Consider the following 144,179-nt stretch of genomic DNA (forward strand, 5'->3'; position numbering starts at 1 on the left):
ATTTAGTACAGGACTGTATTTCACAGAAACATCACTGCTTTCATTTATATTCAAAGCAATGGGTGTTGATATTTTAGTTAATGTTACCCTTCATTAGTTTTTCATTACCTATCTTTTCCATGTAGGGTCACAGTGATAGTTAAGGCTTGTTTCATAATGTCTCAAGCTGTACACCTTTGACACAAAAACACAGTTTTAAGCACATGGGAATATTCTCATTTCCAGAGAGAATAATGCTTGTTCACAATTTAAAAAAAAATTAGTCTTCACGGTAGCATTGTCAGATTTATCAAATAAAAATACAAGATACCTAATTCAATTTGAGTCTCACATAAACAACAAATATTGCATGGGACATACTTAAACTAAAAAATTACCTATTGTTTATCTGGCATTCAAATTTAATTGGGTATCTTATCTGGCAACCCTGGCCGGTTATTTATTTTTCTACTCTTTATAGAGACATTGGTTGAAATACACTCAGATGGTCTTCTAGGAAGTAGTGATGTCTTCGTTACTTTCTTGTTGGCTATTTTAAAATGTCAGCTGTTTTAAAATCAAAGTGGGAAAAGAGGTGAAAAAAACACATAAAATAAATGAAACATCAGTTCTCAAGATACTGGAAATGAGGCAATGAAGAATTTCATTATGTCAAACAATTAAAAGGCAAATATTGCCTAAGCATTTACTGTATAGAAGGCATTGTATTATGACATGCCACAATCGTGAGAGAAGGAAAAATAAGAAAAGGACAAGCTCTCGGCCCTTCGAGAATTTATAATTTGATAAGGAAGATAATATGGATACACATAAAAAGATGACAAACAGCATAAAGCAGTAGATGGTAAGTGCCAAAGGAGTAATATAGACAAGAGGAGTCGGGACATCAGTTCCATCTGTGTCTTTGGCTTCAAAGGGCGAGAGGAAGAGAAAGGGAAAGTTTCACTAAGTGCTTTATACTCACTGTCCTGTTTAAGCCTCCCACTATGGTCTGAATGTTTGTGTCCCCGCCAAATTCACATGCTGGAACCATAATGCCCATGTCACGGTGTTAAAAGATGAGGCTGTTCCACTCTGGAAAACAGTATGAAGGTTCTTCAAAAAGTTGAAAATAGAGCTACCATACGATCCAGCAATTGCACTACTGGGTATTTACCCCAAAGATACAAATGTAGGGATCCGAAGGGGTACGTGCACCCCAATGTTTATAGCAGCAATGTCCACAATAGTCAAACTGTGGAAAGAGCCAAGATGTCCATTGACAGATGAATGGATAAAGAAGATGTGGTATATATATACAATGGAATATTATGCAGCCATCAAAAAGAATAAAATCTTGCCATTTGCAACGACGTGGATGGAACTGGAGGGTATTATGCTGAGCGAAATAAGTCAATCAGAGAAAGACATGTATCATATGACCTCACTGATATGAGGAATTCTTAATCTCAGGAAACAAACTGAGGGTTGCTGGAGTGGTGGGGGGTGGGAGGGATGGGGTGGCTGGGTGACAGACATTGGGGAGGGTATGTGCTATGGTGAGTGCTGTGAAGTGTGCAAGACTGTTGAATCACAGATCTGTACCTCTGAAACAAATAATACATTATATGTTAAAAAAAAAGAAGAAGAAGAAGATAGCAGGAGGGGAAGAATGAAAAGGGAGAAATCGGAGGGGGAGATGAACCATGAGAGACTATGGACTCTGAAAAACAAACTGAGGGTTCTAGAGGGGAGGGGGGTGGGAGGATTGGTTAGCCTGGTGATGGGTATTAAAGAGGGCACGTTCTGCATGGAGCACTGGGTGTTATACGCAAACAATGAATCATGGAACACTACATCAAAAACTAATGATGTAATGTATGGTGATTAACATAACATAATAAAAAAATAGAGAAAAAAAAAAGATGAGGCTGTTGGGAGGTGATTAAGTCATGAAGGCAAAGTCCTCATGGATGGGTTAGTGCTCTTATAAAAATGATCGCTGGCCCCTTCCATCATGTGAAGAACCAGTGAGAAGGTGCCGACTATGGACCAGGAAGAGTGTCCTCACCAAAATGTGACCAGGCCAGGACCTTGATCTTGGACTTCCCAGACTCCAGATCTGTGAGCCATAACTTTCTCTTGTTTGTAAGTCACCCAGTCTGTGGTATTTTGTTATAGCAGCCCAAATGGGTTAAGACACCTCCCACCACTTTATGGCATAGATATTATTATCATCACCAGTTCCCAGCTGAAAAAGTGAGACTGAAGGGGTCTACATATGCTTATGGTTACACAGCTAGTAAGCAGTATATCCGCTTCCATCTCAGGTGCTCTTGACCCTTTTAACTACCAGTACCACCTCTGAGAAGATGAGAGAGAAGCCTGGGACCTCTGCTGTTATATGGAACCCCTAGAGGTTGGAGTGGGATAGCAAGAATAAAAGAACTGTTTTAGATAACAAGTGCTTCATGCATTGCCCCAGACAGTGTGGATGCAAATACTCATTCAATCACATTGGATTACAGTGAGACTAATGAAAGTGTGAAATAGCAGAAACACAGTGAAATCAAAACAAACTGAAATGAGTTGGTGGCTATTTGCATGCAGAGAATGAGAGAGCAAGAGAGAAAAGGAAGAATCAAAGATAACTGAAACCCAAGATTTCACTAACAAACAAACCAAAATCAGTTAAACTAATAAATGAATTCAGCAAAGTTGCAGGATATAAAATTATCACACAAAAATCAGTTGTGTTTCTCTACAGTAACAATGAACAACTTGAAGAGGAAATTTCGAAAACAATTTCTTTTCTTTAAGATTTTATTTATTTATCTGAGAGAGAGAGAGTGAGAGAGAGAAAGAGAGAGAGAGAGAGATCACGAGCGGGGGGGGGGGGGAAGGGCAGGAGGAGAAGCGGACTCCCCGCTGAGCAGGGAGCCCAAAGCAGGACTAGATCCCAGAACCCTGGGATCATGACCTGAGCTGAAGGCAGATGTTTAACCGACTGAGCCACCCAGGCGCTCCGAAAACAATTTCATTTTCAATAGCATCAAAAAATAAAATATTTAGGAATAAGTTTAACTAAGCAGGCGAAAGATTTGTTCATTGAAACTACAAAACATTGCTAAAAGAAATTAAATAAGACATTAATAAATGGAAAGACATCCTGGCTTCATGAATCAGAAAACTTAATATTGTGAAGATGTCAATACTACCCAGGTGGTCTACAGATTCAATGCAATCCCTATCAACATACCAAGGTTTTGTATTTTTTTTGTTTTTTTTTTTATTTATTTGAAAAAAATTTTTTAAAAAATCCATCCTAAAATTAATATGGAATCTCAAGGGACTCCAAATACACAAAACAGTCCTAAAAAAGAACAAAGCTGGAGGTCTCATACTTCTTGATTTCAAAACTTACTACAAATCTACAGCAGTTAAAACAATGTGGTAGTGGCATAAAGACAAATATACAGGTCAACAGAATGGAATAGAGAGCCCAGAAATGCACTTTCACAAATATAGTCAAATAATTTTTGACTAGAGTGGGAAAAACCATTTAATGGAGAATGAACCGTCTTTTCAAAAAATAGTGCTGTGAAAACTGAATGTCCACAGGCAAAAGAATGACGTTGGACCCTTACCTTACATCATATATGACAATAATTCAAAATGGATTAAAGATCTAAAGACCTGAAACCATAAAACTCCTAGAAGAAAATATAGGGAGAAATCTTTTTGACATTGAATTTGGCAATGATTTATTGGATCTGATACCAAAAGTACAGACAAAGAAGGAAAAGTTAGATAAACTGGACTTCACCAAAATTTCAAAAACTTTTGTGCACCAAAGGATGCTATCAACAGAGTGAAAAGGCAACCCATATATTGGGAGAAAATATTGGCAAATTATATATCTGATAAGGGATTAATATCCAGAATATATAAAGGACTCCAATAGCTCAACACCACCACCAACAACAAAACAACTTCCCCCAAATCAGCAAAATATTTGAATGGAGGTTTCTTTTTTTTTTTTTAAAGATTTAATTTATTTATTTGACAGAGAGAGACACAGCGAGAGAGGGAACACAAGCCGGGGGAGTGGGAGAGGGAGAAGCAGGCTTCCCACTGAGCAGGGAGCCTGATGTGGGACTCGATCCCAGGACCCTGGGATCATGACCTGAGCCGAAGGCAGTCGCTCAGCCACCCAGGCACCCTGGACATTTCTCCAAAGAAAATATACACATACAAATGGCTAGAAAGCATATGAAAAGATGTTCAACATCACTAATAATTAAGGAAATCAAAAGGACAATGAGAACTCATTCATGACCCACTGGGATGGCTATTATCAAAGAAAACAAAACAGAAAATAACGTGTTTGTGAGGATGTGAAGGCACTGGAACCCTTGTGCATTGTTGGTGGGACTGTAAAATGGTGCAGCTGCTGTGGAAACCAGCATCATGCTTCTTCAAAAAATTGAAGATAGAATTACCATATGATCCAGCAATTCCACTGCTGGGTATATACCCAACCATAAGAACTGAAAGCAGGGATTCAAACAGATATTTGTGCACCAATGTTCATTGAAACATTGTTCACACAATCACCAAAAGGTGGAAAAAACCCAAATGGTTATGGACAGATGAGTGGATAAACAAAATGTGCTATATACATACAGTGGAATATTATTCAGCCTTTAAAAGGAACAAAATTCTGATACATACCACAATATGGATAAATATGGATAAACTTTATCCATTGGATTATATGGATCATGCCTATCTATTATGAAGACATTCTGCTAAGTGAAAAAGTCAGTCACAAAAGTACCAATAATATATGATTCTACTTAAATGAAGGACCTAGAATAGGCAAATTCATAGGCATAGAAAGTAGCACAGTAGTTGCCAAAGGCTGGGGAGACAGGGACATGGTGAGTTATTGATTCATGGATATAGTTGGGGAAGATAAAAAAGTTCTGGAGATAGGTGGTGGTAATGGCAATGTAAATGTACTTAATGTCACTGTACTTAATGTACTTAATGTCACTGAATAGTGCTTTTAAAAATGGTAAATTTCATGTTATGTATTTTTTACCACAATAAAAAAGTTTTAAGAAGATAATCTATACAACGAAAAAACTGGTCACAAATAAATTACAGCATGCAGTAACCTCTCTGTCGAATGTCCACTGATTGCTCAGCATGTCCTATGTGGCATATGTGACTTTTAATTGTCTAATATACCAACCAACTGAGGGCATGAGTATAGAAATGTGTATCATATGTTAGTAAAATTTAATTTCTTCCTTATTTTTTAAAGAAAAAAATAATGAAAATAGAGGCTCCACCATTGTCTTCATAGACTATGCCTTTTTAATGGGACTGCTTGTTTAAAGGAAGGGAAGGATCATATGGTAGATAAACTCAAAATGGATGAAAGACCTAAATGTGAGACAGGAATCCACCAAAATCCTAGAGGAGAGCACAGGCAGCAACATCTTCGACCTCAGCTACAGCAACTTCTTCCCAGACACATCTCCAAAGGCAAGGGAAACAAGCGCAAAAATGAACTATTGGGACTTCATCAAGATAAAAGCTTTTGCACAGCAAAGGAAACAGTAGACAACCCCAAAAGGCAACCGACAGAATGGGAGAAGATACTTTCAAATGTCTTATCAGATAAAGGGCTGGTATCCAAAGTCTATAAAGAACTTATCAGGGGCGCCTGGGTGGCTCAGTTGTTAAGTGTCTGCCTTTGGCTCGGGTCATGATCCCAGGGTTCTGGGATCGAGCCCCACATTGGGCTCCCTGCTCCACGGGAAGCCTGCTTCTCCCTCTCCCACTCCCCCTGCTTGTGTTCCCTCTCTTGCTGTCTCTCTCTCTGTCAAATAAATAAATAAAATCTTAAAAAACAAAACAAAACAAAACAAAAGAAATGGGCAGAAGACTTGAACAGACATTTCTCCAAAGAAGACATACAAATGGCTAACAGACACATGAAAACATGCTCAACATCACTTGGCATCAAGGAAATATAAATCAAAACCACAAGGAAATACCACCTCACACTGGTCAGAATGGCTAAAATTAACAAGTCAGGAAACAACAAATGTGGGTGAGGATGCAGAGAAAGGGGAACCCTCTTACACTATTGGTGGGAATGCAAGCTGGTACAGCCACTCTGGAAAACAGTATGGAGGTTCCTCAAGAAGTTAAAAATAGAGATACCCTATGCCCCAGCAATTGGCCTACTAGGTATTTACCCAAAGGATACAGATGTTGTGATTTGAAGGGGCACCTGCACCCCAATGTTTATAGCAGCAATGTCCACAATAGCCAAACTATGGAAAGAGCCAAGATGTCCATCGACAGATGAATGGATAAAGAAGATGTGCTATATATACATATATACAGTGGAATATACATATACACTACACACACATATATACAATGGAATATTACTCAGCCATCAAAAAGGATGCAATCTTATGATTTACAATGACGTGGATGGAACTAGAGGGTATTATGCTAAGCGAAATAAGTCAATCAGAGAAAGATGATTACCATATGGTTTCACTTATATGTGAAATTTAAGAAACAAAACAGAGGATCATAGGGAAAGGGAGGGAAAAATAAAATAAGACAAAATCACAGGGGGAGACAAACGATAAGAGATTCCTAACTGTATTAAACAAACTGAGGGTTGCTGGAGGGGAGGTGGGGGGGATGGGGTAACTGGGTGATGGGCATTAAGGAGGGCACGTGAGGTAATGAACCCTGGGTGTTATATGCAATGGATGAATAAGTGAACTCTACATCTGAAACTAAGATACACTATGTGTTAACTAATCGAATTTAAGTAATAAGTTAAAAAAAGAAAGAAAAATAAATAAATAATGCAACTGTCAAAAAAAAAAATAAGGGAAGGAAAGAGAAGCTAAGAAAAACTGAGAAGCTACAGCGAGTGAAGTATGAGGGAACCTAAAAGGGTATGAGCCCAGGAAGCCAAGGAAAGAAGGAAAGCAGGAGTGGTTGGCTGTGTCCAACGCTGGGCAAGCCAGTAAGAAAAGAGCAGAGACTCGGTCCCACAGCTGGTAACATGAAGGTCTTCAGAGACCTTGACAAGAGCAGTCTTGATGGACTGTTGTGGATGGAAACTGGATGGAGTGAGTTGAAGAGAGATTATGAAATGAAGAAGTGGAAACTAATTATAATCACTGCTTTCAAAATGTTTTGCTTTGGAGAAGAGTAATGAGAGGGGAATTTGAAAGGTATTACGGGATCAAATGAGATGTTTTGTTTTTGTTTCTTTCATGGGACAGATTACAGCCTGTTTGGACGCTGGCAGGAAAAGTCTTGAAGAGTTTGGGGAACTGTAGGAGCATAGTCCCTGAGAACAAGAAAGGGGATGGATCCAGAGCCCATGTGGAGGAGTTGGCCAGGGAGAGTGGTGGGGTGAGGTGTGTGCAGGTAAGGTAACGTTGGTAAAGGAAGGATGAGAAGCTCTAGTCTGAGGAAGTAAGGTGAGGGGTGATGCAGTGTGCACAGAGAATTTGATGGGAAAGAAGGTATACAATAGCCATTTTGGAGTTGAGAAAGGAAATACGCCGGTAATGTAAAACAGGACTCTGGGCAGTACTGAGTACCCTTTTAAGACTTACGGTCATAGATTTACTGTTCAGTAAATCTGAGACTGTTCAGTAGCGCAGTGCATTCTTCTCTCGCACCACTCACCTGCTCAGGAACAGACCCCGAGCAGACCGGGGCTCTGCCTGAGCACAACAAAGGGAGAGGGAGGATGAAGTTAATGTGCTTTGCAAGGTGTGTGTTGGTGACCGGTAGTGAGAGAATGTTAGGCTTCAGACCAGGTTTGGTCAATGCTGATGACAAGGTCATCATCGTGATAGTGGGTGTCTGAAATGGGCTGAGGAAATGACCATTGGAGATGAGAAGCAAGGAATGAGAGGTCAAGGTACAAATACAGGCATACCTCATTTTATTGCACATCATCACTTTACAGTGCTTTGCAGAAATTGCATTTTTTTTTCCAAATTGAAGGTTTGTGGCAACTTTGCATCAAGCAAGTCTATTGGCACCATTTTTCCAACAGCATTTGCTCACTTCTTGTCTCTATGGCACATTTGGATAATTCTCACACGATTTCCAACTTTTTCATTATTCTTATATCTGTTATGGTGATCTCTGATCATTAATTACAACTTGCTGAAAGCTAGTATTTTTTAAAAATAAATTACTTTTAAATTAAGGTATGAACATTTTTTTTCAGACATAAAGCTATTGCACACTTAATAGACTACAGTATAGTGTATACATTAACTTTTATATGCTCTGGGAAACCAACAAATTCACTGGACTCACTTTACAGCCATATTCGCTTTATTGTGGTGGTCTGGGTATGCCTACATATGGCAATAAGGGTGTGTGACTTCTGCACAGAGTTTAGGAAACTCTAATCTCATTCTCTTCAGTCCCACCTTGGTCAGGAAGTGTGATTTTCCCCTTTGTGTCTCTATTTCCACACAAGATGACCTGGTGTGCCCCACCTTCGGATCAAGGGCACAATTCAACCCTGGGAACAGCAGGATGTCCCCAGTGGGTGGGAGCTTCCTTCCCACTTGAGGATAGCTCAGGAGTCCTGTCCACTCCACTTCCTGGTTCTCTCAACTAAGGGTCTTTCTTGCCCTTCCTGTTTCAAGAACTCTGCTCTCTTCAGGCTTCCCTCTTCTTGTGAGCCAGCCCTTTACCTGTTCTTTCTTTTTATTGGAGCCCCAACTTATTCAGCAAGCCCATGTCTGTATCCTTCTGTCCAATATTGCAGCTGAGCTTCTCCAAGTCTTTGTCTCTTCTTCACCATGTGCCAGGGGGAAAAAAAAAACAGCCTTCAGTTTTCTAGAGAGGGTACAAGACAGGAGAAATTCACAGAAGGCACATGGGAAATTAGAGATACACCCTGTCCCAGACTGATTATCCACGAGACTGTTGAAGTCATCAAAAAAATGAAGACAGGAGTAGAGGTGGAAGAGAAGACAGTGAGCCAGGTGTTAAAGTCATCAGGGACTGAAGTGGGATGATCAGAACAGCAAGATGTCAGCTTCAGAGACCCTGGGATAGCAGGTGGAAAGTTCGATAAGAACTTTGAAAGAGGGTGGGAGAGAGAAGGCCTGGAAATGGCGTTTGGGGAGCACGAAGGACTCTCTCCTCCTTCAGGTCCCAGGTACATGAGGCTTGAGGGAAAACCAGTCTCCACTCTAGTGGTGAAATGCTGTCCTCAGGGAGCAAGAGAGCTTTCCATTCTAGATGAAAGGTCTGTAAGGGTCAACATTCTATGTCTGTCATGTTCATCTTCACATCTCCAACACCTTGCACAGTGCAATGAGTATACAGTGTGTTGAATATGTGTTGAATAAATGGAAGGGCAGTTAACTGAATCTGATGTTTATAATTAAATCATGTGCCACCACCCTACCCTCTTCTGAGATACGTGGCAGTCTCCAGCTTCCTGCTCGGGGATATGCGACTGGCATGGAAAGCAAAGGATCCTCAGGGCATCTTGTGTTCCTGGCACCTAACAGAGCACTGAGAACAGTCCTTGATTGTGCCCTCTGCTTACCTCACCACTGGCAGCTACAGGAGAAGAGACTCACCCAAGTGTTCCCTGCCCTTCTGACCTATTTGGCTTTCCAATGTTAGAGTTTTGGGGAATCTTAGGGGTCATCAAATAATAAACCTTTATTCCCCCATTTAGTTTAAAACCAATGAGGAATAGATGCTCAAATCAGACTGAAATATAAACATCAGCTTTATTCTTAGTAAGTTTAAAGATTATAATCTCAGCTATGGCCATTATCAGGATACCTTAAGAGGTCCCCATCTCCACCAGATTATGCCAGCTCTAGGAAGTTTGGGGAAAGGAGAGCAGGGAGCAAGTCTCCCAATATCAGGCTGCATCCAAAAAGGGAGCCCAGAAAAAGCTGGACTACACATACTCTGTCTCTTTAAATATAAATTGATCCTCAGTTTGGGGGCTAAGTGAATGAGGAGACAGAAAAAACCTGAAAACTTCTTCCTATCTTTTTCTTTCCTGCTGAGTGGACATTTTCTCCCTTCTTGAAAATATGAAGAGGAGGATAGAAAGGCACCCCCGAACACACCCCAGCTTTTTATTCTCCTAATAGACTTGAGTATATGGTCAACCAGGGATGTGCTAGTCCCATGAAATAGCCGCCCCTTCCTCTCCCCCAATGCCAACTACTATTTCTTCATATATTTTCCTGAGAAGTTGAACATTTAAATTTTGTCCCCTAAAAGCTCTAAAATGGTCAGAACAGTAATTTTATTTAATTAATTGTGCTTCTACTAATTGAGCTATCTTCCCACCCCTTTCTGTCTTCCCAAACTCTTCCACCATGACCTCTGGACCTCATGGTATATCACCAGCAAACTCTCTTATATTCCCAACATCTGGCTGGTCAAAATGTGATTCGTGGCACATTCTAAAACCAAAATATAACTAGCAGTGAAATTTCTGGGTTATTTAATAATTCTATGTTTAAGTTTTTGAAGAACTGCCAAACTGTTTTCCAAAGTGGTTTATATCACTTTACCTTCCCACCAGCAACATATGAGAGTTCCAGTTTCTCTGTACCCTCATCAACACTTATTATTTTCTGTTCTTTAAATTATAGCTATCCTAGGGATGCCTGGGTGGGTCAGTTGGTTAAGCGTCTGCCCTTGGCTCAGGTCATGATCCCAGGGTCCTGGGATAGAGCCCCACAACAGGCTCCCTGCTCAGCGGGGAGCCTGCTTCTCCCTCTCCCTCTGCTGCTCCCCCTGCTTGTGCTCTCTCTCTCTGTCAAATAAATAAATAAATAAATAAGTAAATCTTAAAAAAATAAATTATAGGTATCCTAGTGAGTTTAAAGTGATACCTCTTTGTGGTTCTCATTGCACTTCCCCAGTGATTAATGATGTTGAGCACCTTTTCATGTGCTTATTGGCTATTTGCATATCTTTGAAGAAATGTCTATTCAAATCCTTTGCCCATGTGTAATAGAGTTAATAATTGTCATTTAGTTATTGAGTTGTAAAAGTTCTTTAATAATTCGAGATCCTTTATGTAAGTTCCCTTATCTGATATATGATTTACAAATATTTTCTTCATTCTGTGGATTGTGTTTTCACTTTCTTGAGGATGCCCTTTGAACCACTTAAATTTTTAGTTATGATGAAGTACAATTTAGCTATTTTTTTTCTTTTGTTGCTGTGCTTCCAGTGTCATATTTGAGAAACCATTGCCTACATTTCTATACACCAATAACATAGCAGCAGAAAAAGAAATCAAGGAATCGATCCCATTTGGAATTGCACCAAAACCAATAAGATACTTAGGAATAAATCTAACTAAAAAAGTAAAAGATCTGTACTCTGAAAACTATAGAACATTTATGAAAGAAGTTGAAGAGGACACAAAGAAATAGAAAAGCATTCCATGCTCATGGATTGAAAGAACAAACATTATTAAAATGTCTTTACTACCCAAAGCAATCTACACATTTAATGCAATCCCTATCAAAATACCACCAGCATTTTTTGCAGAGCTAGAACAAACAATCCTACAATTTGTAGGGAACCCCAAGAGACCCTGAATAGCCAAAGCAGTTCTGGAAAAGAAAAACAAAACTGGAGGCATCACAATTCTGCATTTCAAGCTATATTACAAAGCTGTAGTGATCAAGACAGTATGGTACTGGCACAAAAACAGACACCTAGATTAATGGAACAGAATAGAGAATGCAGAAATGGACCCACAACGATATGGTCAACTAATCTTCAACAAAGCAGGAAAAAATATCCAATGGAAAAAAGACAATCTCTTCAACAAATGGTGTTGGGAAAATTGGACAGCCACATGCAGAAGAATTAAACTGGACCACTTTCTTACACCATACACAAAAATAAACTCAAAATGGATGAAAGACCTAAATGTGAGACAGGAAACCATCAAAATCCTAGAGGAGAACATAGGCAGAAACCTCTTTGATCTTGGCTGCAGCAACTTCTTACTAGACACATCACTAGAGGCAAGGGAAACAAAAAGCAAAAATGAACTATTGGGACTTCATCAAAATAAAAAGCTTCTGCATAGTGAAGGAAACAATCAACAAAACTAAAAGGCAGACTATAGAATTGGAGAAAATATTTGCAAATGACATATCTGATAAAGAGATGGTATCCAAAATCTATAAAGAACTTATCAAATTCAACACCAAAAACCCAAATAATCCAGTTAAGAAATGGGCAGAAGACATGGACAGACATTTTTCGAAAGAAGACATCCAGATGGCTAACACACACATGAAAAGATGCTCAACACCACTCACCATCAGGGAAATACAAATCAAAACCACAATGAGATACCACCTTACACCTGTCAGAATGGCTAAAATTAACAACAAACAACACAAGAAGCAACAGATGTTGGTGAGGCTGCGGAGAAAGAGGAACCCCCTTGCACTGTTGGTCGGAATGCAAACTGGTGCAGCCACTCTGGACAACAGTTTGGAGGTTCCTCAAAAAGTTACAAATAGAACTACCCTATGATCCCCAATTGCATGACTAAGTATTTACCCAAAGGATTCAAAAATACAAATTTGAAGGGGTATATGCACCCCCATGTTTATAACAGCATTATCTACAATAGGCAAACTATGGAGACAGCCCAAATGTCCATCGACTGAGGAATGGATAGAGAAGATGTGGTGTGTGTTTTCAAGTCTATCCTGGAGCTGGAGAGAGAAGGAGGGGAACAGGGTAAGTTAAAATGAAACAAAACTCACTATCTTTATGATGATTCAATGTTCTTTTTGAATAACACTCCTCAAATTGTTGCAAGCCTTTGGTTAATTTCCAGGGTTCTGGAAAGGTTTATTTTGACCATTTTTGCTAGTATTTTTGTTGCTTTTATGGAGGAGTGAATTTTCAGAGGACCTTCCTCTGCCATTCCTGAAGGGCTTTCTGGTTCCTAATATTATTTTATTTTATTTATTTTGAGATAAATGTATATTCATATATAGTTGTAGGGAATAATAAAAAAGATACCAATACATTCCACCCAGTTTCTCCCAATGGTAGCATCTTGCATAACCAGAGTACAGTATCTTATCCAGGAAGTTCATACTGCTGTAATCTACTGATCTTACTCAGATTTTAACATTTACATGTACTCATTTGTGTTCGTGTATGTGTGTGTGTGTGTATTTAGTTCTGTGCAACTTTATCACATATGTAGATCTTTGTGACCACCACCATAGGTATGATATCTAGCAGTTCTACACCAGTATCCCTCACGCTATCACTTTATCCACAGTCACATCAACCCCCTGCCTCCACAACCACCACTCCTAACACTTGGCAACTACTAATCTATTCTTCATGCCTATGATTTTGTCATTTCAAAAGTGTCATAGAGTATGTCCCACAATGAAATATTATTCAGTAATAAAAAGAAGTAAAGTATTGACACATGCCACAACAATGGATGAAACTTACAAACATGCTAAATGAAAGAAGCCAACCACAAAGGACCACATTCTGGATGATTGCATTTATATGAAGTGTCCAAAGTAGACAAATCTAGAGACAGAAAGTGAATTAGTGCTTGACGAGGGCTGGGTGGGATGGCACGGCTGGAGGGAGAGTCGCTGGTGATGGCTAAAAGGCGCAGGGTTTCTTTTTTGGGATAATGAAAATGTTCTCAGAGTGAATGTGGTGATGGTTGTTCAACTCTGTGAATATATTGGAAACCACTGAATTGTACACTTTTAATGAGTGAATATGTGAATTATATATCAATAAAGCTGTGAAAAAAGAGAATGCTATGGGGGCTCAGTTGGTTAAGTGTCTGCCTTCTGCTCAGGCCCTGATCCTGGGGTTCTGGGACTGAGCCCTGTGTTGGGCTCCCTGCTCAGAGGGGAATCTCTTCTCCCTCTGCCCCATCCCCCGCTCATGCTGTCTCTCTCTCAAATAAATAAATAAAATCTTTTAAAAAAAGGAGAATGCTATGTAAATGGAATCATACAATATGCAACCCCCACCCCACCCCCCGATGACTGGTTCTATTGTTATACAAAAGTTTGGTCCCAAGGAAAATATGTGACCAGAAGTAGTAGATATACAGAATATCTACAGTATGGAAAAGTTTCTATATAAGATACAATAGTTGGACATGACAAGAGGCAATTGGGCATAATAAAAAAGGAGAGAATTAGTCCTTGCTCTTTGAGGAGTCTGGGTAGCATTACCATTCACATACAAATGTAATTTAGGTGGCTCTCTTTTCCAGTCTACTCCAAGGATGGAATTTCTCAACTCTTTCTGAGCCAAAAATGGGATGGATAAAAACAAGGTGTTTCAGCTCAATTCAGATAAGATAGATTTTTATTGGAAAAGAAATCCAGCAGCAATGATAGCGATATGCAAACACACTGAGCTTCACAATATCAGTTGCTTCTAGATTCCCAGATAAAAACTATGGCCAAGAGAGCCTCTCTGTACTTGGCACAAAGATTGAACATTCTCCTTTCATTGTAGCTCTTATCTTATTTTCCATATTCTTATTTCCATCCACACTAGATCATTACAAAGCTTTCTACTGGGCAAACCATGTTTGTAGACCTTATATAATTCTTCTCTGATTGAAATAAAATGACTTGTTCATTTATGAAATGCTGTCCCTTGATCAATGTTATGATTTTTCACCATTGGCATTCAGTAGAAGTAAACTTGATTTGGTCTATATATCACTGTATGATACAGTTTCAAAGCTAGAAATTTGGGAACTAAAATTTTAAAAAAGAACTCCCAAAAGCAAATCCTTTAATAACTTCAAAGTAATAAGAACTCTCAATTTCCTGAAATACACAGCTTATTTGAGTGTATTTAATCCCTATTTGAGAAAGAGAGTTAGAGAAGGAGTAAGGAAGGGAGAGAGGGAGAGGGGGAGAGGGAGGGGCTGGGAAGGAAGAAGTGAGAGAGAGAGATAGGGAGGGAGAGAGAGATTGAGCTGTCAAAGGTTATTGTTATTCTTCTGACTCTGGGTTCTCTTCCATTGTGTATCACACTTTCACTGTAGAACAAAACAACATGAGTAATTAATCTTTAACTGGCTGAACAAACTCTCTTCCACAGAGCCGTAACTTCTCTGACATTAGAGAAATTAACTACAAATAGACATGTTTCACAAGTGCAGCATTTCATAAATGTTAGAATAGAGTTCATTCTCTAAACCTGGGGTTGGCAAACTTCTTCTGCAAAGGACCAGACTCCAAATATGTTTGGCTTTGTGGGCCAAATGGTCTCTGTTGCAACTAGTCAACTCTGCCGCTGTAGCATGAAAATAGCCATAGGCACTATGTAATGGAACAAGTGTTACTGTTCCAAAGAAACTTTATAGACACTGAAACTTGAATTCCATATAATTTTCAACTGTCAAGAAATATTTTTCTATTGATTGTTTTTTCAAAAAAATTTCTTAGCTTATAAGCTGTAAAAAACAGATGAAGGGCCAGATTTGGCCCGTGGGGCTTAGTTTGCCAGTCATAGTCTAAAGGGATAGAAGAGTAGAAACATCAAGTCTCCCAGGCAGAGATGTGTTTGAGTATTGGATTTGCCATTCGCTAGTTGTGTGACCTTGGACAAGTTATCTGACATGCGTAAAACCATGTCCTCATCTGTAAAATGAGTATGGTAATAGCTATTCCATAGAATTGTGAAAATTAAATGAAGTACCATATGCATGTTTAGCATATGCAAGGTCACAGTGAATGTAGTTACTACTATGATGAAAAGTCTTTAGGAGTGCCACAAAGCAATTATTTTCCCCAAACCTCTGTCCCACACTGGAATTTATAGCAGGATTTTATTTTATTTTATTTTATTTAAGATTTTATTTATTTGACAGAGAGAGACACAGCGAGAGAGGGAACACAAGCAGGGGGAGTGGGAGAGGGAGAAGCAGGCCTCCTGCAGAGCAGGGAGCCCAATGCATGGCTCGATCCCAGGACCCTGGGGTCATGACCTGAGCCAAAGGCAGACACTTAACGACTGAGCCACCCAGACGCCCTATAGCAGGATTTTATTAAGACAGGGCATATCAGGGCCAATCTTAAGAGTCATCCCAGAGTCCTTATTCTCTCACCTTTCCCATTCAATTCATCAGCAAATCACATCTGCTTCACACTAAAAATTTATCTAGAATTTGACCACTTCTCTTCTCTACAGCTAGCACCCTGATCCATGCCACCATCAACTTTCACCTGATCTTTCTGCTCTGATACTTGCCCCCAAGGCGGCATTTTCCACAGAAGTGCCTTTAAAATATATCCCCCAATCACTTCATTCCTCTGCTCAAATGTCTCTGATCATTCACTCCTAGGAAAATCCTAGGTCCTTACTAAATAAGCCTTCAGATCTCCTTCACCCCTTGCTTCCTCAGCCCCAACCATAATGACCTCACTATTCTTCAAACATGTCAATCTTGCTCCTGCTTCCCACTTAATATTTGTTGGTATTTCTTTCTGGAATGTTCCTTCTCCAGATAACCAAGTGTTTCCAATTTTACTACTTCTTTCAGGTCTGTGCTCAAATATAACTTTGTTAGAAAAGCATTCTGTTACTCCTTAACTCTGTTTTCCTACTTGGTGATTGCACTACCACCTCCTGCAATATTTCATGTTTATTTGTAGATTGAATGCCTTCCCCGCTGGAATGTAAACTTATGAAAGCAGACTTTGTGTGTCTTGTTCACAATTGTATCCTCAGTGTGCAGAACATTGCCTGGCACAGAATAGTTTCAAATTTGTTGAGTGAATAAATAAATGAACTTTTGCTACTCTAAAAGATTTTGAAAAATGAGAGCTTTTGAGTATTTTTCTGATATTGATTAGAATATATGTCTGAAACTGATGGCTACTGGAGCGGAGATGGGTGGAGGTATGGGTTAAATAGGTGATGGGTATTAAGGAGGGCACTTGTGATGAGTCCTGGGTGTTGTATTAAGTGATGAATCGACAAATTCTACACCTGAAACTAATATTAACTGTATTATTTAACATATATCACATGACTATACCCAAGAGCAGGAAGGGGTAGAATATGTAGTCTTTATTCTGGGTGGCCATTTCCCCAACTAAAAAACAGCATTATATTTCTACAAGGGAAGGAGGGCAAATAAATATTGGGGGGAAATTAGTCTTTGTCACAGTTCTCTATATTTTTCTTCCCCTCATTCCAAAAAATGTAGCCAAGTTGAGGAGGCTCTCCCTACAGCCCCACTTCTTGGCCCAAGTGTTGGAGAGCCAGTCGATATTCTTTTGCTAGAGTAAGATTCTAGGACATTGCCTTTTAGTTCAACTGAATTTATCAATTGAATTGTAACCATTTCTCTCAGATCCACTTTCTAAGAATATGAAAGCATTTTCTGAATCTTTGAAAATATCCATCCTGGTTTCCACAACATGGTATCTGATATCCACTGAAACAGCCATTCAGGACCAGCTTAATGGGTTTATGACCTGTGTAGTCATGCAGAGCCCTACACTAGGCCTAGGCTAATGCTCTGTCATCTCCATCTTGAAATTTTTCATATTATCTTAGAATTTTTTCTTTTGTAAGTGAAGTTCAAAGGGACAATGCAGCGGGTGCCTGAGCAGAGGTAGATATACATGTAACATGCATGCAATTCCTTGCTGCCCTGTCTATATATAGCATTGTAATGCCCATGAGCACAGAATTTCAGGGGACATGTAGTGGAGAGGAGTTCAGTGAGACACAAAGCAAGTACAAGGTAAGTGTCTTTTTTTTTTTTTTTAAGATTTTATTTATTTATTTATTTGACAGAGAAAGAGAGAGAGGAGAGAGAGAGAATATGAGTGGTGGGGAGGGGCGGAGGGAGAGAGAGAGAGAGAAGCAGACTCCCCCTGAGCAGGAAGCCCAACTCGGGGCTCAGATAATGACCTAAGCCAAAGGCAGACACTAAACCAACTGAGCCACCCACGTGTCAACAAGTTAAGGGTCTTGACAGAGTGACAGGTTGCAACCCATAGGTCCTTTTCCTTTCAGGCCTTCCTTCCTCATTAGTAAGCTAAAAGTAGAGAGTGTTGATAGAATATGCATGTGTATCAAGAAGTGAAATAAAAACAGTTGAGTTGATTTTGTACAGTTTCTACCTTTCTGGTAAGAACGAAATATGTAGGCATGAGCAAACTTACAAAATACAAATTGTATAAGTTCAGTAATTCCTCACACCAATTAAGTACTCTCATATTTGCATTTAAAACTAGCTATGCACACTATAAAGATGAATAGTAAAATTCATGCTAATAATTATATATTTTAATTTTTCTCTACATAAAAGACATGTTAAATAGCAAATAAAAAGCACAATGACACATCAAGAGAAAGACCACAGAAGACCAGAAGAAACGAAGTAGAAAATAACACAACCCTGTCCCATAAACAAAGGGCATTTCACAGCCATGGTGTTACTCTTCCTTAAGCCTCTCTTCTTTTTATGATCATTTTATCCCCCATCTGAAATGCCTGTGTGTCTTGAAGTTCTAGTGCCTGGAATTGAGGGCTGCTCTAGATTGTTCTGGCCATTCCCAAGCTCTCTATTGTATCCAAATCCAGTAGTGCATTACCTTCCCTCACTTTTTGTTTCACCAAGAGTTTAATTGTTCATCTAGTAGATGCAACATTTGTCCCATTTCCTTGCTTACTTTTCTATATGATGATTATAATGGAAATACTTGAAAATATCAGACCTCTCTACAGGACATTCCATTTCCAAGTCTGGACTATGAGCCTAATCATCCAGGGAAGGAAAAGCAGACAGGTACCAAGCAGAGAGGCCATTGTCCAGCTTCATGTCCCAGGGGTGACTCCTTTTTTTGAAGAGAGAGAGATGGAGAGAGTGTGCACGCGCGTGAGAGAGAGAAATGCAAGTGAGTGTGAGGCAATGCCAGACTTTTTCAGAGAGAAAAGAACTTTAAAAATTAATTTTATTATTTGTGAATATATAATAAGACCAATTATTACAAATTACCTGGGCAAGAAAGTCTTACTCTCATAGAAAATAAGGAAGGAAAGCCTGCCTTTCCTGGCTATGGTAGCTTAAGAGAAGGAAGGTTGCAGAGGCACGTCAAACATTCTAGGACATTTATCTCATGGTTTTCTAGAAAAGCATCCTAATTGGAGATAGGGAGACTCCACACTCTTTCTCTACCCCCATCCTTTGCCTTTCTTTCTCAGTGTGGACTCAAGAAAGTGATAAATTTCCTCAGCAGGGTTTAGCCCAAGTTCATTTCTCTTAAACCCTGGAAAAGCTCAGCAGTCCCTGAAAGTCTCATACCTTTGTCCGAGATTCTGCATGGATGATGGTCCCAGGACTTGTAGCTACATGTATCAGAGCTTTGCTTCTCTTCTGGTGTGTTAGTGGGTGGGAAGTAATGTAACCCTTATATTAAATATTCAGGAGTAATGTAACCCATATACTAGTCAGGAGATACACTATAAGACTAACAGATTAGTAAGAGGGCCATGTATGTTTGGAAATTGTTTTTATTTTTTTGTTTTTTTTAAAGATTTTATTTATTTATTTGAGAGAGAGAGAATGAGAGACAGAGAGCATGAGAGGGAGGAGGGTCGGAGGGAGGAGCAGACCCCCTGCTGTACGAGGGGCTCGATCCCCAGGACTCCAGGATCATGACCTGAGTTGAAGGCAGTTGCTTAACCAACTGAGCCACCCAGGCCCCCTGGAAATTGTTTTTAATAGATAATTGGCATGTTAAACAATTATGTTGCTCACTGTAAGACTGTTTCCATTCAAACAAATGAGGATTTTATTCTGTTTTCATTTTTTTTTCTTCTAGATGATTTTGAAAGGTACTCTGCCCTGAATTGGTTGTTGCTATTCAGAAGACATTAGTTTGCAATACACATATAAAATATAAGTTTAAGAAAGTCTGAATATATTCTGATTTAAGCATGTAGTGAATGCTGAGGTGGGTGACTCAGGCAACTCTCACCCCCCACCCCCCAGCACCCAGCTAAACCCTTTCTGGGAATTGCCCTCAGCCAAAAAGAGCCACTCTACCTTCCTTCCTGGAATAGCTCACAGGAGAGAACTGGAAATGTGGGGCCATCCTGACCAACACCCTTGCCTCAAGGTAGAACTACACTTAACGGGGCTTTCTCAGCTCAGAGCTCCCTATAGGACTGCACCACATTTCAGCTTCTCCCTCTACTCAATCCTATTTCTTCCACTTTCCCTACAGGTGTTGAGCCCCCGTGGCACTCATCAGCAAATTACCACACATGTGTTTCTGCCAGAGTTCTTTCCCAGGGAAACTGACCTCAGTCAGCTTTTGAAGACCCAGATTTGAAGAACAGTCCTATTAATATTTTAGTATGTTTTTTATGTCACTCAGAGGACTATTTTATTTACCTGATCTCAGGAAGAGATAATTTTTGGTTGATCTTTCTGTTTGTTTCACATAACAATAGAAGAGTATTTTTGGAAAATGTGAAAATAAATAAAACTTAGAACTCATAGTTTTAAAATTTGTTGCTAGTGTAATCTTATATTTAGAAAATAAAAGATGTTATGTATGTACTATTTCTGTCTTTCATTAACTTTTAAAAACAAAGCAATAAACATTAAAATAATGATTTGTGAAGAAAAGAGACAGAACTAAAAATAAAGTAAAAGAATTGGTAGCAGTTATCTGAACTTTACCACTGTTCAGGTTCAATTATGGAAAATACTTTATATATAATAATATATATTATATAAATATTATTTTCTAAGATTCTAAGATTCTACCATGCTTTACAATTTAACCACAAATTGGGAAAGTAACTAATGAAATACTGAAATATTGAGTATTTAAGGTCCTCTCTCTTTATACAAATATATTTAATTTCACAACTATATCATAAGGTAAGCATTATTGTCTCAATATTATAAGCAAGAACACTAAGTTTCAGAAAAATTAAGTAGTTCTTCTAGATCACTGGAACAGTAAGTGGTGGAGTCCGAATTTAATTCAGATCTGCCTCATTTTAGGATTCTTGTCATGACCTAACTCCACAGTATGTTTCTAAACAAAAGAATAGCTGGACTGGACCACAGAGTCTGGTTCTAAATTAACAGTGGGAAAGAATTACGATTTTTCCTAGCTCAAAGCAGCTTTTATTTAGGTTTGGCCTAAAAACAAACGAAGTATAGAAGATATTCTTGAGATAAGCATTCCAATGGGTGGAATCAAGCTAATAGGCATATCCAACATCTCCCAAATTTCCTTGTGTCCCTTTGTTTTGGTTTTGTCTGGGAGTTGTTGTTTAATGGGTACAAAGTTTCAGTTATTCTAGATTAATAAGTCCTAAAGATCCACTTTACAGTATAGTGCCTATAATTAACAATATATGCCTTTCTTAATTCACTTTGTCAAGAAGGATAGAAGAATATATATATCTTCAAAGACTATCTTTTTTATTTTTATTCCTCAAAAGGAATTAAGAGGGGCTTGTGGTAAATAAAAGAACAAAAATGATTATTTGTATCTAAACACTTTTTTCCTAGTTATAAAGGTAACATATGTTATATAGAAAGTTAGGAAAATACTGAGGAACATAAAAAGGCAATAAAGATTGCTCAGATTCTAATCACCAAAAGACAATTCTTTTAATGATTTAGTGAATTTCTTTCTTCCTACTTTCCAGTTAGAGTAGGTAATACAGTCATATAATTCAAAAGTCAAAAGAAAGAAGAGTATTCCCCAGTCACCTAGACATGGAGTTCTCCCACCTAGCAGCAACCAATATACATTTCTTATGTATCTTTCCAAATCTTCACAACTAATTTGAGCACATAAAAAACAAATACATGTACTTCCCCTCCCTTTTTTTTTTCAGAAACAATAGCATACTATTTGTACTATTATGCAACTTGGCTTTTTCACTTGACAATAGCTCTTGGAGATCTTTCATATCACTTCACAAAATTTTCTCATTTTCTTTTTTACTGCTGCTTCTCCAATTGTATGGACAGACCATAATTTATCTGAGACATTTCCTTGTCATGAATATTTATATTTTTTCAAGTCTTTTGCAATTACAGAAGCAAAATATCCTATTTCTATGCCATTTTATACCTGTGTGAGCATATATTTTGGATAATTCCTATTGTAAAATTATTAGGTAAAAAAATTTTTTTGATATTGACAAAATGACCTCCAGAAAAGGTTCTAAAACTCTTTTTTTTTTGACCCATATTTTCTTTAAAGTGCATAATAGTAAATTTTCTGTGTCAACTTGATAGGATCAGGGGTGTCCAGATACCTGATTATTATTTCTGAGTGTGTCTGTGAAGGTGTCTGCGGATGTGTGTATGAAGAGCATTTGAATTGCACTGAATAGCATATGAATTGGTGGACTCAGGAAAGAATATTGCCCCCCCTCACCCCCAATGTGTGTATCAACTACTCCACTAAGGGCCTGGACAGAACAAAAATGTGGAGGAAGGAAGAAATTGCCTCTTTTTTCCCTGCCTCATTGCTTCATTTGGGACATCTCTTTTCATCTTTTTTTGCTCTCCCACTGGGATTTGTATCACTGGCTCTCCTAGTTCTCAGGCTGTCAGACCTGGATTGAATTAAACTACTAGCTTTCCTGGGTCTCCAGTTTACAGATGGCATATCTTGGGACTTCACAACCTCCAGAATTGTGTAAGCCAATTCATCATAGTAAGTTTCCTTTTATATCCTATTGGTTCTGTTTCTCTGGAGAACCTTGACTTATAAAGAATTTATTAAAATAAATATACTATATATATTGTGCATACACACACACACACACACAACTTTACTTCCAGAGAAAAATGGCAGGATCACAGAATTTCTCTCCCATTAAAATCTTAATAAATCAATAAGACACAGAAACAGCACACTCACACACAGTCATCAAACTAGAGAGGAGCAACATTTTTCTTTATGTTCTTTGGAAAGCATTATTCAGAGACAGAAGTTTGCAGAAATCCTTAAGAGATCTTCATCTGCTTTCTCAGAAGTAGTGTTTGTCATTTCTCCATTCACCCACTCAACAAAGACATATTGAGTGCCTGCTATGTGCTAGAATACCAGACTTGTGATAGATTTTGCAGATGCGAGAGTGAGAGACAAGAAAAAAAGCAAGGGGAAGATGTTGAGACAAAATTCTAATCTGTGACTAACACATCTACTTTGGAACCGAGTAGAACTGATGGTGATGGGGAGTGTGAGGAGGCAGCCCAAAGAGAAAGACATAGAAAGCTGCTCTAGAGTGGAAGTCCTGCTCCTCACAACAGGTAAGCCGTGACTCAGTGAAAGCCAGACACAGTGCCAAACACGTTGGCTTATTTTTCTCTTGTTGGGAAGAAGGTAGAAGAGAAATTCGGGTCTAGTAAGGGAAAACTATCTCTAAATAAAAGAAGTCTTGACAAATGGAATAAAAAAAAGAAAATAAATTTAAAACTTCTGGAGACAGGGGCGCCTGGGTGGCTCAGTCGATTAAGTGTCTGCATATGCTCAGGTCATGATCCCGGTGTCCTGGGAGTGAGCCCAGCATCAGAGTCCCTGCTCAGCTGGGAGCCTGCTCCTTCTCCCTCTGCCTCTCACCCCGCTCGTGCTCTCTCTCTATCTCTCTGTCTCTCTCAAATAAATAAATAAAATCTTAAAAAAAAACAACAACAAACCTCTAGAGACATAGATGGTACATGGAAAGTCCCATGTGAAACCATTCTCTGCTCTACAGTGTCTTAGCCTGAAGAAATCTTACATTTTGCACTTTACCTTTTGGTTAAGAGAAAAGCTTGGGATGTGGCTGGTGGATAAAGAGTGGACAGCACAATACTCCTTCAGGGCTAATAGTTTCTGACAGTATCAAAAGCATCAAAAAACCTGAATTAGAGGTATAATCAGGAAATAGAGGCTTGCCCCTCCCCCCAGAGCCCCTGCTCTAAATACGAGAACAGAGAGAAGTACACATGATCAGGAAGAATGAACTCTGGTGCAGTTCTTTAAACACAACCATAGATGTGAATGCAAAGACAAAAGTCTACCAAATTTACCAATTGTTACTGTGCCCAGATCTGGGAACTTCCAGTTGAGGCAACAGAAAGGCAGAATACAGAATACAAAAATGTTGAAGCCAAGGCATTAGGCTGGTTAATATATATAAGACAAGATGATCGATTTCTTTGTTAAACAAGAAATCTAGTAGAGTCATGGGTATTTATTCATTTTATTCTATAGACAAGAGAAGGGAAAAAATGCCAGTAATCTACTGACTTGCTAGAACAATCTCACAAGTATTCATACTGTATAGGAAAATAGAAACGTCAAACATGACATTAAGAGAACATCAGATTATTATTGAGAAGATAACTCATGAGAATTACAGGGTACTGTGGAGATTAAGAATACAGCAATGACTTCCGGAATCTTTATTCGCATTATTCTTCCAAGGATAAATTTATAATAATAAAGAACAGAACAAGTTAGTATAGTTATAAATATTCACACAAGTCTCAATACCACATGAGATCACATTCTTTGAACATGTTTTATGACACAAGGATGGTCATTCTTCTGTAGCTGCAGGGGAGAGATCACCTCTCCTTCAACTGTCCCTTGGGCTCCTTTTGCTAATTATGAAGACGACATTTTTTAAGAGCCAGCTCTGGAATTTTATTTGTTACTTAAAGCAAAACCAGGCCTGTGGAGCTCAATTTTACTTGAGGAAACAGAGAAAAAGATGAACATGATATCATTAAATAACAGTGGAATAAGCTGAAGCTTATTATAATGAGAAGATGCAACTGGGCCTTGATAATGAGAAAGAATTAAGGAGAATCACCTCACTGTAAGTGGAAAACTAGAAGGCCCAAATAAATAGCCAAATTATTTCTAGACTAAGTAGCCTTTAAGACAAATTGTGTGATTCAACCTCAACTCTATGGTCAACTAATCTTCGACAAAGCTGGAAAGACTATCCAATGGAAAAAAGACAGTCTCTTCAACAAATGGTGTTGGGAAAATTGGACAGCCACATGCAGAAGAATGAAACTGGACCATTTCCTTACACCACACACAAAAATAGACTCAAAATGGTTGAAAGACCTAAATGTGAGACAGGAGTCCATCAACATCCTAAAGGAGAACACAGGCAGCAACCTCTTCGACCTCAGCTGCAGCAACTTCTTCCTAGAAACATCGCCAAAGGCAAGGGAAGCAAGGGCAAAAATGAATTATTGGGACCTTATCAATATAAAAAGCTTTTGCACAGCAAAAGAAACAGTCAACAAAACCAAAAGACAACCGACAGAATGGGAGAAGATATTTGCAAATGACATATCAGATAAAGGGCTGGTATCCAAAATCTATAAAGAACTTCTTAAACTCAACACCCAAAGAACAAATGATCTAATCAAGAAATGGGCAGAAGACATGAACAGACATTTTTCCAAAGAAGACATCCAAATGGCCAACAGACACATGAAAAAGTGCTCAACATTGGTCAGCATCAGGGAAATCCAAAACAAAACCTCAATGAGATATCACCTCACACCAGTCAGAATGGCTAAAATTAACAAGTCAGGAAACAACAGATGTTGGTGGGGATGCAGAGAAAGGGGAACCCTCATATGCTGTTGGTGGGAATGCAAGCTGGTGTAGCCACTCTGGAAAACAGTATGGAGGTTCTTCAAAAAGTTGAAAATAGAGCTACCATACGATCCAGCAATTGCACTACTGGGTATTTACCCCAAAGATACAAATGTAGTGATCCGAAGGGATACGTGCACCCCGATGTTTATAGCAGCAATGTCCACAATAGCCAAACTGTGGAAAGAGCCAAGATGTCCATTGACAGATGAATGGATAAAGGAGAGGTGGTATATATATACAATGGAATATTATGCAGTCATCAAAAGGAATGAAATCTTGCCATTTGCAATGATGTGGATAGAACTGGAGAGTGTTATGCTGAGTGAAATAAGTCACTCAGAGAAAGACATGTATCATATGACCTCACTGATATGAGGAATTCTTAATCTCAGGAAACAAACTGAGGGTTGGTGGAGTGGTGGGGAGTGGGAGAGATGGGGTGGCTGGGTAATAGACATTGGGGAGGGTATGTGCTATGGTGAGTACTGTGAATTGTGCAAGACTGTTGAATCACAGATCTGTACCTCTGAAACAAATAATACATTATATGTTAAAAAAAAAAAAAGAAGATAGCAGGAGGGGAAGAATGAAGGGGGGAAATCGGAGGGGGAGATGAACCATGAGAGACGATGGACTCTGAAAAACAAACTGAGGGTTCTAGAGGGGAAGGGGGTGAGGGGATGGGTTAGCCTAGTGATGGGTATTAAGGAGGGCACATTCTGCATGGAGCACTGGGTGTTATACGCAAACAATGAATCATGGAACACTACATCAAAAACTAATGATGTAATGTATGGTGATTAACATAACATAATAAAAAAAAAGACAAATTGTGTGATTCAGGATAAACAGGATAATTTATTATTATGAAAGGTTCATTTTGACTTAAAAATTTCAACTTACAATGAGGAATTCTTAATCTCAGGAAACAAACTTAGAGTTGCTGGAGTGGTGGGGGGTGGGAGGGATGGGGCGGCTGGGTGATAGATATTGGGAAGGGTATGTGCTATGGTGAGCACTGTGAATTGTGCAAGACTGTTGAATCACAGATCTGTACCTCTGAAACAAATAATACATTATATGTTAAAAAAAAAAAAGAAGAAGAAGAAGATAGTAGGAGGGGAAGAATGAAGGGGGGGAAATCGGAGGGGGAGATGAACCATGAGAGACGATGGACTCTGAAAAACAAACTGAGGGTTCTAGAGGGGAGGAGGGTGGGAGGATGGGTTAGCCTGGTGATGGGTATTAAAGAGGGCACGTTCTGCATGGAGCACTGGGTGTTATATGCAAATAATGAATCATGGAACACTACATCAAAAACTAATGATGTAATGTATGGTGATTAACATAACATAATAAAAAAAAAGCAATGGAAAAAAAATTTCAACTTATAAACTGATAGAACTATTAAGAGAAACAGACAAATCCACACTTTACTGTGGTATTTTAATATAACCACTCAGTAATTGATAGAGAAAAACAATTCTTAAAAATATACATGATTTAAACATCATGATTAATGTTTTTGACCTAATAAACCCATATTGAGTACTGTATATAATAAGCACATTCAAAACATTTATAAGAATTGACTAAATAATTTTAAAGCAATCCTAAACAAATGTCATAAGATTGAAATAATAAGTATATTTTTCCTAACATAATATAATGAGTTAGAAACAAACCACAATTCAAGAAAATCTTCATATGCTTGGAAATTAAATAGATATCCAAGTAACTCATGGATCAAAGAAGATATAGTTGAATTAAAAAAATAGTTCATGGGTGCTTGGGTGGCTCAGTCGGTTAGGCATCCAACTCTTGATTTTGGCTCAGGTCATGATCTCAGGGTCATGTGATTGAGCCCATATCAGGCTCTATGCTCAGCGTGGAGTCTGCTTGAGATTATTTCTCTTCTTCTGCCTCTGCTCCTCCCTCTGCTCACACAAACACTCTCTTTCTCTCTCAAAATAAATAAAAATAAAAAATCTGTAAAAAAATAGTTTGAACTGAGCAATAATTAAAATAGTACATATAAAAACTTACAAGATTCAGCAGAGGAATACTTAAAGGAAAATTATGGTGTAAGATATTCATATTAGAAAAAGTCTAAAAATTAATAAACTAAGATATAATTTAAGAAATTAAAAAAAGAACAAAATAAACCCAAAGAAAGTAGAAGAAAGGAAATGTTAAAAATAAGAAGAGGTCAATTAAATAGAAAACCAACAGAATCAATAAAACCAAAGACTGATTTTTCAAAAAACCTAATAAATTAACATCTGATGAGATCAATACAAAAAGGAGAGTGACAGCACAAATAACCAATATCAGAAAAAAAGGCCATTAACATAAAAGCTAGAAATACTAAATACAGAATAAAAAGTCATTATGAACAATTTTATGCCATTGAATTTGAAAATGTAGATTAAAGGAACAAATTTTATCAAAGTGCAATTTACACAAACTGTCTCAAGAAGAAATAGAAAAACTGAATTGTGCTAAAACCTAAATGATCTTTCAGTGAAGTTGAAGAAATTGAATCAAGGAAAATTTGGGGCCCTAGATGGCTTCACATTAAATTGCCACGGTGAAGGAATAAATAATTCTGAACTATTCTGATATTATAGACAAACTCTTTCAGAGAACAGAAAAAGAGAGAACACTACTTATCTCACTTCATGAGGCTGGCATAAACTTGACAACAAGAAAGAAAAATTATAGTCCAATTTCACTTGCGAACATAGAACAAAAATTGTAGCAAAAGTATTGGCAAATTAATCCAGCAACCTCCAAGATGGTCCCCAATGATCCCCACCTCTGGGTAGTTCACTCCCAACATTGGATTAAGGTTGGTGTATGTGACCAATAGAATACAGCAGACATGATCACTTCTGAGATGTGGTTATCAAAGATGCAGAGTCTCTGCCATAAAGAACAGTACAACAAACAGCTATACTAAGATACAGCATAGAAACAAAAGTTTGAAAAACATCTGGAGTATACAGGAAGGAGATCTCTTTACTAATCTCAGAGCATGTGCTGGAGGGGCAGGATCTTTGGGACACTTCTCAAAGAACAAAAGAGCTGGTGGGTGCCATTTCCCTCCCCCTACCCCCAGCCTAGATACATGGACACCTGTGGGAACCATACTGTGCACACTCCACCTAGCTTGCTAACCGCATGCCCTGCCCCTGCATGCTTCTGCTGATTTGCCTCCTCCAATCTACTTGGCCTTGGCAGTAGTTCCCCCCCTTACCCCCTGGAAGCTGTGACTGCACCTCCCCACCTCCAGTGGCCTGTGTGGTCCTTCCTGGCACAGCATGCCATACCCCCAAATTCTCCTGTGGACCTGCCCCCTCAATTATGCCCTTGGCCAGAGCCCATCCAAAGTGGTCCCATAAGCCTGGCAGTATGCAAGCAAACTCCTGCCTGGGAACAAAAGGAAGATAACCACACACACCAGTCTGACTGTGGCCCCCACAGCGGGATGGAAACAGACATCATTTCTGACTGCAGGGCCCACCCACCAATAAAATCTTCTCAGGGATAACAAAGGGAAAGCACCCTGCAGTTTGAAGCTACTGCATCTCTGGCAAATGCCTTGTCTGACTCAACTTAAGTCCAAGTCAGCCCCCCAGACTGGCCCACTAACAACATAGGGACCCAATCTTGCTCACAACAAGCAAAGAGAACCATTGCAGACAACTGGACTGAAGGCAAATGCAGCTCAGCCACAACAGTAGGGCATATGCGACACACATAGGAGATACCCCTGAAGTGCCATGTTCTGGTGAACAGGGGACATTGCACTGCAGGGCACTACAGGACCTTTTCTTCATAAGGCCACTACTTTCAAGAGCAGGAGATTGGCTGACTTTCCTAACACCTAAAAACAGACACACAGAGTTAGACAAAATGAGGAGACAGCGGAATATGTCCCAAATGAAAGAAGAGGACAAAGTCACAGCAAGAGAGGTAAACAAAACAGAGATAAGTAATATACCTGATAGAGAATTTAAAGTAATGGTCATAAAGATATTCACTGGATTTGAGAAAAGTGTGGAGGACTTCAGTGAGACCCTCAACAAAGAGATAGAAAATATAAAAAAAAGAACCAATCAGAGATGAAGAACTCAACTGAAATTAAAAATACACTAGATGAAGGGGTGCCTGGGTGGCTCAGTTGGTTGGGGGTCTAACTCCTGATTTCAGCTCAGGTCATGCATGATCTCATGGTCATGGGATTGAGCCCTGTGTCATCGGGCTTCCCACTCAGTGGGAGTTTGCTTGAGATTCTCTCTCTCTTCTGCCTCTACCCATCCCCCCACTCATGCTCACACACACTCTCTCTCTTTCTAAAATAAATTAATAAATCTTAAAAAAAATACACTAGATAGAATAAATAGTAGACTAGAGGAAACAGAAGAACAGATCAGTGACCCCGAGGACAGAGGAGTGGAAAATAATCAAGGTGAATAGGAGAGAGAAAAAAAGATAATAATAAATGAAAACAGCCTAAGGGAACTTAGTGACACCATCAAGTAAAATAACATTCACATTACAGGGATTTGAAGAGAAGAGAGAGAAAAGGGGGCAGAAATTTATTTGAAGAAATAATAGCTGAAAACTTCCCAAATCTGGAGAAGGAAACAGAAATCCAGATGAAGGGGGCACAGAGAGCCCTCCAACAAAATTAACCCAAGGAGGTCCACACCAGGACACATAGTGACTAAAGTGGCAAAAAGTAGTGCTAAAAAGAAAAAATTTAAAAGCAGCAAGAGAAAAGAAAACAGCTACATACAAGGAAAACCCTATAAGGCTATAAGCTGAGTTTTCAGCAGAAACTTTAGAGGCCAAGGGCACCTGGGTGGCTCAGTCAGTTAAACATCTGCCTTTGGCCCAGGTCATGATCTCAGGGTCCTGGGATCAAGCCCTGAGTCAGGATCCCTGCTCAGCAGGGAGTCTGCTTCTCCCTCTGCCCCACCCCCTGCTCGTGCAAATTCTCTCTCTCCCTCAAATAAATAAAATCTTGGAAAAAAAAGAAACTTCAGAGGCCAGAAGGGAGTGGCATGATATATTCAAAGTGCTGAAAGAAAACAACTTGCAGCCAAGAATACTCTATTCAGCAAGGCTATCATTCAGAATACAAGGAGAGATAAAGAGTTTCCCAGACAAACAAAAATTAAAGGAGTTCATCACCACTAAACCAGTCTTTTTTTTTTTTTTTTTTAAGATTTTATTTATTTGACAGAGAGACACAGCAAGAGAGGGAACACAAGCAGGGGGAGTGGGAGAGGGAGAAGCAGGCCTCCCGCTGAGCAGGGAGCCCGATGCGGGGCTCGATCCCAGGACTCTGGGATCATGACCTGAGCCGAAGGCAGACGCTTAACAACTGAGCCACCCAGGCGCCCCACCACTAAACCAGTCTTACAAGAAATGTTAAAGGGGAGTCTTTGAGTGGAAAGACCATAAGTAAGAGTAAGAGAAGTAGGAAACACAAAAGCAGTAAAATTAAGTATATGTATAGAAATCAGTCAAGGAATTCACAGAATAAAAGGATGTAAAGTATCACACCATATACCTAAAACATAGTGGCGGGGGGGAGGAGTAAAGAATGGGTTCAAACTTAAGTGACCATGAACTTAATATAGACTGCTATATGCATAAGATGTTATATATAAACCTAATAGTAACCACAAATCAAAAATTGGTTAAGAGATATGCAAAAATTAAAGAGAAAAGAATCCAAGTATATCACTAAAGAAAGTTAGCAAGCTATGAGAGAAGAGAACAAGGGAATAAAGAGACAGAAGAATTACAAAACCCCCCATAAAACAATTAACAAAATGGCAATAAATATATACCTATCAATAATTACTCTGAATGTAAATGGACTAAATGCTCCAAACAAAAGACATAGGGTGATGGGATGGATGAAAAAGCAAGACCCATCTACATGCTGCCCATAAGACACTCATTTCTGACCTAAAAACACATGTAGATTGAAAGTAGGGGATAGAAAAGCATTTGTCAAGCAAATGGAAGTGAAAAGAAAGCCAGGGTAGCAATGCATATATTGGACAAAATGGACTTTAAAAACAAAGACAATAAAAAGGGACAAAGGAGGACACTATATAATCATAAAGGGAACAATCCAACAAGAAGATAGGACAATTGTAAATATTTGTTCACCCAACATGGGAACACCCAAATACATAAAGCAGCTAGTAAAAAATGTAAAGGGAGCAATCGGTAGTAATACAATAATAGTAGGGGATTTTAACAGCCCACTTAACATCAATGGATAGATCATCCAAACAGAAAATAAAAAAGAAGACAGTAGTTTGGAATAACACACTGGGCCAGATGGACTTAATAGATATATTCAGAACATTCCATCCTAAAACAGCAGAAGACACATTCTTTTCAAGTGCACAAGGAACATTCCCCAGAATATATCACATATTAGGCCACAAAATAAGTCCCAACAAGTAAAAAAGATTGAAGTCATATCATACATCTTTTTTGACCATAATACTATGAAACTAGAAATTGACCACAAGAAAAAGTCTGGAAAGAACACAATACATGGAGGTTAAATAACATGCTACTAAACAATGAAAAGTCAACCAAGAAATCAAAGAGGAAATCAGAAAAATACATGGAGACAAATGAAAGTGAAAACACAATGGCCCCAAATCTTTGGGATGCAGCAAAAGCTGTTCTAAGGGGAAAGTTTATAGCAATATAAACCTACCTCAAGAAGCAAGAAAAATCTCAAATAAACCACCTAAACTTACATCTAAAAGAATTAGAAAAAGAAGAACAAAGTCCCAAACTAGTAGAAAGAAGGAAACAATAAAGATTAGAGCAGAAATAAATGATATAGAAACTTAAAAAAAAAAATCAATGAAAGATCAAAAAAAGATCAATGAAACCAGGAGCTGGTTCTTTGAAAAGATCAACCAAATTGTTAAAACTTTAGCCAGACTCATAAAAAGAGAGTGAGAGAGAGGACTCAAATGAACAAAATCAGTAATGAAAGATGAGAAATAACCAACACCAGAGAAATACAATGGATTGTAAGAGAATATAATGAAAAATTATATGCCAACAACAATGCGGGGCTTGATCCCAGGACCCTGGGATCATGACCTGGGCTGAAGGCAGATGCTTAACTGACTGAGCCACCCAGGCACTCCTAGATCAAATAATCTTAAAATTATATGGAAACACAAAAGATCCTGAATAGCCAAAGCAATCTTGAAAAAAGAAGAATAAAACTGGAGATATTATAATCCCAGATATCAAAATATACTACAAAATATACTATAGTAATCAAAACACTATGATAGTGGCACAAAAATAGACACATAGATCAATGGAACAGAATAGAGTCCAGAAATAAACCCACAATTATATGGTCAATTAATCTTCAACAAGGGAGGCAAGAATGTCAGTCTTGCCTGGGAAAAAGATAGTCTCTTCCACAAATGGTGCTGGAAAAACTGGACAGTTACATGTAAAAGAATGGACTACTTTCTTACACCATACACAAAAATAAACTCAAATGGATTAAAGACCTAAATGTGAAACCTGAAACCATTAAAATCCTGGAAGAGAGCATAGGCAGTAATTTCTCTGACATGAGCTGTAGCAACATTTTTCTAGATATGTCTCCTGAGGCAAGGGAAATAAAAGGAAAAATAAACTATTGGGATTATATCAAAATAAAAAGCTTCTGCACAGGAAGGAAGCAATTGACAAAACTAAAAGACAACCTACTGAATGGGAGAAGATACCTGCAAATGACATATCCAATAAAGGGTTAATATCCAAAATCTATAAAGAACTGATATAACTCAACACCAAAAAAACCCCCCAAATAATTCAATTAAAAAGTGGGCAGAAGACATGAACAGACATTTTTTCCAAAGAAGACATACAGATGGCCAACAGACACATGAAAAGATGCTTACCATCACTCATCATTAGGAAAATTCAAATCAAAACCACAATGAGATATTACCTCATACCTGTCAGAATGGCTAAAATAAAAAAAAACACAAGAAACAATAAGTGTTAGCAAGGATGTGGAGAAAAAGGCACCTTTGTACACTGTTGGTGGGAATGCAAACTGGTGCAGCTGCTGTGGAAAACAGTATAAAGATTCCTCAAAAAGTTAAAAATAGAATTATCATATGATCCAGTAATCCTACTACTGGGTATTTACCCAAAGAATACAAAAACACTAATTCAAAAAGATATATGCACCCCTACGTTTATTGTGGCATTATTTACAACAGCCAAATTACGGAAGCAGCCCAAGCCTCCTTCGATAGGTGGATGGATAAAGAAGATGGGTGTAGATATATACAATGGGATTATTACTAAGTCACAAACAAGAATGAAATCTTGCCATTTGCAACAACATGGATGGATCTAGAGGGTTTAATAGTAAGTGAAATAACTCAGTGAGAGAAAGACAAATACCACATGATTTCACTCATATGTGGAATTTAAGAACAAAACAAACAAATAAAAAAAGAGGCAAACCAAAAAAACAGACTCCTAACTATAAAGAACAATCAGATGGTCACCAGAGTGGAGATGGGTGGGGGAATGGGTGAAATAGGTGAAGCCGATTAAAGAGCACACTTATGATGAGCACTGAGTAATGTACAGAGTTGTTGAACCACTATATCGTGCACTTGAAATAAATATAACACTCTATGTTAACTACCCTGGATTTTTTTTTAAAAAGTGTAAAAAAATTAAAACTTCTATATAGCAAACAGTTCCATGTTTTAAAAAAGAGTGAAAAAACAAGCCACAGAAATATTCCAAACTCAATGTCAGCATCTGCTTCTTGAGAGCCCAACCTGTGACATACTACTTATTATATTTCAAAGTAAACAAAACAATATACGATATTATCTGTAGTAAATATTTATAGAATAAAATTCAGAATGGTAGTGGTGTGGGTGGTAGAAATAGACTTCAGAAGAAGTAGTCTTTGAACTTCAAAATTATCTGTAATACTTTATTTCTTAAGCCAGTGGTGGGTGGGCTTCAGTATATATATATTATATGGTGGTACTTACTATACTTACCATTTTTTGTACCCATGGTGTTTAAAAAATAAATAAAAGATTATGAAAAATTAAACTCTCAGATTTATGATCTCTTAGAAATCAAAGAAAAATGAAAGTCATCATTTTGTATTTTAACACACAAGTATTAGATTTATAAATAAAACATCAATATCTGTAAGTTGAATTTGCAGGCTTGAATAAACTGAATATGAATTAAATCACAGTAATTATGAATATGTCATTCTGGCCCGCAGCCTCTTTTACACATTAAAAACTCACTGAAAAGGATTTCTCCTATTTACAAATGAAATATACCTCTATTTTCTCTAAAGCATGAGACCCACCAGTCCACTTATTGCAAAGCCATTAAGATGAGCTGAGTTAATTAATTTCCCAAACTGAAAGATTCATATTTTATATATTAAGCAAGCTTTTAAAGTTAGACTTACATATACACTTTATCACTCCACAAATATTAAATGCATTTTTATGCCATGAACTATTTTCAGATGATATGGATAAGCCATGAACAAGAAACACAAAGTGCTCTTAAATCATTAGCATGATTTGTTTTTAAAGTATCTTCTTACATTACCAAAGTATCTAACTGCTAATGTCTGACTCAGGTAAAATATTTCTATTTAAGTAGTCAAGCTATTACAAATTAAATAGTACACTGGGGGTCGGCGGGGGAATTCCCTCAAAGACTGCACAGAAAATTAAGGAGTTAATTCTGTTTCTGTTCAATGTGGTAATGGAATTTTTTCTTCCAGACTATGTGCACATGTCTATTTCACATAAAGCACCAGATTATAAATTTGGAATCAAAGGTTTCTGACCATAAAAGTTAACTACCCAAATCTTTAAACACATTTAAACCTGCACGAGGTCCAGGCAAGGAAAAATTCACAAACAGCAATATTTATTGAAGTAGTAACATAAATTATGAGCAACCACCTAGACACCTTAAAATAGAGCACAGTACTCCTAGTTTTCTGAAATTGTTGCTGTTCTTCTTACTATACTTACCACCAGTAACACTTTCCATTTTAAGGTTTTTGTAGTATTTTCTTTATTTTTTTAAAAGATTTTATTTATTTATTTGACAGAGAGGGACACAGCGAGAGAGGGAACACAAGCAGGGGGAGTGGGAGAGGGAGAAGCAGGCTTCCCGCGGAGCAGGGAGCCCGATGCGGGGCTCGATCACAGGACGCTGGGACCATGGCCTGAGCCAAAGGCAGACACTTAACTGAGCCACCCAGCGCCCCTGTAGTATTTTCTTTATTTTTTATTTTTTATTTTTTTTAAAGATTTTATTTATTTGACAGAGAGAGAGACACAGCGAGAGAGGGAACACAAGCAGGGGGAGTGGGAGAGGGAGAAGCAGGCTTCCCGCTGAGCAGGGAGTCCGATGCGGGGCTTGATCCCAGGACCCTGGGATCATGACCTGAGCTGAAGGCAGACGCTTAACGGCTGAGCCACCCAGGCGCCCCAGTATTTTCTTTATTTTTAAAAAAGCTGGAGAACTCAGTCAAAGCCAAAATTGAAAATCACTTTAATTTTTCAAAAGCATGAGTGAATAAATTTTTTAACTTTGGAAGGTAGAAAGGATGTCATAGGAATTTGAGGTTGACATGCATATTTTGGTTACTTAATATTGATGAATGGCATGAAAAACTAAACATTTTAGTAAAACAACCCTTTGAGTAATTTAGTATCTCCTAATAAACAATAAAAACCTAAACTGAATTTTGTTATTTTTTCTTTTAATTGTTAAAATAGACTCATGGAATAATAATTTTGCATCTACACATTTCAATCCATATGCTAAATGTACTTATGTTTATTTTTTGGCTATTTTCATAGTTATTCATACAACGTACACTTATTGGGTGCCAATTATGTCCCGGGTACTTTTCTAGGCCCTGAAGTGAACAAATACAGACATGATTCCTGTCTTCATTTCACTTCTAGTCAAGTAGGGGAGAGAGACATTAATCAAATGATCACCAAGCCAATAAAGTAGTAGGACCATCACAAGAGCTAAGAAAGATAGTTACATAGTGCTAGTCATAGTCCGTAGACAGGTGTTTGAGCTGGTCAGGGAAGGATCAGGGCAGGCCTCTTAGAGGAAGTCGCCCTTGAGCTGAGACCTGAAAGGCACTTGGAGTTAATCAGGTAAAGAGGGGAGGGGAGAGGACAGAGGGTCCTAAATGCATGTGTAGAGTTCTACGGCTGGAGCTCCGTATGAGGTTCCCAAAGACACAGGATCAGCAGTAGCCTGTGCCAGATGAGACCCAGGAGGTAGGTAAGGACCAGATCATACGGGCCTTGCCGGCCATATGAAGAGTTGGTCTTCCTCCTCACACGTGTGCATCTGCGAACACTCCTTCTGTCTGCAATGTGGAGAACAGATGAGAGATGGAGCAGAGTGAAGAGAGCAGGAGACCAATTAGGAGCTAATGCCGACAGTATGAGTGAGGGATGGCAATGGGGGTGGTGTTGGTGGTGGAAATAAATACTTCGGAGGTGGAGTTGGCAGGACTTTGTGATGATGAGAAAATGATAAGAAATCTGAAATGGATTTGTCGTCAGGAGTGCTAATAATGAAATATAATTAACTATACAATTAGAGCCAACAATGAAATCATATTAAGTCTAATTAGTACACATAAATCTTAGGGTTAAAAGGCTAAATACTATCCGAGATGGCATTATTTCTGTAAAAATGACTTTGGCCACATAGTATCATTTGAGTTGGAAAGCTTCTTTTATTAAAGAAAATTTATCTTTACCACATTGACAAGCTTGTGTCCCTCTTCTCTAAATTTTCCATGTAAAACTAAAATCAGGCATGCCTGGGTGGTTCAGTCGGCTAAGCATCTGACTCTTGGTTTTTGGCTCAGGGTGTGATCTCAGGGTTGTGGGATCGAGCCCTGCATTGGGCTGTGTGCTCAGCTCCGAGTCTGCTTAGGACTCTCTCTCCCTCTCCCTCCCACTCCTCCCCACCTCTCTCTCAAATAAATAAATAAATAAATAAATAAAATCTTTAAGGCTAAAATCTGTATCATTACATTTGTTTTTTTGTCAGTGATAGATTTTGAAAACATCAGGAACTTTGGGATTATATTTTTACTATTTGGGTTTGTGTGAAATTCCCCCATTTTAAACATAAACTCCTGATTTTATAAACTACTATAATTGAAATGTCACTAAATTAAACACAAATCCCATCAAACAAAGGCAAATGTATTCAATTGTCCTTATTCACCAATATACACAAAACTATAGAAACTTTACAACTGGACTTGTCTTTTAAACCCAGAAATTTTTCAATGCATTTGCAATAGCTCCTGTGTCATTCAGGACTATAAGCTTTAACATAATGTAATCTATTCTTCCTTTCCTGTTTGGGACTGAGTCAACTTGAATGCAAATGACTTGTATACTAGGGAGAGCAAGCAAATGTAATGTGAAAGCCAGCAACAGCAAGGCCAGGGCTTACCAGATTCCAGTCTCCATTAATTGTCATTAAGACCGTGTGCCAGGTAGGCTTTTCTTCTCCCATCAACCCCCTTTTTACTCCCCATCTTCCATCGTGGGAGGGGTCTTTAAAGTGGAGAAAAGAGGGGCGCCTGGGTGGCTCAGTCGTTAAGCATCTGCCTTCGGCTCAGGTCATGATCCCTGGGTCCTGGGACCAAGTCCCACATCGGGCTCCCTGCTCAGCAGGAATCTGCTTCTCCTTCTCCCTCTGCTGCTCCCCCTGCTCGTGCTCTCTCTCTCTGAAATAAAATAAATAAAATCTTTAAAAAAAAAAGCTTTTTTTTTTTTTTTTTTAAAAAAGAAGCAGAATGTAACAGCCCTCTGCATTGACATTATAAAGGTGATCAGTATCAACCAGGAAAGAGAAAAGAGTTGGTCTGGTGGATGTTTTCCCTTCTCGGAGGGGCCTACAATCCTCTTCCAAAGCACAGATGCTGCCCTGTCAGCCTTACTGAGGAGAACACCAAAGGGATCAATTGACTGGGATTGGGATAGGGTGAGAGCCTGGACAGAGAGAACAGACAGAAGGAACAGATTACCCAACGTTTCCCTGATGACCTTTCAGTGTGTGTGTTTATGTATTTGTATTGGATTACATAATAAGACTTTTTTCTTTCCCATAAGGTATAGTATCTTCATACCCTTCCAGATGTTATAGGCTTAAGCAATGGTTTACACCTACTATTAACGCTGTAAATTACCTTGACTTTTTCCAAAACCCTAGATTTAGAATCTGACACTCCATTTTATAGTACCTAGGCTGATCTTTCTATCTTGATATCTTGTTTTATAATGCCTTGTATTATTATTATCTTTACTTCCAGAGTCACCCTAAAGATTCAGTACCCTAGAAAAAGTACAACACATGGTTTATTCTTTAATCAAACATGATGTTTGTTCTGTTCTACACTTAGTAACTCAAAACTTAGCATCCTAGGTAGTTCCTGGTATAAAAATATGAAATAATACCAATCACTGGATGAAAGCAAGCTATAGAAGTGAACTAGACAGACCATGAAACTCTAGGGAACTGACACGTACAGACTCCTTGGGACAAAGCAACCCTAACTGCTGCTGATGCATAGGCTGTCAAGCTTCATGTCATTTGATCCTGTTGCCTCGGCCACAATTGATTAGACCCTGGAAATCCACATACACCAGCCAAGAAAGGCCTTTCATACTGGATTGAGACTAATCAGCTCAGCCAGTTTCTCTCTCACTGGGAACTTGTGCTCTAGATGCCCAGAGAGTTAAAGTAGATAGGAAACAGCAGAGAGAAGCTGTGTCATGAGTATGGTGGGGCCACCAAAGTAGGGGGCATTTGAAGCCCCCAGACTGGATCCCAGTCTTGAGAGCTATCAAACACCAGGAGTTATCCCTAGGATAGCAGGGTCCTTCATGTCTTCCCCCCAGCTTTATAGAGATAGAACACTGTGTAAGTTTAAGGTGTACAACATAATGATTTCATATGTATGTATATGGCAAAATGATTACCATAATCAGGTTAGTTAGCACATCCTTCACCTCTCATAATTACCATTTTTTATTGTTGTTGTTATGGTGAGAACATTTAAGATCCACTCTCTTAGCAACTTTGAAGTATACAATACAGTTTTGTTAACTACAGTCACCATGTTATATATTAGATCCACAGAACTGTTCCTCATCACTGGAAGTTTGTACTCTTGGACCAACATCTTCCCATTTATCCTAAACCCACAGCCCCTGGGGCAACCATCCTACTCTCCATTTCTATGACTTCAGCGTTTTTAGATTCCATACATGAGATCATACAGTATTTGTGTTTCTCTGTCTGTTTTATTTCACTTAGCATAATGCCCTCAAGGTTCATCTATGTTTTCATAAATGGCAGGATTTTCCTTCCCTTCTCATGGGTGAATAATATTCGTGTGTGTGTGTGTGTGTGTGTTTGTATCTCACACATTTTCTTTACCCATTCATCCACTGATGAACTGATATAGTGATTTCATTTCTTTTGGATAAATATCCAGAAGTGGGACTGCTGGATCATATGGTTGTTATATTTTAATTTTTTGAGGTACCTCCATACTGTTATTCATAGTGGCTATAACACTTTACATTCCCACCAGCCAGTGCACAAGCGTCCCCTTTCTCATTGGAGAACTGGTCATGAAGAGTTCAAACTATAGTACAAAGCTATAGTAATCAAAACAGTATGGTACTGGCATTAAAAAACAGGCATATGGACCAATGGATTAGAATTGAGAGCCTAGAAATAAACCCATGCATATAAAGTCTACCCAGAAACAGCATCAGATTCCACAGGTTCAAGACTTAGTCCCACAAAACTGCTCCCCACTTCAAATGCCAATCACAAGTCCAGGTTGTCAGGTGTGCTTCTGACCTACTGGCTACACATCAGAAGTTCCCATGACCCCCTCCTTGGGTTCAATCAATTTCCTATAGTGGCTCACAGAACTCAGGAAATCAGTTCACTCATCTGACTATCAGTTTATTATTTAAAGGATATAATCAATAGCCAGATGAAGAGGTACATAGGGTAAGGCCCCAAACAAAGGAGCTTCTCTGTCCCTATGGAGTTTGGGGGCTGGCATGATGACATGAGTCAGTGCTCTGGTTTACTAACTTAGAAGCTCTCAAACCCCCTCCTTTTGGGTTTTTATGGAGGCTTCATTACTTAGGCATGATTGATTAAATCACTGACCACTGGTGATTGATTCAACCTCTAGTTCTTCTCCCCTCCCGGGAAATCAGGGGGTGGGACTGAAAATTCCAACCTTCTATTCATGGTTGGTTCCCCTGGCAACCAGCCCTCGTCTATAGGTGCTTTCCAAAAGTCACCTCATTCACATAAACTCAAGTGGGGTTGAAAGAGGTTTGCTATGAATAGTAAGACACATTTATTGCTCTTTCACTTAGGAAATTCTACAGGTTTTCAGAACTTTGTGCCAGAAATGGGATGGAGACCAAATCACAATATCACAAGAACCTATACAAGATGAATTTTTACCATTGTTTTCTGGAAGCAGTTATTTTAAAGACTGGGAACAAATCTCATTTGTAAAAGCTAATTTGTAAAATAAGCTTTTTGCTTTTAATTTTAAAAATTAAAATTTAGCACTCATTTAGGTTTTTCAGAAATATAATAATATCTCAAAATAAATCACAGTGTTAAGCAAAGCATACAATTCTAAAGTATTATAAACCTCATTGTGAAAGTGATAAAATTGTGTAACATGTTACTTTAATAGCAAAGCATGTGAAATTTATGCAGAGAGCCCATACAAAATAGTTATAGTAACATAGTAAATGATATAATTAAATCACATATCCATGTCATGTCCACAGATATTTATTTTGTTATCTGGAAATATGTTCTCTTAAAAAATATTTGATCTTAAAAACTATTAACTCATGCACATTAACCCCTTTCTGATCACGGCTGATTATAATGTTTGTGCCTAGAGGGTTTCACTATTACATCCTGTAAGAAACTATCTGATTGGGATACCTGGGTGGCTCAGTTGGTTAAGTGTCTGCCTTCAGCTCAGGTCATGATCCCAAGCTCCTGGGATCTAGTCCCACATCGGACTCCTTGCTCAGCGGGGAGCCTGCTTCTCCCTCTGCCTGCCACTCCCCCTGTTTGTGCTCACGTGATCTCTCTGACAAATAAATAAATAAAATCTTAAAAAAAAGAAAGAAAGAAACCATCAGATTGTAACATCGAGAACTGAAGTTATTCTTCTACTCATACCTCTGTTCAGAGGACTCAAGAATGGGAGTCCTTTGAAAGCGGGGACTCTGCCTCATTCATCTGTCCCCAGCATTTAGGTTATCAGTAATAGATGCATATTTGGGAGCTCACAGGGGAAATGGCAGGGGCCAAAGCAAGGAGAGGATTGGCAGGTATGGTTAGGATATAATTCTGCAGGCAAATCATGGGAAAAAATGTTGCAAAGCTTAGTGTATGAAATATTAAAATACCAGGGTTTTTTGTTTTGTTTTGTTTTTGTTTTAAGCAGGCTCCACTTCCAGCATGGAGCCCAACATGGGGTTTGAACTCATGACCCTGAGCTCAAGACCCGAGCTGAAATCAAGAGTCGGCTGCTTAACTGACTGAGCCACCCAGGCACCCCAAAAATATGAGTTATTTTTTAAAGTGAGTCATAGATAACAATTGAAATTAATGAGCCATTGTTGATCACAGAACAGTATATCTTGAGGGTGGTACTCAGTATTTTTAAATGACTCGAATGACAGAATATTAGATAAAACAAAATAATCTGAATGGCCCCTTGGAATCGTGCCAGAAGGTCAACTTAGGTGGTCTGTGAGTACCTGCTTTTGGGTATGAGATGTGGGGTTTCTTTTTTTTTTTTAATTTAATTTAATTTTATTATGTTATGTTAGTCACCATACAATACATCATTAGTTTTTGATGTACTGATCCATGATTCATTGTTTTCGTATAACACCCAGTGCTCCATGCAGTACATGCCCTCTTTAATACCCATCACCAGGCTAACCCATCTCTCCACCCCCCTTCCCTCTAAAACCCTCAGTTTGTTTCTCGGAGTCCATAGTTTCTTCATGGTTCATCTCCCTCTCTGATTTCCCCCCCTTCATTTTTCCCTTCCTTCTCCTAAGTCCTCCATGCTATTCCTTATGTTCCACAAATAAGTGAAACCATATGATAATTGACTTTCTCTGCTTGACTTATTTCACTTAGCATAGTCTCCTCCAGTCCCATCCATGTTGATGTAAAAGTTGGGTATTCATCCTCTCTGATGGCTGAGTAATATTCCATTGTATATATGGACCACATCTTCTTTATCCATTCATCTGTTGAAGGGCATCTAGGCTCTTTCCACAGTTTGGCTATTGTGGACATTGCTGCTATGAACATTGGGGTGCATATGGCCCTTCTTCTCACTACATCTGTGTCTTTGGGGTAAATACCCTGTAGTGCAATTGTTGGGTCATAGGGTAGCTCTATTTTTAATTTTTTGAGGCACCTCCACACTGTTTTCCAAAGTGGCTATACCAACTTGCATTCCCACCAACACTGTAAGAGGGTTCCCCTTTCTCCACAACCTCTCCAACATTTGTTGTTTCTTGCCTTGTCAATTTTTGCCATTCTAACTGGTGTAAGGTGGTATCTCAATGTAGTTTTGATTTGAATTTCCCTGATGGCTAATGATGATGAATATTTCTTCATGTGTCTGTTAGCCATTTTATGTCTTCTTTTGAGAAGTGTCTGTTTATGTCTTCTGCCCATTTTTTGACTTGATTATTTGTTTTTTGGGTGTTGAGTTTGAGACGTTCTTTATAGATCCTAGAAATCTGTGCTTTGTCTGTGGTGTCATTTGCAAATATCTTCTCCCATTCTGTGGGTTGCCTCTTTGTTTTGTTGACTGTTTCCTTTGCTGTGCAGAAGCTTTTTATCTTGATGAAGTCCCAAAAGTTCATTTTTGCTTTTGCTTCACTAGCCTTTGGAGATGTATCTTGAAAGAAGTTGCTGTGGTCGATGTCGAAGAGGTGACTGCCTATGTTCTTCTCTAGGATTTTGATGGATTCCTGTCTCACATTGAGGTCTTTCATCCATTTTGAGTTTATCTTTGTGTATGGTGTTAGAGAATGGTCGAGTTTCATTCTTCTGTATATAGCTGTCCAATTTTCCTAGCACCATTTATTGAAGAAACTTTTTTCCATTGCATATTTTTTTCTGCTTTATCAAAGATTATTTCTCCATAGAGTTGAGGGTCCATATCTGGGCTCTCTATTCTGTCCCATTGGTCTATATGTCTGTTTTTGGGTCAGTACCATGCTGTCTTGGTGATCACTGCTTTGTAATATAGCTTGAAATCAGGCAACATGATGCCCCCAGGTTTGTTTTTCTTTTTTAAAATTTCCTTGGCGATTCAGGGTCTTTTCTGACCTAGTGGGATTTATCCCTGGTATGCAAGGGTGGTTCAACATTCACAAATCAATCAATGTGATAGAACACATTAATAAGAGGAGAGAGAAGAACCATATGGTCCACTCAATTGATGCAAAAAAAGCATTTGACAAAATACAGCATCCTTTCCCGATTAAAACTCTTCAGAGTATAGAGATAGAGGGAACATTCTTCAAGTTCAAAAAATCCATCTATGAAAAACCCACAGCAAATATCATCCTCAATGGGGAAAAGATGAGAGCCTTTCCCTTAAGATCAGGAACACGTCAAAGATGCCCACTCTCACCACTATTGTTCAACATAGTACTAGAAGTCCTGGCAACAGCAATCACACAACAAAAAGAAATAAAAGGTATTCAAATTGGCAAAGACGAAGTCAAACTCTCTCTCTTCGCAGATGACATGATACCTTATGTGGAAAATCCAAAAGACTCCACCCCCAAATTACTAGAACTCATACAGCAATTCAGTAATGTGGCAGGATACAAAATCAATGCACAGAAATCAGTTGCTTTCTTATACACTAACAACGCAACTGTAGAAAGAGAAATTAGAGAAACAACTCCATTTACAATAGCACCAAAAACCATAAGAGGCCTCAGAATAAACCTAACCAAAGAGGTAAAGGATCTATACTCTAGGAACTACAGAATACTCATGAAAGAAATTGAAGAAGACACAAAAAGATGGAAAAACATTCCATGCTCATGGATCAGAAGAATAAACATTGTTAAAATATCTATGCTACCCAAAGCAATCTATACCTTCAACGCCATCCTGATCAAAATTCCAATGACATTTTTCAAAGTGCTGGAACAATCCTAAAATTTGTATGGAATCAGAGATGTGGGGTTTCTTAAGCATACAATTTAATAGATATGAATGAAGAAACCAAAGTACTGCAAAGTCAGAAGATAATTCTCTGAGCATAGTTCAGCCTTCTTAGTACACTGCTGGGTGGAAGAACAGGACCAGGGCTCCACCTCTGTTGTTTGTGTTTCTAATGGATGCAATCCATTATTGTTCTCCTCTACGAAGCTTCTCTTGACCTGTCTGCCTTTTAGCTTTCTCCTTGGTGCCCCCATTACCCCTTATAGAATTCTATCATCATACCTGCAATTCTTTTTTCCAAGTGAAAATAGAATATCAATATCTTCTTGTATTTTACAAAGTCCTCATTTTAAATATGCACACAATCCACAAATAGCATTAAGAAGAAATCACAAATCCCCTGACATCCCACTGGTAGTCATTATTAACTAGACCTCTCTCCCACAACAGACAGGAGGTTTTTGAAAGCAGTGACCATTTGTCCTTAAATCTGTATCCAAGGTGCTTCTAACATTATAGTTGCCCAATTAGTGTTTAGTGATGGAACGAATGAGTGAATGATCAACTTTGCTAAACTCCGGATATGCAGAGAATAATTAGATCCATTGATTGCCCTCGAGGAACTTGTAGTCAGTGGGAGAAAAAACAATGAAATAAGTAAAATTCTGGGAAATAGGACCAGAGTGCTATGGGGTCAGCTCAGACATAGTGATCATTTCTGCCTGGCAGGGCAAAACAGACAGGACATTGAAGCTGGTTCTCTATGATGAATTGTGTTTTGCCAAATTAAAAACAAAGAAAATATCTGAGATGATGTTTAAGAGTGGATATGAAAAAAGACACAGAACTGTTATGAGCACAGCATGCTCCAGTCTGGTGTGGAGAGAATGTAGGGCTCCAGGGAAGGGGAATTGAACGGTAAGGCAATTAGCATTTGTGAAACACTTACGTGCCTGGTCCTAGGTACTTTGTTTCATTAACTCTCCTGCAAGAATGCTGTGAGGTAGCAACGCAGTACTTGGAAGACAGTTACCAGGTATGGATGAGGAGGTGCTAGAGGGGGTAAGCCCATTTTGCAAAGGGCCTCGAAGGTTATTCAGTCAGGGTTAAATAAGATTTTATGTGGAGAAATGATATAATCAGTATCATTTTTTAGTTTATAACCACTTTAACAAGACATACTGTTTTTTCATCACCATTAGTGATCAAGTTCACAATTCCCCTCCCACAAATTGAGTCCCCAGTATCTCATATCTAGAAGCAGAGCTTAATGTTATTTCATTTATTATTTTTTTACAGATCAGAGATATCTTTGACAACACTGTGCCTATTTGCCTGGGTTCCAGACCTGTTTATAGGACACCCGATAAATACTTATTTTAACATTTCACTTTTTAAGCATCTTCTCACTTTTAGGCTCTTCTTTTATGAACTCCCCTCATTTTATCTGGGACCTGTTACTTGTGTTTCAAATTGAACGAGTCCAAATGCTATTTCTTTTCGATTATATTCATTCATCATCACAGGAATCTTACTCAAAGCCTTCATATTCCATAATTCTCTTTACAGTGCAGCTTTGATTCTACTTTTCTGTTGTTCTTTTGTCTCTGCATCCAAACACCACCCTGTGTCATCTATTACAGAGATTATTACGACTTATCATCATCGGCGTATTTAATTCTAACTGCATCTGTGAACTCATGGACCGTTATCCTTCATAATAAGAAATTTCTCTGCCTTACTGTTTGCTTTGCTTTCTTTCTTTTCTATGTTGTTGCTTCAAGCTGAAGATCTGCTTATCTTTACAAGGCATCTGTCTTTATTGCTCATGTCTTCTATTTACTTACTGACTTATTATCTAACTCTCAGGAACAAACTGATTCTAATGGACTCACGCTGCTCTTCTCTTCCTTGTAGGTGGCCACTAAGAGGATGTGAGATCAAATTTTTTCATGCAATTATCAAATGAATAAAGGATATAAAACATCTGGACTTTGGTGTAAGCATTTGGTAGCATACGCATTAGAGAAATGGAAATGAATTCCTTTAGTTATTGATACCATGAAATGGATCTCAGATAGGACTGTAAACAACGGAGAGCTTAAAATCAAGCAGCATGTGGTTGAATGATTGTGGTTTAGATTAGCAGACCTGGTAGAGTTTAAGGTCAAACCCAGCTTTGTTTAACATGTCCGTAAATAATCTAGAAGACTTCGATTTTAAAAACCCTTTAATTAGGTGTTTAGGTGAATTCAAGCTGGGAGGTGTTACACATGATATAAGAAAAAGAACTAGAAGAGATAGAATGATAAATGCTCCTTCCCCCATTCATCAGGAAAAGAATAAAATGAGAGCTTAGTGTGAGAACAGTTTGAAGTTATTAAAAGGAAAAAAACCACACATAAAGAAGAACAATGTTGCATGAGGCCACAGAGAGCAATCGGTAACACGGCATAGAAGTAACAATGGTCATTATTACACAGACGTCTCTTTAAAATAACTGATTTCTATCAAGGGTACATATAATTTGCTGACCTGATGATACAGAATCATGCATTTTTATATTTAATTTTATATTTATATATATTTATTTTATATATATTTATTTATTTTATTTTAAAAATGCATTCCGTATTTAATTTTTTGATCATTTTATTTTAAAAATTAACATACAGAAAAATTGATTTTGAGGGGAGTGAACAGTGTGGTGTGGGTTTTAACACACGTATAGATTCATGTAACCACCACCACACTCAGGGGACGGAAGAGCTCCATCGTCCCTGAATACTTCCTTTTGCAACTCTCTTCCCACCCCAAACTTCCAGCAACTACTTAATGTCTCTGTTACTATACTTTTGCACCTTTTTGAAGGTGTCATATAAATGGAATTATATATAACTTTATTGTTGTTCTTTGAGGCAGATATTTTTTATTGTGGTCAAAAACACATCACATAAAATTTACCATCTTAACCATTTTAAAGTGTAGACTAAGTAGTATTAATTATGGCCACATTGTTGCAAAATGTATCTCTAGAACTTTTTCATCTTGCAAAACTGGAACTCTATACCCACTGAACAATTCTCCTTTTCCCCCTCCCCAAAGGCCCTGGAAATTATCATTCTACTTTCTAAGAGTTTAACTATTTTAGATTCCTGATATAAGTGGCATCATGTAGTATTTGTCCTTCTGTGACTGGCTCATTTCACTTACTGTAATGTCCTCAAAGTTCATCCATGTTGTAGCATTTGACAGGATTTCCTTCCTTTTTTAAGGCTGAATAATAAATATTCCATTGTATGTCTATACTACATTTTCTTTATCTATCTGTTGATAGATTGCTTCCACTTCTTGGCTGTTGTGAATAATGTTGTAATGAACATGGGCGTGCAAATATTTCTTAAAGATCCTGTTTCAATTCTTTTGTGTATATATCCAGAAGTGAGATTGCTATATTATATGGTAATTCTATTTTTAACTTTTTTGATAAACCTCTATACTGTTTTCCATAATGGCTGCACCACTTTATATCCTCATGAACAGTGCACAAGAGTTCCAATTTCTCCTCATTCTCACCAACAATTGCTATTTGCTGTTTTGGTTTTTTTATATAACGGTCACCCTAATGAGCATAATGTGATCTCTCATTGTAGTTTTAATATACATTTCCCTAATATTAGTAATGTTGAACATCTTTTCATATGCTTTTAGTCATTTGTATATCTTCTTTGAGAAATGTCTATTCAAGACCACTGTCCATTTTTAAATTAGGTTATTTGATCTTTTGTTGTTCAGTTGTAAGAGTTGTTTATATACTCTGGATATTAACCCTTTATCAGAAATACAGTTTGCAAACATTTTCTCCCATTCCATAAGTTGTCTTTTCATGCTGCTGATTGTTTCCTTTGCCGTGCACAAGTTTTTAGCTTTGAGGTTTTTTTTTTTTTTTCTTTTGTTCCCATGTATGCTTTTGGTGTCATAACCAAGAAATCATTGCCAAATCCAATGTTATAAACTTTCCCCCTATATTTTCTCCTAGCAGTTTTAGGGTTTCAGGTCTTACATCTAGGTCTTTAATCCATTTTGAATTAATTTTGTATATGGTGTAAGGTAAGGATCCAACTTTTTTTTTTTTTTTTTTTTGCATGTAGCTATCCAGTTTTCCCAACACCATTTGTTGAAAAGACTGTCCTTTTCCTATTGTATAGCTTGGCACCTTTGTATATGGTCAACAGTGTTGTTCAAGTCCTCTGTTTCCTTACCGATCTTCTGTCCGGTGACTTATCCCTAACTGAAAGTAGGTATTGAGATTTCCTACTATTATTGTTTTCACCCTTCAATTCTGTAAATGTTTGTTTCATATATTTGGCTACTCTGCTGTTAACTGCCTAAATATTTATAGTTGTTATATCTCCCTGGTGAATTGAGCCTTTAACATGTTGTTCGAATATATACTATATAATGTCCTTTTTTGTTTCTTGTGACAATTTTTGACTTGAGGTCTATTATGTCTGATATAAGTCAGATATGGCAACCTCTTCTACCTTTTGGTTACAATTTGCATAGAATATCTTTTTCCATCCTTTGACTTTCAGCCTGTATCTGTCCTCATATCTAAAGTGTCTCTTGTAGGGGTCCTGGGTGGCTCAGTTGGTTAAGCATCTGCCTTCGGCTCAGGTCATGATCCCAGGGTCCTGGGATCAAACCCCACATTGGGCTCCTTGCTCAGCAGGGAGTCTGCTTCTCCCTCTGCCCCTCACCCTGCTCATGCTCTCTTTCTCACTCTCTCTCTCAAATAAATAAACAAAATCTTTTAAAAAAATAAAGTGTCTCTTCGAACCATGAGAGACGATGGACTCTGAAAAACAAACTGAGGGTTCTAGAGGGGAGGGGGGTGGGAGGATGGGTTAGCTTGTTGATGGGTATTAAAGAGGGCACATTCTGCATGGAGCACTGGGTGTTATGCACAAACAATGAATCATGGAACACTACATCTATAACTAATGATGTAATGTATGGTGATTAACATAACAATAAAAAATTTAAAAAAAATAAAGTGTCTCTTGTAGACAGCATGTAATTGGATTTTATTTTTTTATACACTCAGCTACTCTATGTCTTTTGATTGGGGAGTTTACTCCATTTACATTTAGAGTAATTATTGGTAAAGAAGCATTTAATATTACCATTTTGTTTATTGTTTTTTAAATGCCTTGCAGTTATTTTTCCCCTGTTTTCCTCTCTTGCTGCCTTCCTTTGTGTTTTGTTAATTTGTTCCTTTTTGGTGACATGTTTTGATTCTTTTCTTATTTTATGTTGTGCATCTTCTTTAGGTATCTTCTTTGTGGTTACCATGAGATTACACAGAATATCTTATAACAAGCTATTTCAAATTGATAACAGCTTAACTTCAATCACATATAAAAACTATTCCTTTATATCCATCCCTGCCACTCTCTGTTATTGATGTCACAAATAACATCTTTTTATATTTGTGTCCATTAACAAGTTTTTAGTTATAGTTATTTTTATGCTTTCCTCTTCTAAATTCTATACCTAACTTGAAAATGATTTACACACCATCATAACAGTAATATAGGATTCCGTATTTGTCTATATATTTACCATTACCAGAGAGTTTATATTTTCATATGCTTTCATGTTGCTGTCTAGCATCCTTTAGTTTCAGCTTGAAAAAGTCCCTTTAGCAATTCTTGTAAGGCAGGTCTAGTGGTGATGAACTCCCTCAGCTATTTTTTTTTTAAGATTGATTGATTGATTGATTTTGGAGTGGGAAGGCAGAGGCAGAAGGAGAGGGGAAGCAGACTCCCGCTCAATCCCATAATCCTGAGATCATGACCTTGAGCTTAAACCAAGAGTCAGACACCCAGCCGACTGAGCAACCCAGGCGCCCCAGCTATTGTTTCTTTTAAAAAGACTTTTTTTTAGAGCAGTTTAAGGTTAACAACAAAGCTGAGAGGATGATACAGAGATTTCCCACATAGCCACTTCCACACCCTACATGCATAGCCTCCCCCATTATCAGCATCACTCACTAGAATGGTGTATTTGTTACCAAGAATGAACCTATATCAACACATCATAATCATGCAAAGTATATAGTTTACCTTAGGGTTCACGCTTGGTGCTGTACGTTATATGGGTTTGGACAAATGTATAATGACATATATTCATAATTAAAATATCATACAGAGTATTTTCACTGCCCTAAAAAATCTCTGTGCTCTATTCATCCTCCCACTCCAGCAACCACTGATATTTTCATTGTCTTTATAGTTTTGCTTTTTCCAGAATATCATATGGTTGAAATCATACAATATGTGCCAGATGGGCTTCTTTCACTTAATAATATGCATTTAAGAGTTTTCCATGTCTTTTCATGGCCCAATAGCTCATTTGTTTTTAGCACTATATACTATTTCATTTACTGAGTATACTAGAGTCTATTTATTCATTCACCTACTGAAGGACATTTTGGTTGCTTCCAAGTTATAGCAAGTATAAATAAAGCTATTATAAACATCTATGTGCAGGGATTTTTGTGGGCATGTTTGTGACCTCTTTGGTACATCCTAAGGATCATATGGTAAGACTATGTTTAGTTTTGTAAGAAACTGCCAAACTCCCTTCCAAAGTAGCTATACCATTTTGTATTCCCACCAGCAATGCATGAGATTTCTTGTGGCTCCACATTCCTTGACAGCATTTGGTGTCGTCAATGTTCTGGATTTGGGTCATTCTAATAAGTATGTAGTGTTATCTCGTTGTTTAAATTTGCAGTTCCCAGGCCTCCTGGGCAGCTCAGTCAGTTAAACGTCCTGTTCGACTCTTGATTTTGGCTCAGGTCATGATCTCAGGGTTGTGAGATTGAGCCCCAGGGTGGCTCTGTGCTGGACATGGAACCTGCTCAGATTCTCTCTCCCTCTCCCCCAATACCCCACTTTCCCACAGAGTGCTGCACACTCTCTCAAAAAAAAATTAAATTTCCCTGATGACATAGGATGTGGAGAATCTTTCATACACTTATTTGCCACCTGCATATCTTCTTTGGTGAGGTGTCTATTTAGGTCTTTGGCCCATTTTTAAATTGGGTTGTATGTTTTCTTAATGTTAAGAGTTCTTTGGGCGCCTGGGTGGCTCAGTCCCTAAGTGTCTGGCTTTGGCTCAGGTCATGATCCCAGCGTCCTGGGATCAAGGCCCACATTGGGCTCCCTGCTCAGCGGGAAGCTTGCTTTTCCCTCTCCCACTCCCCCTGCTTGTGTTCCTTCTCTTGCTGTGTCTCTCTCTCTGACAAATAAATAAATTAAAAAAAAAATTTTTTTTTAAAAGAGTTCTTTGTATGCTTTATCAGATAGTATTGTTTGCAAATATCTTCTCTCGGTCTGTGGCTTACCTTCTCGTTCTCCTGACATTGTCTTTTGCCGAACAAAACTTTTTTATTTTAATGAAGTACAGCTTATCAATTATTTCTTATATGTAAATGCCTTTGGTGTATCTAAAAAGGGATCATCATACCCAAGGTCATCTAGGTTTTCTCTCTATGTTATTTTCTAGAAGTTGTACACTTTTGCATTTTAAATTTAGGTTTAGGAGCCATTTTGAGTTAATTTTCTGTGAAAAGTGTAGGTTCTGTGTCTAGATTCATATTTTTTGCATACGGATGTCCAGTTGTTCCAGCCTCATTTTTTGAAGGAACTATCTTTGCTCCATTGAATTGCCTTGTTCCTTTACCAAACATCACTTGACTATATTTATGTGAGTTTACTTCTGAGCTCTATTTTCTGTTCCATTGATCTATTTGTCTATGCTTTCACCCAACACCACACTATCTATACCACTGTATCTTTATAGTAGGTCTTGAAGTCAAATGTCAGTCCTCCAACTTTTTCTCCTTCAATATGGTGTTGGCTATTCTGGGTCCTTTGCCTCTCCATATGTACTTAAAAATTTGTTTATTGATATCTATAAAATAACTTGCTGGGATTTTAATTGCATTGAATCTATAGGTCAAGTTGGGAAACACTCACACCTTGATAGTATGTGTCTTCCTATCCATCAACATGGAATATCTCTCCATTTATTTAGTTCTTCTTTGATTTGAGCCATCAGAGTTTTAGAGTTTTCCTCATATAGATCTTGTGTATGTTTTATTAAATTTATATCTAAGTATTTCATTAATTTTGGAAGCTAATATAAATTGTGTGGTTTTTTTAGTTTAAGTTTTAGTTAGTTAACATACAGTGCAATATTGATTTCTGGAGTAGAATTCAGTGATTCATCACTTACATACAACACCCAGTGCTCATCACAACACGTGCCCTCTTTAATACACATCCCCCATCTAGCCCATCCCCCACCACCTCCCTCTATCACCCCTCAGTTTGTTCCCTATCATTAGGAGTCTCTTATGGTTTGTTTCCCTCTCCTTTTTTTCTTTTCCTCCTTCCCATATGCTCATCTGTTTTCTTTCTTAAATTCCACATTTGAATGAGATAAAATGGTATTTGTCTTTCTCTGACTGATTTATTTTACTTAACATAATAGCCTTTAGTTCCAACCACATTATTGGAAATGGCAAGATTTCATTTTTTGGATGGCTGAGTAATATTCCGTTGTGTATATATACCACATCTTCTTTATCCATTCCTCAGTCAATGGACATTTGGGCTCTCTCCACAGTTTGGCTATTGTTGCTAATGCTGCTATAAATGTACACCTGAAAATCAGTGTTTTGTATCCTTTGGGGAATTTCTGGATCATAGGGTAGTTCTATTTTTAACTTTTTCAGGAACCTCCATACTGTTCTCCAGAGTGACTGCACCAGTTTGCATTCCCCACAACAGTGTAAGAGGGTTCCCCTTTCTCCACATCCTCGCCAACACTTGTTGTTTCTTGTGTTGTTAATTTTAGCCTTTCTGACAGGTGTGAGGTGATATCTCATTCTGGTTTCGATTTGTATTTCCCTGATGATGAGTGATGTTGAGCATCTTTTTATTTGTCTGTAAGTGATCTGAATGTCTTTTTTGGAGAAATGTCTATTCATGTCTTCTGCCCATTTCTTAACTGCATTATTTGTTTTTTGGGTGTTGAGTTTGATAAATTCTTTATAGATTTTGGATACTAACCCTTTATCAGATATGTCATTTGCAAGTATCTTCTCCCATTCCATAGGTTGCCTTTTAGTTTTGTTCATTGTTTCCTTTGCTGTGCAGAAGCTTTTTATTTTGATGAAATCCCAATAGTTCATTTTTGCTTTTCTTTCCCTTGCTTCTGGTGGCATATCTAGTAAGAAGTTGCTGCAGCCGAAGTCAAAGAGGTTTCTACCTGTGTTCTCCTCTGGAATTTTGATGGTTTCCTGTCTCACATTTAGGTCTTTCATCCATTTTGAATCTATTTTTGTGTACGGTATAAGAAAGTGGTCCAACCAATTTCATTCTTCTGCATGTTGCTGTCCAGTTTTCACAACACCATTTGTTGAATGTAAATTGTGTTTTTAATTTCTAATTCCACGTGTTCCTTGTTATATATATATATATAAAAGCAACTGACTTTTTTGTATACTAACCTTGTATCCTGCAACCTTGCTGTAATTGCTTATTAGTTCCAGGAGGTTTTTGGTTGATTTTTTTGGATTTTCTACGTAGACAAGCATGTCATCTGAAAACAGTTTTATGTCTTCTTTTCCAATCTGTATACCTTTTATTTCCTTTTCTTGTCTTATTTGATCAGTAAGGACTTCTAGTATGATGAAAAGCAGTGGTAAGAAGGGACATCCTTACCCTGTTCCTCATCTTAGCTGGAAAGCTTCAAGTCTCTCACCATTACGTATGATGTTAACTGTAGGTTTCTTGTAGATATACTTTATCAAGATGAGGAAGTTCCCCTTTATTCCTAGTTTACCAAAAGCTTTTGTCATGGATGGGTGTTGCACATTAATTTTTTTAAAGTTAAAATTTTTTAGATTGAAGTTATTTTTGCATATTAATATAAATAGCATTCATATGCAAAAAAAATCTGTAGCCTACGCTATCACTGAAATCTAAGACCTGACTGGTAAGAATGAGGCAGCTATGGTCAGTTCTCCTTATAAGAATGCAGTCTTTCTTTTAGTTGCTCATTTCCTCACAGTCCCAATTCTATATTGTGAAAAGTCACAGGATGCTGAGATTTTTATCAAGAAACCTAGAATTTACCTCTAACTCTGGCTACTCCTTAAACTCATCTCCAGTCAAATAATATAACTTGAAGTGGAACCAAGGAAGGAATCTTGCTCCTTTTATTCATTAGGCTTGTAGCTCAGAGTCCTAACCAGACTTTGAAATACTAGAAACATTCCAGGCAAATATTCTAGGGTGTAGACAGTTTCAACACTGTTTGTTGAAAAGACTAGCCTTTTCCCCATAAAATCACCTTTGTACCTTTGTCAAAAATCAATTGAGTGTATTTATGTGGGTATATTTCTGCTCTATTCTGTTCCATTGACCTATGTGTTCTAGTGTGATTCTTTTTTTTTTTTAATTTTTTTTTTTAAAGATTTTTTATTTATTCATTTGAGACAGAGAGATACAGAGAGAGAGAGAGCATGAGCAGGGGGAGAGGCAGAGGGAGAGGGAGAAGCAGACTCCCCGCTGAGCAGGGAGCCCGATGTGGGGCTCGATCCCAGGACCCTGGGATCATGACCCGAGCCGAAGGCAGACGCTTAACCATCTGAGCCACCCAGGCGCCCCTCTAGTGTGATTCTTATGACTGTATTCTTTTTTCCAAAACCATTTCAGCTATTCTAGTTTCTTTGCCTTTCCATATAAATTTTAGAATCAGTTTATGTATATCTACAAAACATTTTGTTAGGCTCTGGTTGGAATGGTGTTAAATAGAATTGACATCATTACTATATGGAGTCTTCCAATCCATTAATACAGTATATCTCTCCATTTATTTGTATCATCTTTGATTTCTTTGTTGTTTTGTAGTTTTCAGCATGCAGATTCTGTACATGTTTTGTTAGATTTATGCCTAAGTAATTTTTTTGAGCTCTTGTAAATGGCCTATTTTTTAAAATGTTCAAATTCCAATTATTCATTGTTAATATGAAAACACATGATTGATTTTTATCTTTTGACCTTGTGTATCCTGCAACTTTGTTAAACTCACTTATAAGTTCTAGGAGGGTTTTTTTGTAAATAAATTTGGATTTTCTACTTAAACAATCATGTCATCTGTGAACAGGGACACCTGTTCTGCACCAATATCCACTCTAGGTTTCAGGCTGCCTTAAGTCTAGGCCAACAGACCCTGCAGGGAGAAAAATGGTAAACCCACTGACAATTCAGTGTTATTTTAAATTCAGGTCTTCTTCTCTAATTTACCTGCTACTATTTACTTTTCAGAGTGCCCAAATAGCAGCTCCACGCATTCTTTCCAGGTTTCATAGCTGCATTCAGTGAAAGACAGGGTGGAGTATGCTTACTACATCTTTTCTGAAGCCAGAAGCCTTATAATTTATATTCACCATTATAAATTATAGTCTTTATTAGAAAAATTTCAAATTAAAGTGCTATTATTGCTACCCTTAAGATAATTTTCATGTCTTGCTTTTCTCTTCCTTCCTGACCTACTTAACATTATCTACCTAAATCACCAACCCAAATATGTATGGCAAAGGAGGAAAACACCTAGAATCAAAGAGTGAAGGGGAAAGTTAAGGGCACCCAGAGTCTTTAAAAGGCTGGTAAAAGCAGGCAATGTAAATTGTGAAGCATATTTTTAGTTAGAACACTCAAAGGTTTAAAAATTCTATTTTCATAGGAATGAGATTCTCATTAGAGGCTCAAAAAAAAAAAAAAAAAGAGGCTAAATAACCACCTGGTATAGATGATTGCAGGGAATGGAAGCCCTTAAATAGGAGGTTGTATTAGTTAAACTTTCAGGTCTCTCCTAGACTTTTCTAGGACAGAAACTGCATTAATGATTTTTTAAAAGTCATAGATGAGAGTAAACAATCATATTCACCTATCAACAGAAATTTCTTAATTAGCCAGTATTTATCTAGCAATTGGTTGGGTGTTGGTCCTACACAAGTGAATATACATTCCATTCTTCAAGGAATTATGAAAGGAGAGAGACAAATAAATAAGCAATTATGAGTCCATCTGTCAAGTACTGTAGCAAGGGTAGGTACAAGATGTTAGAGAGTCTATCAGAGGGCTTCTACACTTAGGAAGCAGGGAAATTTTCATAGAATGGGAACTTCTAAACAGAAGGTCCAATGGGAACCAACCAAGCAGAAGGAAGGAGGTCAGAGGGGCTGTTCTAGGAAGTAAGAACAACCTGTGCAAAGTCCTTGAGGCAGGAGAGTGTGGTGCACTCTTGGAACCACAAGCACTATAGGCATGTCAAGTAGTACCATCCTTTTCCAGTAGGCTGGAAGCCACCATTTCATTTTTACCAGTTGTTTGGATGTACATTTGCATATTTGAGAACAATGGCAGATTGCTAAAACATGTGCACAGTAGTCTTAAACCTTATACATTTTAATTTTTCTTTTGACCTTTTCTTGTCATATCTACACACAACCTATGACTAAGTTTTTACAAATATCAACTGTAGAGTCTTCTGATTAGGAAGTTTGATTCACTCATATTTATTGTGATTTTTAATTTCATTTTATCTTATTTCATGCTTACTATTTATCATAGTTTATTTAAATTTCTTTTTTTCCTCACTTTACTCTTACTGAAACTAATTATGCTCCTTTTAATTTTTTTAACCTTCCTGAGAATTTAGAATACCTATATTTTTGTGCTTATGTTAGGTTTTTTTTACTATTTTTTTCTTAGAGGCTTACCTACAAAGTTTTATCTCACTATTTTTAATGGTCATATTTGAAGCATTATTTCTTTATAAGTACGACAAAATCAAATACTTATTCCTTCCTCTAACTAGAAGCCATTTTTTCCCATTTGCTTTCTGCACTGAGATAAGACTTTAGAACATTTTAATTTCCCCAGACTCTATCTCTGGCCTGATCACCCTCATCCAACACTCTCCACCAAACAAATGAACGAGTAAAATGCCACCTTGGTTTTGCTAAGATAATTCATAACATTGGTTTCAGGTCTTTATCAAGTTGGTTGGTAAGCAACCTCTTCACTTAAACATTCATTCAACAATATTTATTGAATATTGGTTGGTAAGCAACCTCTTCACTTAAACATTCATTCAACAATATTTATTGAGCACCCACTATATGTCAGACACTGTTTTAGGCTCTACAGATACAGCCATGTATATGTATTGTATAGCCACATACAAGGACAGTGAGAGAGTTAGATAAAAAAACAAGTAACTAAAATGTGAAGAAAAACAGGCTCATAGGAAGCCTACATGATAAGAAGTGACAGGGTGAGTGGATGGGTGTGTATAGGGCAAGTTAGCTCTGAGAAGATCTCCTTGTAAAGGTTCATGTTTGGGCAGAGACCAGAATTAAAAGACGCCATAAAGAGACCTGTGGGTGGAGCACTCCTGGCAGAAGGAACTGCATAGTCAAATGGTTCGAGATTGGTCTTGGAAGTGGTTTTCAAAGGGTTTAGGGGCTCAGGTAAGGAGTTAGGACTTTTATTCCAAATGTAATAGGAACTCATTTGGAGTTTATTTTTTAAGTTTTATTGAGGAAAATTTCAAAAAGACACAAAAGTAGAGAGGATAGTGTAAAGAACCTTCATATATCCAACAACCAGCTTTAATAATTATCCCCACACATGGCCAATATTGTTTTATTCATACCTGCAATTACACCCCTCTGAGATACTTTGAAATGAAATCAAGATATCATTTCATTCTTAAGTATTTCAGTATGCATTCTTAAAAGGTAAGGATTCTTTTTACTATCACACTTCAAAATTAATAACATTTCCTTAATATAAACAAATATCCAGTCAGTATCCAGGATTCCCAATTGTCTCATAGTTATTTTTTAGTGTTAGTTCAAATCAGAATGCCCCGAAGGTTCATATATCACAATAGCTTGATAGGTCTTTTCAGTCCCTGTAATGTTTACACATCCCTCTTTTTTTTCTCCTTGCAATCTATTTACTGAAGAAACTGGGTTGCTTGGCCTATAGTACTTCCTGTAGTATAGATTTTGCTGATTGCTTCCTCAGTAGTGGTGTTTAACATGCTCCTCCTCATTCCTCAGCATTCCTATAAATCGGCAGTTATAGATAGAGGCTTCACATTTAGGTTTGATTTTTTTTTCTGATAAGAATATTCCATCAGGAGATACATGTCTGGTCTTCTGTCTTGTGATGTTATCAGCCATCGCTTAAGTGCTTAACCAACTGAGCCACTCAGGCGCCCTATATGTATATTTTTATTTTTTGTTTCCTTTCATTGTATTGTATGTTATTTTATATATATATATTTTCCATTGTCGTTGTTGTTATTGTTTTTTCTCTTTCTTTCTTCCTTTCTTTTCTGGACAAAATGATGAGGTGGAGAAATTCACACCAAAAGAAAGAACAGGAGGTAGTACTCACTGCCAGGGATTTAATCAACACAGATATAAGTAAGATGTCTGAACTAGAATTTAAAACAATGATTATAAAGATACTAGCTTGGCTTGGAAAAAGCATAGAAGACACTAGAGAATTGCTTACTGTAGAAATAAAAGAACTAAAATCTAGCCAGGCTGAAATTAAAAATGCTATTATCGAGATGCAGTCCCAAGTGGAGGCTATAAAAATGAGAATGAATGAAACAGAAGAGTGAATCAGTGATATATAAGATAAAATGATGGAAAATAAGGACGCTGAAAAGAAGAAAGAGAACTATTAGATGATGAAGGGAGACTTAGATAACTCAGCAATTCCATAAAGTGAAATAATATCCGTATAATAGGGGTCTCAGAAGATGAGAAGCAGGAGAAAGGGGAAAAAGGTTTATTTGAACAAATTATAGCTGAGAACTTCTCTAATCTGGGGAAGGAAACAGGCATTTAAGTTCAGGAGGCACAGAGAACTCCCTTCAAAATCAATACAAATAGGTCAACACCTTTACAACATATAACAGTGAAGCTTGCAAATTTCAAAGATAAAGAGAAAATCCTGAAAGCAGCTTGGGACAAGAGTTCCTTAACCTACAAGGGTAGACATATAAGGCTGGCAGCAGACCTATCTACAGAGACCTGGCAGGCCCGAAAGGACTGGCATGATATATTCAACATGCTAAATGGGAAAAATATGCAGCCAAGAATACTTTATCCAGCTAGGCTGTCATTCAGAATAGAAGGAGAGATAAAGAATTTCCAGGACAAACAAAAACTAAAGGAATTTGTGAACATTAAGCGAGCCCTGCAAGAAATATTAAGGGGGATCCTTTGAGCAGAGAGAGCCCAAAGGTTACAAAGACCAGAAAGTAACAGAAACAATCTACAGGAACAGTGACTTAATAGGTAATACAATGGCTCTAAATTCATATCTTTTAATAATTACTCTGAATGTAAATGGGCTAAATGCTCTAATCATAAGACACAGGGTATCAGAATGGATAAAAAAACAAGACTCATTGATATGTTGCTTACCAGAGACTCATTTTACACCCAACGACACCTCCAGATTAAAAGTGAGGATGTGGAGAACTATTTATCATGCTAATGGACATCAAAAGAAAGCTGGAGCAGCCATCAGACTACTAGATTATATCAGACAAACTAGATTTTAAACCAAAGACTGTAATAGGAGATGAAGAAGGACGCTATGTCATAATAAGAGGGTTTATTCAACAAGAAGATCTAACAATTGTAAATATTTATTTACTAACTTGGGAGCACCCAAATATATGAACCAATTAATAACAAAATTAAAGAAACTCATTGATAATAATGTAATAATAGGAGGGGACTTTAACACCCCACTGACAGTAATGGACAGATCATCTAAGCAGATCAATAAGGAAGAAGGGCTTTGAATGACACACTGGACCAGATGGATATATATTTGGAGCATTTCATCCTAAAGCAAAATACACATTCTTCTTGAGTACACATGGAACATTCTCCAGAACAGATCACATAATGGGTCACAAATCAGGTCTCAACTGGTACAAAAAGACTGAGATCATACCATGCATATTTTCAGACCACGGTGTCTTAAAACTTGAAGTCAACCACAAGAAAAAGTTTGGAAGGACCACAAATACGTGGAGGTTAAAGAGCATCCTACTGAAGAATGAATGGGTCAACCAGGAAATTAAAAGAAGGATTTTAAAAATACATGGAAGTAAATAAAAATGAAAATATGAACCTTTGGGACGCAGCAAAAGAAGTCCTAAGAGGGAAGTATATAGCAAAACAGGCCTTCCTCAAGAAATAAGAAATGTCTCAAATACACGACCTAACTTTACACCTAAAGGAGCTGGAAAAAGAACAACAAATAAAGCCTAAATCCAGCAGAATAAGAGAAATAATAAAGATTAGAGCAGAAATCAATGAAATAGAAATTTAAAAAAAAAACATAAAACAGATCAATGAAACTAGTTGTTTCTTTGACAGAATAAGATTGATAAATCCCTAGCCAGACTTATCAAAAATGAAAAGATAGGACCCAAATAAATAAAATCATGAATGAAAGAGGAGAGATCACAAGCAACACTGGAGAAATATAAACAATTATAAGAGAACATTATGAGAGATTGTATGCCAGCAAATTAGGCAATCTGGGATTCTGGGATAAATTCCTAGAAACATATAAAGTACCAAAACTGAAACAGAAAGAAATAGAAAACCTGAGCAGACCACAAGCAGCAAAGAATTGAAGCAGTAATAAAAAGTCTCCCAAAACACAAGAGTCCAGGGCCGGATGGCTTCCCAGTGGAATTCTACCAAACATTTAAAGAAGAATTAATACCTATTGTTCTGAAACTGTTACAAAAAATTGAAATGGAAGGAAAACTTCCAAACTCATTCTATGAGGACAGCATTACCTTGATCCCAAAACCAGACAAAGACCCCACCAAAAAGAATTACAGACCAATATCCCTGGTGAACATGGATACAAATACTCTCACCAAGATACTAGCTAATAGGATCCAACAGTACATTAAAAGGATTATTCACCATGATCAAGTGGGATTAATTCCTGGGCTGTAGGGGTGGTTCAGCATCTGCAAATCAATCAATGTGATACACCACATTAATAAAAGAAAGGACAAGAACCATATGATCCTCTCAATAGATGCAGAAAAAACATTTGACAAAATACAGCATCCTTTCTTGATAAAAATTCTCTGCCCTATGGGGATAGAGGAACATACCTCAATATCATAAAAGCCATATATGAAAGATCCACAGCAAATATCATCCCCAACAGGGAAAAACTGAGGGCTTTTTCCCTAAAGTCAGGAACACAACAGGGATGTCCACTCTCACCACTGTTGTTCAATATAGTACTGGAAGTCCTATTCTCAGCAATCAGATAACAAAAAGAAATAAAAGACATCCAAATCAGCAAAGAAGTCAAACTTTCCTTCTTTGCAGATGACATGGTACTCTATGTAGAAAAGACAAAAGAGGGGCGCCTGGGTGGCTCAGTCGGTTAAGCACCTGTGCTCGGCTCAGGTCATGATCCCGGGATCCTGGGATCGAGCCCTGCATTGCGCTCCCTGCTCAGCAAGGAGGCTGCTTCTCCCTCTCCCTCTGTCTGCTGCTCCCCCTGCTTGTGCGTGCTCTCTCTGTCAAATAAATAAATAAAATCTTAAAAAAAAAAAACCCAAAAGACTCTACAAAAAATTGCTAGAACTGATACAGGAATTCGGCAAAGTTGCAGGATATAAAATCAGTGCACAGAAGTCAGTTGCATTTCTATACACTGACAATGAAGCAGAAGAAAGAGCAATCAAGGAATCGATCCCATTTACAATCGCACCAAAAACCAAAAGATACCTAGGAATAAACCTAACCAAAGAGGTAAAGGATTTGTACTCTGAAAACTATAGAACATGTGAGGAAGACACAAAGAAATGGAAAAATATTCCATGGTTATGGATTGGAAGAACAAATATTGTTAAAATGTCTATGCCACCCAAAGCAATCTACACATTCAAAGCAATCCCTATCAAAATGCATCAGCAGTTTTCATAGAGCTGGGACAAATAATCCTAAAATTTGTATGGAACCAAAAAAGACCCTGAATAGCCAAAGCAAAGTTGAAAAAAAAAAATCAAAGCTGGACGCATCACAATTCCGGACTTCAAGCTCTATTACAAAGCTGTATTCGTCAAGACAGTATGGTACTGGCACAAAAACAGACACACAGATCAATGGAACAGAATAGAGAACCCAAAAATGGACCCTCAACTCTATGGTCAACTAATCTTCAACAAAGCTGGAAAGACTATCCAATGAAAAAAAAGACAGTCTCTTCAACAAATGGTGTTGAAAAAACTGGACAGCCACATGCAGAAGAATGAAACTGGACCATTTCCTTACACCACACACAAAAATAGACTCAAAATGGATGAAAGACCTAAATGTGAGACAGGAGTCCATCAAAATCTGAGGAGAGCACAGGCAGCAACATCTTTGACCTTGGCTGCAGCAACTTCTTTCTAGACACATCGCCAAAGGCAAGGGAAACAAAAGCAAAAATGAACTATTGGGACTTCATCAAGATAAAAAGCTTTTGCACAGCAAAGGAAATAGTCAACAAAACTAAAAGGCAACCTACGGAATGGAAGAAGATATTTGCAAATGACTTATCAGATAAGGGGCTGGTATCCAAAATCTATAAAGAACTTATCAACCTCAACACCCAAAAAACAAAAAAATCCAGTCAAGAAATGGGCAGAAGACATAAACAGACATTTTTCCAAAGAAGACATACAAATGACTAACAGACACATGAAAACATGCTCAACATCACTCAGCATCAGGGAAATACAAATCAAAACCACAATGAGATACCACCTCACACTAGTCAGAATGGCTAAAATTAACAAGTCAGGAAACCACAGAACTACCCTATGATCTAGCAATTGCAGGACTAGGTATTTATGCAAAGGCTACAAACATAGTGATTCGAAAGGATATATGCACCCTGATGTTTATAGCAGCAATGTCCACAATAGCCAAAATATGGAAAGAGCCCAGATGTCCATTGACAGACGAATGAATAAAGAAGATGTGGCAAATATACATATAATGGAATATTACTCAGCCATCAAAAAGAATGAAATCTTGCCATTTGCAATGACATCGATGGAACTAGAGGTTATTATGCTAAGTGAAATAAGTCAGTCAGAGAAAGACAAATACCATATGATTTCACTCACGTGGAATTTAAAAAGCAAAACAGATGAACATAGGGGAAGGGAAGGAAAAATAAAATAAGATGAAAACAGGGAGGGAGGCAAACCATAAGAGACTCTTAATTAACTCTAGGAAACAAACTGAGGGTGCTGGAAGGGAGGTGGGTGGGGGATGGGGTAATTGGGTGATGGGCATTAAGGAGGGCACTTGAAGTGATAAGCAATGGGTGTTATATGCGAATCACTGACTTCTACCCCTGAAACTAATAATACAGTATATGCTACCTAAATTGAATTTAAATAAAAAATTTTTAAAAAGCAGTCAAGTTCACTTCTTTATTTTGCTTTTTGTTTTGGGGGATTGCTTGTTTTAATTTTTGTTTTAAAGTTATATATTCACATATTTACCAAGTTCAAACTACAGAACAATGTAGATCCACAGATATATTCACCACCCTCCTCCCTTTCTTCTCATAGATAATTTTAAAATTTGATTTTGCTTCCACTTGAGGTAAGTGCTGGTGAGGATGTGGAGAAATTGGAACTGTCATACATGGCTGGTGAGAATGTAAATAGTACAGCTGCTGTGGAAAACAGTCTGATGGTTCCTTAAAAAAAATTAAACACAAAATTACCATTTAATCTGGTAATTTCATTCCCAGGTATGTACCCAAAACGAAAAGCAAGTACTCAAAGAGATATTTGTGCACCAATGTTCACAGCAGAATTATTCACAATAGTCAAAGTTGGACACAAGACAAGTGTCCATCAACATGTAAATGGATACACAAAATATGGTATGTATGCATAATGAAATATCACACAGCCACAAGAAAGAATAAAAGTCTGATACAGACCACAACATGGATGAGCCTTGAAAACACTATACTAAGTAAAATAAGCCAGACACAGGAGAGATAGTATATGATTCTACTTATATGAAATATCTAAAACAGGCAAATATACAGAGATAAAAAGTAGACTAAGGATTATCAGCAGCTGTGGGGAGGGGAGAATGAGGAGTTACTGCTTGATGGGTATAGAGTTTCTTTTTGGAGTCATGGAAAAGTTTCAGAAATAGATAGTGGTGATGATTTCATGACATTGTGAATATTATTAATGTCATGGGTTGTACAGTAAAAATGGTTAAAATGGGAAAAAATTGGTATTTAAAAAAACTATCCTCCCAGTTTTACATAAATAGTAGCATATTCTCCACACTTTCTCCATCTTGCTTTTTTTTATTCCATCTTGCTTTTTTTCACTGAACAGTCATCTATAGTAGTATATAGAGAGATTTCTCATTTCTTTTATAGCTGCAGAGTACTCTCATATAAATACATCATAGTTTATTCAAGTCTTCTAAAGATGGAAAATTGGGTTGTTCATTGGAGACTTTAAAGTAAAAAAGTGATATAATCTGATTTACATTACAAATAGATCACTCTGGGGGCCCTGGTTGGCTCAGTTGTTAAGCGTCTGCCTTCGGCTCAAATAGTGATCCCAGGGTCCTGGGATCGAGCCCCACATCGGGCTCCCTGCTCCGCAGGAAGCCTGCTTCTCCCTCTCCCACTCCCCCCTGCTTGTGTTCCCTCTCTTGCTGTGTCTCTTGTCAAATAAATAAATAAAATCTTAAAAAAAAATAGATCACTCTGGCTGATATGTGGAAAATGTTTTATTGGGGGGAGTCGGGTAAGAGTGGAAGCAGAGATAAGGCCTTTATAAACATCCTGAAAAGATGATGGTTATTTGAATGAAGGTGGTAGTGTTGGACATAGAGAAAATCCGTGAATTCTGGATGTGATTGTGGTAGAGACTACAGAATGTTTTGATGGGCTGGATGTGGGAAGTAAGGGATAAAGAAAAGCAAAGGTGAATCCTAATTTGGGGGCTTCATAAGTTAGGTAGATGGTGGTGCTATGGATGGAGAAGACTAGGGTAGGGGTTAGTTGTTTTGTTTGCATATTTTTTGTTTGCTTTTGGTCTTTTGTGAGGAGAGAAATCAGGAGTTCTTCTTGGGATATCCAGGTAGAGTATCAAGTAAGGCATTTGGAATATGAATCTGGAGTTCAGTGGAGATGTTAGGTGTTAAACATTTTGGACGTTATTGACATATAGGTGGCTTTTAAAGCCATGGGGTTGGAAGAGCTTACATAGGAAGTAAATGTAGCTGGTACCAGGAAAGAGGTCAGTATGCTAGCTCTGGTCCATGCTAACAAAGGAGGATGAGCAAGCGCAGAAACCTGAGGATCAGCCCCTGAGGTGGGAAGGGAGGAACCTGAAAAGTATGGTGTCATTAAATCCAAAAGAAGAAGGTTTTTTATGAATGAGGGAGCTGTCCATGTCCATAGCCATGTTCAATGCTACAAATAGATGAAGTAAGATGGCTAAAGGAAGTAACCATTGGCTTAGGCAATAAAGAGGCTATTGGTGATTTTCACAAGACATTTAAGCAGAGGGATGAGAGAATGGGAGGTGAGGAGTAGGAGACAGGCAGGTCAAAGAAGGGTTTTAGATGGGAGGTTCGCTGGCATGTTTGTAATGCTTTCCTTGTGAAGAAGGATGACAGAAAAAGGAGAGGGCTAGTTGGGGTAGAAACATCTGTAAGGTGCACAATCACTTAATAGTTACACTACAGTAATTAGGCACATTATCATCAGCTATCTAGATTTAACTAGCAGTATCACAAGACTCCAAGGCCCCTTCTACTCCTTGTACTTTTTATTTCCTCCTATCTGGAGATATTCTTTGATTCAATTTGTTTGCAGTTCTTCCTTAGGTAGTTTCCTCAGAAAGAGAACATAGTTGTATATTTTCCTGAGCTCTTTGTGGGTTGAAAATGCTTCTTCTTTTGCCATCACTTGGCTGTGTCGTGGATTCTTGGATCACCTCCTGTCCTCTAAATGTGGTTTTTCTATTTTCTAACTTCCAATGTTGAAGATGAGAAGATTCACACTGATACTTGTTTGTTTCTCTTTCCCTTAGACAGTAACCAGTTCTCTTTGAATGAAAGCTTGCAAGACTTCTTCCTTGAGATATAGGAATTTCACCATGATATGGGTAACTTTTCTCATTATTTTGGTCTTTAACTTGATGATCTTGACCAAACCAAAGACCCAAGTCCTTCCTCATTCTTTTCCTTATGGGACTTCTAAAATTTGTCATTTTTTTTTTCTTTGTGGCTCATGAATTTGCTCTCGGTGGTGGAATGTTCTCATTTAAGTCTACTTAAACTCTGATGGAGGGTTTAGCAGTGACCATTTTGTTTTCAATTCGTTGAATTTTTAAATTTTAAGTACACAATTGAGTTCTGCCTGTTCAGAAAACATCTATTGTGCTTTAATTACATGTCCTTCAACAACCCCTACATTATAATTAAAGTCACTTAAGTCTGCCTTCTTAGGCACTAACCGCTTTGATTATTTGGTAGCATGCCTCCTTTAAGTTATAGTATCTTCCTAAATGGTTGATGGTCTTTTTGGCTGGTTCATATCTTTAGATATGAAATCCCTCAGTAGGTGGAGCACTGTGTTTTACTGGCCAATGTTAGAAGAGAGGTGTCTGCTCAAGACAACTGGTGCCCCTCACCTCAGGTGCGATGGGATCTATTGTCTCTACTCCTGGCCCACCCTAGAAACAAGGCTTTTTCACAGCTTTTTAAGTCCTAACTTAAGATACAGTGATGTACTAAGCTTGTAATTTCTGCCCCGGAACTCAAGGCCTCAGCTGTATTTGGGTGCTCCTCCTGGCTTCAACAATAGTGGACAGTTGTTTGGGTGGCTTTGGAACCAAAAGGGAACAGAGTCAGGAATTTGAGTTCAAAATCCCCTTTAATTTGATTTGATTTGATTTTTAAGTCTGTAACTCTTCGACCATTGCCCCCAAAGTGCAAGAACAAAATTTTGGCATTTAATATACATACTGTGCTGTAATATAAGGTTATATGATGTATGATTATTGGTATAGCTGTTAAGTATACATAATTAATTGAGGTGGATGATTAGTTGGAGTCATAATGAGAGTTTTGAAATAAATTGAATCCTAACTACTTTTTTTTTGTTTGTTTCAAGTGCCATGAAATATCACATGTATTTTAAATGTCCCATTAGGGATTAAGGAGTATGATTATAATTCAGGCTAGAGTTTGCAGTCTAAAGTTACCACATGAGAGAACCTGTGTGCTAGTTTCTGAAGAATTTTTACTTAAATTTAGCGAGCACCATCAATAAGCTAAGATGGAGGGTGGAAATTTAACAGATCAGATGGTTAGAGTCCGATAGACATTTAGGCACACTGGAAAAGTGCAGAGATGCTGAGTTACTCATCCTGAACTCTGCTAATTAAAAAAGTTTTAAATTTTTTTTTTTAATTTTTTTTTTTTTTTAAGATTTTATTTATTTGCGAGAGAGAGAATGAGAGACAGAGAGCATGAGAGGGAGGAGGGTCAGAGGGAGAAGCAGACTCCCTGCTGAGCAGGGAGCCCGACGTGGGACTCGATCCCGGGACTCCAGGATCATGACCTGAGCCGAAGGCAGTCGCTTAACCAACTGAGCCACCCAGGCGCCCTAAAAAAGTTTTAATCACCATGGTTCAATTAATGTCTCTAAAGAAATTATAAGTTAACAAAATGTTTGTCAGGCCAAACTGATCCAGGCTTGCCTTGGTGTGATGCAAACGCTGGCCGGGGCCCAAGGACGCTTCGTGCTCTCATGCTGAAATACGAGCTGGGCTCTGCGAAGACCAGAGAAGCCTAAACAAACATCTGGGCCCTTCTAACTGCTTACTATTTTCAGTTTTTATAACAGTCTTCTCTGGATTTCTATATAAAAACAAAATACACTGCACGCTTTTCCTTAGCAGAGGCAAAAAAATCTTGAAATTGCAGCGCCAATTTGGTTTCAATCAGTACTGACGCTTCTCTCTTTTTAACAGATTATCTTTTGCCTCTGCAGTTTTTCCATTTTCATGATCTCTCCTCTCTTTTTGTTTTATTATTTTTTTTTCTTTCTGCACTTTGATGGCTCATCAAATTACTACGAGGTATTTGATTAGGAGCAATTAATGACAAATCTATGAATAGGAAAATCCATCCCTCACAATAGCAGTTGGTGTGCTTGGATCACCAACAATTTAAGATACTGAACAGATTCCACATCTAGAACTAGAGCCTGGCCCTCTATCATTGTCAGCCTGCGGCCTGCGGATGTGCTTAGTTTGGCCAACTCGGTGTTCTTTTAAAAAACAGAATATGAATGGGGGTGCTGGTCTGGCTCAGTTGGCATAGCCTGTGAGTCTTGATTTCGGGGTCATAAGTTCAAGGCCCATGTTGGGCGTAGAGCTTACTTTAAAAAAAACAAAAAATAAATAAAAGAGGTAAGTAAATAAATAAATAAATAAAAACCCCTGACTGTGAATGACTTTAAATGAAATGCACTTTTTCCAGCTGACCGCAGGCCAGCAGCCTTAAACTTCCTCTCGCTTTTACCCTACTTGAATGGCCTGTGAGTCACCTAAGTTTGTACCTGGTGAGAATTTTCGTGGAGAAAGCCCCCAAAGCCTTATTTCTCAAATGTTCTTCAAGGTGTTCTGAGGTGGGCCCCAGGGCTGTGCCTGTTTAAGGAGCATTTCAGGGGGTTCTACCAAGGGGATCCTGGGCCCCGCTGAAGAAACATTACCTGAAAGATTTTCCAAATAGTCTTTGTGTGTGTGACAAAAAAAAAAATCAAGTCAAATCAAAGGATTTTCTGCACTCAGATACTATTATAGAAAATTGACAGAGTGGATAAATGAGAATGATGTATCTCATTAATTCATGGGTTCTCCTTTTGCTAAATTATGCTGAAGTTTCTATGAAGGAAAATAAAAAGTGAATAATTAAAAATGCAATTTTGTATGGAAAGCAGCAATTATACATATGTATGCATAGGCAGCAGTGGTAATGCTACCAAATTTCAAAACAATTTTCTTTCCTAGCTCTCCCAAAGATGACATAATATATTTTTAGTTTAATTTTCCAAAAATTCATTTAACAGAAAAAAATTCTACTCATGGAGATGGTTTTTTAAAAAAAGCAAAATTCTTTCAACTTTGTAATAAAGGTTTCTGAATAGTTAAATTGTTACCCTTAATCCAATTACCCTAAATAAAATTATTGATTTGTTAGGTACTAATGAGGTGAACTAAATTACCATTAAATCTAAACTAGGCAATGTCCTTGCACTATTAAAACACACAGTTTACTACTACCATTCTTCTGAAAATTCTGGACGATTTTCTTTAAAATTGGTCTAGACTTTTTTCTTTTAAACTTAGCAAGGTAGGCAATCCCCTTCTTTTTTAAGAAAATTTTTTCCTCTGATTTTTAAAAGTTGTGTATAAAGTCATACAAAATAGAAAAGTAGAAAATGCAAAACATTATCCATAACTTCACCCGCTTAGAGAGAACGTTTAATAAAGTATAACATAATATGAAAGGTGATAAAATTATAATATAAATACAACATAATGTAAAATATTTATAAAATAAAAAAGGCCATTTTAAAAAATTAAAGAAATATTTGTGTACCACAAAAAGCCACAGTTAAACAAAATGCAAATTTCACAGTACTGCATAATAAAGAGTACAATTCTTCTTTCTCAATTCAATCCTGATAGTTGGCTCTTTTTCTTCTTTTTTTTGAAAAAGTTTTTCCAGTAATTAACATACCTTTAAATAATATGTTTAGTACTTTAATTCTTTTTTTTCTTTCAATTTAGGTATAACTTGTATTCAGTAAGTTAACATAGTTAACGTACAGTGCAATATTGGTTTCTGGAGTAGAATTCAGTGATTCATCACTTACATACAACACCCAGTGCTCATCCTTAATGTGCCCTCCTTAATGCCCATCACCCATCTAGCCCATCCCCCACCAACCTCCCTCCATCACCCCTCAGTTTGTTCTCTATAGTTCGGAGTCTCTTATGGTTTGTTTCCCTCTCTCCTTTTTTTTCTTTTCCCCCTTTCCCACATGTTCATCTGTTTTCTTTCTTAAATTCCACATATGAGTGAGATCATATGGTATTTGTCTTTCTCCGATTGACTTATTTCACTTAGCATAATACACTCTAGCTCCATCCACATTGTTGGAAATGGCAAGATTTCATTTTTTTGATGGCTGAGTAATATTCCATTGTATATATATATACCACATCTCCTTTATCCATTCTTCAGTTGATGGACATTTGGGCTCTCTCCATAGTTTGCCTATTGTTGATTATACTGCTATAAATGTCGGGGTGCATGTACCCCTTTGAATCAGTATTTTTGTATCCTTTGGGTAAATACCTAGTAGTGCAATTGCTGGATCATAGGGTAGTTCTATTTTTAACTTTTTGAGGAACCTCCAAACTATTATCCAGAGTGGTAGCATCAGTTTACATTCCCACCAACAGTGCAAGAGGGTTCCCTTTTCTCCACATCCTTGCTAACAGCTGTTATTTCTTGTGTTGTTAATTTTAGCCATTCTGACAGGTGTGAGGTGATATCTCATTGTTCTACCAAATTTTTAAAGAAAAACTAATACCTATTCTTGAATTTTTCTGAAAAATAGAAGAGAAAAAAAACTTCCAAATTCATTCTATGATGCCAGTATTATCCCGGTACCAAAATAAGATAAAGATAGTACAAAAAAAGAAAACTACAGGCCAATATCTCTGACAAACATAGGTGCGAAACTCAACAAAATACTAGCAAACTGAATTCAAGAACACATTAAAAAAATCATTCATCATGATCAAGCAGGATTTATTCCAGGGATGCAAGGGTGGTTCAATTTTCATAAATCAATCAACATGATGCATCACATTAACAGGACAAAGGATAAAAACCATGTGATCATCTCAACAGATGTAGAAAAGCCTTGATAAAATACATCAATCCATGACAAAAAATCTCAACAAAGTGGGTTTAGAGAGAACATACCTCAACTTAATAAAGGCCATATGTGAAAACCCACAGCTAATATCATATTTAATGGTGAAAGACTGAGAGCTTTTCATTTAAGATCAGGGACAAGACATGGATATCCACTCTCACTACTTTTATTCAACATAGTACTGGAAGTCCTAGATGCAGCAATCAGACAAGAAAAAGAAATAAAAGGATCCAAATTGATAAGTAAGAAGTAAAACTGTCACTACTTGCAGATGACATGATACCATACATAGAAAACTGTAAAGACTCCACCAAAAAACTATTAGAACTGATAAATGAATTCAGTAAAAGTTGTAGGATACAAAATTAATATACAGAAGTCTGTTACATTTCTATACATGAATAACAAAGTAGCAGAGAGAGAAATTTACAATTTCCCAATTTATAGTTGCAGCAAAAAAATGACACACTAGGAATAAACTTAATCAAGGAGGTGAAAGACCTGTACTCTGAAAACTATAAAACATTGGTGAAAGATATTGAAGGTGACACAAACAAATGGAAAGATATCCCATGCTCATGGATTGGAAGAATTCAAATAATTAAAGTCCATATTACCCAAAGCAATCTACAAATTCAATGCAATCCCTATCAAAATACCAACAACATTCTTCACAGAACTAAACAAATAATAATAAATTTGAATGGAACCACAAAAGACCCCAAATAGTTAAAACAATCTTGACAAAGAAGAACAAAACTGGAGGTAACCCAATTCCAGATTACAAAATACACTACAAAGTTGTAGTAATCAAAACAATATGGTACTGGCACAAAAACAGACACATATGTCAATGTAGCAGAATAGAGAGCCCTGAAATAAACCCATGCTTAGATTGTCAATTAATCTATGACAAAGGAAGCAAGAATATATAATGGGAAAAAGACAGAGTCTCTTCAACAAGTGGTGTTGGGAAAACTGGACAGCTACACGAAAAAAATGAAACTGGGCCACTTTCTTATACTGTTCACAAAAATAAACTCAAAATAGATTAATGACCTAAATGTGAGACCTAAAATCATAAAATTCCTAGAAGAAAACATGGGCAGTGGGGCGCCTGGGTGGCTCAGCTGTTAAGTGTCTGCTTTCAGCTCAGGTCATGATCTCAGGGTCCTGGGATTGAGCCCCACATCAGGCTCCCTGCTCAGTGGGAAGCCTGCTTCTTCCTCTCACACTCCCCCTGCTTGTGTTTCCTCTCTCGCTGTCTCTCTCTCTCTCTGTCAAATAAATAAATAAAACCTTAAAAAAAAAAAAGAAAACATGGGCAATAATCTCTTTGACATTGGCTGTAGTAACATTTTTCTAGATATATTTCTTCAGGCAAGAGAAACAAAAGCAAAAATAAAAACAAACAAACAAAAAAAGCAAAAATTGGGCTACACCAAAGGAAAATTTGGCACAGCAAAAGAAACCATCAACAAAATGAAATGGCAACATACTGAATGGGAGACGATATTTGTAAATGATATGCCCAATTAGGGGTTAATATCCAAAATATATAAAGAACTTACACAAGTCAACATCAAAAGAACAAACGATCCAATTAAAAAATGGGCAGAGGACCTAAATAGACATTTTTCCAAAGAAGACATACAAATAGCCAACAGACATGTGAAAAGGTGCCCAACATCACTAATTATCAGGGCAACAGAAATCAAAACCACAATGAGGTATCACCTTATACCTGTCAGTTGGCTAAAATAAAAAAGACAAGAATAACAAGTGTTGGTGAGGATGTGGAGAAAAGGAACCCTTGTGCACTGTTGGTGGGAATGCAAATTGGTACAGCCCACTGTGGGAAACAGTATGGAGGTTTCTCAAAAAATTAAAAATAGAATTACCATACAATCCAGGAATCCCACTTCTGGGTATTTACCCAAAGAATATAAAAACACTAATTCAAAGTGATATATGTACCCTTATATTTATTGCAGCATTATTTACAGTAGTCAAGATACAGAAGCAACCCAAGGGTTGCCCCCCCACACACACACTGGAATATTATTCAGCCATAAAAAAGAATGAAATCTTGCCATTTGTAACAACATTGATGGACCTGGAGGATATAATGGTAAGTGAAATAAGTCAGTCAGAGAAAGACAAATACCATATGATTTCACTCAGACATGGAATCTAAAAAACAAAACAAGTAAACCAAAAAACAGACTCTTAAATACAGAGAACAAACTGGTGGTTGTCAGAGAAAGTTGGGTGGGGAGGATGGGTGATTAGACAAAGAGGATTAAGAAGTACAAACTTCCAGTCATAAAATAAATAAGTCACAGAGATAAAAAGTACAGCACACAGGACATAGTCAATGACATTGTGATAATGTTGTATGGGACAGATGGTGACTACACTTGTTGTGGTGAGCATTGAGTATGTATAGAATTATTGAATCACTATGCTATACACCTGAAACTAACATAATATTGTATGGTAACTATACTTGAATAAAAAAAATTTTCTAAAAGCCTCATGTCAAGAACTGAAGGGTCTGGAATTTACTCTACTTGAAGGTAACAAAGTTAGCTTGCCACCATTGCTTGCAATCTGACACAAGATGCCTGGGTCATGATGAAAGACTTTTTCACTCATGACAAAAGCAGTATCTAGAGTATCAACATGTTTGTATCAGTACAAGCCCCAGTTTGCAGATGGGCCTAGATGAACATCTGCACACACAGTGGGTCATGTTACAGGAGAGAAACACTGAGCTTGGGGAACTTTCTGCTTTATAGCAACCAGTAAGCAAGTCTTCTTATCCCAAAGCAGACATGATCTTATTCCTCAAGGTTTCTTACTGCAAATACAACGGTCAGGGCTTTGCATTCTTGGCACACCCAGCAAGATGTGTAGGAAGAGGAGAGCCCTATGGAAGAGCATTTCCCAACACTATCCACCCCTGACTTTTACATCATCTTGGCTTCTGGCCTGACCAGGGCCCCATGGACATGGGCAGGTTGTGTTCACTGGCAGGCTTTACTCTGGGTTTGTATGGGCACCAAGAAGGAGGCAAGCTACCCTCTCTCAACCCCAGATGCCAAATTAGGATTGCTAGTAATTGGTCAAAAGAGGACTTGAGTTGGATGTCTTTCTAGGGCAAAGCTGCTTTGCCCTTTTGTCCCTTCTATTATCCCTTGTGAGAGTCTGGAATTATTTCCCCATTCTAGGAGCCCCAACAGGCTAATAACTGTCTTTAGAGGGCAGTTCTAGGACCTCTGTCCTGACAAACCAGGATGCTCTGGAAAGAGGGGAGAGCAGGGCAAGGGAAGTGCCCTGCTCAGTCTCAGTATTCTGAATAGCTCATCGGTTAATTTATGGGTTAGTGGCCAGCTCTCTCCCACGGTTCATTTGTTGGGGAGTCATGAGCTGGAGTTGTCTTGGGAAGGGTTGGTTTGGGCTAATGTTTTACTCTGCTCTATTTTCTTCAAGCTTCCTATCCTGCTGCTTCCTCATTCAGGATTTCCTCAAACTTCCTGTTCTTGTTTTCTTGGTTATGTTTTCATTTCTTAAAAAAAATAAATTATTCCTGCTATTTCAGTGGGAACTTGGGAGACAGGAGAAGTAAACAGGAAGACTCATTTCTTTGTCTTGAACTGGAAGCCTATAATTTTTCAAGGACTCAGCATCATAGAAAGAGCATGAGATCCCTTTTACCTCCCCATCCTTTTTTTCCCCTTCACTTTCCCTCTCTCCCCCTCTGTACTTCCATACACTCAGCCCACAGGCTAACTTCAGGACAACAAAAGCTATTAAAATAAAAATAAAATAGAACAACGATTTTTATGATATATGTTATCTCTTTCACTGATTCAAAAAACATTTGCTAAGTGTCTCCTCAGGGTTTGGCATTAATGTAGGCACTAGGAATACAAAAGAACTGTAGTCCCTGACTTCCTAGGGGTCTAAAGACCAGTAAGAGAAAAGAAGGCAAACAAAGAATAGCCAATCGGGTAAGTGTAAAATTCACATTATGTACTCTCTGCAAGGGGAGACCTGGAGTCTGGAGAGCAACTCTGACCAAGGATGATGACTGGGAAGAGAATTTGCCAAGGGTGGAGGGTGGGGTGGAGGGAAGGCTTCCCCATGGAGATCATGTACCAGCTCAGTCTCAAAAACTCAACAGAATTGTCCCAGACAGACAAAGGGAAGATACTTTAATATGGCATAACCCATAAAGCATATAGCATATTGGGGGAAATATAGCATATTTTGAGCATATAGAGTTCAAATGTTTAAGGGGAAACCTCAGAACAGGAAATTTTGAAGGTCCTTGTGAGTCACACGGAAGAGTTAGAATGTGGTCAGTGTTTCCCAAAGTGTGGCACAAAATTATTTTAGCTCACACATGTGCTTTTTAAGAAATAGTTTTGAGTTAATTATATATGTTAGAAACATAAACCAACATATTAAATCCATGATTTTACACTTAGGGTAAGCCTAGCAGGTAATGCTGTTGGGATTCATCTCAGGCAAGCCAATGTATACATAAGTGCTCAGATATACTCATAAATGTTCCAAGCCTTCAGTGACCACCAAACTTAGAGAAAATAGACACCACTAGTGTTAAGGAGCTTAATATAAGAAAGGAGAAATAAAAGTAACAACAACAAAAAAAGTAAAAGTAGTAATCTCTCTACTCCTAAATTCATTTTCCCATTTACTATGTATTTGTTGGGATTTGATGGATTTGGGGCTGATCAAGGAAAAAGATGACCATAAGAAGCAGTAGCACACAACTAGCTTTATTGGGTAGTGCTTAGGGTTCCATGTGGGTAAGTCCTTCACCGAAGAAATCTGTCCAGAGGCTCTACTGTGGGGGGCCACCACCCAGAAGGGGAGGAGGGCAGAGGGACTTCTAGGGGAGAGGGAGGCCAGTGTCTAGATGATGTCACTCAGCAGCATGGCAGGGAGTCTGGGTCAGAGAGCTTGAAAGGCCAGCCATAACAGCTTGGAGGCTTATAGCCATGAGGCTCTACCTAACCAATGACAGCAGATGGGGGGTGAGGTTTTATGGAGTACGCAAAGCAGATGGGACCTAAATGGCTTAAAATCTGATTATTTAGGCTAATTTTTAAGTAATTAGATGTGTAAAAATTTGAATTTGGCACTGGTGGGCTTTTGAGCTAACAAGTCTCAGCCTTGAGTGAAGAAATAAACAATGGAGTCAAGACTCAGAGGCCATCTTTGGCTCATGTATACAACAGTGTTTGTTCCATGGAGCTCCTGAATCCTGTAGTTTGGGAACATGATTTATAGCAACGTATTTAAGTGAGTGAAATCACATTACAACAAAACAGGGCTCCCCTTGGAAGCTGTATTTATTTTCATTTAGTATAATTCAAAATAGACCCGAACAATTTAATTTTATTTAATTTCAAAGCAATTTGCACTTAGTTTAAACTATGGAGCCCATGTGGCAGTAAGGGTATAGATTGGAGTCAGAAAGCCCTGAATGCAATGTCTAGCTTTACCACCCAGTAACTTCTATCTGCTTCAGTGTTCCTGTATGTGAAATGAGGATCCTGGCCTCTACGTCATGATAAGCTTCGGATTAAATGAGGTAATGCAGGGAGAACAGTCTGGTAGACTCTTCTGACCTCGATGTCAACTGAGAGGACTAGACAGAGGACATCAGAGTCTCAATGTGAGTGGGAGGCAAGACACCCCCAACCCCGCCAAGGGCAGAATTTACAGTGGGGACACAGGAGTTAGTCGTCAATGACTAAACTCCCTCACCTGCTTAGAGGACACAGGCTACAGTGTGGAAGAGTTTTGTGGGGAGATTGTTGAAGAATTTATTTGGAGAGGGGGGGTATACAGCTTGGAGTTCCCACACCATCTCTCTGCATGGAGGGGCAAAGGTGTTACTTTCCAGTGTTAGGTTGAGGGGGCCAGGTTTCGGAGGAATGACGCAGAGCGCACCGAGCTGTCGCCTGCATTTCTGAGACAAAGGCAATTGGATCACACCTTTGCTTAAAGTGGACTGAGGTCTCTCTCAGCTGTGGAGCCCAGAAAGAGAGAGGCTGACTGGCCTGTCACTTTGATGGCAGAGCTAGGACAGGGCTGTTGGGTTTGGACCTGCCTCCACTCCTAGAGGTTGTTGGGGCCAGGCATGCTATAGGATCCCTGGTGGACCAGATGGTGGGGTGCTATAGGAGAGAGCTGAGTCCTAGACAACAGGGCTTCCAGAAAAGTGAAGAGACACCAGGTGAGGACGTTAGAGCTGTCCCAAGGGACAGTACAGAAAGTACTATTTAAATCTGTGCTGCCCAGTATGGTAGCCACATTTCTGGCTATTGAGCATTTCAGATGTGGCTAGTCTGAATTGAGATGGAAGTGTAAACTACATGCTGAACTTCAAAGACCTGGAAGAAAAGAATGTAAAACCGTTTCATTAATAATTATATATTGATTATATGTTGAAATTGTAATATATTAGATATATTTCACCTTTTAAAATGGGGCTCTAAAAAATTTAAAATTACACATGTGACTCACATTATATTTCCATGGGACTGTGCCTGTTTAGTCCTTACTGAGTGTTTTCCTCTTAGTTATAAAATGACTCTGAGATTTTCAAACAAGTCTCATCACAAGCTCATGTCTCCCTCAAAATATGGCATTTGTCAGCAAGACAAATTCTCTCTGCAGCACAATAAATGTGGGCTCATCAGATGACCAACAGAAAGAAAACTGCTATCACAAGCTCCAGGAACACCTGTGTTTTCTCCAAATATCTGCCACAAAATGCTACCAAGACAAAACTACTGCACAAGGCAGGATAACGTGAAACGAAAGTAGCAGGTACTAACTTGTAGATGAGAAACCAAATGAGCCTTTGATTAATATATTTTAGCAAGCTTTCAAATACTTGTGCTTGTTCGAATATCTGATTTTAAAAGTTTACAAAAAGCCAATATTCCCCTATGGCTAGCAAACACTTTTATTCATCCCATATATGAAGGCTTTGAAGTTCACTGCTGACTGGGGTATTCTATAATGAAGGCAAGTCTTTGTCTTTGTGGTTCCTTCCCATTGAATGTCCAAGTGTGTTGGTCACAAGGGAGGCTGCCCAGAACGTGTCCATCTCAGGATGGAACATGGATGAAAATCTCTGTCACTGTGCAGTTTATGGAAACCCCACCAAACAAGATGCCACAGGTGACTTCAGAGTAGCCTTGCTTCAGAGTGATGTTAATGTCTCAGAAAGTGGTAAGGATTCTGGTCCTGGCAAGGGGTAGCAGCCTGACACAGGACAACTGTGGTGGGCAAGTCCCTGTCCAGAGCTCTCCTGCGGGTGGGGAAGGCTTTTTCAGCTTGTATTTATTGGACTTCTCCTTCTGCCCAATCTCTTTTGTTTCCTTCCCCTCCACAGATGTTAACCCCTAATAAATATCTTGCATGCCCAATTCAGGCTCAGTGTCTGCTCCTGGAATACCCAATTTCTGACATCCCCATGCAACCTGAGATAGGGTCTTACCTCATACCCATTCCCATATCCCATTAACCTCCAGAACTGGTCTTAGGGGCGGAAAGGGCATAGCAGACTGGGGTGCCATGCTTGTAAGTGCCTCAGCTCCTCTCCCAACTCCCCGCAGTACATGTACAAGGAGTAGGATGAGGTATCTGTTGAGCTGGTGGCATGTCCCTGTGTGTGGGACATGCCCAATCTGGAAGCACTTCTTGGTACACTCTGTGATGCTGGCCATGCTATTTTTCTTGCTCTACAGTTGGGACAAATGCCTGCTTCAAGTGTTCAAAATGGAGCTTTCATGATGTCAGCATTTTCTTCCCTGGCCCCTGGTCCCCTACCATGACAGGTCTCTGTGTGTCCCCAAGGGAGCAGCCAAGCCCTCAGGGGAAGTCTCCAAGCTCCATTTCCAACCCCTCTTTCCCTGCCCAACCCCTGCCAGCATCCTTGAAGATGGAGGACCTGCATATCTCCCAATGGCCAGCTTACCAGAAGAGAACACAGACCCCCCAGCACTGTGTTTGCTCTGGGTTGCCCCCTCCTTCTTCCCCTGTTCCCCTATGTGGCTTGGACTTCAACATGTTCTCTGAAGCTCTCTCAAGACAGCAATGCCTAATGAATGCATTTGACTGAAAGCCAAGGAAATGTTTAAAGTTCTGTCTTATGATACAGCTTTGAGAGTGGTGGCAAGAGAACATCCAGACCCTGGAAAATAACCTTGCCCACTACTCTTTCCACTCTTGTCAGGGGGTGGGGGGGTCCTCTGATTAACAGTTGCCTATTCATGAGAACACTGACAACCATAAATATTAACACAGAACTTGGCCACAAAAGAATTGGAGAAATGGCAATATTTCCTGTCCAACCAGGTCGTATGCCCATGGACATTTATTTCCTTATCGGGAAAGTGAGGGGACTCACCTTTCTTGCAAAAAGGGAGATACACTCAATTATACCCTGAGGCCTGGGAAGGGGGAAGAACAAGGCAGAGGGCAGGAGCTACAGCTAGAACCTACTAAGTAGAGGTTTGCAAGGTCTGGGATCCCTTCTTGTCCCGGAAAGATGGGCTGGAGATTGAGAACACAGGCTGCTGGTAAGAGCCTCGCTGCGCGTGAAATGCAAACATCTTCATTGTTTTTCCACGCTGGCTAATTAAGATAATTCTGTTTGAAGTTACAGCTCCTGGCTCAATTCTAAGAGGCCCGCTCTTATTTCTTGAATCTGTGCCCACACTTTGTAGGTTTTCTGCATGACTTGCCTGGCTGGGTGACTCTGGACAATGTTTCCAGGAGCTGTCAGGCGTGTGCAGGAGTGAAAGAGGCAACTGTTTGAAGTTACTGTGTACGTGCAGAAATTTCACAACATGGCAGCATCTCATAGATCATAGATGATATGATTTTTCCAAAGACCCTAAATTTAAAGCTTACTCTGGAAAGCTTGGGAGCTGTTTGGACGTGGTTTAGGTGTCACATATGAGGCGAGCTGAGGGTTGATGAGATCATGACTTCTCTGGTTTGCAATGATTTTTTTTTTTTTTTTAAGTAGGCTCCATGCCCAGCATGGAGCCCAATACAGGGCTTGAACCCACGACCCTGAGATCAAGACCTGAACTGAGACCAAGAGTCAGACACCCAACCAACCGAGCCACCCAGGCACTCCTGGTTTGCACTGATTTTAAGGGTGGGTTTTGGAATTAAATCAGCACGGTTGGTCAGGCCACAGCCCTGCTCAAAGCCAAACACTGCATAGGCAATAGGAAGAGGAGCAGTTACAGTGGAAGGGGATGACTGTTACCTCTTGCCCCCAAAGTTCTTCCAGACCAAGATGATCTCTTGTGCTTAGGGTGCAAAATTTAGGGTTTTCAACCAATACCAATGAGCATCTGAGCAGAGGCAAAATGCTTCCCAAGCTGGGGCAGCCACTATGGAAAATAGTATGGAGGTTCCTCAAAAAATTAAAAATAGAACTATCATATGATCCAGCAGTCCCACTTCTGGGTATATATCCAAAGGAGATGAAATCACTATCTCAAAGAAATATCTGCATTCCCATGTTTATTGCAGCATTATTCACAATAGTCAAGATACAGAAACAACCTCAGTGTCTGGTTAACAGATGAATAAACGTTTTATATACAAACACACAATGGAATATTATCCATTATCCAGCTATGAGAAAGAAAAAAAATCTTGTCATTTGTGACAACATGGATGGACCTTGAGAGCGTTATGCTAAGAGAAATAAGTCAAATAAAGACAAATACTGCATGGTATCACTTATATGTGGAATCTAAAGAAAAAGCCAAATTCATAGAAACAGAAAGTAGAAAAGCAGTTGCCAGGGCCTGGGGGTGGAGGAAATAGGGAGAGGTTAAAAGTATACAAACTTTCAAAACTTTTCTTGCCCTTTATCTAGGTGGTCTCTAAATAACCCATGGCTATCCTTCCAGGGACTCCCTGCACCCAGGTTCCTCATCTGTAACAGCCACAGTAATAATACTGACCTCCCAGGGGGGCTGCTGTGAGGAACGATGAGATGACACATGAAGACTATTTAGAATTGCATCAGGCGCAGTTGGCTATTTATAGCACTAATCATCATTGTTCAGTTATCTGGTATTTGCAAATGACACTGGTCACCAAGTGACAGCTATCTAAAACTGGCCCAAAGCTTCATTATCAATATGTGAGAGGTATATGTTAACCAGTCATGCCTTGGTTCTCTAGTTCTTTTTTTTTTTTTAAGATTTTATTTATTTATTTGACAGAGAAAGACACAGCAAGAGAGGGAACGCAAGCAGGGGGAGTGGGAGAGGGAGAAGCTGGTTTCCCGCTGAGCAGGGAGCCCGATGCGGGGCTCAATCCCAGGACCCTGGGATCATGACCTGAGCCGAAGGCAGATGCTAATGACTAAGCCACCCAGGCACCCCGGTTCTCTAGTTCTAACCCTTTGTTACCAGACAACCAGAAAACCACAGACTTGGACAAGTCTTGACTGTCTATATTTAATTATTTCTATTCCAACTTATTCTACCAAGGATTTGAAACCACATATGTATAATGAAATATAAGTTCTAAAAATTCATATTCAGACATTCTAGCTATGGACTAAATAAGTCACAGGGATGGAAGGTACAGCATAGGGAACATAGTCAGTGGTAGTGTAATAGCGTTGTATGGTGACAGATGGTGGCTACACTTGTGAACACAGACATATAGACTTGTCGGATCACTATGTTGTACACCTGAAACTAATGTAACATTGTTGTCAGCTATTCTTCAATTAAAAAAAATTGTTTTAGGGGCGCCTGGGTGGCTCAGTTGGTTAAGTGACTGCCTTCGGCTCAGGTCATGATCCCGGAGTCCCAGGATCGAGTCCCACATCGGGCTCCCTGCTCGGCGGGGAGTTTGCTTCTCCCTCTGACCCTCCCCCCTCTCATGCTCTCGCTCTCTCTCTCTCTCATTCTCTCTCTCTCAAATAAATAAAATCCTTATAAAAAACAGATTTAAAAAATTGTTTTGAAGAGTCAATCGTTTTGAATATTCTTGAACAATTCCCCACCTACACTTCTAATCCATCTTGAATGGTCTTCAAATGAGTATTTGGGAAACAACACAAAACAAAACACATTATATCCAGGGAAAATATAGATGGGGAGATAAATTATATATATATACATATTTTAATGTTTATATAACAATATGTAATTATATATTTTGTATCTTTTATATATAATATATAACTTAAATTATATAATTTACTTAAATTAAAAATAAAATTGAGTGTTAAAATAATAGTACACAGATATGATGGACATAAAAATAAGGGTGGGATGCAAATTTGCTTCTAAATTTCCTGATAACCAAAGAAAAAGGAAATATCATTGGCTATATATCTATATTGTCCAAAAGAAGAAAGTACACCATTTCCTCAGGAATACAAACAAACAAACAAGTACATAAAAAGATTTTCCTGACACTTGGGTATTAAAAAAAATGATCTGCCTGGTTTTTCATATGTGAACACTGGGACTTGCTGTGGGCTACAACAGCTAATGTCCTCATCATATCTGGACAATGAATGTATTCACTGACTCAATATGAGTGTATTATAATGTCCTTCACTACATTCCAAGTGAATAAAGCCAAACATGGTGAAGGCAACTGTGGAAGCTCAAGACAAGGTGTTCCAATTTGAGACCTCTCTTTTTGATCTGGCTTTATCTAGGAGAAAACATAGACCATGAAGAGCAAGAGGAGATCTTCAGGTCCTTTAAACTCTCTTCCATTTTATATAGTTCCTCTCAACTGTTTTGGCAAAAACAAAAACAAAACCCCCCAAACCTCAAAACAAGCAAGCAAACAAAAAAAAAACCCCAGAAGATAGCAGCAGACAGTTTCAGATTATACTTTTTGGAAAGGGGCCAGACTGGATTACAGTTTAATATTTTGGATTGCCCTTTTCTGGGCTTTGGTATTAGATAATACATGATAATTTTGCTGCATCTTTTAATGACTGCTTTTAAAGACATTCATAGTTTTTGATGTCCTTTTATTAGATTTACTTGATCCATTTTTTTAGGACTTCGCAAGGAAGAAGTCGATAAACTGGGATGCTTTCAGTCATTAGATAGCCAGAGTTTGATGCCAGAAACCCAGAGGTAAATTTTAAATTTAATATCAGTAGCTCTCCTTCACCTGGGTTTTCTAGAATAACTATCTTTCTCTCACCTTACTTTGATCTTATCCTGTTACCATGGTTAGAACGGTTCTATACTATTTATGTCATTTATTATAAACCACCTCAGAATGTTTTTTGAAAGAAGATGAGGCACAAGTTTAAAATCAAGTGCACAACAGCATTTTATGATGCAAAGGGGGAGCATTTAAAATGTATTCACTAAATGTATCAATCAATATTGTTTTTGTCTGAGTAACAGGATCTGACACCACTGTGGCTTACAGCCTTTACTATACACATTAAGAAGTCTAGAGAAATGCAGTCCAGGGCTGATATGGATGCTTAATGATATAACCAAGGACTCAGGGTCTTTCCATCCTTCGGCTCCACCATCCATTACATGTGGCTTTCATCCTCAGGGTCCAAGGCAGCTGCTGCACCTGTCACCCTCCACATATCAGGTATGCACACCAGACAGGAAGAAGAGGGAAAGGACAAAAGGACAAAAGTAACATGCCTGCTGAGTCTGTTCCTTTGTAAAGCTTTCTCAGAAGCTCCACCACCACCACGACCGGCAGCACCACCTCTCCTTATATGTCACTAACCTAAAACAGAGTCACATCACCATCCCCAGCTGCAAACAGCTCCAGGAAGGTGAATATTTTAGCTGGGAACATTGCTCCTTAAGCAAACTCACAGTTCTATTAGTAACAAAGAAGGGAAGAGTGGATATAAGGTAGGCATTTAAAAGTGTAAGCCACAACAAATGTTTGTAATATAACATTAACAGAAAAAAAAAAAAAACAGAAAACAAATCATCTCTTGTGTAGCACCTCAGCTTTATAAACCAATAGACACAACATGAGAAAAATTACCAAAATGTTAAGGGTAACTGTCGATGGGTGGGAGAATTATCAATGATATTTATTCTCTCATAGGTAGTTTTCTGTATTTTCTTTGTTTTATTAAATTGTTTGCCAGTTTATAATGAGAAGAATAAATTAGTATTTACAAAATAAAATGTATTTTATGTTTATGTTTTTCTTATTGCTAGACTTCTCTGATTAGTCATTCACCAGCATCATCCTGAACATTACATAAGAATATCAGGAATCGGGGTGCTGGGTGGCTCAGTCGGTTAAGTGGCAACTCTTGGTTTCGACTCAGGTCATGATCTCAGGGTGGTGAGATTGAGCCCCACATCCGGCTCCGCAATCAGCGGGGTGTCTGATTGAAATTCTCTCCCTCTACCCCTGCCCCTGCTTGTTTGCTCTCTCTCTCTCTCTCTCTCTCTAAAATAAATAAATAAATCTTAAAAAAAAGAATATCATGAGCCATTTTTTATGGACACCAATAGGTTACATAGTCTTTCTCATCTAGTTAAAAAAAAAATATGGACCCCCCCCAACTTTACAAGCTTAAATATGGTGGATTATAGATTAAATTATATGACACAAGCAGAAAATTGGCAGGATGGCAGGGTTTGGCTCAGCTGAAAGAACACTCAACCAGCAGGCAGAGATAAAATTCCATTGGTGCACTGCAGGATCCGTGCTATCTTGGGTAATATAATTAACTTCTTTGAGACCCGAAGACCTCATCTATAAAATGAGGGCTTGAACTATGTGACCTCTAATAGTCCTTTTTGACCTTGGCATTCTGCTTCGTTTAGCTACATGTCAACATCTCTCAGAGCTCGTTTTTATGGCCTTCTGAAGCATTTGTCTTGGTTGTTTACCCTCACACTGAAACTGCCATCTCATGAGTGACGCTCCCCTTGCCTGTTTCTCCTTCTACTTTTTTTGAATATTTCTCTCTTCTTTTGTGATTTAGTTTCCTCCTTCAGACCTGGAAATGTGAATAATGCTCAAGAATCAGCCGTGTTCTGATCAGGCTCTTTTTTGTGGCCCCCTTAGCAGTTTCATCTGCTTTGATAACTGTTGTATGGATGAGTCCCAAATCTATGCCCTTGGCTCCGACATCTCTAGGCTTCAGACTCACATTTCCACCTGCTTGAGATCCATATGTCATTCAGATAAATGTCACCGGCAATTCAACCTGTTTAAAACCAAGCTCATCCTTTCCCTAGTCAACATGGTTTCCTGCCCCTTGACTTTTTGTTATTTCTCTGATTGGCACCACTCTTTTCTTAGTTTTTTAGGCCTGAAACCTTAAAGGATGTCTTTGATTCCCTCCTTCAGCTTACCTCTCATATAAAATCATGGAGAAATCTTTTTGGTTCCAGTTCAAGATGGCAATGTAAGATCCTGAAATCGCCTCCTTCTATGGACACACCAAATCTACAGCTACGTATGGAATTATCTCCTCAAAAAAACCCTTAAAACCTAGCTGAGGGAATACTATACATCAGGCAAATTAGAAAAAAACCCACATAGAAATAGGTAGGAGAGGCTGAGATACAATCTTGCCATAAACCCCACCCCTGGCATGGCAACCCACAATCAGGAAAGAACTCAAAACCCAGGGCTTCTCCCTGAGGAGTAAAGAGTTTGAACCCCACATCAAGAACCCCAACTTTTAAGACCTGCACCTGAGAGATGAGCCCCTAAACTATCTAGCTCTGAAAAACAATGGGGCTCATGCCCACAAAACCCTTAAGGCTATAATGAACTGAGAAACAGCTCTTAAAAGGCTTGTGTACTCAGACTCACCTACCCCAAGGACCAGCAGAGAGGCAGCCAATTGAGAGGTACCAGGCTTTACGTGAAAGAGGCTTATTTGTTTATCCTAAAGCATTGGCCTGAGGGGCAGGGATCTACATTAACATACATCTGGGGCCTGCTGGGGTACTCTTGGGGGATGGAGGCTGGCATGCACCGTCTTTGCATTCTCTTTCTGCCTCGCTCCAGCCTGCTGGTGCCGTATTTGTGCTCTCCCTCTGCCTCAGTTCAGCTCACAGGTGTCTTCTGGAAAGAAACTTGTATCCTCCTCTGGTGCCATGATTTTTTTTGTGTGGCTACTCCCAGGAGATGCCTCTAGATCACCCAGCTCTGATGGCCAGTGGGGCCAACATCTGTGGGTCCCAAAGAAGTGTAACCAATGGAGAAAGAGTTCTAAATGGCTATCACCCCCAGGGCACAGAAAGAGGCAAGGGTCTGGGGAGCCCAGGATTTCTGTGAAAGATGCTTATTAACTTATCCTCATAGCTGTGGCCTGAGGAGCAGGCTTCTAATTAAACACACATTTAAGGGCTGACTGTAACCCTTTCCAGAGACCTCAGAGGGGAGGTGATATCTTCCTGCTCCCCCTCTGCCGTGCTCCAGAGCACCAGTATCTCCTGGAGGGGAGCTTCCATATATGTCTAGTGCTCTAGTTTTTGCAGCTGCTGCCCAGGGGCTGCCCCTTGATAACCTGGCTCTGGTGACCAGGAGGACTTGTGTTCCTAGGTCTCACAGGATTATAACAATCAGATAGAGAGTCACAGATAGCTGACTAAAACACACCCCCAGTCTTTCTGTGAAAGGGGCCTATTTGCTTATCCTGGAGATTTGGCCTAAGGGGCAGACTTCTAATTTGGCACACATCTAGAGGCCTAAAGAGGTTCACTCTGGGGATGGAAGCTGCTGAATTCCACCTTTGTGCTCTCCCTCTGTTTCACTCCAGGTCACCAGTATTGCCCAGAAAGGAGCTTGTACACTCATCTGGCACCCCAATTTTTGTGATTACTTCCCTGGGGACACCGCTAGATCACCTGACTCTGGTGGCCAGCAGGACTTATGCTTGAGGTCCCACAGTAATATACATATTTGCATACTTTAAAAGCTACTGCCTGAGGGTCTGGCTTATAATAAGCTTGAATGTAGGTGTTGACTGAAATCATCCCCTTTATGACACTGACAGGTCTTGGCACACCCTCAACTACTTGCTGGAAGCCACTAAAAATAAAATTGGCTGTTTGGATGCTCACAAAGTTTTAAGACACAACCAAGAACTAGGACAGGGTTGAATGATTAGGTTCATCTCTGATATGAGGCTACTCTTTCAAGACTGGGAGAGGTGGCTATTTTACCTATTGCATAGAAACCAACACATAGAGTTTGAAGAGACAATGGAATATGTTCCAAATGAAATAACAAGATAAAACTTCAGAAAAAGTCCTTAGTGAAATAAAGATAATTTACCTCATAAAGAGTTCAAAATAATGGTCATAAAAATGCTCACCAAAATCAGAAGAGTGGATGAAGTGAGAATTTCAACAAAGGGATAGAAAATATAAATACCAAATAGAAATGACAGAGCTGAAGAATATAATAACTGCCCCAAAAAATATACTAGAGGGGTTCAGTATCAGACTAGAGGACACAGAAGAAAGGAACAGATAACTCAAAGACAGGGCAGTGGAACTCACCCAACTAGAGCAGCAAAAAGAAAAAAGAATGAAAAAAAGTAACTAGCTTAAGGAACTTATGGGACACCAAGCAGACCAACATTTGCATCACAGTGTTCCTGGGGGGGGGGGGGGCGGGGTGTGCAAAAAGTTAATTTGAAGAAATAATGGCTGAAAACTTCCTTAAGTTGGGAAAGGAAATAGATATCCAGATCCAAGAAGCCAGAGAGTACAAATAAGATGAACCCAAAGAGACCCACACCAAGACACATTATAATTAAAGTGTTAAAATTTAAAGACAAGGAGAGAATCTTAAAAGCAGAAAAAGTAAAAGAGTGTACTAGAGAACCCCCATAAGATTATCAGTGGATATTTCAGCAGAAACTTTGCAGGCCAGAAGAGACTGGCACAATATATTCAAAGTAGTGAAACAAAAAACAGCCTCCAACTAAGAATACTCTACCTGGCAAAGTTGTCTTTCATAACTGAAGAACAGATAAAGAGTTTTCCAGACAAGTAAAAGCTAATAGAGTTCATCACCACTAGACTGGCCTTACAACAAATATTAAAGGGATTTCTTTAAGCTGAAAAGGAAGGGCACTAATTAGTAACAGAAAAACATATGAAAATACAAACCTCACTGGTAAAGGTAAATAGATAGTAAAAATCAGAATAATCTAATGTTGTAAAGGTGGTGGATTAATCATTTATAAAGGTTGTATGAAGGCTAAAAGACAAAAGTAGTAAAAATACCCATAATCCTGATAATTCAAGAGATACACAAGATTTAAAAATGTAAAATGTAACATCAAAAACATAAAACATGGGGGGAACAGTAATGTACAGTTTTAGATTGTGTTCAAACTTAAGTTGTTAGCCACTTAAAATAGACAATTATAAGTTGTTATATGTAAGCCTCGTGGTAACCACAAAGCAACAAGTAGATAGACAAAAGATAAAGGAATATAGACATACCTCTAAAGAAAGTCATCAAACCACAAAGGAAGAGACAAGGAAAAGAACAGAGAGGAACTACAAAACAACCAGAAAACAATTTAACAAAATGGCAATAAGTACATACCTATCAATAATTACTTTAAATGTAAATGAACTAAATTCTCTAATCAAAAGATGTAGAGTGGTTGAATGAATAAAAAAAACAAGACCCATTATATGCTGCCTACAAGAGACTCACTTCAAATGTAAGGACACACATGGAAAGAAAGTGAAGGGATGGGAAAAAATATTCCATGCAAATGGAAACCTAAAGAAAGCTGGGGTGTCTATACTTACATCACACAGAAATAATTTTTTAAAACAAAGACTGTAATAGTCTTTGTTGGATGTGGATGAACTGAGGGGCATTACATAATAATAAAAGGGTCAATCCAACAAGAAGGTCTAACATTTGTAAATATTTATGCACCCAACCTAGGAGCAGCTAATTATATAGAGCAAATGTTAACACACCAAAAGGGAGAAATAGACAGCTATACAATAGTAGTAGGGGACTTTAAGGCAAAGTACACCTCACTTACATCAATGCATGGGGCATTCAGACAGAAAATTAATAAAGAAACCTCAACCTTAAATGACGTGTTGGACAGGATGAACTTAACAGATATATACAAAAGATTCCATTCAAAAGCAACAAAATGCACATTCTTCTCAAGTGCACATGGGATATTCTACAGGACACATCATATGTTAGGCCACAACACAAGTCTAAATAAATTTAAGAAGATTGAAATCATATCAGGCATCTTTTCTGACCCTGGTATGAAACTAGAAGTGAAGAAAACTGGAAAATTCACAAATATGTGGCAATTAAACAATGCGCTACTATACAACAAATGGGTCAAAAAGAAATCAAAATAGAAATAAAAAAATACCTTGAGACACAGGAAAATGAAAATACAACATGCCACAAATTTGGAGATGCAGCAAAAGCAATTCTAAGAGGGAAAGTTCACAGTGATAAATCAAGAAACAAGAAAAATCTCAAACAACCTAACTTTTTACACCTCAAGGAACTAGAAAAAGAACAAATAAAGCCCAAAGTTAGTAGAAGGAAAAAAATAGCAAAGATCCGAATAGAAATATGAAATAGAGACTAAAGACAATAGAAAAGATCAATAATCTAAGAGCTGATTCCTTGTTATTTTTTTTTAATAAAATAGCCTTTGTTAGAGCAGTTTTAGATTCACAGTAACACTGAACTGAAAGCACAGAGAGTTCTGATATAACCCCTGCCCCCCCCATACTCAGCATCCCCCACTATCAACATCCCCTACCAAAGTGGCACATTTGTTACAGTCATGAACCGTCATGGACACATCATTATCACCCAAAGTCCATAATTTATATTATGGTTCAATCTTGGTGTTAACAGTACATTCTATGGGTTTTGACAGTGAATAATTACATGTGTCCACTGTTTGAGGATCATACAGAGTAATTTCACTGCTCTAAAAATCCTTCATCCCTCCTTTTCCCCAGTCTGGCAACCACTGATATTTTTACTGTCTCCATGGTTTTGACTTTTTTAGAATGTCATATAGTTGGAATCATACCATATGTAGCCTTTTCAGATTGGCTTCTTCTACTTAGTAACATGCCTAAGAGCTGGTTCTTTGAAAAGATAAACAAAATTGATGAACTTTTAGCTAGACTCACCAAGAAAAAAAGAGAAGAGTCAAATAAATAAAATCAGAAAAAAAAGAGGAGACATTACAACTTATACCACAGAAACACAAAAGGATCATAAGAGACTACTATGAATAATTTAGGCTAACAAATTGGACAACCTAGTAGAAATGGAGAAACTCCTAGAAACATACAACTGACCAAGACTAAATCATGAAGAAATAGAAAATCTGAACAGACCAATTACTACCAAGGGGATTGAATCAATAATCAACAACCTCCCAACAAACAAAAGTCCAGGACCAGACAGCCTCACTGGGAATTCTAACATTCAAAGAAGCATTAACACCAATTCTTTTCAAACTCTTCCAAAAAACAGAAGAGGAGGGAACACCCCCAAACTCATTTTGTGAGGCCAGCATTACCCTCATATCAAAACCAGAGAAGGACACCACAAGAAAAGAAAATTATAGACCAATACCTTTGATGAACATAGATGCAAAAATCCTCAAAAAAATTAACAAACAGAATTCAACAATACATTAAAAGTATCATACACCATGATCAAGTGGGATTTATTCCAGGAAAGCAAAGATGGTTCAACATTTGCAAATCAATCAATATGATACACCATAGTAACAAAATGATTGATAAAAAAATCATACAATTGTCTTAATAGATGCAGAAACAGTGCTTGACAAAATTCGCCCTGCATTTATGATAAAACTCTCAACAAAGTGGGTATAGAGGGAACATACCTCCACATAATAAAAGCCATACATGGCAAACCCACAGCTAAAATCATACTCAATAGTAAAAAGTTGAAAGCTTTTCCTTTAAGATCAGGAACAAGACAAGAATGCCCACTCTTGCCACTTGTATTCAACAGAGTATCGGAAGTCCTAACCAGAGCAATTAGGCAACATAAAGAAATAAAAGTCATCCAAATTTGTAAGTGAGAAGTAAAACTATTACTATTTGCAGATGACATATTATACATAGAAAACCCTAAAGACTCCACGAAAAAAACCATTAAAAGCTAATAAACAAATTCAGTTTGAAAATCTGTTGCATTTCTATATATTAATCTATATAATAATAGGAAAGAGAAATTAAGAAAACAATTCCATTTGCAATCGCATCAAAAAGAAAAAAATGCCTAAGAATACATCTAACCAAGGAGGGGAAGGACCTGCACACTGAAAACTGTATGACATTAATGAAAGAAATCAAAGACACAAGTCAATAGAAAGATAGTTCATGTTCATGGATTGGAAGAATTAATATCATTAAAATGTCCATACTACCCAAAGCAATCTATAGATTCAATGCAATCCCTATCAAAATTCCAATGGCCTTTTTCACAGAACTAGAACAAACAGTCCTAAAATTTGTATGAAACTGCAAGACCCCAAATGGCCAAAGTAATCTTGAGAAAAAAAGAACAAAATTGGAGAACATCATGTTCTCTGAATTCAAATTCTGTTACAAAGCTATAGTAATCAAAACAGTATGGTATTGCCATAAAATCAGACATATAAATCAATGGAACAGAACAGAGAACCCAGAAACAAACCCATACATACAGGGTCAATTAATTTACAACAAAGGAGCCAAGATTATACAATGGGAAAAAGACAGTCTCTTTAATAACTAGTGTTGGGAAAACTGGACAGCCATGTGAAAAAGGTTGAAACTGAATCACTATCAAATCACCATACACAAAAATTAACTCAAAATGGATTAAAGGCTTGGACATAAGACCTGAAACCATTAAACTCATAGAAGAAAAATAGGTGGTAAGCTTCTAGACATTGCTCTTGGTGATAATTTTTTGGACCTGGTACAAAAACAAAGGCAACTAAAGCAAAAATAAAGAAATGGAAGCACATCATACTAAAAAGCTTCTGCACAGCAAAGGAAACCATCAATAAAATAAAAAGAAAACTTGCTGAATGAAAGAAAATATTTGCAAATCATATATCTGATAAGGGGTCAATATCCAAAATATATAAGGAACTCATTCAACTCCATACCAAAAAAAATCTGATCAAAAAATAGGCAGAGATTCTGAATAGACATTTTTCCAAAGATTTACAGATGGCCAACAGACACATGAAAAGACACTTAGCATCACTCATCATCAGAAAAATGCAAATCAAAACCACAATAAGATATCCTTTGCACTTGTTAGAATAGCTATTATCCAAAAGAAATGAAATAACAAGTGTTGGTGAGGATGAGGAGAAAAGGGAACCCTTGTGCACTGTTGGGGGGAATGTAAATTGGTGCAGCCACTATAGAAAACAGCATGAAGTTTCCTCAAAAAATTGAAAATAGAACTACCTTATGATCCAGCAATTCCTCTTCTAAGAATTTAGACAAGGAAAATGGAAACACCAACTCAAAAAGATATCTGTACCCCCATATTCATTGCAGCACTATTTATAATAGCTAAAATATGGAAACAACCTAACTTTCCAGCAACAGATGAATGGATAAAGAAAATGTCTCACACACACACACACACACACACACACACACACACACACACACACACACACACTGGAATATTACTCAGCCATAAATAAGAATGAAATCTTGCCATTTGCAACAACATGGATGGGCCTCACGGGCATTATGCTAAGTGAAATAAGTCAAAGAAAGACAAATATTATCTCACTTATATGTGGAATAAAAATAGAAACAACAGAAAACCAAGCTCAAAGATAGAACAAATTGGTGGTTGCCAGAGGTGGGAGCAAAGGGAGGGCCAAATGGGTAAAGATACAAATTTCCAGTTATAAAATAAAGAAGTTAAGCCATAGGGGTGTAAAGTACAGCATGGTAACTATGGTTAATAATACTGTATTGCAATTTGAAAATTGCTAAGAGCATAGATCTTAAAAGTTCTCATCACCGGAAAAAAATATTTTGTAACTATGTATGATGATGAATGTTTACAACACTTACTGTCATGATCATTTGCCATATATACAAATATCAAATCATTATGTTGTACATCTGAAAATAATATAACATTATATGCCAATTATACCTCAATAAAAAAGTCATATAGTCAAATCTGTTAGTCTTTTTATTTATGATTTTGAAATAAAATTTTTATAATAGTCCAAGATTATAAAATTGTCATCTTAGTTTTCTTTCAGTACTTTCTCATTTTACTTTTTAAGCTTACACTGTAGTCCCAACTTGACCTGGAGTTCCTGACATAAACTCCAGGATAGCACATCTAACACGTCCACTTTGGTTTCTGACCCGCATCTCACAGCTGCCATGGTTAAATCAAGATTTTGTGTCCCCCTCCACCAATCTGCTTACCATAGACTTCACGACTCCAAGTGCCCTGTGCCACCAATGCCTGAGACCCCAGCCCTTCTTCTCCCCCTGGCTCCAGTGTTTTCCAAATATCTGCTCTAGGGCCTTTTGCTATTTCTTCTTCCTAGACTTAACTTCCCTCAAATCTTCAAATGGCCAGCTGCTTCTTTTCAATTCAGATCCCAGCAAAAATGTCGCCTCGTCAGCAAGGCTCTCCCTGAGCCTATATAAAGTACTTTCAGTCATTTTCTCCCCCTTTCCTGTTTTGTTCCATCACAGTACTTACCTTCACCCCCTATTTTCATTTGTATACTGGTCAGAGTATAAAACAAATGAAAACATTCTACTACACATGGGCCCAGTCAGAGCTCTAAATACAGGCCACCCCAACGGGATTGGCCCCTTGGAAGGTTCACTCAGGCTGTAAAGGGGAAGGCAGACCTCAGTGGGACGGAAGCAAAAGCAGGGGGAGACGGCGGCAAGGCAAGGAGGCCAGTGGTGAGCTTGCAGCTCTCAAAGTCAAGCTCTGTGCCTTACAGCCAAGTCAGATAAGGTACTCCCCACCAAAGTCCAATTTAACCTCCTAGAAAAGTGCTCAGAAAGAGCCAACTGCTTCGTCCCATGGAACTGTGACCGATGGGAAAGATAGTAGCAGAGCTAACAAGACCCGCCGGGGAGGAAGCCCTGTATTTCCTCTGTGTTTTTGTTGTTGTTTTTTTTTAAGTCTCAAACTTAGAAGGGAAAAAACCCGATAAATATATTCTCTTCTGAATTTCCTGGCTGCCCTTAGCCAGCTCTCAGCAAGAGAGGCCAAGTTCTCCTAACCTCTGTGAGGAAGGCCAATAGGCTGACAGCTGGATATCAATATTTACATTCTGTTATCACATCTGCTGAGGAACCCCAGGCCTAAGAAGCTAAACTGAATTATTCTAGTTTTATCTCTCTACTGTTGGGTTCTGAAAAAACACTTCCTCCTTTTGAAAGCACAGGGTTTTTTTTTTTTTAAGGCCAATATAATTTTTTTTCCCTAAAATATCATAAAGACTTCTCACCCCAAAAGTTAACCCTTCCCTAGCTCAGTTGGCACTCAGTATATCTGAAGTGCAAACTGATTGACATGACTTGTTATAAGCCAACATTAAAACAATCTGCCATCTGCAAGACACATCTCCAACACTTGGGTAAACAACAAGAAAAACAGACTTTAAGTGACCACTGACATGAGTCAGCTGTGAGCAACAGTAAAGGAAAAACATGTAAAGGGCGGGGAGGCCTTTCTGGGACTTAGATTTTGTTAAAAAGGAACTACCAAGTGAAACTTTAGGAGAGTCGGCTGACCACTCGGGGTAGAGGCAGTGCTTTTATTTGCATCCCACAAATCACGGGAAGGCTGCCAGATACCCACTTTCATTGGGAAAACAAAAACAAAAAACCCACAAAACCCACTATGACAGATAGGCTTGGCTAGATATTGCACATGGTATCCAACGTCAGATCGCTCAAATAGTTTACCTTTCTCCACCGTCATACTTTTTCTTTTCTTTATTTTCCCTTTTCTTCTCTCATTGTAATCTTTGTGAGATGCACAGATGCAGTCTGGAACAATCCAGATTTATTTAAAGTGTACTTATTTTCTGTACCGTAAATGGGTTGGCTTACATGGGGTCAACGCTTAGCAGGTAGCTCTGCTAAAGGATTTCTTCCTCTTGCAAATTATGTAAACATCCAGATGTCGGTTTACAAAATATGAAGACGGAAGAAAACATCTTTGGTCTTTTAGTTTGGCCTTTTAACTCGTTTCTTATTTGCATACACAGTGTCGTTTCGAGCGTGTGGACCCCATGTTCACTCTCCCTTAACCCCACGTTCAAGGTTCCCACAGCCGCCCACTAAGATCTGAGTGGAGCTTGTTCAGAGCCTGATCCGCAGGGTGTGTGGCAGTTTTCCGCCACACGTTGCAACAACAGCCAACAAGGGGGCATGGCTGTGCATGGACCTATATCCACAAGTCATTCATAAAAGGAAGTGGCCAAAAAAAGCTCTCAAAGTGTCACTTGTTGACAAGAAGGTACAACAGCTTCGTGAACACCAATGCAGAATTAAGGAAAAGGCTCAAAGTTTCTAACTGTAGATTGGGGTTTTTCTTTACCAGCAGCCAGGGAGTTTGAACAATTTGATGCGAATGGTTGCCATGTCCTGAATTTGACAGCAATGAACTACATCCTGCATCTTAAACCTGGTATGTCGTGGACATCTTTGGGAGGTTATTTTTGTGTTTTGTTTTTGTTTTTTACAGCCCTGCATTGGAACCCTTCCATGTGAGGAATTCCCTATCTTATGACCGCTGTAGGGAAAACATTCCTGAGAAGTCCCCGTCATCTTCTCAGTCTCCTTTGAGGTTGGGGCGGATGCATGGCCTGCACTTGACCAAGGGAGCCACCCTGACGGGAATAAAGTACTAACAATATAACGGCAGGGCGGCCCATCCAGCAGCTGGTGACAGCAGCTTGGGCCTGGCAGTGTCGGCCGGCGGGGGGGGGGGGGGGGCGGGGGGGGACGCTGTGGGCACAGAAGGGGAGTGCATTGCAGGGACCCAGTTAGAGCTCCAGCATCCTCAGCAATCATATAGGCTTTCCAGTATCATCTCTGCACGTTTATAAAATCATCCAGGGTCAGGGAAATAGAGCACTCTGCACAGGGCAGTGGTCCAAATCTGGCATCTTCCTAGGAAGGATGTCTTGGCAAAAACACCAGGGGGACTTTGAGGCCCTACCTTAGCTCAGATCCCCTCTTCATCACCAGCATTGTGCTCCTGTCTTCAGAGGCAACTTGATTCTTCCCTCAATTCTTTTTGGGTGGTAGGCTGACTCAGAAACTACACCCATTCAAATGAAACAATGGGAAATAAACACCAATATTCACAGTTAATTTTGATTCCCTTCAAGATGATGACAGCAGATCTGCAGGGATATTTAAGAGCTGGGGTTCTTGATGCACAAGCTGTTTGGTTCCATTTCTCCCTATAACGTATGTATGTTTCTATATAACATACATATGTGTTATTTATAAGGTATATATATTCATATAGTGTTTGCTGGCTTTTTAAAGGCAACTCTGCAAGCTGCCACCTCTTTTCTCAATAGCTAATTTTATTATAATAAAGACTTTTCAAAAACAGTACTCTAAGCATGATATATTTATTTTAAAATGTTAACACTGACAACAAAAAGCTGAAAACAAAGGGGTTAGATTGCTGTGGTGCTCACACAGCTGGTAAGTGGAGGAGCCAGAGACTGAGAAGGATTTAATTATGGCTCTCCACCGGCCCTAGACTCATAAACGGATTCTACACTACATGTGCCTCAAGCCTCCTTTTTAAGTGTGAAGAAGGCCTTTTGTAACCAGGCAGGTACGGATGCTGTCAGCGTGAGTTATGCTCTTGAACTGTCGGGAGAGGTGAACAAGCATTTGCTTTGTTTAATTGCAAACCCAAGCTCCTCTAAATATGACCTCTATCTTCAGTGGTGTTTTACTCTACTTTTCAAAATAATTCTTTGAGTGGGAAATTTCATAAGGTAGCAATGTCACCTTCCAGCAAAATCTTCCAAAAAGATTGCTTAGAGTCCCTGGGGTGTTTCCCAAGAGCTTATCCCCGTGGCTGGGTAGCTATCTCGTGACTTCTGTCATTCCCCTTTTTTCTTTATTCACTTCTCCTTCTCCAGCGCGTTTCCACTGATGGTGTTGTATCTGCCTGTCCTGGTGCTGCTAGCTGGGCCCAGCAACTCTGGTGTGCCCCCTTCCTTTCCATTTTCTAGATTCTTCACATATAAAATATTCCATTGGGAACATTTTAAATGACAACAATACAAACTAGATGGAAAATTCTATTAATATCCTCTAGATTAAACTAAAATATGCTATTTGTGTTTTTTAACTCTTAAGTCCTTGGACTGTTGTGACTCTCAGAAGTGAAGCTCAATCCTTTCTGATCCAGTGAATAAATTCAATCTACTTTGAAAAGTTTCTCTTTTCCTCTCTGAATGTCACTGGATTTTTATAAGTCAACATACTTGTCTAGGATCTGTTTTGAGGTACGTGAATGGATATCAATCAGTTCACAAAGGCAAGCAGAACAGACGCTTTAACTATAGTGGACTTTGTGTTTTCCTATCAGATGTAACGAGCTCTTTATGTTTTAAGCTGTTCATTTTTTGCTAGATTATGGCAAAGATTTTTTTTCCTAATATGTTCATTTTGAGCATTTTAACTTTTTTCTTTCTTAACACTCATGCCAATTTAAATTAATTATTTGCATGAATCACTGTCTAATGTTTGATACAACAATTTCTCACTATCTCCACGTCTATCATCCAAATGTAGCTATGGCCATTTCTTACCTGGACTACATCAACAGCTCCTCACCAGGCTCCCTGCTTCCTCTCTTGCCCCTTACAGTTCATTCTCCAGCATTCAGAAGAAGCCTGTTAGGACAAAAGTGTGGTCATGACACTCTTCCTCAAAATCGCCTGGGTGGCTCAGTCTATTAAGCATCTGCCTCTGGCTCAGGTCATGATCCTGGGGTCCTGGGATCGAGTCCTGCATCGGGCTCCCTGCTCAGCGGGGAATCTGCTTCTCCCTCTCCTTCTTGCCCTTCCCCCTGTTCATGCTCTCTCTCTTTCTCTCTCAAATGAATAAATTAAAAAAAAATCTTACGTAAAGTCTCCCCCACATCACCTTCCTCTCACCAAGCTTAAAAGACCCTAAATGATCTATAGATTGATTGATCAATTGAGTCCCTGGCTGCCTTCCTCACCTCAGTTGACCTCCCTGACCTCAACCACTTTGCTGCCTCCCCAGCCCCCCACTTCTCGCTCCTGCCACACCAGCCTCTGTACTATTGCTCCAGCTCACTACACATGCTCCTACCTAGGAATCTTGGCACTCTCTATCCCCTTTACTTGAAATATCTTTTCCTAGATATTATTGTCTCAATCCCTTACTCTCTTTAAGTCTCTGCCTGTTTTGATGTCCCCTCTCTCTGACTTTGTCCATCTTTCAATTGGTTTCCAAGCTCAGGTGAAGGAGAGTAAGGGTGTATTATCTGGCCCCCTCAAACTCTAAAGGCATCTTATAGTTTATGTTGCTATTGTAAATGGAAGCTTTTGAAAAGTCATGCTTCCTGAATTTACAGGAATCTAACTGGTTTTGATATTTTGATCTTGTACTCAGGAAGGTTGGTGAGCACCCATATTAGTTCTTATAGTTAATTTGTAGATTCTTTCCAAATGCCTATGCTTTCAATCATGTCATCTGATGCCAGTTTTGTTTTTTCTATTCAAATCCTTTTATTGTTTAGTTCTCTTTTTGTCTTACTGGGTAGGACTTCTACAACAATATTGAATAGATGCAGTGATAGTTTTCAGCCTTGTCTTATTCCTAACTTTAATGGGGATGCTTTGAAAATTTTCCATTAAACATCATGTTTGCAGCAGGTTTCTGCTAGATATCCTTTATCAGAATAGAGAGGTTCCCTTTTATTGTATTTTGCTGAGAAAGACTTCCTTAATGAAGACAGTCTTGCCCTACCAGATATTAATATATGTGTAACTCTGTCTTACAGAGTTACAGTAAAGAGTGTAGTATTAGCACTGGGATAGAGAGAACAATGGCAGATTAACAGAGTCTAGAAATAGATGCAAATGTATATAAGAAGTCAGATGATTTATTCTGGTTCACTTTGGTCTCGTTTTGTTATATTTTCCTTTTTCTCTGTTAAAATTCCATCTTGACTACTGTTACAGCTTCTCTTCCCAGTCACTGGGGCCATGTCTTCTCATACCCTACTGAAAAAGCAATTTTCATTTTAATTCTCCAATAGGTTATTTTCAGAGATTTCTTTTACTCTTCTAAATGGTGTTCATCTTTTTTTAAAATTATTTCTTATTCTGGAAAAAACGTTCGAAGCTCAACTCTGCTGCTTGGAAGGTAAGGATATACAGTGTGTTCTTTTTTCCTAAGCCTCAGTTTTCTTATCTGCAAAAAGGACAAGCAGAACTCCTACAACACCAGGTTCTTTGAAGGAATAAATTCGCCTGGCATAGTACCTCACACTGGGTAGCACTCCATACAGTTTCACTTTAATAAATATATCTGGGTTTGTTTTTCCTTATTCCTCCTCCATCATGACAAGTCCTAGTTAAACCTGGATAAGGTGTGTGCATTGTCCTTCTCCCATGTGTGATGGTTGAATTCTATTTCCAGGTCTGCAGTGAGACGGTAGGCTGAGGAGCACAGCATCCCATCCAATTCCAGATCCTAGTAGGCTTTCACACAGTGCACCCCTGAAATGTTGAACTGACACCTTCTGCCATGATGCTTGGTTCACTCATCCTCTGAGCCAAAGTTGTACATAAAAAGCAAAAACCCATTCACTATTACAAGGTTATTCTATCCCAACCTATAGCATTTTATTCATAGAGAATATATTCCTAAAATATAATATCCACGGAAGTGTAGGCTTATACCTGAAGAATGTCAGCTCGTGATGATGATGATAATGATGGACAATGGTGATGGCAATGCTTATTAGGCATTGCATTTCAAGTGCAATAAAATCCTAGCTAACTCATAGACATTTGAGTCAGCAACTCCTCAAGCAAAAAGTCACTGTGCCTAACTGTAGTGCTCTCAGTGGGGACACCATCCCTTGTATATGTCAGCTCTTACATTGGCTCTTTGAGTCTCTATTGAGCCACCTGGGAGGCTCAAAGCCTAGAATTTCAGCCTGTCTATTAAGCTTGGCTGTACAATGCAAATGGCTGAAGGGTCACACTTACCAACAACAACAAAAAGAATTAAAAACCATCAGAAAGGGTTTTCAATGACAGTTGTGGAAAACTGAAGATACTTGAAATGTACAAAACAGATTTTTTTAAGCTACTATTGTATCTAAAATAATTTAAAGGCAATTATATATCCTGACTAAAGACAAGTTAAAATAAAATAAGAGAAAGAGTTGAAGTGAGATAAATTCCTGCCAAATATCTGACCAGCCTTTAAAGGAATGTCTTGTATTCTTCCCACATATTTCTTAAAGAGGAAAGCTCAGGGTCAGATAGACTAGGGGTACACTCAGCTCAAGTGTCTTGGGCAGGCACAAACTCCATGCATGCTGGAGTATCAGCAGCAGGCTAATCCGCAATGGGCAAAATGATCTACAAAAAACCACCCCAGATGTAGGATTGATCCCTGATGGGCAGGATTGATCTAGGCTTGTGCTATGCTAGTATCAAAGGTAGTCCAATTCAGTGGGCAGAGAATAGCAACAGAACCATGTTGGTGTTCTGATTGCTACTGGTATATCTGGTTAAGAAGAAAATCTCAGCCAGTTCTTGGGGGATATAATTTCTGGGAACAGTGATGGTCAAGGCTAGGCAGAAAAGTACCAGAACCTTGGTCAACTGAGTTGAAGTTCATGGAAGCCTCAGTCCTTGTACAAATAAGAAAACCAAGAGGGAAGCTCAGTGAACACAGCAAGATTAGGAAAAGTTTTGTGTCCACCCAGAGTGCCCATATATAGGTTTTCTTGCAAAAAATTCATACCATGCCTAAGCAGCAGATGGACAAATCTACTTAATATGGCTACCTTACTGGGATTAATTACATAATTCCAGTGGAGCTTTAGCCTATTTTGGATAAAGGTCCTCACTGCTTACAGTTGAGTGGGATCAAACCACTCTGGCTGTAATGGGGCTTAATCTTTCCAGGCCTGAAAAAGTGTTGGAGCAGGACAGGAATCCTACTCTAATGAGTGAAGAACATGCAGATGAAGTACTACAGATAATCCAAAGGAACAATATGGCTGCATTATTGCAGCACATACAGCTCACTAGACTTGAATAGAACACCACACAGTCTATATCAAGGCATAGTATCTCAAATGATCATCAATGACCTGGAAAAGGACATTCTGGTTTCCCTGCTAATGGCCTGAGACATGGGCCATTCTTTTAACTTCTTGGAGTCATCTTCCCATAAAACAGATTTTATTTGCCTCCTGATAACTACATCAATATCTTACACATATAAGTAAGATACCATTATAAAAATGTGTTGCACATGGGGCACCTGGGTGGCTCAGTTGTTTAAGCATCCGACTTTTGATCTCAGTTCAGGTCTTGATCTCAATGTTGTCAGTTCAAGCCCTGCATTAGGCTTAGAGCCTACTTAAAAAATGTGCTGCACTGTTGGTGGGAATGCAAGCTGGTGCAACCACTCTGGAAAACAGTATGGAGGTTCCTCAAAAAGTTGAAGATAGAGCTACCATATGATCCAGCAATTGCACTACTGGGTATTTACCCCAAAGATACAAATGTAGGGATCCGAAGGGGTATGTGCACCCCAATGTTTATAGCAGCAATGTCCACAATAGTCAAACTGTGGAAAGAGCCAAGATGTCCATCGACAGATGAATGGATAAAGAAGATGTGGTATATATATACAATGGAATATTATGCAGCCATCAAAAGGAATGAGATCTTGCCATTTGCAACGACGTGGATGGAACTGGAGGGTGTTATGCTGAGCGAAATAAGTCAATCAGAGGAAGACATGTATCATATGACCTCACTGGTATGAGGAATTCTTAATCTCAGGAAACAAACTGAGGGTTGCTGGAGTGGGGGTTGGGGTGGGAGGGATGGGATGGCTGGGTGATAGACACTGGGGAGGGTATGTGCTATGGTGAGCGCTGTGAATTGTGCAAGACTGTTGAATCACAGATCTGTACCTCTGAAACAAATAATACATTATATATTAAGAAAAAAAAAAAGAAGAAGATAGCAGGAGGGGAAGAATGAAGGGGGGAAATCGGAGGGGGAGACGAACCATGAGAGACGATGGACTCTGAAAAACAAACTGAGGGTTCTAGAGGGGAGGGGGGTGGGAGAATGGGTTAGCCTGGTAATGGGTATCAAAGAGGGCACGTTCTGCATGGAGCACTGGGTGTTATGCACAAACAATGAATCATGGAACACTACATCAAAAACTAATGATGTAATGTATGGTGATTAACATAACAATAAAAAATTTTAAAAAAATAAATAAATTCAGTTCAGTAAAGTTTAAAAAAAATGTGTTGCACATAAGTATAAAAATAAAAAAGACAGGAGGGGCGGAGCAAGATGGCAGAGGAGTAGGAGACCTGGATTTTGTCTCCTCTCAGGAATTCAGCTGGATAGGGATCAAACCATTCTGAATACCTACAAACTCAACAGGAGATCGAAGAAAAGAATAGCAACAACTCTATGAACAGAAAAGCGACCACTTTCTGGAAGGTAGGACGTGCGGAGAAGTGAATCCGAGGCGATATTCGGGAGGATAGACGGCGGGGGAGGGGCCTCCGTCGGCCGCTTCTGGCAAGTGATAGAGCCACGGAGCACAGAATCGGAACTTTTAGAAGTCTGCTCTGCTGAGGGACGTCACTCTGGTGGCGAAGTGGGGGGTGGAACCCTCGCGGGACAGTGTGGTCTCAGGACCCTCGGGGTCACAGAAAGACCGGGGGTGCCTGAGTGCGGCAGAGCTCCCAGGTACCGGAGCAGGGAAGCCGGCTGCAGAGACGGAGCCCAGGCGCGGGCTCTCAGCTCGGGGTTGCTATAAACCGTGATCCGCGGCACAGTCGGGCCACTGCTCCTCCAGCAGGGACCCAACAAGCGGCAGATCCGGGGAGACTCACCTTCTTCCCCCAGGAGGAGAGGTGCGGGAGCGCACCGCGGGGATCTGCTGGGTTTGGAGACTCCACCCGGGGTCGGGTGCCAGATAGAAAGGCGCGGTCACAGGCCGGGTGAGCGTGGAGTGTGGCCGGAGACCGGGGAGACGGGAGTGACTGACGGCTTTTCTCTGGGGGCTCGCTGAGGAGCGGGACCCCGAGTTCTCGGCTCCGCCGGGGCGGAGACTGGGAGGCCGCCATTTTCACTCTCCGCCTCCAAAGCTGTACGGAAAGCTTGCAGGGAACAAAAGCTCCGGAGAGCAAACCCGAGCAGATTACTTAGCCCGGACCGGCAAGGGCGGGGCAATTTTGCCTCCGGCAAAGACATTTGGGAACCACGGCAACAGGCCCCTCCCCCAGAAGATCAGCGAGAACAGCCAGCCAAGACCAAGTTTACCGATCAATGAGAACGGCAGAACTCCAGCGCTAGGGGAATACTGCACATAGAATTCATGGCTTTTTTACCATGATTCTTTAGTCTTTCAAAGTTAATTATTTTTTTTAACTGTCTTTTTTTCTTTTTTCCTTTTTTCTTTTTTTTTGAATTTTTCTTTTTCCCTTTTTCAACCAACATCTTAACAATCCCTTTTTTAAAAAAAAAATTTTTATTTTTCATTTTTAAAGTCATATTCTATCCCTTCATAGTAGTTACCCGTATTTTTGGCATATATATATAAGTTGTTCTCTCTTTAAAATCTTGAGATAGTTTCTTCTAACAGATCAAAATATACTCTAAATCTCTAGTGTATGGTTTTTTTCTACTCCCCTGCCTGATCACATTCTCTCCCTTTTTTCTTTTTTTTTTTTTATCCTCTTCTTTCTTTTTTCAAACAACTTATCAAATCCTTTTTTAAAATTTTTTATAATTTCCATCTTTACAGTCATATTCCATCCCTTCATCATATCAACCCTTATTTTTGTACATATATAAGTTTTTCTTTCTTTAAAATTTTGGGAGGGACTTTCTTTTAACAGACCAAAATACACCCAAAATCTAGTGTGTGGCACTGATCTATAATCCAGCCTGATCATATTTGATCACATTCTGTTTTTGTTTTGTTTTGTTTTGTTCTGCTTTTGTTTGTTTTTATCTTTATCTTTTTCTTTTTTCTTTTTTTCCTTCCTTTTCTTTTTTCTCTCTTTCCCTTTCTTTTCCCACTGCTTCAGGTCTTTTCTGATTTGTTTAGAGTTTATTTTCTGGGGACGTTGTTACCCTGCTAGCATTTTGTTCTCTCATTAATCTATTCTCCTCTGCACAAAATGACAAGACGGAAAAAATCACCTCAACAAAAAGAACAAGAGGTCGTACCGACTGCCAGGGACCTACTCAATACGGACATTAGTACGATGTCAGATCTAGAGTTCAGAATCATCACTTTAAAGATACTAGCTGGGCTTGAAAAAAACATGGAAGTTATTAGAGAAACCCTTTCTGGAGAAGTAAAAGAACTAAAATCTAACCAAGTAGAAATCAAAAAGGCTATCAATGAGGTGCAATCAAATATGGGGGCGCTAACTGCTAGGATAAATGAGGCAGAAGAAAGAATTAGTGAGATAGAAGACCAAATGATGGAAAATAAAGAAGCTGAGAAAAAGAGAGATAAACAACTACTGGATCACGAGGGCAGAATTCGAGAGATAAACGATACCATAAAACGAAACAACATTAGAATAATTGGGATCCCAGAAGAAGAAGAAAGAGAGAGAGGGGCAGAAGGTATAATGGAGCAAATTATAGCAGAGAACTTCCCTAATTTGGGGAAGGAAACAGGCATCAAAATCCAGGAAGCACAGAGAACCCCTCTCAAAATCAATAAAAATAGGTCAACACCCCGACATCTAATAGTAAAACTTACGAGTCTCAGAGACAAAGAGAAAATCCTGAAAGCAGCTCGGGAGAAGAGATATGTAACCTACAATGGTAGAAACATTAGATTGGCAACAGACTTATCCACAGAGACCTGGCAGGCCAGAAAGGACTGGCAGGACATATTCAGAGCACTAAATGAGAAAAATATGCAGCCAAGAATACTATATCCAGCTAGGCTGTCATTGAAAATTGAAGGAGAGATAAAAAGCTTCCAGGACAAACAAAAACTAAAGGAATTTGCAAACACGAAACCAGCCCTACAACAAATATTGAAAGGGGTCCTCTAAGCAAAGAGAGAGCCTAAAAGCAACATAGACCAGAAAGGAACACAAACAATATACACTAACAGTCACTTTACAGGCAATACAATGGCACTAAACTCCTATCTTTCAATAGTTACCCTGAATGTAAATGGGCTAAATGCCCCAATCAAAAGACACAGGCTATCAGATTGGATTAAAAAACAAGATCCATCGATATGCTGTCTGCAAGAGACTCATTTTAGACCCAAAGACACCCCGAGATTGAAAGTGAGGGGGTGGAAAACCATTTACCATGCTAATGGACACCAAAAGAAAGCTGGGGTGGCAATCCTTATATCAGACAAATTAGATTTTAAACCAAAGACTGTAATAAGAGATGAGGAAGGACACTATATCATACTTAAAGGGTCTATCCAACAAGAAGATCTAACAATTGTAAATATCTATGCCCCTAACATGGGAGCAGCCAATTATATAAGGCAATTAATAACAAAAGCAAAGAAACACATCGACAACAATACAATAATAGTGGGGGACTTTAACACCCCCCTCACTGAAATGGACAGATCGTCTAAGCAAAAGATCAACAAGGAAATAAAGACTTTAAATGACACACTGGACCAAATGGACTTCACAGACATATTCAGAACATTCCATCCCAAAGCAATGGAATACACATTCTTCTCTAGTGCCCATGGAACATTCTCCAGAATAGATCACATCCTAGGTCATAAATCAGGTCTCAACCGGTACCAGAAGATTGGGATCATCCCCTGCCTATTTTCAGACCACAATGCTTTGAAACTAGAACTCAATCACAAGAGGAAAGTCAGAAAGAACTCAAATACATGGAGGCTAAAGAGCATCCTACTGAAGAATGAATGGGTCAACCAGGAAATTAAAGAAGAATTAAAAAAATTCATGGAAACCAATGAAAATGAAAACACAACTATTCAAAATCTTTGGGATACAGCAAAGGCAGTCCTAAGAGGAAAGTATATAGCAATACAAGCCTTTCTCAAGAAACAAGAAAGGTCTCAAGTACACAACCTAACCCTACACCTAAAGGAGCTGGAGAAAGAACAGCAAATAAAGCCTAAACCCAGCAGGAGAAGAGAAATAATAAAGATCAGAGCAGAAATCAATGAAATAGAAACCAAAAGAACAGTAGAACAGATCAACGAAACTAGGAGCTGGTTCTTTGAAAGAATTAACAAGATTGATAAGCCCCTGGCCAGACTTATCAAAAAGAAAAGAGAAATGACCCAAATCAACAAAATCATGAATGAAAGAGGAGAAATCACAACCAACACCAAAGAAATACAAACAATTATAAGAACATATTATGAGCAACTCTATGCCAGCAAATTAGATAACCTGGAAGTAATGGATGCATTCCTAGAGATGTATCAACTACCAAAACTGAACCAGGAAGAAATAGAACACCTGAACAGACCTATAACCACTAAGGAAATTGAAGCAGTCATCAAAAATCTCCCAAAACACAAAAGCCCAGGGCCAGATGGCTTCCCAGGGGAATTCTACCAAACATTTCAAGAAGAATTAATACCTATCCTTCTGAAACTGTTCCAAAAAATAGAAATGGAAGGAAAACTTCCAAACTCATTTTATGAGGCCAGCATTACCTTGATCCCAAAACCAGACAAAGACCCCATCAAAAAGGAGAATTACAGACCAATATCCCTGATGAACATGGATGCAAAAATTCTCACCAAAATACTAGCCAATAGGATCCAACAGTACATTAAAAGGATCATTCACCACGACCAAGTCGGATTTATCCCTGGGCTGCAAGGTTGGTTCAACATCCGCAAATCAATCAATGTGATACAATACATTAACAAAAGAAAGAACAAGAATCATATGATCCTCTCAATAGATGCAGAAAAAGCATTTGACAAAGTACAGCATCCTTTCTTGATCAAAACTCTTCAGAGTATAGGGATAGAGGGTACATACCTCAATATCATAAAAGCCATCTATGAAAAACCTACAGCAAATATCATTCTCAATGGGGAAAAACTGAGAGCTTTCCCCCTAAGGTCAGGAACGCGGCAGGGATGTCCACTATCACCACTGCTATTCAACATAGTATTGGAAGTCCTAGCCACAGCAATCAGACAACAAAAAGAAATCAAAGGCATCCAAATTGGCAAAGAAGAAGTCAAACTCTCACTCTTTGCAGATGATATGATACTTTATGTGGAAAATCCCAAAGACTCCACCCCAAAACTGCCAGAACTCATACAGGAATTCAGTCAAGTGGCAGGATATAAAATCAATGCACAGAAGTCAGTGGCATTCCTATACACCAACAACAAGTCAGAAGAAAGAGAAATTAAGGAGTCGATCCCATTTACAATTGCACCCAAAACCATAAGATACCTAGGAATAAATCTAACCAAAGAGGCAAAGGATCTGTACTCAGAAAACTATAAAATACTCATGAAAGAAATGGAGGAAGACACAAAGAAATGGAAAAACGTTCCATGCTCATGGATTGGAAGAACAAATATTGTGAAGATGTCAATCCTACCTAGAGCAATCTACACATTCAATGCAATCCCCATCAAAATACCATCCACTTTCTTCAAAGAAATGGAACAAATAATCCTAAAATTTGTATGGAACCAGAAAAGACCCCGCATAGCCAGAGGAATGTTGAAAAAGAAAAGCAAAGCTGGCGGCATCACAATTCCAGACTTCCAGCTCTACTACAAAGCTGTCATCATCAAGACAGTATGGTACTGGCACAAAAACAGACACATAGATCAATGGAACAGAATAGAGAGCCCAGAAATGGACCCTCAACTCTATGGTCAACTCATCTTTGACAAAGCAGGAAAGAATGTCCAATGGAAAAAAGACAGTCTCTTCAACAAATGGTGTTGGGAAAATTGGACAGCCACATACATAAGAATGAAACTGGACCATTTCCTTACACCACACACAAAAATAGACTCCAAATGGTTGAAAGACCTCAATGTGAGACAGGAGTCCATCAAAATCCTAAAGGAGAACACAGGCAGCAACCTCTTCGACCTCAGCCGCAGCAACTTCTTCCTAGAAACATCGCCAAAGGCAAGGGAAGCAAGGGCAAAAATGAACTCTTGGGACTTCATCAAGATAAAAAGCTTTTGCAAAGCAAAGGAAACAGTCAACAAAACCAAAAGACAACTGACAGAATGGGAGAAGATATTTGCAAATGACATATCAGATAAAGGGCTAGTATCCAAAATCTATAAAGAACTCATCAAACTCAACACCAAATGAACAAAGAATCCAATCAAGAAATGGGCAGAAGACATGAACAGACATTTTTCCAAAGAAGACATCCAAATGGCCAACAGACACATGAAAAAGTGTTCAATATCACTCGGCATCAGGGAAATCCAAATCAAAACCTCAATGAGATATCACCTCACACCAGTCAGAATGGCTAAAATTAACAAGTCAGGAAATGACAGATGTTGGCGGGGATGCGGAGAAAGGGGAACCCTCCTACACTGTTGGTGGGAATGCAAGCTGGTGCAGCCACTCTGGAAAACAATATGGAGGTTCCTCAAAAAGTTGAAAATAGAGCTACCATATGATCCAGCAATTGCACTACTGGGTATTTACCCCAAAGATACAAAAGTAGGGACCCGAAAGGCTACGTGCACCCCGATGTTTATAGCAGCAATGTCCACAATAGCCAAACTGTGGAAAGAGCCAAGATGTCCATCAACAGATGAATGGATAAAGAAGAGGTGGTATATATATACAATGGAATATTATGCAGCCATCAAAAGGAATAAGATCTTGCCATTTGCAACGACGTGGATGGAACTGGAGGGTATTATGCTGAGCGAAATAAGTCAAACAGAGAGGGACATGTATCATATGACCTCACTGATATGAGGAATTCTTAATCTCAGGAAACAAACTGAGGGTTGCTGGAGTGGGGGGTGGGGTGGGAGGGATGGGGTGACTGGGTGATGGACACTGGGGAGGGTATGTGTTTTGGTGAGCGCTGTGAATTGTGCAAGACTGTTGAATCTCAGATCTGTACCTCTGAAACAAATAATGCAATATATGTTAAGAAAGAAAAAAAGAAGAAAAAGAATGTAGCAGGAGGGGAAGAATGAAGGGGGGGAAATCGGAGGGGGAGAAGAACCATGAGAGACAATGGACTCTGAAAAACAAACTGCGGGTTCTAGAGGGGAGGGGGTTGGGAGGATGGGTTAGCCTGGTGATGGGTATTGAGGAGGGCACGTTCTGCATGGAGCACTGGGTGTTATGCACAAACAATGAATCATGGAACACTATATCTAAAACTAATGATGTAATGTATGGGGATTAACATAACAATAAAAACAAATTTAAAAAAAAAAGAAAAAAGAAAAAAAAATAAAAAATAAAAAAAAAATAAAAAAGACAGGTAATGGAAGAATGGGAAAGATTTCTTAAAACCTGTTCATGGGAATTTCACAACACAACTACAAATTATCTCTCTAAACCTCCCCTGTTTTCCCAGCACCAGAATCATATCTCCCCTTGAATGACTTCATATATAGCCAAACAAAACTCATGATACTTTCCCATAAATACTCTGCCTTTTCCTATCATATCACTGCATCCTCCTCCTCACTCATACTGGACCATTCCTCTCTCTGCTACATTAATGATCACTGAATTCAAAATTTTCAGTCAAAACTCTATTACTTCATGAAGCTAGTTAGCTGTACTTCTGTTTTCCTAAATATCATCACTCCAACATGTATTTTAGTTAACTTAACTACAAACTGGGATTATGGGAAAGGGAGAGATGGCTTCTTAGAGAAGGTGGAATTTGAATTGACCTAGAATGAGTAAAATACTTAATAAGTAGATATTGGAGATATTCCAGTTAACATCACCACCGCTACCACCACCACCATCATCATCATTGCTAATACTTGTTCCATGTTTACCATGAGCCAAACACTGCTCTAAGCAGTCTATATGCATTATTTCATTTAATTCTCATGGCAACATTATGAGGTAATATTATTCGTTCCATTTTATTGATGCATACACAGAGGCACTGATAAAGAAACTTGTTCAAGATTGCTCAACTACTAAGCAGTAGATCGAAGTGTGAAACACAGAGGCTATGCTTGTAAATACTATGCTACAATGCATAAAGAATTGATTGAGCTGTCCACACTACCCAAAGCAATCTAAAGATTCAATACAATCTCTATCAAAATACCAAAGTATTTTTCACAAAACTATAAGAAATAATACTAAAATTTGTATGGAACCACAAAAGACCCCAAATAGCCAAGCAATATTGAGAATGTAGAACAAAGCTGGAGGTATCCCAATCCCAGATTTCAAGATACACAACAAAGCTCTAGTAATCAAAACAATATGGTACTGGCACAAAAACAGACACATAGATCAATGGAACAGAATAGAGAGCCCAGAAATAAACCTGTACTTATATGATCAATCAATCTATGGCAAAGGAGGCAAGAATACACAATACAGAAAAGACAGTCTCTTCAATAAATGGTGCTGGGGAAACTGCACAGCCACATGCAGAATTAAACTGGAACACTTTCTTACACCATACACAAAATTAAACTCAAAATGGATTAAGGACCTAAATGTGAGACCTAAAATCAGAAAACTCATAGAAGAAAACATAAGCATTAATCTATTTGATATTGGCTATAGTATCATTTTTCTAGACATGTATCCTCAGGCAAAGGAAATGAAAGAAAAAATAAACTATTGGGATTACATCAAAATTAAAAATCTTTTACAGAGCAAAGAAGCCATCAACAAAACAAGGCAACCTATTGACTGGGAGAAGATACTTGCAAGGGGTTATTTCCAAAATACATAAAGAACTCATACAACTTGACACCAAAAAAACCCAAATAATAATCCAATTAAAAATAGACAGAGGACTTGAACAGACATTTTTCCAAAGAAGACACAAAGATGGGGCGCCTGGGTCACTCAGTCGTTGGGTGTCTGCCTTCGGCTCAGGTCATGATCCCAGGGTCCTGGGATTGCGCTCCGCATTGGGCTCCCTGCTCAGCAGGAAGCCTGCTTCTCCCTCTCCACTCCCCCTGCTTGTGTTCCCTCTCTTGCTGTTTCTCTCTCTCCGTCAAATAAATAAATAAAATCTTTAAAAAAAAAAAAAAGAAGACACAAAGATGGCCAACAGACACATGAAAAGATGCTCCTCATCAGGGAAATGCAAATCAAAACTACAATGAGATATCACCTTATACCTGTCAGAATGGCTAGAATAAAAAAGACAAATAATGAAAAGCATTGGCAAGGATGTGGAGAAAAACGAACCATTGTGCACTGCTGTTGGAAATGTAAATTGATGCAGCCATGTGGAAAACAGTATGGAGGTTCCTCAAAAAAATTAAAAATAGAAATACCATATGATCCAGTAAGCCCACTACTGGGTATGTACCAAAGAAAACAGTAATTTGAAAAGATATATGCACCCTATGTTAATCACAGCATTACTTACAATAGCCAAGATACAGGAGCAACCCGTGTCCATAGATAGATGAATGGATAAAGAAGATATGATATATATATGTCATAAAAATTATTAGTCATAAAAAGAGTGAATATTAGTCATAAAAAGAGTGAGATCTTGCCATCTGCAACAACATAAATGGACATAGAGGGTATTTTAAAGTGAATTAGGTCAGAGAAAGACAAATACTGTATGATTTCACTTATATGTGGAATTTTAAAAACATAGCAAATGAACAAACAAACAAAAAGCAGAAACAGAGCCATAAATACAGAGAACAAACTGGTGGTTGCCAGGGGAGAGGGGGTACAAAATGGGTGAAAGGGAGTGAGAGATTCAGGCTTCCAGTTATGGAATGAATAAGTCACAGGAATAAAAGATACAGCATAGGGAATATAGCCAATGGTATTGTAATTGTGTGGTATGGGGACAGATGGTAGCTACACCTGTGGTGAGCACAGCATAATGTATAAACTTGTTGAATCACTATGCTGTACACCTGAAACTAATGTAACATTGTGTGTCAACTATACTTCAATTTAAAAAAAAGAAGAAAAGGAAAAAAAATAACTTCCTAAGTCTTTTCCTTCCTTCCATTTTTCAGGTTCTTTTTCAAAATCCTTCCATTCATGAAGTATTTTTCTAAGTTCCTGGGGAAAACACACACACACACACACACACACAGAATTGATTGAGCTAACAATAGCAGATAAGGGGAAACACGCAGTGTTTGAAGAAAAGCCACTGATTAATATGACTGCACACTAATAAAAATGTTCAGTCTCTATAAAGATAAAATCAGGTCAGATTATGAAAGGCCTTGAATTCGCTCACGAAATTTGCTTTTATAGGAGTTATTCTATGGATAATGGAGAGCTATCAAAGGTTTTTTAGTAGATAAATGGTATAAAATCTGGCTTTAAGGTATGTAAGTTTGGGGACAGTGAGTAGGATCTATAGATAATGGGAATTCAGCAGAAAATATCAGTAAGAATTTAGCCTTCAGCTTAATTTCAATCAATGCAGATTCTGAAACAATGTAACCTATGGCACCCTCAACAAACATGAAGAAATAAGAACTCAATTCATCATGGGCCAGTAAGTATATAATAATAGTGACTTTTGCTAACTTTATGAAATTATTATTGTCCAAATCTCCTCCTTCCATGGCATACATATTTAATGTACAGTCTCCTCTAATTACTGGATGTGTTTATCAGCTGCATATTTATTAAGTAAAGACAAAGATACTCAATATGTTTGCCCCGCATAAATCTTCTTCCTCTACTCCAAGCAAGTTACAATTAGCAGCCAAAGCAATATCAAAAGGGGCTGAGAAAGAACAATGAAAGATGTGTGAATTATGTGTATAATTGAGTATAATTAAATCCTTTTGCTGAAAGAAATGGAGGTGTAACAGTTACTCACACTTTTTAGCTGCTCTTATCAAGCCCCCAGTGGAAACCTTGGAAGGAAGCTGCAAAAGGTGTAAATTCTGCACTGGGCAACCCTGCTCAAGTTCAACTCTGAAGTGGCTCAGACCACTTACTGTGCATACTTTCCAGTCCTTGTTTGTGATATAGCTATGATACTAAAACTTGGTTGTTTGTGGTTAATTAGCTTAACCTATTAAATTACTGAGTTGTTTAATAAGACATAGTTTGGTTAATATTTTGGTAGCAAATCAAAAAGTATACCCTATATATTATCTGGATTTCTCATCCTTCCCTTCAAAATCAAACGTACTTTTCCACAAAACCTCCAACTATCCCAAAAATGAAGTTTATTTCAGAACTTTAAATTCCCTGTTTACTTGATTCAGGAAGTTGCTGTGTTCATTACCTTGGGGGGGGGGGTGGGGAGTACATTTTTCAGCTACTGCAGCCCAGTGTTCATACCAAGAGCTTATGCTGCTTAGAATTTGGCATTTCCCTGGGTATTACTGACCTCTTTTTACAGCTGTAAAAGCAGACAATGTATTGGTTCCTAGGCCAAAAATCACTTTGTCTATGCATCATGGTGTAGAAGTGTGGAGTCTTGATCAAACACTAGCCCATGGTTCTTGAAGAGGAATTTGGTTTTGCTCACAGATAACCCTGCCTACAAGCTCAAGTCAAGGTGGGGCGGCACTTCATCTAAGTAACCAACTGCTTAAACCTCTCACCTTTCATAATAGATATGTAGATAGGACAGAGTACCAGAGCCACTGCCACCAAGTCCAGACCCAATACCACATGCCACCAATGCCCACCGAGCATGCACTGCCAATTCCTTTTGGTTCTAAGTCCAATATGGCAACTCTTCATTATCAGCTGATTCAGAATCTTCTTAAGGAAGACCATACCGCCAGAATAAGATTACAGTTGTCGGGGTTGGTGCTGTTGACATCTTAATGAAGGACTTGGCAGATGAACTTGCTCTTGTTGATGTCATGGAAGACAAACTGAAGGGAGAGATGATGGATCTCCAACATAGCAGCCTTTTCCTTAGAACACCAAAAAAATTGTCTCTGGCAAAGACTATAACGTGTCTGCAAACTCTAAGCTGGTTATTATCACAGCTGGGGCATGTCAGCAAGAGGGAGAAAGCCATCCTAATTTGATCCAGCATAATGTGAACATCTTTAAATTCAACATTCTTAATATTGTAAAATATAGTTCAAACTGCAAGTTGCTTGTTGTTTCTAGTCCAGTGGATATCTTGACCTATGCAGCTTAGAAGATAAGTAGCTTTCCCAAAAACTGTGTTATTGGAAGTGGTTGCAATCTGGATTCAGCCTGGTTCCATTACCTAATGGGGGAGAGGATGGGAGTTTACCCATTAAGCTGTCATGGGTGGGTCCTTGGGGAGCATGGAGACTCTAGTGTGGCTGTATGGAGTAGAATAAATGTTGCTGGTGTCTCCCTGAAGAATCTTCACCCTGACTTAGGCACTGATGCAGATAAGGAACAGTGGAAAGAGGTTCACAAACAGGTGGCTGACAGTGCCTATGAGGTGATCAAACTGAAAGGATAGCCATCCTGGGCCACTGGGCTGTCTGTGACAGATTTGGCAGAAAGTATAACGAAGAATCTTAGGTGGGCGCATCCCATTTCCACAATGATTAAGGATCTCTACAGAATCAAAGATGATGTCTTCTTTAGTGTTCCTTGCATCTTGGGACAGAATGGAATCTCAAATATTGTGAAGGTGAATCTGACCCCTGAGGAAGAGGCCCTTTTGAAGAACAATGCAGATACACTTTGGGGGATCCAAAAAGAGCTGCAGTGTTAAAGTTTTCTAATGTTGTACTACTTCACTGTCTAGACGACAACAGGATTTTAGTTGGAAGCTGTGTGTATTGTCCTTATTATCTGATCTGTTACTCAAGTAGTAATATTAAGAGGGCCTAGGGAAAAAATACCAATTTCCTAAAGTTACAAATAGGAATGGTTCACAAAACCCTGCAGCTATATCCTGATCCTGGATGATCCCTATCTCGGGCCATTCTAAATTGGTTCATGTAAAATAGTTCGACCACCTCAGAGGCACCACTGCCAATGTCACATATGTTGTGGTTGCTCTTCAAACCAGATGTGTATTTACTGCGTGTTATAGAACTTCTGGTTTCTCCACTCAATATGCCAATCCGGCTTTTTTTTCCTCCAGTCAATCACATCTTGGGATCTACTAGATAAATTCAATATTGCATGTATTGTGCATAGCTCTTCTAAAGGATCTTATTTTGTATACTATATGTGTCAGAATATGGTATACATTGCAATATAATGTAAAAAGAAAAATCCACCTATAAACAATGCAACCAAGTGTCATACCAACTAAAATACCAAATAAACTTTGAAAAGTGAAAAAAAAAAGAAACAGATATGACATCCACAAGTGTTACTGATGCTATGAATATGTCTTTAATCAGCAGCCATTGCTTTAAAGCTCTTCCCAGAGAGTACAGCTTTGACTCACCCATTCAGATAGTACTTTTGTGAATGCTTCTTCCCTACTCCCCATGTTTCCTTCCAGTAGAAGAATCTCAATGAGAAAACATCTTGGCTTTTCTCTGCCCTAGTTAGCTAATCTTACTGGAGAATCTGGAAGAAGAAACTGAGTACGAATAAGCTAGACTCCTTCACTTTCACTTGGGAAAAGAGTAAATATTCTCTATCTCTCCTAAGACCTTTGTGAAGGGCCTTCCCTGCTCTAGTGCTGCCTGATACTGTGTAGATGTGTCAGTCTGTTTCTGGGGTTCAGTAGTGGAGCTTGCCCACTTGCTTAACACTTAGAAGCCACATTTTCCAAAATCAGCCATATAAGTAATGAAGGTGATATTTGCAACCTCCATCTGCTAACTGGTATATTTTATTTTTCAGTCAATTGGGAATGTTTCATAAAAAATGTATCTTTATTGGGCCCCAGCTAACACCCAACAACTACTGAGTCCAACTGAAAAAAATTTAATTTAATAAAGGCCGACTCCCACGCCATCGATTCATTCTTTGAGGCTGAAAAGTTCTAGCCTAGTGTCACTTACACCAATGTATAGGTAGAGCATATTAAAATGAACCTTCTCAGAATTGCCTTCACTGAGTCAGATATTAATGTTGGTTTTTACTGGAAGTCATTATGAAAAAGGGCTGTGTAAAATAACATATGTATCTACTGATTGTTAAAAACATTATCTGTTACATATCTGTTGCTCAACATCTCACTTGTTTATCCCATGTGGAATTTTTACTTCAGAATTTAGAAGCAGGAGAATATTGTCTTTACTCTAAAACTGGTATGCTTACTCAGCAAGGTAAAGATAACTGTGTAACCTATGATAATTCTCTCTTTTGATTTCACTAGCAGGAAATCCCTGAGCCAGAGTAGTGCTCAGGCACAGGAATTATAATAGCCAATATGAACAGCATTCTTGCTTCATTCTCTTCATAGTTTCAGTATCTAATTTCCATTTTAAAAACCTGCACACAATCAGTTTTGTAGGCCATCCCATAGTCTTTAGAATATAAATAAACACAGTTAAAATAATATAGCAAAATTAAAGCAAACAATTTCTAGTTTCCAGTCCAGCATGTAAGGAGCTTGAAAGTCATCACCCCTGACCTCGCAATAAGAAAAATGCTGGACAAACTAAAAATCAACTATTCTTCTTAGATCCCCCACAGGACTGAGGTCCCTGCCGTCCCCATCTCTCAACTGAACAGACAGATGGTTAGATACAGACAATCACAATTTATCAAAGCAGAATCCCAGGAACAGAAACGTCCACAAGGACTAGTACCAGTATGGGAAAACTTAATCTGTAATTGATGAATTACAGATTAAGTTGTAATTACAGATTAATCTGTAATTGATGATGATGATGGAGGCTCAGTGAAGGCAAGTTTGAGAGTTAAAAATCATGGTGGGAGGGGGGCACCTGGGTGGCTCAGTTGTTAAGCGTCTGCCTTGGGCTCGGTCCTGGGATTGAGCCCCGTGTCAGGTTCCATGCTCAGCAGGAAGCCTGCTTCTCCCTCTCCCTCTCCCCCACTTGTGTTCCCTCTCTCGCTGTGTCTCTCTCTGTCAAATAAATAAAATCTTTTTAAAAAATAAAATAAAATAAAAATCATAGGGTGATCCAGTTTTAGGGAGGCCTCCATACTTTTTGTGAGTTTTACTTCCAAGAGCCTTACCAGACTCTCAGTGAAGATTGGAGAGAAATCTCCTCTTGCTTCAGGCAAACAACAGCCACTTTGAAGTAGGCCTAGACAATTCTGTTCTTCTTTTCACAAGGCCTGCCCTCAAGATAAGCTATTGTACCAGAGCCTAACTAACTAGGTTTTAATCGGTCTAACCAATGCAGGAGAAGGGAAATATTGAACTCCAGCCAACTCTAGCCTTTTTATCTCACCTAAAGAGGAAACAAACAAAAAAACCCAACAACCACAACAAAATCCAAAACCGAGAAGATCACAACCAGAGGCACAGACTCTCTAAAAGACTGACACCTAATCATAGGACTAGAGAATGCTTCCCCTCCCCTAAACAGCTTATCACCTCATCGGCAGGGCCTCTGTATAGTAACAGGGGGATACAATGAAAAGAACTGTGTGTCCCAGATCTTATTTAAGAAAAAGTTTCTAGGGAAACCCAAGGAAAACAGCAGAGACAAAAACAAGGACACCAGAGGAAATTTTTGCCTGTGACACATACGGCCACAGCAAGAAGTAAACACAGCCTAACCCCTAGCCACATAACCATAAAACCTCATGTTAGGGGCCTATTTACCTTAGTTCCTTTTTTACAGTACATCATGTCTGGCTTTCAACCAAAATTTTTTTAAGAGACAGAGCAGGCACCAAAACCAAACTCAGATATGGCAGAGATGTTGGAATGATCAGAATGGAAATGAAAACAACTATCATTATATGCTAAGAGTTCCAATGGAAAAAGTGGGCATGATGCAAGAACATGGCTAATGTAAGCAGAGAGATGGAGACTCAAACCAAGAATCAAAAGAACATGCTGGAAATCAGAAACACCATAATAGAATTCAAGACTGCCTCTGATGGGCTCATCAATAGACTGGACATGACTGAGGAAAGAATCAATGATTTTGAAGAAATGTTAATAGAAACTTCTAAAATTGAAATGCAATGGGAAAAATAAATCAAAAAGACAGAGCAGACTATCCAACAACTGTGGGACAATTATAAAATGTATAACATATGCATAATGGGAAAATGAAAGAGAAGAAGAGAGAAAAGAACTGAAGAAATATTTGAAGCAATAATGACCAAGAGTTTCCAAAATTAATGACAGACACTAAACCACAGACCCAGGGAGCTCAGATAACAGCAAGCGGGATAAATACCAAAAAATCTACACTTTGGCATATATGCAAACCACAGAAAAATAAAGACAAAGAGAAAAATTTGAAAGATGCCAAAAGGGGGAAAACCTTACTATGAAAGAACAAATAGAAGAATGTCATTCTTTTTCATTGCAACTTCTCTTTAGAAACCATGCAAACAAGAAGAGAGTGAAATATTTAAAGAAAAAATGCCACCAATCTAGAATTCTGTATCTAGTGAAATTATCCTGTAAAATTTGGAATATGGTTCCAGTCTCATCAGAATTTCAATGTCCTGATAGTGCAGCAGCCTTTGTATACCTCAGGAATTATGTAATGGCTTAAAGAGTGGCTGTACTGATCACTCCCTTCTTTGAGCCTTCCATAAGGAGGAAATTTCTACATGCTTGCTTTAAAAAATAACTTCTTTGCTGAACTGAAATAAAGAGTTGTCTATTTCTAGAAGAAACATTTTAGGGACTTCAGTACCAACCAAGTAGCAGTATGCTTTCACATCTAGCAGGCTAACTAAGGAAAAGAGAAAAGACACAAATTACTAATGTCAGAAATGAAAGAGGAGCTGATCTTTGATCCCATGGACATAAAACAGACAATGAAAAAATTATGCCCACAATTTGGTAATACAGATGAAATGGACCAAAATCTTAAATGATGCAATCTACCAAAACTCATCAAGGAGAAAAATGTGGACTATATCTACTAAAGAAATTGAATCAATAATTAATGCCTGTCAAAACAGAAAGTATCAGGCCCAGATGAATTCACTGGTGAATTCTACCAAACATTTATGGAAGGAATTATAACAATTCTCTACAATCTCTTCCAGAAAATAAAGCAGAAGGAATACTTTCTAACTTATTCTATGAAGCCAGCATTACCTTAATAATAAAACCAGACAAAGACATCATGAAAAAGGAGAACTATAAACCAATATTTTTCATGAATACAAATATAAAAATCCTCAACAAAACATTAGCAAATTGATTCCTCTCATGTATAAAAAGAATTATACCCCACAACCAAGTGGTATTTATGCTGGGTATGTAGAGCTGGTTCAACATTTGAAAAATCAATGAATGCTTCATCAGCACCCACTTCAGCTTTAGCCTTCCTGACAAGGTGCCCACTGGGTGGAGAGCCCAGGCAGCTCATGCCTGCCACAGCTCCAGCCAGGCAGCAGAAGTCCCCAAGCACACACAGTCTACATGGAAAATGATCATACACAAGACCATTCCTTCAAGTTTAGGAGAAGTAGCTGTTCTGCCTAATCCATAGAAACAAACAGAGAAAGTCAAGCAAAATGGGGAGACAAAAGAATATGCTCCAAAAGAAAGAACAAGACAAAAACCTCTGAAAAAGCACTAAATGAAACAGAGATTAGCAATATGCCTGATAGGAAATTTAAAGTAATGATCATAAAGATGCTCATCAAGCTGGAGAGGAGAGTGGATGAACTCAGTGAGACCTTCAGTAGAGATAGAAAGTATTAAAAAGAACCAATCAGAGTTGAAGAATTCAAATAACTGAAATAAAAAAACACACTAGAGGGAATCAATAGCAGACTAGCAGATACAGGAGAAATATCAGCAATCTGGAAGACAGGGTAATGGAAAGCATTTAAGCTGAACAGCAAAAAGAGAAAAGAATTTTAAAAATGGGCCTAGGTTAAGGGATCTGTTGGATAACATCAAGTGAACAAACATTCACATTTTAAGGGTCCCAGAAGAGGACAAAAAGAGAGAGAAAGAGGTAGAAAACTTACTTAAATAAATCATAACTGAAAACTTCCCTAACCTAGGGAAGAAAATAGACTTTCAGGTCCAAGAAACACAGAAAGCTCCAAGGAAGATGAACCTAAAGAGGTCCACACCATGACAGAATAATTAAAATGTCGGCACCTGGGTGGCTCAGTCGTTAAGCGTCTACCTTCGGCTCAGGTCATGATCCCAGGGTCCTGGGATCAAGCCCTGCATCGGTCTCCCTGCTTCGCGGGAAGTCTGCTTCTCCCACTCCCACTCTCCTTGCTTGTTTTCCCTCTCTCATTGTGTCTCTCTCTGTCAAATAAATAAAATCTAAAAAAGAATAATAATAATAATTAAAATGTCAAAGGTTAAAGACAAAGAGAGAACTTTAAAAGCAGCAAGAAAGAAGCAAAAAGTTACCTACCAGGGAAAACCTATGAGGCTATCAGCTGATTTTTCAGCAGAAACTTTGCAAGCAAGAAGAGAGTGGCATGATATATTCAAAGTACTGAAAGGGAAAAAATCTACAACCAAGAATACTCTACCAGGCAAGATTATCATTCGTATTTGAATAATAGAAAGATTTTCTCAGACAAACAAAAGATAAAGGAGTTTATCACCACTAAACCAGAAAGATTAAAGGGACTTCTTTAAGAGGTAGAAAAGAAATGGCCATAATTAGGTCTAAGAGAATTATGAATACAAAAATGTAAAATATGACAACATATACATAAAATATGGAGAAGGGAGGAAAAAAAGGTTTTTTTTAAGAATGTGTTTTGAACTTCAATGACCATCAAATTAATATAGACTGCTATATATTTAGGATATTGTATATGAACTACATGGTAACCACAAACCCAAAACCTATAATAGATACAGAAAAAAGAAAGAGAAAGAAAATGAAACATAACACAAGAGAAATTCTTAATCACAGAAAGAGAGAGCAAGAGAAGAAGAAAGGAACAGAGAATAACTACAAAAACAACTTGGTAAACAAATAACAAAATGGCAATATGTACATACCTATCAATAATTAGTTTAAATGCAAATGGTCTAAATGCTCCAATCAAAAGACACAGGGTGGCAGAATGGATTAAAAAAACAAGACCCATCTATATGCTGCCTAAAAGAGAATCACCTCAGTCGTAAAGACACATACAGACTGAAAGTGAAGAAATGGAAAAACATTTACCATGCAAATGAAAGTGAAAAAAAAAAAACTGAAGTAGGAATACTTACATCAGACAAAATGGACTTTAAAACAAAGATTGTAACAAGAGACAAAAAAGGGCATTACATAATGATAAAGAGATTAATCCAATACGAGATTATAATGATTATAATTATCTATGCACCCAACACTGGAGCACCTAAATACATAAATATTAATGGACATAAAGAGAGAAATTGATTGTAATACAATTATAGTACGAAACTTTAACACTCCACAATGGATATACCATCCAGGCAGAAAGTCAATAAGAAAACAGTGTCTTTGAATGACATATTAGACTAGCTACATATGACAGATATATACAGAACATTCCAACCAAAAACAATAGAATACATATTCTTTTCAAGTGCACATGAAACATTCTCCAGAATAAATCACGTTAGGTCACAAAACAAGCCTTAATAAATTTAAGATCAAAATTATATCATGCAAATTTTCTAATCAGTGATACTGAGACTAGAAATAAATCAGGAGAAAAAAACTGGAAAAAATATGAACACATGGAGGCTAAACAACATGATATTAAACAACCAATAGGTCAATTAAGCAATCAAAAAAGAAATTAAAGAACACAAGGAGACAGATCTGTGATTTAACAGGACAGATCTGTACCTCCGAAAAAATAATGCAATATATGTTAAGAAAAAAAGAAGAAGAAGAAGAAGAAGATAGCAGAAGGGGAAGAATGAAGGGGCGGAAATCGGAGGGGGAGACGAACCATGAGAGATGATGGACTCTGAGAAACAAACTGAGGGTTCTAGAGCGGAGGGGAGTGGGAGGATGGGTTAGCCTGGTGATGGGTATTAAAGAGGGCACGTTCTGCATGGAGCACTGGGTGTTATGCACAAACAATGAATCATGGAACACTACATCAAAAACTAATGATGTAATGTATGGTGATTAACATAACAATAAAAAATTTTAAAAAAATACAAGGAGACAAAGGAAAGTGAAAACAGAATGGTCCAAAGTCCTTGGGGTGCAGCAAAAGCAGTTCTAAGAGGGAAATATATAGCAATACTGGCCTACCTCAAGAAACAAGAAAAAACTCAAATTAAAAAATCTAACCTTACACCTAAGGAACTACAAAAATGGTAACAAACAAAGCCAAGGTAAGTAGAAGAAAGGAAATAATAAAGATCAGAGTATAAATAAATGAGATAGAGACTAAAATAACAACAGAAAAAAATCAGTAAAACCAAGAGCTGGTTCTTTGAAAAGATAAACAAAATTGATAAATCCTTACCCAGACTCACCAAGAAAAAAGAAAATAAAGGAACCAAATAAATAAAATCAGAAATGAGAGAGAACTAAAAACTGACACTACATAAATAAATACAAAGGATTATGAGGGACTACTATGAAAAATTATATGCCAACAAATTCAACAATCCAGAAGAAATGGATACACTCCTAGAAGTATAAAATCTTCCAAAACTGAAGTAGGAAGAAATAGAAAATCTAAACAGGTCAATTGCTAGTAGCAAAATTGAATCAACAATCAAAAAACTATAGAAAAAAAAAAGTTCAGGACCAGAAGTATTCACTGGTGAATTCTACCAAACATTTAAAGAATGTTCTTCCCAAACGAGCCCAAAAAATAAAAAAGGAAAGACAACTTCCAAACATGTTCTCTGAGGCCAGCATTATCCTGATACCAAAACCAGACAAAAACACCACACCAAAAAAAAAAAGAAAGAAAGAAAGAAAAGAAAACCACAGGCCAATATGAACATAAATGCAAAAATCCTCAACAAAATATTAGCAAATGGCATTCAAAAATACATTAAAGGATTTTTTACCACAATTAAATGGGATTTATTCCAGTGATACAAAAATGGTTCAGTATTTACAAATCAATCAACATAAACAAAATGAAGGATAAAATCATATGAATCATATGATCATCTCAACAGATGCAGAGAAAGCATTTGACAAATTCAACATCCATTCATGATAAAAACTCTAAACAAAGTGGGTTTAGAGAGAACATACCTCAACATAATAGAGGGCATAATGAAAAACCCACAGGTACCATCATACTCAATAGTGAAAAACTGAGAGCTTTTCTCCTAAGATCAGGAACAAGACAAGGATGTCCACTCTCACAACTTCTATTCAACATAATACTGAAAATCCCACCCATAGCAATCAGACAAGAATAGGATATAAAAGCCATCCGAATTGAGAAATGAAGTATAAAAATATCACAATTTGTAGATGACATGATTCTATATATAGAAAACCCTAAAGACTACACCAAAAAACTACTAGGAGTAATACCTGAATTTAGTAAAGTTGCAGGATACAAAATTAATACCCAGAAATTGGTAGTGTTTCTATACACTAATAACAAAGTAGTAGAAAGAGAAATTAAGAAAACAATCTGATTTACAATTGTCCCAAAAAGAATAAAATACCTATGAATAAACTTAACTAGGGAAGTGAAAGATGTGTACTCTGAAAACTATAAAACACTGGTGAAGGAAATTGAAGATGACACAAACAAATGGAAAAACATTCTATGCTCATGGATTAGAAGAATTAATATAATTAAAGTGTCCATATTACCCAAAGCAATCTACAGATTCAATTCAATCCCTATCAAAATATCAACTGCATTTTTCACAAAACTAAAACAAATACCCCTAAAATTTGTATGAACCACAAAAGACCACAAATAACCAGAGCAATCTTGAGAAAGAACAAAGCTGGAGGTATCCCAGTCCCAGACTTCAAGATACACTACAAAGCTGCAGTAATCAAAACAGTATGGTACTGGCATAAAAGTAGACACACAGATCAATGGAACAGAACAGAGAGCCCTGAAATAAACCCACACTTATATGGTCAATTAATATATGACAAAGGAGGTAAGAATATACAATGCAGAAAAGACAGTCTCTTCAACAGATGATGCTGGAAAACTGAACAGCTACATGTATAAAAATTAAACTGGATCTCTTTCTAACACCATACCAAAAAATAAACTCAAAATGGATTAAAGACTTAAATGTGAGACCTGAAATCATACATTAGCTATAGCAACATTTTTCTGTATATATCTCCTGAGGCAAGGGAAACAAAAGCAAAAATAAACTATTAGGACTACATCAAAATAAAAAGCTTTTGCACAGTGAAGGAAGCCATCAATGAAACAACAAGGCAACCTACTGAATGGGAGAAGGTATTTGCAAATGATACATCCAATAAGACTTAATATCTAAAATACATTAAGAACTTCTGCAATTCAACACCAAAAAAAGAAATAATCTGATTTTAAAATGGGCAGAGAACCTGAATAGACAAACAGATGGCCAAAGAAGACATACAGATGGCCAGAAGACACATAAAAAGATTCTCAAAATCACTAACCACCAGGGAGATGCAAATTAAAACCACAATGAGATATCACCTTATACTTGTCAGAATGGCTAAAATCTAAAACACAAGAAGTAGCAAGTGTCAGTGTGGATACGGAGAAAAAGGAACACTTGTGTGCCATTGGTGGGAATGTAAATTGGTGCCACCACAGTGGAAAACAGTGTGGAAGTTCCTCAAAAAGTTAAAAAAAGAAATATCATGTAATCCAATAATTCCACTTCTGGTCATTTACCAAAAAAAATCTACAAACACTAATTTGAAAAGTTATATGCACCTCTATGTTAATTGCAGCATTATTTACAATAGCCAAGTTATGGGAGCAACCTAAGTGTCCATCCATAGAAATGGAAATAGAAGATGTGGTATATATATATAATGGAATATTACTTAGCCATAAAAATGGATGAGATCATGCCATTGATGACAACATGGATGGACCTAGAGGGTATTATGCTAAGTGATATAAATCAGACTGAGAAAGACAAATACCATACGATTTCACTCATATGTGGAATCTAACAAAAATCAAATGAATAAAAACAAAAAGCAGAATCAGATCTTTAAATACAGAGAACAAACTGATGGTTGCCAGAGGAGAGGAAGGTAGAGGGATGGGCAAAATGGATGAAGGAGAGAGGGAGAGACAGACTTCCAGTTACGGAATGAGTAAATCATGGGAATAAAATACACAGAATAAGGAATATAGTCAATGATATTGTAATAGTGTTGCATGGTGACAGATGGTAGCTACAGTTGTGGTAAGCATGGTGTAATATATAAACTTGTCAAATCACTGTGTTGTACACCTGAAACTAATGTACCATTGTGCATCAACTACACTCAGACTAAAAAAAAAAAAAAAAAAAAGAAAGAAAAAGATACAATCCTGTAACATGAATTAACTCTTCTATTTTTTTTTTAAGATTTTTTATTTATTTGACAGAGAGAGACACAGCGAGAGAGGCAACACAAGCAGGGGGAGTGGGAGAGGGAGAAGCAGGCTTCCCGTGGATCAGGGAGCCCGATGTGGGGCTCGATCCCAGGACCCTGGGATCGTGACCTGAGCCGAAGGCAGATGCTTAACAACTGAGCCACCCAGGCGCCCCTAACTCTTCTATTTTTAATTTTGGTAATTTTTGTTGTTTAACTCTAGAATCTCAGAGAAATTGGAACATTTCTAAACTGCTGTGTCTTACATCCTCTCTTGCTCAAGCTTGTTTGGGAATTTCATCCAATTTTTATTTGAGGGGGAGTTGAAGGTATTTCAGCAAAGCAAACAACTGAATGATGTGCCAGCCAAAACCTGAAATGTTTGTTTTAGAATGTTTATATTTTTGAATATAATAAAGTCTGTCAAAATAACAAAAAAAGGAAAGAAAACCAATGAATGTAATTCATGACAATAAGCTAAAAAGATAATTCACATGACCATATCAATAGATACAGAAAAAACATTTGATAAAATCCAATGTCCATTCATGATAAAAACTCTGAGCAAACTAAGAATAGAGGGAAACTTCCTCAACTTGATAAGGAAGATCTACAAAGAATCAACAACTTCATACTTAATGGTGAAAAACTAAAAGCTTTACCACTAAGAACAAGAACAAGGCAAGAATGTCCCCTTTCACCACTCCTTTTTAAAATTTGTACTGGAAGTCCTAGTAATGCCATAAGGCAAGAAAAAAGTATACAGGTTGGGAAAGAAGACATAAAACTGTCTTTGTTTGCAGATGATATGACTGTCTATGCAGAAAATCCAAAAAAATTGACCAAAAATCTCCTGAAACGAATTAGCAATTAGAGCAAGGCTGCAGTCTACTAGGTTAAAATGCAAAGGTCAATTGCTTTCTATATGCCAGAAATAAACAACTGGAATCTGGTATTAAAAACATAATACCATTTACATTCACAACAAAAAAAGAAATACTTAGGTATAATCTAACAAAAAATGTATAAGAATTACATGAGGAAAACTACAAAACTCTGATGAAAGAAATCAAAGAAGATCTAAATAAATGGGGAGATATTTTATGTACATGAATAAGAAGACTCAATATTGTCAAAATATCAGTTCTTCTCAACTTGATTTTTAGATTCAATGCAACCCTAATAAAAATTCCAGCAAGTTATTTTGCAAATATTGATAAACTGATTCTAAAGTCTGTATGGACAAACTAAGACCCAGAATAGCCAACAGAATATTGAAGGAAAAGAATAGATTTGGAGGACTGATACTACCTGACTTTAAGAATTACTATAAAGAGATCATAATCAACACAGCACAGTTTTGGTGAAAGAATAAACAAATAGACCAACAGAACAGAATAAAGAACCAAGAAATAGGGGTGCCTTGGTGGCTCAGTTGATAAGCGTCTGACTCTTGATTTCAGTGTGGAACATGATCTCAGGGGCATGGAGCCCTGGGTTGGGCTCCCTGCTTGGCAAGGAATCTGCTTGAGATTCTCTTTCTCTCCCTCTGCCCCTCCCCGCTGCTTGCACACACTCTTAATTAATTAATTAATTAAATCTTTAACAAAAAAAAAAAAAAAAAAAAAACAACCAGAAATAGACCCAGACAATTACAGTCAAATGATCTTTGAAAAAGGAGCAAAGGCAATTCAATGTTTAAAAGATAGTCTTTTCAGGGGCGCCTGGGTGGCTCAGTCGTTAAGTGTCTGCCTTTGGCTCAGGTCATGATCCCAGGGTCCTGGGACTGAGCCCCGCATCCGGCTCCCTGCTCAGCAGGAAGCCTGCTTCTCCCTCTCCCACTCCCCCTGCTTGTGTTCCCTCTCTCGCTGTGTCTCTCTCTGTCAAATAAATAAATTAAATCTTTAAATAAATAAATAAATAAATGAAAGATAGTCTTTTCAACAGTGGTGCTGGAATAACAAGCCAGAAAGGAATCTAAATATAGACCTTATACCTTTCACAAAAATCAATTCACAAAATGGATCATAGACCTAATGGTAGAATACAAAAGTATAAAACTCCTAGAAGATAACATAGGTGACCTTGGGTTTGGTGATACTTTCCATATATAATACCAAAAACATAATCCATGAAAGAAAAATAAGGTAAATTGGACTTCATTAAAATTTAAAATTTCTGAGAGAGACTGTTATGAGAATAAAAGTTTCCAAGTCACAGACTAGGAGAAAATATTTGCAAAACACATATATGATGAAGGAACATTATCCAAAATACATAAAGAACTCTTAAAACTTGACAATAAGAAAACCAACAGCTCAATTTAAAAATGGCCAAAAATCTGAATAGACACCTTATAAAAGAAGATATACATATGGCAAATAAACATATGAAAAGATGTTCAACATTAAATGTCATTAGGGAAAAGCAAATTAAAACAACAATGAAATACCTGTTGGAATGGCTAAAATCCAAAACACTGGCGAGCTTGTATAGCAACAGCAATTCTCATTCATTACTGGCGGGAATGCAAAAGGTATAGCCACTTTGGAAAACAGTTTGGAAGTTTCTTACAAAACTAAGCATACTTTTACCATACTCTTTAGCAATTGTGCTCCATGGTATTTACTCAAATGAGTTGAAAACTCTTTTTTTAAAGATTTTATTTATTTGAGAGAGAGAGCATGAGAGGGGGGAGGGTCAGAGGGAGAAGCAGACTCCCTGCGATGCGTGACTCGATCCCAGGACTCCAGGATCATGACCTGAGCTGAAGGCAGCCACCCAACCAACTAAGCCAGCCAGGCACCCCTAAATGAGTTGAAAACTTAATGCCACACAAAAACCTGCATACAGCTATTTATAGCAGCTTTATTCGTAATTACCAAAACTTGAAAGCAAGCAAGATGTCCTCCAGCAGGTTAATGGATAAATAAAATGTGGTACATCCAGACAATGGAATATTATTCATCACTAAAAAAGAAAGGAACTATCACGCCATGAAAGAACACGGAGGAAACTTAAAAGCATATTGCTGGGTGAAAGAAGCCAATCTGAAAAAGCCACATACTGTATGATTACAAAAATAATGACATTCTGGAAAAGGTAAAACTATGGAGACAGTGGAAAGATCAATGGCTTCCAGGTCTTGGGGGAGGGAGAGTAGGATTAATAGAGGACAAGATGGGGCTCCTGGGTGTCTCAGTTGGTTAAGCATCTGACTCTTGATTTCGGCTCAGGTCATGCTCTCAGGGTTGTGAGATTAAATCACGGAGTGTGGAGCCTGCTTGAGATTCTCTAGCATCTCTGCCCCTGCCTCTTCCCCACCCCTTGCATGTGCTCTCTCTCTCTTAAAAAAAAAAAAAAAAAATAGAGCACAAAGAATTTTGGGTCAGTGAAACTATTCTGTATGATAATGTAATGGTGGATCTGTGTCATTATACATTCATCAAAACTCATAGAATGTATACATGGAGTGAACCCTAATGAAACTATGGACTTTAGTTAATAATATATCAATATTGGCTCATTAATTGTAGCAAATTTAACACACTGATGCAAGATGTTAATAATAAGGGAAACTGGGGCAGGGGTTAAAGGATGATTTGGGAACTCTTAGTACTTTCCAGTTGATCTTCCTGTAAATCTAAAACTGGCTTAAAAAAGGAGGGGGGAAACTTATTAATTCAGAAAATGAAAGCAAGAGAAATAACATTTTTAAAATGTTAAAACATAAGAAAACAGGACATTGTGATGGAAAACAAACAGAAATTCAGTCAGCAAAATTTTAAATACCTAACCCACTCAGACTTTAGCCATTCAAATTTTCAGAAACAGAATATTAGCCATAGAATGTTTAAAGAAATAAAATAAAAACTTAAACAATATAAGTGTGGGGGGGTGATATTGTGATTTATAATAAGAAATATATATATTTGGTCCTCATCCCCATTTCTGGCACAGAGCTCCTAAAATTCTTGGAATTTCCTAAATGGTAAGAGCAATAAAGGTGTCTTGCTATTTATATCAAGCCCTTTTCAACCACACAAGTTTATGCTAATGAGGAGACTTCTGGAAAGCCCCTAAGGATGAAAGGTGGTTGCCAGGGAAATCAATCAGGTAATTAGAGGATTGGAACTTTTGGCCTTACCCCCAGGCCTCTGGGGAGGGGAGAAAGGCTAGAGATTGAGTTCAGTCACCAATGGCTGATTATTTAATCAATCATACCTATGTAATGGAGCTTCCATAAAAACTGAAAAGTAAGAGATTTGGAAAGCTTCCAGGTTGGCAAACCAGAATCCATCCATGTGTTGGAAGGGTGGTGCACCCCAAACTCCATGGGGACAGAAGCTTCTGTGTTCAGGACCCTTTCAAACTTCCCCTTATGAATCTCTTCATCTATTTATTTGTATCCTTTAATACCCTTATAACAAATGATTAATCTAGTAAGTAAACTGGTTTCCTGAATTCTATGACCCACTCAAGCAAATTAGTCAAAACCCAAGGGGGGGGGGGGTTTGATTTATAGCTGCTCAATTAGCAGCACAGGTGGCAAGATAAACTTGTAACTGCTGTCTAAAGTGAGGGCAGTCTTCTGGGACTAAGTCCTTAACCTATGATATCTGACACTACTTTGTAGGTAGACAGTGTCAAAATTGAGTTAAATGTGTAGGACACTAGTCATCGTCTGCTGAGAATTGAAGAGCTGCTTGGGGGTGTTAGAAAAAACACACCCTGGAGGGGAGAAGGCTGTAAAGAATGACCAAGAAAATCTGAAAAAGAACCATACAACTTCTAGAAATTAAATATATAATAAGTGAAGGGGCACCTGGCTGGTTCAGTCAGTAGACCATGCAACTCTTGCCTTCAGGGTCATGAGCTCAAGCCTTACATTGGGTGTGGAGCTTATTTAAAATTAAATTAAATTAAATTAAATTAAATTAAATTAAATTAAATTAAAATAAAAATAATAAGTGAAAATTACAACTCAATGGGTTAAGCCTATAGTTAAGTAGAAAAATCAGCCAACTTGAAATTATATCTGAATAAATCAGTTAAGATGCAGTCCATAAAAACAAAGACATGGAAAATACAAGGCAGAGACTTAAGTGACATGGAATATAGAGTAAAGAAGTTTCAAATACATGGAAAATAGAGTAAGAATGATTCACAAACATTTTATCAGAGTACCAGAAAGAGGCATTAGAGAAAATAATGGAAGAAATATGTTAAAAGATAATGGCTGAGAGTTTATCAGAAGTGGGGAAAGACACCAATCCACAGATCAAGAAAGCCTAATAAATCTCTAATAGGAAAATAATAAAGAAATCTACCCATAGACAAATCACTGTGAAACTTCAGAACTCCAAAGACAAAGAGAAAACAAATCTTAAAAGCAGTCAGAAAAATAAGACTGATCATCTTCAAAGGAATGATAAGCAAATTCACACCTAATTTTTCAACAGTGATAACTGAAGCCAAAAAAAGTATAAAATATCAATGTACTGAGAGGAAAAGCTTTCAGTCTAGAATTCTATACATAGCAAAACTGATTTCAGCTGAAAAGAAACTGAAAGGAAAGGTAGTCATGAGCAACTCCTCATCCCCCGTTTGGCCATGTGAAAGTGGTCGTGGGCCCAGAACATTTCCTTACTGAGAGAGAGTGCTCATAGCCTGTGCTGGACTTGTCATCTTATGGAAGAACATCTTTCCATGGTCTGGGCTTAATGTACACTTACACAAAGCATCAGTGACTCTTAGGCATGCTCCTGCTTTCTGTGTTTTAGACCCCAAGGTGGGGTGTGGGGTCCTTCCACTGCATTGTGAAGTGGGATGTGTGCAGCTACATTGCTTAAGTGGGCTGGCCATAGTGGATGGATGCATTGCAAGGGCTGGAATTCGTGCACTCCCTCTTCCTCTCTTGCTGTAAATAAATGCGGTACCATGTAAGCCTGGTGTGTGTGTTGTCTGTTCTCAGTGACCTCAAATCATGCACTGGTCTCTTCCCTGGGTGGCACCCAATTGCCTTTAACCTTGGCTTCATGGCCCAGTCACCCACTGAATCATGAAACATCAATAAATAAAGCAAAATAAAGGCATTGTTAGAAAAACAAAAACTGACAAGGTTTAACATCAAAACATCTTCACTAAGTGAAATTCTAAAGGATATAACTCAGAAGAAAAATGGCTGAAGACAGAAAGTGCAAGATACAAGAAAGACTAATGAAGAAAGATATTTGGAAATATATGGGCAAAGCTAATTAAATATCAAATGTACATAACCATAATATAATGCTTAATTTGTTGAGAGGAAAATATGCTAGAATTGAAATATAGGTCAATAATAGATTATGATATGAGAGGTAGTAATCACATTTGAAGAATCTTAAGGTCTTCATATTGTCTCAGAATGAGGTAAAGATATTAACTTCAGATTTTGTTGAGTTAAATACAGGTTAAAAAAAAACACCTGAAGTAACTACTAAAAGAGGATACACAGAACATATAATTTTCAAACAAGTAGAGGGAAAAATAGAATGAAACAGAAGGAACATAAGCAAAGTTAATCAATCAAAAAAAAAGTCAGGGGAGGAGGAATAAAACAACATAAAAATCAATCAAAAAGCAAAAACAAACACAGAAATAGGACAAATCAAAAGCATGACAAAAATGAGTCCTAATACGACCAATCACAGCAAAGAGTGTATATTCTGTAATTGAAAGACCAAGATTATAAGACTATAATTTTTTTTAAATTTAGGTATATGATGTTTATAAGAGATATACCTAAACACAAAGCCACAGAAAGATCAAAGTCAAAGAATGGCAATGAGTGCCCAAATCAATCTTTGTTCCTAGTACCATTCTTCAACAAAAGAACTAGAGGGACACCTGGGTGGCTCAGTCGTTAAGCACCTGCCTTCGGCTCAGGTCATGATCCCAGGGTCCTGGGATCAAGCCTCGCATCAGGCTCCCTGCTCAGCGGGAAGCCCGTTTCTCCCTCTCCCACTCCCCCTGCTTGTGTTCCCTCTCTGGCTGTCTCTCTCTCTGTCAAATAAATAAAATATATTTTTTTTAATTTAATTTTTTTAAAAGATTTTTAAAATGGTACTAGGTATATCTCTTGTAAACATCATATACCTATTTTAAAGCCCCAAATAAATAAAATAAATAAATAAATAAAATCTTTAAAAAACAAACAAAAGAACCAGAGATCCTTGAAACAGTGGCTCATTTTATGGGTTGAAGAATATACAAAATAAGCCTAGAACCCCTTGTAGTGCTAGAAAGTAACAAAGTGCTACACACACACACGCACACACAAACACACACAATCACACATGCAAGCAGACACACACCTCAAACAATAGAAAACAAATTGATGGGCATATGTCAAAAAAGACACAGGAGCCAACTGAAAGAGGTTCCAAGGGTCAAGGCTGAAATAATTTGAGCAATAAAATAAATAAATTAGTACTGGATAACCCACAGCACAAAATGAACACTCATGAGTCCATACTGATACAAACAAGTGATCATATAAAAAGTAAATGGGAAGAAAAAGACAAACCTCCCACACAGAAGAATTCCAAATAATTTATGTAGACACTCTTCTTTCAAGGATGTGGAGCATAACACTCAAGTGTGGGCTGCACATAGTGACTTCCTTCCAAAGAGCCCATTTGCCCTGGTGTGAAGCACAAACATTACAATTTTCCATGTGTGCCATGAATAACAAAGGTTGAGATTAGCATATCTTTTCAATGATTGCATCTTCTTTTATGTCTATGACACGTACCCAGGATTGGCTTCCTCAGCTCCATCCCATCTGCCTTCTAGACCACCTTCTTATACTGCAGGGGCTGAAAAGCTAAAAAAAATAAAAATAAAAAAATAACCTACATTTCCTGATTTCTTGGTGCTTGCTAACATTCTGCATGCAAGTACCGCCAAATTCAATGCATTTCCTTCATTTTTGATTGCTGCAGTGAAGAGGAGGCTGTTTTTGCTATTTCCACTACAAGAAATGTCATGGAGAAATATCATGGAATTATGAGACCCAATCGCAGTGGCCCAACTCATCGTCCCAGTGTCTGTCACCAGCTTGTGGGTGCTGATTGGTGGCTGCAACATCTGTCGTGGCTTCTAGATCTCTGGATTCCAGCTTTCAGGGGCACTTTTGAATTCAAGATACTCTGACTGCTAACACTGTCCTTTAATTAAGTCTTATATACTTTTAAGATTTTATATTTTTATCTTTTTAAAGATTTTATTTATTTATTTGAGAGAGAGTGAGAGCTAGACAGAGACAACACACAGGGAGAGGGAGAGAGAGAAGTAGGCTTCCCGCTGAGCAGGGAACCCGATGGGGGACTCGATCCCAGGACCCCGGGATCATGACCTGAGCCGAAGGCAGTTGCTTAACCGACTGAGCTACCTAGGCGTCCCAAGATTTTATGTTTTTAGAGTACTTTTAGGTTTACAACAAAATTCGGAAGACAATACAGAGATTTCCCATGTACAGCCCCCCACACACACAGCCTCCCCCATTACCAACATCACTTATCGCAATGGTACATTTTTCACCAAGAATAAACCTACATTGACACATCATAATCACCCCAAGTCTATAGTTTACCTCAGAGTCCACTCTGGTGTACATTTTATGGATTTGGACAAATGTATAATGGTATGTGTCCATTATTACAGTATCATACAGAGTATTTTCACTGCCCTAAACATCCTCTGTGCTCTGCCTATTTATTTCTCCTTGCCCTGCTTTTCTCACCCCTCAGCAACCACTGATCTTTTTACTGTCTCCATACTTTTGCCTTTTCCAGAATGTTGTATAGTTGGAATCATACAGTATGTAGCCTTTTCAGGTTGGCTTCTTTCACTTAATAATATGCCTTTAGTTTCTTCCATGCTTTCCTGGCTTGATAGCTTTTCTTTTTTCTTGAGAGAGAGAGTGAGAGAACGCATGTGTGCATGCCTACTCACATGAGCAACGGGGTGGTGAGGTTGGCAGAGGGAGGGGGAGAGAGAGAATCTTAAGCTCTTAAGCAGGCTTAATGCCCAGCACAGAGGCCGACGCAGGGCTGGATCTCATGACCCTGAGATCATGACCTGAGCCAAAATCAAGTTGGAAGCTTAACCAACTGAGCCACCCAGACGCCCCTGATAGCTCATTTCTTTTTAGTGCTGAATAATATTTCACTGTCTGGATGTACCATAGTTTATTTATCCATTCACCTACTGGATGACATATTGGTTTCCTCCAAGTTTTGGCAATTATGAATAAGCCTGTTATAAATAGCAGAGTGCAGGTTTTTGTGTAACACAAAAGTTTTCTACTCCTTTGGGTATATGTGTTTTTAAAAATAATAATTTTAGGGGTGCCTGGCTGGCTCAGTTGGTAGAGCATTCAACTCTTGATCTCAGGGTTGTGCGTTCAAGTTCCATGTTGGGCGTGGAGCCTACTTAAAATTAAGAAAAAAAAAATTTTAAGATTTTTTACTTATTTATTTGACAGAGAGACAGGGAGAGAGCACAAGTAGGCAGAGAGACAAGCAGAGGGAGAGGGAGAAGCAGGCTCCCTGCAGAGCAGAGAGCCCCATGTGGGGCTTGATCCCAGGACCCTGGGATCATGACCTGAGCTAAAGGCAGATGCTTAACCGACTGAGCCACACAGGTGCCCCTAAAAATTTTTTTAAATAATTTTTTCTTACTCTGTACCACCTGCTAAATCTAAGGGAAGTGAAAAAAAAAAGAGGATAAATTTTTCTACTAGAGCTTCCTTCTTTAGAATTGAGTTTGTTAACATTGAAATCATAGAAGTAGAAAACATTTTAAGCTTGCGTCAAACTGTGTAAAGTATGTTTTATTTCCCCATCAGTCTTTAGTTAGATTGAGAACTACCTCTAGGCAAAAGACCAATTTTGCCTAACTCAGGGACAGTTCTACTCTCCTTTGGTCTCCCTGAACTCTTTCTCCCCCCTTCTTTCCCTTCTCCCAGGTCAGATATTACAGGTTTTCTATTATACTCTGTTCATATCCACCCCCAGAAACATGTCATATACCCAGGGCATTTTTCAAACTACCTCACCTATGTTCCCATTGGAACATAATGACCCTAACTTCTCCTCCTCCTAGACTATGCTATTCATTAACCTCTTTACTATTTGGCTTATAATTTCCTTCTCTGTGATCTCTGACATATTGCCTCCAGTTTCCTCCCTCAGCTGAGAATGTGCTCTTCTTTTACTTATAAAACTTCAACTACATTACTGACCAAAAGAGTAAATTCCAAACTTCCTAGCCCAGAATTTTAGGTTCTTTATAAGCTATCCTCAAGAAAACTTGTTATCACTGTAAGTCAATATAGTAGATTCCTGATATTAATTAGATATACTTTAATCCAATCATTTTTAGTTCAACCCCATTTTATTTTTTTAATTTTAATTCTAGTATAGTTAGCCTACAGTTTTATGTTAGTTTCAGGTGTACAGTGTAGTGATTCAACAATACTATACATTACTCAGTGCTCATCACAGTAGGTGTACTCTTAATCCCCTTCACCTATTTCTCCCATCCCCCACCAAACCCCCACTGGTAACCATCAGTTTATACTCTATAGTTAAGAGTTTGGTTTTTTGTTTGTTTCCTTTTTTCTTTGTTTGTTTGTTTTGTTTCTTAAATTCCGCACATGAGGGAAATCATATGGTATTTGTCTTTGTCTACCTGACTTATTTCACTTAGCATTATACCCTTTAGATCCATCCATGTGGATGCAAATGGCAAGATCTCATTCTTTTTTATGGCTGAATAATATTCCACTGTGTGTGTGTCTGTGTGTGTGTGTCTTCTTTATCCAGTCATCTGTCAATGAATAATAATAATTTAGAGAATCCTATGTGGCAATTTATGGCAATAAGAAGTCACAGAGATGACTCAAGGAAAATATAAAGTGTCAAAATTGATTCCAAAGGTGACAGAAAACCAGGTTACACCAAGTATAGAAAACACTGAAGGTTGTTAAAGATAGGACTTTCAAGACAAAGTCATTTGTATCACATGGTTTCATAGATGAAATAAAAAAAATCTTTAAGAAACAGATCTTTAATAATTCCTAATGCCATTCCAGAGCATAGTTAAAGGTGAACATTTTTCTAGTATGTTACATGAGCAAATACACAAAGACATCTGTAAGAATAGCACACACACACAAAAAGCTATAATCTTTTTAGAATTGAAGAAACCTTCCCTGGCTTGAAAAAGACTATTTGTCAGTCTAGAAACTAACTGCACACCTGCAAGCATTCCCATTACTGTAAGGAAAATACATGAACTCCTACTATGTCTTCTCCATTTAACATTGTTACAGAATCCTAGGTGATATGATTTTAAAACAAATATCATAAGATTAATAAACATTGGGAAGGAAGAGATGAACATACCCTTATTTTTTATGATATTGTTGGCCACCTAGAAAATCCAAAACAATTAACTAAAAAATAATTTGAATTAATCTGAAAGTTTAGCAAAATATAAGGTAAATATAGAGAAACCAACAATAACCAATGACTATGTAATTATTATTTTATTTATTTGTTTTTGTTTCAAGTTTTTATTTAAATTCTAGTTAGTTGGGGTGTCCGGGTGGCTCAGTCAGTTAAGCATCTGACTTTTGATTTCGGCTCAGATCATGATCTCGTGTTTGTGGGATTGAGCCCCTTGTCCAGCTCTGCGCTCAGCAGGGAGTCTACTTCTCTCCCTCTCCCTCTGACCTGCTCCTGCTTGCTCACTGGCACTCTCTCTCTCTCAAATAAATAAATATTTTAAAAAAAGAAATTAGAAATTCTAGTTAGTTAACATATAGTGTAATATTGGTTTCAGGTGTAGGATTCAGTGATTCACCACTTACATATAACTCCCAGGGCTCATCACAACAAGTGCCCTCTTTAATACCCACCACCCATTTAGCCCATCCCCCGCCTACCTCCCTCCATCAACCCTCAGTTTGTCCTCTATAGTTAACAGCCTCTTATGGTTTGCCTCCATCTTTTTTTTCCTTCCTTTACCTATGTTCATCAAGAAATTTTGTTTCTTAAATTGCACATATGAGTAAGATCATATGGCATTTGTCTTTCTCTGACTTATTTCACTTAGTATTATACTCTCTAGCTCCATCTACGTCATTACAAATGGCAAGATTTCATTCTTTTTGATGGCTGAAAAATATTCCACTGTATATACACCACATCCTCTTCATCCATTTATCAGTCGATGGACATTTTGGCTCTTTTCATAATTTGGCTACTGTTGATAATGCTGCTATAAACATCAGGGTGCAGGTGTGGCTCAGTCAGTTAAGTGTCTGCCTTTGGTCCTGGGATAAAGCCCCATATTAGGCTCCCTGCTCAGTGGGCAGCCTGCTTCTCCCTCTCCCTCTGCTGGTCCCCCTGCTTGTGCTCTCTCCCTCTCTGTGTCAAATAAGTAAATAAAATCTTTTAAAAAAATAAACATCAGGGTGCATGTGCCCCTTTGAATCAGTATTTTTGTATCCTTTGGGTAAATACCTAGTAGTGCGATTGCTGGATCATAGGGCAGTTCTATTTTTATCTTTCTGAGGAACCTCCATTCTGTTTTCCAGAGTGGCTGCACCAGTTTGCATTCCCACCAACAGTGTAAGAGCGTTCCCCATTCTCCACAACCGGACAGCAACATGCAGAAGAATGCACATACTGAATGGAGCACTGGGTGTTATACTCAAACAACGAATCATGGAACACTACAACAAAAACTAATGATGTAATGTATGGTGATTAACATAATAAAAAAAAAAGAATGAAACTGGACCACTTTTTTGTACCATACAGAAAAATAAATTCAAAATGGGTGAAAGACCTAAATGTGAGTCAGGAAACTATCAAAATCCTAGAGGAGAACACAGGCAGAAACCTCTTTGACATCAGCCATAGCAACTTGTTACTAGACACATCTCAAAAGGCAAGGGAAACAAAAGCAAAAATGAACTATTGCAACTTCATCAGGATAAAAAGATTCTGCACAGCAAAGGAAATAATCAACCAAACTATAAGACAACCTACAGAATGGGAGAAGATACTTACAAATCACATATCTGATAAAGGGTTAGAATCCAAAATCTATAAAGAACTTAGTCAAACTCAACACCCAAAAAAACAAATAATCCAGTTAAGAAATGGGTGGAAGACATAAATAGACATTTTTCCAAAGAGACATACAAATGGCTAACAGATACATGAAAAGATGCTCAACATCACTCATGATCAGGGAAATACAAATCAAAACTATAATGAGATATCACCTCACACCTGTCAGAATGGCTAAAATTAACAACACAGGAAACAAGAGATGTTGGTGAGTGACTATGCAATTAAACGTAGATCCTATTTGGGGAGTGCCTGGGTGGCTCAGTCAGTTAAGCGTCTGACTCTTGGTTTTGGCTCAGGTCATGATCTCAGGGTCCTAAGGTCGAGCCCCCCATTAGGCTCTGAGGAACCTCCATTCTATTTCAGGGAGCCTGCTTCAGGACTTCTCTCTCTTCATCTGCCCCTTCCCCCCTTCCTCACACTCTCTCCGTCTCTCTCTAAAATAAACAAATAAATCTTAAAAAAAAAATAAAAGTAGATCCTACTCAAAATAAGAAAGTAGTTTTTCAAAAATACCTAGGGATAAATTTAATAATAAATATATAAGAGCTATGAGAGGATAACTAAAACTTTCTTGAACAACATAAAAACACTAGAATACTTGACAAAATATTGCTGTTGCTGTATCAGAAAACTTAAAATGGTAACTATACCAGTGTTCCCCATATTAACATGTAATTCAGTGAAATGGAATCAAAATTCCACCGGAGTTTTTTAATTATTAGATTGATTCTTTTTTTAGGGGGGAGGGGCAGGGGAAGAGGGGGAGAGAGAGAATCTTAAGCAGGCTCCCCTAGCATGGAGCCCAATGCAGGGCTCAATCTCATGACCCTGAGATCACAACCTGAGCCAAACTCAAAAGTCAGACACTTAGCTTTCTGAGCCACCCAGGTGCCCTTCTTAGAATGATTCTAAAGTTCAACTGGAAGAGTAAATAGCTGGGAACATTTGTGATAAGTATAAACTGTTATCAAAATGTAGTCCAAAGCCATTCTAGTAAAAACAATGTGATACGGGAAAATTTTTTCAATGGAAAAAAATGTGATCAGGAATAGATGCACACATATATATGAATATTACAGTATAAAGGAAACATTTCAAATTAGTGAGAAAAAAATGATCAATAAATGGGGATGGAACAATTCACTACTTGTAGAAAAATGGAATTGCCTGAATTAAAGAGTTAAAAGCCAGAGAGAAATGAAACCACAAAGGCATTTGGGAAAAACTTAAATTGTCTTTATATGGTAGCGGAAGGAAAAAGTCATTCCAAAATAAAAGCAAAGGAGAATACTATGAGTAAAGAGAGTGAAAAAACTGACTACCCAAAAAGGATGATATTTTTTCTTCCTTATATTTTTTAGCTTTTTCCAATATTTCTATAAAATATATTACTTGTATAGTCAGAAAATTGCTATTAAATTAAAAAAATTAAACTAAATAGTATAACAAGGAAATGTGCCTGAATGAAAGGCTACCCTACCTCACCACAGAGTCAGCCAAGGGTCTAGCCATGGGCAAAATCTCTCATAATGTCTTTTCAGAATTATAATTTATTACATGTGCACATATTTATTTAATACTTATCTCACCACCCTCTCCTACTCAAATCCACCATCCTTTCTTAACCACGGTTAAGAGGGAGAATTAGTTCCCAATACCCTAGAGCCTCCACTGTAAGTAATGAAGTAACTTATCCAGGCATCTAGAATGGTACTAGTTACATGCCAGCCTTGAAAGGGTTGAGAATGTGTTCTGTAGTTCAGAGCAGAAACCATGTTAAAAAAAGCATAGAGTAGACCCTAAGTTCTACTTAAGCCCAAGGGTAGGAAATAGATCTCTTTTTTTCCGGGCTTGTGCTTTCTGCCTGGCACTGTGTATAATATTTAGGAGGTGCTCAGTCAATTAATATTTGCTAAGCACTCTATCAGATCCATATCTGCTCAAAAAGAATCTTTCCATTTGAAGCAAAGCAGAACCCACTTGGGAACAAAGCAGGTGAATTCTTACTTTGTGCATTCTTTCATTTCAGGGACAAAGATATTATGAAGAAGTTTGAAAATACTGGGCATTTGGATCCCATAGGCAGTCAATTCAATTAACTGGAATCCAGGGGGAAATATGAATTTGTATCACTGAAACAAGAAAATTGTAGCTACCAATGCTCAAGCTTTAGAACATAATATCAGCCAAACAGGTAATAAATATACTATGTGGTTGCTTTCTAGCCTAGGTATGGTGAGCAACAACACAAAAAGAATGTATGAGCCATAATTTTGAGCAATTTCCCTTGTTTTCTAAGTACTCAATGTGCTTAAGCTGATTAGTGCAAATAAACCAAAAATCCCCACCTAATTACAACTGGGAATTAGGTAAAGCATCTCAGATAAGTTGTTGACATGCTTTATTTTGGTAACATTATTTCTCTTATGAGGCTGGAAATATAGTTCAATAAATTATTTACAAAAATCTTATTTATTCCATAATGGTCACAGTGAAGACTTGATAATCTAATATCCTGACCTTAGTGCTTCACACACTTGGCATTATTAATGGAGACCTTTTCCTCCTTGTGTTATAATAACAACTTCCTCATTCATCACACACTCTTGCCGCCATTGTTCACTCTTTCTTTCTTGTTTAAATGTGTTGTTAAGGATCAATCATTCTGCAAGTTTCCAGTATTATGTTTTACATTCTTCTCCATTAAATCCAAAAAGGAAATAACTATCTGAGGACAAAGCCCTGTGATGTCCAGCGGATGTACCTTTCAGTTCTATTAACGTTCTCCTGGGTATCTGAGCACATGCTGTTCTATGGGGTTTCTTAAGGCCACACTAATTAGTCTTTGTCTTTAACTTTGCATTTCTATTACAGGAGGAAAGTGTGTGTGTGTGTGTGTGCGTGCACACACGTGCACATGCGTGTACGTTCTCAGCTGTAATTCAACATACTAGCAGGATAAGACAACCAAGTACAAATCTATATATATTCTATAGAACACCAGACTGCACATTAACCACTATCAACTGAAGACCAAAAGGAGGTTCTTTCTATACTATACAAGTAAAACCTTTCTGCTGAAATTACCATTTTTCAAACTACCATGTGCAACAAGGTGGTCATTTAGAAAAATCTATCTTCCAAACCTAAGCAGTTTATATAGTGCTGCCCTTAATTATATATCCTCTAGGCTTGGTTTTTGAAACCTGAACCAACTGGAGTGTGCCTGGTCATGAGACAGCTGAGCTATGAACTAATCTAGAGAGGGCCAAATAAAGAAAACAAACAAACAAATAAAACAAAACAAAATTCCAGGCTGAGGATGAACCAGTATACTCGGAGATGGTTACTGTGTCTTCTGTGATTTAGGCCCTAGTACCTACTTTATTTCATTGA

At 38.2% G+C, this 144,179-nt stretch overlaps 1 long non-coding RNA gene and 1 pseudogene across 1 annotated transcript; one reads left to right on the top strand and one right to left on the bottom strand.

Annotated features, from left to right (window-relative positions):
* Nucleotides 1-956: 956 nt before the first annotated feature.
* On the bottom strand, nucleotides 957-99,469 carry LOC118529785 (uncharacterized). The gene is made up of 4 exons (XR_013448510.1): nucleotides 99,390-99,469; nucleotides 97,766-97,867; nucleotides 38,376-38,652; nucleotides 957-1,074 (listed from the first exon to the last, which is right to left on the bottom strand). It is a non-coding gene; the product is annotated as an uncharacterized LOC118529785 (long non-coding RNA).
* A 16,269-nt stretch (nucleotides 99,470-115,738) lies between these two features.
* Nucleotides 115,739-116,720, top strand: LOC118535951 (L-lactate dehydrogenase A chain pseudogene; annotated as a pseudogene).
* The last annotated feature ends 27,459 nt before the right edge of the window (nucleotides 116,721-144,179 follow it).

Source organism: Halichoerus grypus, chromosome 6 (genome assembly GCF_964656455.1).
Source record: "Halichoerus grypus chromosome 6, mHalGry1.hap1.1, whole genome shotgun sequence".
Classification (NCBI taxonomy): Eukaryota; Metazoa; Chordata; class Mammalia; order Carnivora; family Phocidae; genus Halichoerus; species Halichoerus grypus.